This window comes from Delphinapterus leucas, chromosome 16, assembly GCF_059928025.1.
Source record: "Delphinapterus leucas isolate spDelLeu-1000000601 "Yukka" chromosome 16, BTC_Dleu_Yukka2, whole genome shotgun sequence".
NCBI lineage: Eukaryota > Metazoa > Chordata > Mammalia > Artiodactyla > Monodontidae > Delphinapterus > Delphinapterus leucas.
In genome coordinates, this window is record NC_143144.1 from 6,131,742 (window position 1) to 6,253,363 (window position 121,622).

At 39.3% G+C, this 121,622-nt stretch overlaps 1 protein-coding gene and 1 pseudogene across 2 annotated transcripts; one reads left to right on the forward strand and one right to left on the reverse strand.

The window, feature by feature from the left end:
- Positions 1 to 22,754: 22,754 nt before the first annotated feature.
- Positions 22,755 to 75,421, reverse strand: LOC149747207 (uncharacterized; annotated as a pseudogene).
- TSNAX (translin associated factor X) lies at positions 74,958 to 107,784 on the forward strand. 2 transcript variants are annotated; one of them, XM_022553099.3, is made up of 6 exons: positions 74,958 to 75,119; positions 75,559 to 75,663; positions 78,511 to 78,625; positions 82,981 to 83,111; positions 101,701 to 101,828; positions 105,850 to 107,784. In XM_022553099.3, the coding sequence occupies exons 1-6, from the start codon at positions 75,104 to 75,106 to the stop codon at positions 106,225 to 106,227; spliced, it is 873 nt and encodes a 290-aa protein (XP_022408807.1). In that variant the 5' UTR covers positions 74,958 to 75,103; the 3' UTR covers positions 106,228 to 107,784. The 2 variants fall into 2 exon arrangements, with proteins under 2 accessions (XP_022408807.1, XP_022408808.1); XM_022553100.3 differs by lacking the exon at positions 74,958 to 75,119 and adding an exon at positions 75,231 to 75,348.
- Positions 107,785 to 121,622: the final 13,838 nt, after the last annotated feature.

The window sequence follows — 121,622 nt, forward strand, 5'->3', positions numbered from 1 at the left end:
CCCGCGGAGCAGCGCAGGGCGTGCGGGCGCCACTCGCTCTGCGCGCTCTGCACGTACACCACGGCCCCGCGGCGACCCGGGCGGGCGGCGCGCGAGGGCTGGGGGCGGGGCAGGGCGAGGGGTGGGCCGAGGGGGCGGTGGCCGCGCGCTCGCGCTCGGGCGCGGGCGGTGCCCGGGCCGCCTCCGCTCTCCCGCACTCGGCCGGCTGGGCCTCGGAGCCCGGTCTGGCGTCCTCGGCGCCCACGCCAACTGCGTCCGAGGCGGGCCCGGGACGCTGCCGCGGCCCGCCCGGGAACGCCGAGGGGCAGGCCCGAGAGCGGCGGAAGGGAGGGGCCGCGCCGTCGCCGCCGGGCCCGCGCCCCGGGCGGTACCGACACCTGCTGGGCAGAGCGCGGCCGCGAGGTCGCCGCGGAGCTGGGCGGCCTTAATATGGCTGCTGTTTGTGCGCGGCCGACTGGGTGTGTTCCAGGCGCGCTCTAGACTACGTTGCAAGGTGGCTGCTGCCACCGTCGTGTTGCATCGGAGGAAACGGAAATTCAGAGGAGTAAAGTAACTTGCCCAAGGTCACGCAGAACTGGGACGGAACCCAGAAACCAGACTCTAGGATTCCAAGGCTCCTTTTTCCATTACGCCAATTCAGCCTGTATTTCAGGAAGGCCCGAAATTGTTAAAAACAAAACTAAGTATTCCTGCGGTCAGTCCAAGCCCCTGTGCCCCGTTTGAGCCAAATTTAAAGGTACTGAAATTCGATGCTTTTTTTTTTTTTTACCATTTTTAAATCCTGTGAAATCTTGCGGAGTTTAAACCCTCGTGAAAAAATGTTTGGCTACCTAGTCGACTAAGTTAATCAAGGCTCATTTCAGGGTCCACATTCAGGCACTTGAGCTCAAACTGCTGGAACTGCTCCTGAGAAGTGGATCTGGCCGGGGCGCGGGGCGGAGGGAGGGCAAATGGGCATTACTGCATTAACGACTTTTAAGTTTAAACAGAAGCATCTCTTATTATTAGAATTTGTGCTATTCTGATGAGTACAATTCTTTCTTTTATAGTACATAAAAACCTTACCAGAAATAAGCCAAGGGTGTTTCTTTCCGCCCTGCCATTTATTTTTGGAATAAAAAGGGCTGTGACTGCGATGTTCACCATCTTTATTGAGCACCTGCTAATGTGGGAAATGCTGTGCTGGGCTTGTGTACCATCTGAATAGACTACAGGTAACTTCAGCAGTCCTTGAGATGTTAGCCTTCCAGATTAACAGCACAAGAGCTGAAATGTGTAAGGTTAAAAGCAGAATAATATAGGTACGTATAAACCACTTTGTAAAATATTTTTTAAAAAACTAGCCTGAATCCAAAAACTCTTCATCAACTACACAGAACTTAAAACTGTCCTTAAATTCTGCCATATAAATAAACAGTACCCTGGGGATCCAATCTGGTGAAAGAGGACAGTAATTCCAATTAGCTTGGCCTTTGGAAGACGGATAAGTTCCGTGCAGGGGGCGGACGTGTAAACAAATAATGACGACCTAGAGCTCAGAGTAAATGCCCTAAGAGAGGGTGAATAGGATGGGATGGGAAAAAAGAAAAAGGAATTGCTAGCCCTGCGCATTGCACTAATCAAGATTTCAAATCGATTAATTTAGAAAGTCTTAAAAATGACTTAAAAAGTTAGCTTTTAAAACGTTTTGACATATGTAAATTATAAAAGTAAAATATAATTTCAATACAAGTGAAATCTGACTTCCTTGGCCTCCTTTTGCTGTAGTAATGATAACTGATTCTTAAGTATTCTCAAGTTTGCTAGGGAACACTAATTCTACAAACACTTGATTCTTCTAAATTTAGTTATTTGTAGATATTAAAAGTAGTCCAGCAATATCTTTAAAAATTACTATTTAGGTCTGCGGCATGCAAAGAAGTGTATTTACATCTCTCTTTGCTTTTTTCATGTATTTTCATTGATATCTACCTAAAAGATTAGATGTCCGTATCAAAACCTTTATTAGCTTTCATTTTGTTCCAATTAAGTATACAAAATCACAAACTTAACATGTGTATCTTGAAAATACTTAATTAGTCAAATGTGACACTTTCAAATTTTTCATGAATAGAACAAATATAAATGTTGTTTCAAATACTTCCAAAGATCTATGATTTCAGAATTTTCACTTATTCAGGTTTAATAACCTGTGAACTCATTCCAAATTAGTGAGGTTTCACCAAACCATCTGCTGATCATGCAATAGCCAGTGAATGACAAGTTCACCAAGGAGATTCTAGAACTCCACCGGCATGTAACTGTTGTCATTTATTCAAATGTTACAGAGAAGATCCACACTGTCATGCAGGAATTTATCTTATAAACACTTACAGGGTACTTACTATTACGTGCCAATCTCTGTTCTAAGCATTTTACAAATATTATCTCATTTAATCTTTACAATCACCATGAGGTGGGTACCATTATTATGTCCATTTATAGAAAATGAAACAAGAGTAAGGCAATGAGATGAGTAGCAGTAGGAGTGTTACCTAATACTTTGGGGAGAACAAAGGCTTGTGTCTCCCAAAGCCAGTAATTAGTACAACTTTTTCCCTGCCCTGAACCTAATGAAGATCAACTGTTCTAAAACCTGAAGGATGAATTCAAGGAAAGGTGCTGTCATCTCCATATCACACCAACTTGGAGGAAAGCTAATTGACCACCTCTTTCACTTTCCTTTGTTCTTCTGGCAATGTTTACTTAAACTATAAAGCAGTAACCACTATGAACTGATGAGAGACTTACAAAAAAATAGAGGCAAAATTGAGATTAAATGCAAAGGACAGAATTAAATGAGGAAATGAATTTAGAAATGAATGTGTCGAGTCTTGAGGAAAGCCCAGTGAACAGGCTTTGCCTTCAAGAGACTAGCCCTATTTCTCCTTTAAAAATGTTTAAAATGCACAAGAGAGCGTCTTTTCTGCTCAGGAAATCACACATCTGATTGTTAACTAATGACCTCTTGTTTCCCCATCTGTGACAATCTTGTTTTAATACATTACAGAGAACAGAAAAATCACAAGTACAACATAGGCATCCCACCAAGATAAACAGGAAGACGATCTTCAAGTTCTGGGAAAAGCAACTAAAAATTTGAGCCATTTTCTAACTATAGTATCGGGACACGCACAAGTAGGTGTCTTGGAAAACAGCACCTGCTCTCTTCTGTACTGGGTGTTCTGCCAGATGCACACATGCGCTGTGCTTCCCCACGTACATCGAACCAGGTTTACTGTCTACCAAGGTGGTTTCCTTGTGAAAATAAAATATTTAAATAGACTTTGTATATATTCAGGAAAATTTATCACCCACTTTATCAGCTTATGATTTAAAACTTACCCACTAATCCAGTTAAAAATTGATCATCTCAAGAAATATAACATGAAACTTGAGAATCATTCCTCATTATAATGATTATTTATTTACATAATGTATATAAATATAATGGGTTAATATAATTACACTATGAGTTGTTTTTTGTTGTCATTGTTGTTGTTAACAAACATTACCTTAATGTCGAACCCACTTTTAATGTAGTCCCAATCAGTAACTTATACCAACCCAGGTTAAAGACAGCTCAATTTTTTCTGTAACTCTTTTTTGTGGGAAAAGGTAAACATACACAAAGATAGAGATAGTAGTATAATCAACCTCAGCCCTGATTAGGTCAATAAGTATCAACTTCAACAATTATCAACATTTTTATATTCTTGTGTCCCCCCATTTTGCCTTTTTTTCTTTTTTCTTTTTTTTTTTGGCTGCAGGATCTTGGTTTCCCAACCAGGGGATTGAACCCGGGCACACGGCAGTGAAAGTGCGGAGTCCTAGCCACTGGACCGCCAGGGAATTCCCTCCATTTTGCCTTTTTTTTTTTTTTTTTTGCCTTTTTTTAAATTTATTTTTTATTGAGTTATAATTGACATATAACATTGTATTCATTTTAGGTGTACAACATAATGACTTGATATATGTATATTTTATGATTACCGTAGGAAGTTTAGTTAACATTCATCACCTCACACAGTCTTTTTTCCTTGTGATGAGAACTTTTAAGATCTTCTCTCTTAGCAACTTTTTAAAAATTAATTTATTTATTTTTGGCTGCATTGGGTCTTCGTTGCTGCGCGTGGGCTTTCTCTAGTTGTGGCGAGCGGGGGCTGCTCTTCGTTGCAGCAGGCAGGCTTTTCATTGCGGTGGCTTCTCTTGTTGTGGAGCACGGGCTCTAGGCGCGCAGGCTTCAGTAGTTGTGGCACGTGTGCTCAGTAGTTGTGGCTCGTGGGCTCTAGAGCGCAGGTTCGGTAGTTGTGGCGCATGGGCTTAGTTGCTCCGCGGCATGTGGGATCTTCCCGGACCAGAGGTTGAACCCGCATCCCCTGCATTGACGGGCGGATTCTTAACCACTGCTCCACCAGGGAAGCCCGTCTCTTAGCAACTTTTAAACCTGCAATACAGTATTGTTAACTATAGTCACTATTCTGTACATTAGGTCTCCCAGACTTACGTATAACTGAAAGTTCGCACCTTTGGACCATTTCACCACCCCGTCTACCCACTGCCTCTGGCAACCACTAATCTATTCTTGGTATCTATGAGTCAGTTCTTATTTTCGTCCTTTAGAAACCACATGTAGGTGTGATCATACAGAATTTGCCTTTCTCTGTCTGACTTATTTCACTCAGCATAATGCCCTTGAGGTTCATCCATGTTGTCGCAAAAGGCAAGATGTACTTCATTTTTGTGAATGAATAATATTCACATATATATATACATATATATGTATACACCACATTTTCTTTATCCATTTATCTATCCATGGTCATTTAGGCTGCTTCCATAACTTGGTAATTTTAAGTAATGTTGCAATGAACGTGGTGGTGCAGATATCTTTTCCACTTAGTGTTTTCATTTTCTTCAGGTAAATGCCCAGAAGTGGAATTGCTGGATCATATGGTAGTTCTATTTTTAATTTTTTGAGGAACCTCCATACTGTTTTTCACAGTGGCTGCACCAATTTATACTCCCATCAACATTGCACAAAGGGTTCTCTTTTGACCATATCCTCACCAACACTTATTTCTTGTCTTTTTGATAATAGCCATTCTAACAGGTGTGAGGTGATATGGTGGTTTTGATTTACATTTCCCTGATGGTTAGTGATGTTGAGTGCCTATTCATGTACCTGTTGACCCTCTGTATGTTTTCTTTGGGAAAATGTCTATTCAGATCCTCTGCCCACTTTTTCATTGAATTGTAATTGTAATACATATAGTATACCAGATATATGATTTGCAAATATTTTCTCCCATTCTCTAGAATGCTTTTTATTTTGCTGATGGCTTCTTTTGCTGTACAGATCGTTTTAGTTTGATGTAGTCCCACGTGTTATTTTGCTTTTGTTGCCTTTGCTTTTGGTGTCAAATCCAAAAAATCATTGCCAAGACAGATGTCAAAGAGCTTCCCCCCTATGTTTTCTTCCAAGAGTCTTACGGTTTCAGGTCTTACGTTCAAGTTTTCAATCCATTTTGAGCTGAGTTTTGGTGTGGTGTAACATAGTGGTCCAGTTTCATTCTTTTGTATGTGACTGTCTAGTTTTCCCAACACCATGTATTGAAGAGACTATCCTCTTCCCATTTTATATTCTTGGCTCCTTTGTCATAAATTAATTGACCATATATGTGTGGATTTATTTCTAGGCTCTCTATTCTGTTCCCTTGATCTGTGTGTCTTTTTTACTTTTCCCCAGTTCAGTAGCATTCTCATTACTTTTGCTTTGAACTCTTTATCAGATAAATTATTTATCTCTGCTTCATTAAGGCTTTTTCAGGGGTTTTTTATTTCTTGTTCTTTTCTTTGAAACATATTTCTCTGTCTTCTCATTCTGTTTAACTTTGTATGAAATTAGGTGAAACAGTTACCTATCTGGTCTTGAAGGTGTGCCCTTGTGTGTGAGTGTCCCTGTGCGGTTTGCACGTGTCCAGTGGCTTTGGTGAAAGAGCTGGATTTGAAGTGAGCAGGGCTGCATATTTCGCAGTGGTGTGCTGGCAGTGTTTGCCACGTAGGAGGTAAGGCTGGGGTTGGAGGGGCTAAAGCCAGAACTACGTGCAAGCCGTGCCTTCTGCTGTGCTCAGTGGTCATCACAGCCCTCTCAGATGTGAGGCCAGGAGCAGGTGCCCTGAGGGAGTTAGGTTTTTCCTGGGGGTGAATGGTAGTCTCCACCTTGATTTGGGATGCGGCTGAGGCCTGAGGGCTTAGGGCTGCACTTCTGTGCTGGTTTCCTTTTTCCCTGGTGTGCAAGCCTTGGTTGGAGGCTGGGTTGGGGCCTGAGGAGTTGCTGCCTCACCACTGGGCTGGCCCCATCCTCTCCCAAGTGTGCACAGGGAAGGGAGCTTTGGAGAACGTGGTCTCTGCCTGGGAGCTAGTTTCACTCCCTCCCAAGTGTGTGCACCAAAACGCATGCTAGCAATGGCTGCCTCAGCCCTGGCCAGAGGCATGGGCGGAGTCTGAGTTGCCTCTGCTCCCTCCAAGAACACACATTCTCATTGGAAGCAGCGACCTCCGCCTTCGTGGGGAGCAATGCCAGAGCGAGAGGGGCTGGGGCAGGAGCCTGGTGTGAGCTGTGCGGCGTGCACTGGGGGGTCCTGGCAGGCAGGCCAGAGCCCCAGGCAGTTTCCAATCTGCTGCCTCCGTGATGTGCGTGTGTTCAGGAGGCTTGGTTTCTTACAGCACTCCGGTAAGCCCCACTGTCTTCCGCTTAGCGGGCTTGCCTTCCTGGTGTCAGACCTCAGGGCTGGGGTGTGGCTCAAACGCCTTGCTCCCCAGGGCAGGGATCCCTGAGCCTGTGATAGCCTCCTCTTCTAGGGGTGTGGGTCCCACACTCCGTGTGGCTCTTTCTTTACAGCGTTGGTTGTAGAAGGGCTGTTCCGGTAGGCCCCGGGTCAATTTCAGTGAGGGTCAGTCTATGTGTAATTGTAGTTTTGATGTTTTCATGAGGGGAGGGGAGCCCAGCGTCCTTCTACTCTGCCGTCTTGATCTCTGCATCTCACTCTTTTTTTTCAACATGTTCAAACATTTTGTTTCAAGCTTCCTTTTTTTTTTTTTTTAAATTAATTAATTTATTTATGGCTGCATTGGGTCTTCGTTGCTGTGCGCGGGTTCTCATTGCGGTGGCTTCTGTTGTTGCGGAGCACGGGCTCTAGGCGCGTGGGCTTCAGTAAGCTGCGGCTCGAAGGCTCTAGGACACAGGCTCAGTAGTTGTGGCGTACGGGCTTAGTTGCTTCGTGGCATGTGGGATCTTCCCGGACCAGGGCTCGAACCCGTGTCTCCTGCATTGGCAGGCGGATTCTTAACCACTGCGCCACCAGGGAAGCCCTCAAGCTTCCTTTTTTTATTTCAAAAATAACATAGATGTTTATTCTATAATTTAGTTTTTAAGAAGCCATTTTATTGACTATTATTAATTCATAAAAAGCTGTACGTGTTTAATGTTTACAAAAGATATCTTTGAATATAAGTATACATAAATGAATATATCACCACAGTCTATGCCATAAAAAATCCATCTCCAGAAGTTTCCTCCTGCCCTAATTATTTATTACTGTTATATTTTGTGATAATAGCACTGAAGATCTACCCTCTTAGCAAATTTTTAATTATACAATACAGCATTGTTGACTACAGTCACTATGCTATACAGTAGATCTCTAGGTCTTATTCATTTTGTATAACTGAAACTTTGTACCCTTTGACTAATACCTCCCTGTTTCCCCCTCCCCTTAACCCCTGGCAACCACCATTCTACTCTGTGCTTCTATGAGTTTAACTATTTTAGATACTTCATATAAGGGATATCATGTAGTATTTGTCCTTCTGTGTCTGGCTTATTTCAGCTGGCATAATGTCCTCCAGGTTCATCCATGTTGTTGCAAAAGGCAGGATTTCCTTCTTTCCTTAAGGCTGAATAATATTCATTGTATGCTTATATCACATTTTCTTTATCCATTCATCCATCCATGCATATTTATTTTCATATCTCAGCTATCGTGACTAAAGCTGCAGTGGACATGGGAGTCCCGATATCTCTTCAAGATTCTGATTTCAATTCTTTTGGATATATACCCAGAAGTGGGATTGCTGGATCTATTTTAATTTTTTTGAGGAACCACCATAATGTTTTCCATAGTGGTAGCACCATTTTTCATTCCCACCAACACTGTACAAGCGTTATAATTTCTCCACATCCTTGACAACACTTGTTATTTTTTGTTTTTGCTTTGTTTTGTTTTTTTATAATATCCATCCTAACAGGTGTGAGGTGATATCTCGTTGTGGTTTTGATTTGCATATCCCTGATGATTAGTGATGTGAGCGCCTTTTCATGTACCTTTTGGTCATTTGTATGTCTTCATTGGAGAAATGTCCTTTCACGTCCTTTGTCCATTTTTTGGGTTGTTTGTTTATTTTGCTGTTGAATTGTAGTTGCAGTAGGTCCTTTATGTAAGGATATTAGCACCTTAGATATATAGTTTGCAAATATTTTCTTCCATTCCATAGGCTGCCTTTTCACTGTTTATGTTTCCTCTGCTGTGCAGAAGCTTTTTAGTGAGATGTAGTGCCACCTGTCTATTTTTGCTTTTGATGCTTATCCTTTATGTGTCATATCCAAGAAATCATTGCCTAAACTAATATTATGACTTTCCCACTATGTTTCCTTCTAGGAACTTTACAGTTTCAGGTCTTACGTTTAAATTTTTAATACATTTTGAGTTGATTTTTGTGTATGGCATAGATAAGGGTCCATCCAATTTCATTCTTTTGAATGTAAATATACAGTTTTTCTAACACCATTTGCCCCATAAAGATAGCATATTCGTGTCGCTCAACCTAATATGTCCCCCACAAAAGTATATTACTAACCATTTATGAATTGGAGTACCTTGTTCACCCTGTCTCCTTTCCTCACAGGAGTTACCTGGATGCTGTGTTTTTAGTTCCCATTCACTTTTTGAGCCCACTGTGATCTGATTTCTATCTCCATCACTACCAAATTGGCAATGATGTTCTAGTTGTTAAATTTAAAAGCCATTTTTATTCCATTCTCAACGTTTTTTTTTCTTTTATGACATTGACATTTTTGAAGAATATGTGTCAGTTGTTTTACAGAATGTTCTTCAGTTTGGATTTGTCTTCCTCGTGATTAGAGCTAGATTCAGATTATACACTCTCTGGCTGAAATACTAAGGAAGTAATGTCGTGTCCTTTTCTGGGTATCACATTTGGAGGTACATGGTGTCCATCTGTCCTTAACTGGTTATATTAATTTTGATCATCTGGTCAAGGTATTGTCTTGTGTCTCTGCTATATAGTTACTGTTCTTCTCTGTGGAATTAATAAGTAATCTGTGGGGAGACACTTTTTAAGACCTCATCAAACTAGATATAACATTCCTTAGCAATTCTTGCCTGGACCAACATAGTGTTTATCCAACTCCACTACTCCCTTCACACTAGTGAGCATTTTACTGAAAGGAAGAGCCTTCCTTTCTTTATTTAATCATCAATATAGACTCATGGATCCTATTTAATTCAGTGGATTATAATCCGTTGCATCCTTATTTATTTTTGTGCTCGAAGTGTCCCAGACATGGATAGTAGGAGTTCCTTCAAGACTTCTGTGTCTTTTTTCCATGCTACATATATTTTGTTTGTTTGTTTGAGCACTTCTGGTTCAACAAGATGTTCCAGGCTCAAATTATACCTTCCCTGCCTCAACCCTGGGATCAGTCATTTATTCAGTGACCCCTGCATCCTTTTAGTGAGTAATGGTATCTGGAAACCAAGATCTAGATTATAAGTGTGCTTATTGCAACTAGGATATCATTGCTTCTAGACCCTTTCAGCCTACAGAGCTAAGTGATCGTGAGTTCATACTGATACCTCCAATTCCAATCCAATACCACAGGGTTCTTCCTTGCCTTCCCCTGTTCTTTATTTGTATCTCCCTTCGTCTGTAGTGTGAACTATGGCTACAGACATTAACACAATTTGCTACAAGTAAAGTAGTTTCATAATTACCACACACATACTGCTACCACTGCTACAAAACAAAAACAAATATTGAGTTCAAGATTGGTCTGAAGTTCTTTTTTTCTCCTAGATTGAGAATATGTAGTCAAAGTACTCTGTTCAAAAGTAATTGATTTAGTTTTCATTTTTATTCCCTTCAGTGCTGTAGTGTTATGAATTTGCAGTCCAGCTAGCGTTGTTTAGTTGTGTTTGCGTTCAGTGTTAGGGCATTCACCCTTCCTCATTGATTTAATTTTTTAGATATGTAAAACATTAACATGATTTCAAAGGGAAACTATTAAAAAAGTTACATTCAGAGAAGTATCTATCCCTATTCCTTCCGTCCATCCACTTCACCTCCTTGCCTCTGTGAGTAACCAGTCTTCTTCTTATTTTCTGGTTTATCCATCCTGTATTTTTCTTTATTGAAATATAATTGACATATAACATCATGTAAGTTTGAGGCATGCAGCTTGTTAATTTGATACATGTATATATTACAATATGATTAGTGTTCCTGATACCTTTATCATGTCACAGAACTTTCTTGTTTATGTTGAGGACAACTAAGATGCAGTCTTAACTTTGAAGTTTATAATACAGTATTGTTGACTATAATCAATCTGTTGTGCATTAGAGCTACAGAACTTATTTATTTGCTAGTTGAAAGTTTGTACCCATAAACATTTCTCCAATTTCCCCAGCCCCAGCCCCTGGAAACCACCATTCTACTCACTGTTTTTACGAGTTCAGCTTTTTTAGATTCCCCATATAAGTGAGATCATACAGTATTTGTCTTTCTCTGTCTGACTTATCTCACTTAGCATAATGCCCTTAAGGTCCATCCATGTTGTTGCAAATGACAGGATTTTTTCCTTTCTCATGTCTGAATTTTCTATATATATATATAACCCACAACTTCTTTATCTATTCATCGGTTGACAAACAGGTTGTTCTCATATCTTGGCTGCTGGGAATAATGCTGCAATGAACATGGGTATGCAGATATCTTTGAGATACTGATTTCAATTCCTTCAAATATATACTCAGAAGTGGGATTGTTGGATCCTATGGTAGTTCAACTTAAATTTTTTGAGAAACTGCCATACTGTTTTCCATAATGGCTGTACCAATTTACATTTCCACCAATAGTGTATAAGGGTTCTCTTTTCTGCACATCCTCGCCAACATTTGTTATCTCATGTCTTTTTGATAAAAGCCATCCTAACAGGTGTGAGGTAATATCTCACTGTGGTTTTGATTTTCATTTCCCTGATGATTAATGATATTGAGCAACTTTTCATATACCTATTGGTCATTTGTATGTCTACTTTGAAAAACCTATTCAGGTCCTTTGCTCAATATATAATTGGGTTGTTCACTTTTTTTGCTATTGAGTTATGTGAATTCTTTACATATTTTGGCTATTAGTTTTATATCATGTATGTGGTTTTTGAATATTTTCTCCCATTCTGTAGATTGCCTTTTCAATTTACTGACTGTTTGCTGTGCAGAAGCTCTTTAGTTTAGTGTAGTCCCACTTGTTTATTTTAGTTTGTGTTGCTTGTGCTTTTGGTGACTTATCCAAGAAATCATTGCCTAGACCCATGCCAAGGATCTTTTCCCCTATGTTTTCTTCTAAAAGTTTTACGGTTTCAGGGCTTACATTTGATTTCAGGTTAATTTTTGTGAGTGGTGAAATATAGGTGTCCAGTTTCATTCTTCTGCATGACAATATCCAGTTTTCCCACCATCATTTATTAAAGAGACTGCCCTTGTCCCATCGTGTGTTCTTGACACCCTTCTCAAAAATTAGTTGACCATATATTTACAGGTTTATTTCTAAACTATATTCTGTTCCACTGTTCTGTGTGTCTGTTTTTATGCCAGGACCATATGGTTTTGATTACTTTAGCTTTGTAATATAGCTTGAAATCAGGTATTGTGATGGCTCCAGTGTTGTTTGTCTTTCTCTAGGTTGCTTCAGCTATTCGGAGTCTTTTGTGGTTCCATGCAAATATTAGAATTGTTTTTTCTATTTTTGTGAAAATATGCCATTGGAGTTTTGATTGGGATTACACTGAATCTGTGGGCCACTTTTGGTAATATGGACATTTTCACCACATTAATTCTTCCAGGAACATGGAATATCTTTCTATTTGTTCGTATCTCCTTCAACCTCTTTCTTCAATGTCTTACAGTTTTTATTGTAAAGGTCTTACACCTCCTTGGTTATATTTATTCCTAAGTATTTTATTGTTTTCAATGCTATTGTAAATGGGATTGCTTTCTTAACTTCTCTTTCAGATAGTCTGTTGTTAGTGCATAGAAATGCAACTGATTTATGTGTGTTGATTTTGCATCCTGCAACTTTACTGAATTAATTTATTAGTTCCAACTATTTTTTGTTGGATCTTTAGGATTTTCTATGTATTAGATCATGTCATCTGTGAACACAGATAATTTAATTTTTCCTTTCTGCTATGGATGCCCTTTATTGTTTTTTTTCCTTGCCTAATTGCTCTGGCTAGGACTTCCAGTACTATGTCAAATAGAAAAGGTGAGAGTGGGCATTCCTGTCTTGTTCCTGACCTTAGAAGAAAGGATTTAAAATTCTCACCATTGCGTATGATGTTAGCTGTGGTCTTGCCATATTGGCCTTTATTATGCTGAGTGTTTTTATTATGAAAGGATGTTGTATTTTGTCAAATGCTTTCTCATCTATTGGGATGGTTATATGACTTTAATATTTCATTTCATTCATACTATTAATGTGGTGTATCACATTTATTGGTTTTCATATGTTGAACCATCCTTGCATCTCAGGGATAAATCCCACTTGCTCATGGTGAATGATCCTTTTAATGTGCTATTAAATTTGATTTGCTAGTATTTTGTTGGGCATTTTTACATCTATCTTCATCAAGGATATAGGTTTGTAATTTTCTTTTCTTGTAGTGTTTTTGTCTGGCTTTGGTGTCAGGGTATTGCTGGCCACATAAGATAAATTTGGAAGTGTTCCCTCCTCTTCAATTTTTTTGGAAGAGTTTGAGAAAGACTGGTGTTAATTCTTCTTTAAATGTTTGGTGGAATTCACCTGTGAAACAATCTGATCCTGAGCTTTTCTTTCTTGGGAGGTTTTTGATTATTGATTCAATCTCCATGCCCCTTAGTTGTCTGTTCAGATTTTCTATTTCTTTATGATTTGGTCTTGGTAGGTTTTCTGTTTCTAGAAATTCATCCATTTCTTCTAGGTTATCGAGTTTGTTGGCATATGTTTATTCATAGTAGTCTCTCATAATTATTTGTATTTCTGTAGTATCAGTTGTAATGTCTCCTATATTTCTTTTTATAAGCAGATTTGTGTATGTTTTCTTATTTCCTCTTCTCTTATACACAAGATAGCATATTGCATGTACTGTTCTGCATTTTACTTATTTTACTTAATATATCCTGGAAACCACCACATATCTTGTCCTAGAGTTCTTCCTCATTTTTATTACAACTTCATGGGTCTCCATCATGTGAATATATCATAGTTTATTTAACCAGACTCCTGTGTTTGAACATTTAGCTTATTTCCTAATATTGATCATTTGTATTTTCTCTCTTTTTCCCCTCTAATCCATCTAGCTAAAAATTTGTCAGTTTTGTGGTTGTTTTTTTTTGAGGTATAATTGATATACAATAGTATATAAGTTTCAGGACTTGTCAGTTTTGTTTCTCTTAGGAAAGCAATTTTGTTTTCATTGATTTTCTTTATTGTTGTCTGTTCTATTGATTTTGGCTATTATGTGAATAATTTCCTTTTTCAATTCACTCTGGATTTAATTTGCTGTCTTTTTCTGTTTGTTAAGGTAGAAACTTGAGTCAATGATTTTAGACCTTTCTTCTTTTCTAAGCACTTTGGACATCTGACTTTTAAAAAACAGGAACAGGATTTACAAATTATTCAAAATGAGCTGCATATGTAATACTGACATGGAGTTATTGAGAAAATACTGGTGTTAGTTGTTTCCAGGTAAAGCAGTCTCTAGTAACATGTCAACCAAGAAAATATATGCAATTGCTAGATAGCCTTAGATATACTACACTTTATACACTTAAAGGTATAAATTCCTCTCTAAACATTACATTAGCTGCAATCCATATGTGTTAATATGTTGTGTTTTTATTTTCATTCAGTAAAATATGTTTTGCAGTAATATCTCTTGTTATTTCTTCTTTGACCTATGGCTTATTTAGAAATGTGTTATTTAATTTTCAGATATATGGAATTTCCAGATGTCTTTCTTCCGTTGAATTCTAATTTAGTCCATTTTGATCGGAGAACATATTCTCTATGACTTCAATCCTCTGTCAATTTTGGAGGCTTATTTTATGACCCAGCCTATGGCTTATTCTGGTGAATGGTCTTTGTATGCTTAAAAAGAATGTATTTTCTGCTGTTGCAGATGTCAGTTAGGTCAAGTTGGTTGATAATGTTCAAATCTTCTGTATTCTTACTTATTTTCTGTGTACTATCAGTTGTTGAGAAAGGATGTTGAAATCTACTATAGTTATGGGTTTTTCTTGTTCTCTCTGTTCTGTGAGGTTTTGCTTTTTTATATTTTAATGCTCTGTTAGATACTCAATTGAAATTGTATGCCTTCTTACTGAATTGATCTTTTTATCATTAGGAAATGTCCCCCTTTATTCCTGCTAATTATACCTTTCCCAAAGCTTGCTTTGATATTAATGAGCACTTTATCTTACAATTAGTGTTTGTATGGTATATTATTTTCATTCTTTTACTTATGTCTCTGTTTTAAGCACATTTCTTGGAGATAGTATATAGTTGGCTCTTGCTTTTATATTCAATCTGATAATCTCTACCATTTAACTGAAATATATAGACTACGGGTCAGCCAACATTTTCCATAAACAACCAGATAGTAAACTGGTCTCTGTCACAGCTACTCACATCTGCTATTGTAATGTGAAAGCAGGTATAGAAAATACATAAACATATGCACATGGCCCTCTTATTTACAGGAGGCTTCTTCTGCTTCTGCTTGTTCTGTTTCTCTTCTTGATTTCCTGCTCTTGCTTCCGCTTCCCCTCCTCCTCTCCCTTCTTTCTCCTTCTCTTCCTTACCCTCTTCTGCCCCTTCACTTTCTCTCTCCTGTTCTTCTTTGGTAGAGTGGTGTTTTTCTGCCATAATTTTCCTTAAGCACAATGAACTTCCATATACTTCTTTAGTACAAGTCTGGCTGGCCAAAAAATAATAATAATAATTCTCCCACCATTTGTTTGCCTGAAAACTCTTTATTTTGCCTTTATTTTGAGAAATATTTTTGGACTTTCCTGGTGGTCCAGTGGTTAAGACTCCATGCTCCCAATGCAGGGGACCCGGGTTCGATCCCTGGTCAGGGAACTAGATCCCACATACCGCAACTAAGACCTGATGCAGCCAAAAATATATATATATATATTAAAAAAAGAAATATATGTTTGCTGGATATAGAACTGTAAATTGAGGGGTTTTCTTCTAGCCAAACATAGTTGTCCTTCCATTGTGCTGTGGCTCTATTGTTTCTGAAAATTGTCTTTGGTATTTATTACCTTTGGTCCACTGCTAACATGTTTTATTTTCTGAATGCTTTTAAACGTTTCTCTTTGTCACTAGTTTTCAGTGATTTGACAGTAACATGACTTGGTGTTGTTTTCTTTGTTGTAATTCTGATTAACTTCATTGAGCTTCCTGGATATGTATGTTTATGGTTTTCATCAAGTCAGAAAACATTCTAACTTTTGTTTCTTCAAATAGTTTTCTGCTTCCACTTTCCTGAGATTCAAATAATACATATATTAGACAACTTAATATTGTCCCATAGATCACTGAAGTGAAGTTCTTTTGTTTTTTCCCCTCAGTCTTTTTGTCCCCTCTGTGCTTTCATTTGAAAGCATTTCTTTTGCTGTATCTTCAGACACACGATCTTTTTTTTTTTTTCAATGTCTAGTCTTCTGATAATCCCATCCAGTGATTTTTTTCATTTTGGTTACATCATCTTTTTCAGGTCTGGAATTTCCATTTGGCCTTTTCTTTCTATATCTTCTATTTCTCCCCTCAGTACATCTGTATTTTTCTTTACATCCTCGAGTGTTTTCATAAAAGGTGTTTTAAAGGATTTGTCTGCTCATAGAAAACAAACTTATGGTTACCAAAGGGGAAAGGGGAGGGGGGATAAATAAGGAGTTTGGGATTACATATACACACTACTATATATAAAATAGTTAACCAACAAGGACCTACTGTATAAATAAATGTTGACCTACTCAATATTTTGTAATAACCTATAAGGGAAAAGACTCTGAAAAGAATATATATATTCTGCTGTACGTCTGGAACTAACACAACATTGTAAATCAACTATACTTCAATAAAATAAATAAATAAATAAAGGATTTCTCTGCTTATTCCACACAGTTTCTGGGTCTGTTGCAATTGGATTAATTTTTCTTTGTTTATGGATTACATTTCTCTGCTTCTTTGCAGGTTTAGTAATTTAAAAAAAAATTCATTGAAGTATAGTTTGTTTACAGTGTTGTGTTAGTTTCTAGTGTACAGTAACTTTTAATTGCATTTTAAACATTGGGAATATTTCATTGTTGATTTTTCTAAGTTATACCTCAGAGTTCATCATAACAGGTCATTTTTCCCATGTATGTGGTGAGCCCTTTCAATATTTATATTAATGTTTTCTCACTTTGGGAAAGTTTTTTTTTTTTTTAAACACTAGTTTTATTCCCTTGTTTCATGTCTTTTCTTCAGAGATTCCAGTTATATGTATGTTGATTTTGTGTGTGTCTGTTTTCCATTCCCATCATATTCTCTCTAATCCCTTTTAAAATATCTTTATCTCAGTTTCATCCCCTTGTTGTTTTACTCACTTTCTTCATTGTTTATTATTAGGTCTTTATTTGAATTCCTTCTTCCTTGGGCACTTTGTAGTCCTTCATTTTTTAGACCTTATGCTTTTTTCTTCAATTACTTTACTGACTTTGATCAATTATTGTTGCATTTCTTACTGTTTTTTGTTTTGTTTTATTTGTGTTTTTGTGGCGGGAGGTCCATATTTCTTCTTAGTGTTTGAATTTATGATTCTAAGTGGTGTTTTACAAAATTATCTTTACATGCTTATTTGAGAATATATAATTCATAGAATTTGTGTCACAGTATACTACTTGGTGGCTGGTTTGGGGGAGAGAGTTTTCATCAGCTAAAAGTATGATTCTTTGTTTTGTTTTTGTGTTCTTATAGTTGCTTTGTATGGAGTTGGTTTAATTTTTTGCTATTCCTGGGCATTTAACACATAATATGAATGCCCAATTCAGCCAGGATATGGACATACAGTTTCTTTTAAATAAATGAGTTTATGGTAGTGTTGGAGAGTGAAAGTGTTGGTGTGTCCTGTTGTTTAGGATCCTTGATTTAACTTTCTCTTTTCCCCTTGCTGCGGTGTCTCTGGGGTGCCCCACCCCCTCTCTGTTGACGGACACCCCGCAGGACAAGTCCTGATTGGAGGCAGCTGCTTCCAGCCCCATCACCTTCAAGCGTCTTCCATGTATCCAGGACTATGAATGATCACCTCCCAGACCTGAGTGCTAACACGCAATGTGGAACGTTTTCTTCCTGGGGTGATTTTGGTCAATGCTTTAAGTCCTTTGCTCCCCTCTTTTCTTTTAAATGGAGTTGCTTAAGCCACTGTCCCCCTACTCTTAGCCTCCATAGGCTTGTAGGAGCAGGAATTCTACTGGAATTTGGTATTTATTTCTCTTCTTACAGGTAATTTGATGTTTGAGTTGTTCCCTGTCTCCTACTAATGCTGCAGGCTGGGTAATGTTTGGTTTTATTTGCCTTTTGTTGATGTTATGGATTTGGGGGAAGCTGTGTAGACAGATTCTGATTCGGGCATCTGACATGTTCTAGACCTGGATGCTCTATTTGGAATCGCGTCTCTAGTACCAAAATATGGTGATTTGTGAGCATATGGGCCAGAGAAGCTTTGAGCAGGAATCAACATTGTAGTATGTATCAGGGGTCAGCAAACCTTTTCTGTAAAGGCCCACATATTAAATATTTTAGGCTTTGGGGGGCCATACTCTTTCTGTGGGCCACCAACTCTGCTGTTGTAGCACAAAACAGCAAAAGACAAGTAACTAAATGAATGTGGCTTTGTTCCTATAAACTGTATCACAAAAACCGACAGTGGGTCAAGTTTGACCCTCAGGCCATAATTTGCCAACCTCCAGCATACAGCAACCCAAGCGAAATGGCTTCAAAGCAGGTAAAACAAATTACAAATGTTATGACACTTGGTTCTGTAGAGAACTTAGAGACTCTATTACTAAAATAATAATTTAATTTCTCTGGAGTTTCTCATTAAATACAAAAATATTAGCTTGTATCCTCCATTAAATAAGCAAAAGGATAGAGATCGATCTTAAAATTTTACAGTGCAACAACTGTGACCATGGAAGACATTTAATGATGGGAAAATGTCTACAACACACTGTTATATAATAACACATTTCAACATTCAATTAATACTTGTTGAGTAATTTTTTTTTAAATAAATTTATTTATTTATTTTTGGCTTCATTGGGTTTGGTTGCTGCGTGCGGGCTTTCTCTAGTTGCGGCGAGCAGAGGCTACTCTTCGTTGCGGTGCGTGGGCTTCTCATTGCGGTGGCTTCTCTCGTTGCGGAGCATGAGCTCTAGGCACGCGCGGGCTTCAGTAGTTGTGGCTCGCGGGCTGTAGAGTGCAGTCTCAGTAGCTGTGGTGCGTGGGCTCAGTAGTTGTGGCACATGGGCTTAGTTGCTCCGTGGCATGTGAGATCTTCCCAGACCAGGGCTCAAACCCGTGTCCCCTGCATTGGCAGGCGACTCTTAACCACTGTGCCACCAGGGAAGTCCTGAATGAGTAATGCTTTTTGTTTTTAAATTAATTAATTTATTTTTGCCTGCGTTGGGTCTTCGTTGCCGCACTCAGGCTTTCTCTAGTTGCGGCGAGCGGGGGTTACTTTTCCTTGCGGTGTGTGGGCTTCTCATTGTGGTGGCTTCTCTTGCTGCGGAGCATGGGCTCTAGGCGCGTGGGCTTCAGTAGTTGTAGCACGTGGGTTCAGTAGTTGTGGCTTGCGGGCTCTAGAGCACAGACTCAGTAATTGTGGCACACGGGCTTAGTTGCTCCGTGGCGTGTGGGATCTTCCCAGACCAGGACTCGAACCCGTGTCACCTGCATTGGCAAGCGGATGCTTAACCACTGTACCACCAGGGAAGTCCCCCGAATGAGTAATTCGTAAAAGCTGACTATAAAACAGTACTGCAATGGGATGTTTACCAAAATGTTAACAGTGACTACCTTTAAATGGTATGACATGGAGAGTTTTTTTCCTTCTTTAATCTTTTCTTATTCTGCAGTGATTCTACAATAACAGTGTAAAACATTTGTTAAATACATTTGTTTTGATCTAAAAGAACCAATCAATAATATAATCATTTGTTTGTAATAGAATAACAGTGTTCAAATAATAAAAGGATTAAAGGACTTAAAAACAAAAGATGTTAGTAGGTGGTCACAGAAGAAAATTGAGAAAGTTACTGGAAGCAATCTGGTGCACTGGCAGAAGGATGGATTTTGGAGGAAGAACCTAATTCAAATTCAAACTCCCTTAATATGTATGTGAGATTTGAAAGTGAGACACCTTTCTGAGTGTCAGTTTGCCCATCTGTAAAGAGCAAATAATACTACCTGCCTCAATCTTGTTGTAAAAGTTAAAAGAGACAATTTACACAGCTAATTCAAAGAGCTCTGTAGAGCACGTTTACACTCCACTACCTTTCCAAACTAATTCCTTAGAATTAGTTTGTTTCAAAATTTTGTTCTGAGTTGAGTTTTTGACCCATTTTGTCTTTTCTTCTATAATCATGTGAAGTCTTTCTCTACATCGTCTTATTCCATGAGTAATTATATATAATCTCAGGGCCATACATTTAAAGAATACCAAGTTAAATCCAGCACCCTTCTGGAAACTGCTACCCACATACTTTCTACAGTCACCCTTCTGTGTACGTATAGAAGGGTATAGTTTTGTGTATTGGAATTTTTTTCCCAGAAATGACATTATACTCTTATGTATCCGTCTGCAAATTGCTTTTTCACTAGACCCTTTCGTTTCTTTTGCTGTCAGAACCATTGGGACCTTGCAGAACGTCCATCACAGTTTCTTTTCTGTTGATCAAATTCTGCTTATGCATGGCAATTCCAAAAAAAATGTAAGAAGGCATCTTTCGCAAACAATTGCCTCTAAAAATATTTCTCAGCATTTGACTCCCGGTTGAGTTAATGTTACTATGTAAAGGGAGCTTCCGTTATAGTAATGCCTATGTCAGAGGAAATATTATTAGTATTGTATCCTAGGAATCACTGGCAGGGATGTGGAAAGGATTGAGAAAATGATTAATAACTTTGGTTACTTTCTTACTCACGTTTCCAACAAAGGTCCTTCCTTTGTAGTAGCTGCTGCTCTGGATCATTCCTTTGATATTTTTTGCAGATGTACATAGTCTGAAAAGGCCTCAATGAAAATTAAATTGTTTTCTGTACGGAACGAATTCCAATCGGACTTCAAAGTGAAGATGCAAAAAGAAACAAGAGACAAATTAATACCAATCACCTGAATATAATAAACAAGTGAAGATGGTGAGAAATTCATTGCTGCAGAGAAGACTGACTTCTTGAACAAAGTGTTTAAAATGAAATTTCTAAAGAATTTCCTTTGCTACTTATGTTGCATACATTTTAGAAAATCACTCCTTTATTAATTGGATTTTAAATTTATTTTCAAAATGATCAAAATACTTCAGAACTCTTCAGGAATGTTTATGCCATCAAGATCTGTATGACATCTCCCATGCTCTCTGATGAGTTAAGTTTTATGAACACTTTAACTATTTCAGAGGGAAGTAGAAATAATAGACTTCCTCAAGGGGATCTTAACTAATCCATGAGTAACACTGTAACAATGAAATGACTGTATTTTAGAAATATTTTGTAAAGGTAATCCATATAAAATTTAAATGATCTATAAAGATAATGTCATCTTATATTAAGTGAACCTAATACTAAAAGAGGAAGACCAGCTTCATCAAACAAAATTGCCTTCTGGCCCACTAAGCATTCTAATTATGTTTAACTTACATGAAGAAGCAAATTAAACATCATTTTATAGTTTAGGAGATAATATTAACATCCTAATGCTATAATTTTGAGAAATCTCTAAGTAGGACATAAAGCAATTAACTATTCCAGTGTAATTAGATCTGGAATCAGTAGAGTGGATAGTCATTTTGAGAAACATATTTACAAATATAATACTTTTTTATAATTCCACTCATGTAGGCCTACTGCTAATGGACATAAGGTTTGAATATACGTGAAATGTTTTTTTAAAAGTTATTTACTTTTTCTTTCATTTATTCAACAGGTATTTTTTGTGTGCCTAGCATATGTGAGATGCTGTTCTAGTCACTAGGGGTACAACAGTGAATAAAACAGAAAAATAATCCTCACTTGTATGTAGCACACCGTGAGGAAGAATGAAAAAGGTAAATATAATTATGGCACGTTAGAATCTGATAATGCCAAGCAAGAAAACCAAGGAGATACCGGGAAAAGTTGGAGTATAAATTAAGGGTTGAAGTGCTGGAAAGACCATAACAGAAAAACAGGGTGCAACACACTCTTTTTAAGTATTTTAGACAGGAAGCTTCTGGCTAGGCTTTTACATAGTGTCTGACATGACCTGTGGGCATTTGGCTGCAGGTGCAGAATTCCAAATGGAGAAGACACTACCAGTGCTTCCAGCTGTCTGCCGGAGAGCTACCTTCATGTCCTGCCGGCACTTTGAACTCCAAAAGTTTAAATCAGCTTTCACCCCAGCCTACTCTTGCATTTCAAGGCTCTGCTAATCATGCAGTTGTCTGAGATGGACACATCAGAGTCTCCCCGGCTTCTCTTTCTTATTTCTCTCCACATCTGTTTAGTTGTCAGGTAGGCCCTCCCAGTCATGAATAGTCATGAAAGGTCCTCAGGGCAGCTTCCTGAGTGTACCCATCACCACCTGTACTGGGTGCAGTGTCGGGACTGCACAGGCAGCAACTGGGAAGGCATTCATAGTCCGCCCCACTTAATCCACAAGGGGAACATGAATGTAATACTGATTTAAGAAACAGTGCAGGGTAGTCACGAAATCAAAATGCACTCTGGCTCAGGCAGGAAGGCCAGAAAGATCGAATCCAGTCAGGATCGTGTCTTGAAGAACTAGTCGTCAGGCTACCAAGAGTTCCATCCGCATCCAGTTCTTTCCCGTGCCAGCCGTCCTCACTGGCACGCCAGGTTGGGTCACTCCTGCGGATCACTGGAGCTTTCCCTTCAGTGTTTCAAGGATGCCGTGAGCTGAGACACAACTCACCTTCCCCAGCTCTCCCTAGATTATTGTAGCCATCTCCTGACTGGTCTCCCTGCTGCCAGTACCTATCCCAGCTATCAATCCACCTTCCAAAACCACTAGTTCAGAATTATCTTTCTCAACATGGAAACCGCGTGCTGCTCCTGTGGGGGGTTTCGTTTATTTGTTTGTTTGTTTTAAGATGGATTGATTGATTTTTATTTACTTTTGGCTGCATCGGGTCTCAGTTGCAGCACGCAGGATCTTCGTTGAGGCATGCAGGATCTTTCGATGCGGTACGTGGGATCTTCGTTGTGGTGCACAGGCTTCTCTCTAGTTGTGGCGTGCGGATTTTCTCTTCTCTAGGTGTGGCGCGTGGGCTCCAGGGCACGTGGGCTCTGTAGTTTGCGACACGCAGGCTCCCTGGTTGTGGCGCGTGGGCTTAGTTGCCAATGGCATGTGGGACCTTAGTTCCCTGACAAGGGATAAAACCCACGTCCCCTGCATCAGAAGGCGGATTCTTTACCACTGGACCACCAGGGAAGCCCCTGCTCCTGTGTTGAAACAAACAAACTTAGATGCTTCCCCATTCAGCATGATAAGTCAGACTCCTGGGGGACCATATTGGACCCTCCACACACTGGCTCCGCCCCGCTTTTCCAGCCCCAGCTCCTGCCACCTCTCCCATTTTACCCATATGAGTTCTTCCACAGAGAAGTGCAGTTCCCTCATGCCTGTGTCTTTGGTTACATTCTTTCTTCTGCCTGGGATTCCCTTCACTTTTTCTTCTGTCTGGGAGAGAAAGACAGAGACAGAGAGATATTCATTACTTAAATAAGAGTTTCTATGCAGTAAAAAATGGAAAACAAAAATATTCAGCCTTACTGATGAGCCTAACATAGAACTCTACTATGCATGTCATGAGGACGTGAAGAAATTCATAGAGAAAATGAGTCAACTCAGGATAATCAGTAACCTGATTATCCTGCCTCTACAGGGGTAAAGAAAAAGTAGTCCCATGAAACCATTGCTTATAATAAAGACATCTCATGTTGACAAATTGGCTGTAGTCAGGTCAAGAAATATACTGATTCTCAACATTCCTTCTGATCAAGTCATGCTACACACCGTAGGACCAAGGTTACATTTTGTCCAGGGAGAAATTCTAGCCAACAATGTGGGAAATAACCTGGACAAGAACTTCAGTTCTTTAAAGACAAACGTACTGGATGTAGTGAAAAAAATTTGAAACTCCAGAATATTTGAAAGGCAAGATCTGGGGGTTTGATTAAAATTCTGGAGACAAATTTTAAAAAGATGAACTGTTAAGAGTAAACAAATATTTGGAGAAACCAATAGACAAAAATACAAATATCTCTAACGGAGGGATTGGCATTAAAGGTATAATCCTTGGGCTTGAAGAGGACAGAGAAAACAAAAGAATATTATGTAAGGAAGTGGGATAAAATATTGAAAAGATAGAAATCTGTACAGACGTTATAGGTATTTATAAAATTTATTTATCCAGAGAAACTATTCCTTAGCCCAGATATTACTAGTTCATAGTTTCATAGTCCAGGAACACAGGTAAGTGACAAACTTCCACGGAACCCAACCCAAACTCTAAAAGGAACTCTAAAATTTTTTTCAAAAATATAAAAAATAGGGCTTCCCTGGTGGGACAGTGGTTAAGAATCTGCCTGCCAATGCAAGGGACACAGGTTCGAGCCCTGACCCGGGAAGATCCCACATGCTGTGGAGCAACTAAGCCCGTGCGCCACAACTACTGAGCCTGAGCTCTAGAGCCCGTGAGCCACAACTACTGAGCCCACGTGCCACAACTACTGAAGCCTGCACACCTAGAGCCCATGCTCCCCAACAAGAGAAGCCACGACAATGAGAAGCCCGCGCACCGAAAGGAAGAGTAGCCCCTGCTCACTGCAACTAGAGAAAGCCCGCATGCGGCAACAAAGACCCAACACAGGCAAAAATAAAATAATTAAAAAATATATATATATATGTATATATAAATATCCCCAATGAAGTAGAGGCAATGAAGAGAAGGTAAAGTTTAAAGTCCTGCTTTCTACTGAAGAAGAAATACAAGCCTGGAGAGGAGCATGGAGGAGGAAGCAGCAGCCTGGAGTTCAGAACTTACCAGAAGGACAAACCTAAGTAATTCAGAAGTCTCAGAAAGACACAGAAGGACTCTGTGTACAAGGAAAATGAAAGTAAACATTTTAATCATTGCATCATGCAACTGAAATAGCCAGATCTTCATTCTGAATCAGGTGGCAAATACAATATGACAAAAGAGAAAATGTAAGGTGTAAATTAGTGAATGGGCAACAGGTAGATCTTTGGAATGAGGTGCTAAGAGATCAGAAAAGAGATGATTTATGTCCTGTGTGCAAAAACTGTTACTGAACGCGAGTTCATGTACCCAGTGCACAGTGAGGCCAAATAATACCAAGACATCGGAGTTTGGAGCAGAGAAAGGTTTATTGCAGAACCATGCTAGGAGATGTGGGCTCGTGCCTCCTCGAAGGGTTTCAGCAAAGCACTTTTATAGGCAAGGTGAGGGAAGGGCATGGTTAGTTGTTGCAAACTTCTTGGTTTCTGCGCACTGAGGATTTACTATATGGGGTCTGAAACGGTGGTCTCCGTAGTGCATGCATCCCTTCCACGTTTATCTGCTGGCGCTCTTCTTGGGAAGAGCCCTCTTTTCTCCCCTCTTCCCTCTCCTTATTTACATTTGGAAGACTTATTTTTAGAGTCAGTGGTTTCATGGATTCTTTTTTTTTTTTTTTTGCGGTACGCGGTCTCTCACTGCTGTGGCCTCTCCCGTTGCGGAGCACGGGCTCCGGACGCGCAGGCTCAGCGGCCATGGCTCACGGGCCCAGCCGCTCCGCGGCATGTGGGATCTTCCCGGACTGGGGCACGAACCCGTGTCCCCTACATCAGCAGGCGGACTCTCAACCACTGCACCACCAGGGAAGCCCCTCTTTCTCTTTTTTTTTTTTTTTTTTTAATTCAAAGTGTTATCCCTTATGGTCATTACTTACTCCTTGTCCCAAATTTGGCTGGCTCTTTGACAGAGTCCTGTCATTTTTGTTGTTTTAGCATTCTCTATCTGCCATTAACTAGACTCAGGCTCACCTTGTACTTTCCCTGCCCCAGCCCTGGAATCGGCCATTTCCCCCTGGTTCCTTTTCGTGGGGAAGGGTGTTTAGGAACCACGGACTGAGTGCCTGGTGTGCTTGGAGCTACTGGAGTGTCTCTCTCCTACCACTAAACCCTGTAGTTAATCTGTTTATTGAAGGATCACCCAGTGTGTTTAGATAGAAGAAAAAAGAAGGAGAAAAGTTATCACGTGATACTCTCCTTGCTAAGGGGGGACCACAGGGGCCCTGGGTCAGTGCTGCATCCACCAGGCTGGTGGCTCCATGGTGCTTGTTTTATTATTGCTTCTAAGGTGCATGTAAATGTTTTCTTGCATTATTTTGTGAGTATGCTTTATTTCACGGTAAAAAATTTAAGTTGAACATGCATTAAGAAAAAAAAGAGAAGACTTCTTGGTGTCTGAATCCTTTGTGCTTACAGCCGTCCACATAGGTCAGGTCACAATGTTCCTGTAAACCTCCAATAAGACAAATGTTACTCTCTGTTCTGCACCTTTTTATCTCTATATAAATGGACTCTTAAAGGTTGGAGGCCTGAGATGAGGCTATCCTGTATATTTCAGGCTAGAGGCAACATTCTTTTACAAAAGGTGCAGAGCCAGCAGCAGAGCACCAAAGGTTAAAGTATAAAGGAACAAATCTAATATGGAGTCAGATTTGTTCTTGCCTAATATATTTCCCCCCTTTTCTTTGATACTCCTCAATCTCAGGGAGAACAGGTGTTGGACAAGAAGGGGAATAATGTTTTGTATAGAGAGGTTAATCATAAACTTGACAGAGGAATTCAGTTTTGGGGGAACTCAATTTCAATCTCCAATCCTGTCTCATCCTTCCCCAAATCTTTCAGGGAATTGGGCAACAACTGCTCTGGCTACTTCTTGCTGAAATGGGGCATAGCCCTACCTTGATTTGCAGAATGGACACTGAGTTGGAAGTATTCCCAAGTTCCAAGTCCTGGATTCAAGTCTTGTAAGATTAAGACCTCATTCCCTGAGGTATTCAGGAGAATAAACCTGAAAAACAGTCTGGACCTGGCATTTTGGGGAGACTTGTAGCCAGTTGTCTACAAAGGTAGGTTTTAACTTCTGATGTGGTATTAACATATACGTAACAGGAGCTGTTGGCCACTACATGTCTCCTTTTTTTTTCTTCTGCTAACATCTGATCTAAAGCAATTTTATTGTCTAAAGATTTAATACTTACAAGAGGAGACTGTGAAGTCATAACGTTATAGCTACCAGCTGCCAGCAGACACTGCTTGGAGAGTGGCTGGTGGTATCCTGAGTATGAGGCAGCTCAGAAAACTAAAGTTCTCAGCAGTACAGAAACTTGTCTGAAATCAGGTCCGCAATGGCCACCTAGTTTTACCTTGGATGTCTGAACCACAGCTACTCCATTTTGATTTTCAAACGTGTTCCCCTCCTCAGTGGCCAAAGCAGATGTCCATGTGCTTTTAGCAACAGACTTAAAGCAAGTGGTGTTACACACCATGAGTAGTTAGGCTCTGTGGCAACCGCATCAGAGAATTTTCTCCCTATCCTAAACATTAGGGGCAACAGTGTGGTTAGAAGTAAAACAATAACTTTCAACACCGATAGACAAACATTTGGTAAACAGTTAAATCAGAATGCATAGATGAAAAGCCAACAATATTTCAGATGGAACCAAAAAATTATAACCACGCTCATCAGTTTAGTCAATCCTATGTAATTAATCCTTTTTTATCAACAATTTCACGAATCAGAGTTTCCGTTAGACTTTTTAAACATCTTACCCAGTTCAGCATTACGATTTAAATGAAAATTGTACCTATCAAAAAAAAAAGTCCTTTTTACGAGTCTTCTTGAAGATGCAGCAATTCTGCAAAGCATCAGTTTAGCTGTCTATACGAGACTTAAAAAGGCAAGGTTAAGGATCCGATTACAGTGTTTTGACAAAGAAGCTCAGTCAAGTTGCTGTGACATATAGTATTTTAAGATAACAGCTAGAATTATGACATGATACTAAGACATATCCAAATTTTGGAAACTTTCTAGACTGTCTATAATAATAACATTTATCCATGTAGTGTATTCTGAGGAGGCTTATCACTCATTTGACAATGCTTCCCATGTCATTCAACATACCAAAAAGTTCTAGTTAGTTTAATGTTTCTCTGAGATGCCTCAGGGGCCCTCTGAAGCAACCCAAATTTAGCTGAAGTCAAAAGAACTTTAATTAGAATTTGATAGAAAGTTTGTCAAAAATATCAAAAAGCTTTAAAGACATCTGGTCAGATAGAATCATAGGTCACTGTGAATATTTAAAAACAAATACAGATCACTTAAAGGCAAGGAAGTTCACACAATCTGTTATCAAAAGCAGCATTTTAAGTAAACTTGTTCTCTTAGCAGAGAAGAACCAAATCTAGTCCTGCAGCAGCCTACTTTTAATAACAAAATCCATTTACCTAATTAAGTTTAATCTAATCTCAGACTGACCATACACAAAACTTCTTTTTTTACTCAAAACATATATCCTACTCTCCTACTGTATCCTGAAATGTTTCCTTTATTATTTTAGTAGCTTTAATTACATATTTAAATTAGAATCCTCACCTCTCAAAGACCTTAATTTCTAGTGAAAACCAAGAGGCAAGTAATTGTGAACTGTTTGTCATACCAGCATTTCCTGACTGTAAACTTATGCTTTAGTTTTACTCTCCTAAGAAGGCAAAGGTAGGTAAACTTACATCTCCCCAGCAACTAATGTTCCAATATTTTATCCTATTTGAAATGACCCAGATGGTCAATGAATTCTCACCATTCAACCTAGTTCAGTTTCAAGTTACCAAAATCTGGAGAGACTATTTTAGATAGATGTTTTCGAAACATAATTATTCCTATAGAATTTACCTAAAAGCTCTTATCTCATTTGCATTTACTTAAAGTTTCATCATATTAAGTTATTTTCCTTGCTGACAAATGTCTGTATTAATCAAACCAACAAGCTTAACTAGCTTCAGGAGCAGGTGATTCAGTATTGAATATTTCCCACATCATGTGAACGTGAAATCTGCTCTGTCCAACTTCCCCGATACCTAGGAGTACAAGTCAATTCCCACGTAAAGACAGACAGAACCAGAGTTCCTACAGTTTCTCCACCTGAGTTTTTTTTAAAGAAACTTCCTTATTTTTTTCAGTTCCCAAATACCCACTTCAGTCTAAAGAAATAACAGCAATAGACAATTATATATGTGTGTGTGTGTGTGTGTGTGTATACACACACACAGATATATATATATATATATATATGTATAATTCGTTCACATTCACATGCCTTATTTTCAGCAAAACCAGGAAGAGAGAATAGGATTTGGACTCAGGTACTGAGACACACACACACCCCTCCAAGATAAAATCAAAAGCAAGTGCAAAAGGCCCACTTTGATATAATAACAGAGCATTGGGGGCTGTTGTTTTCCAGATCTCAGGGAGTACTGAGGTCACACAGTGTTACAGTAAAAATATCATTTTCTTTCATTTACGGAAGCAGAGATGAAGGTCTCCCAGTTTTGCAAAATACACCCTAGGGGGACTATAGGATGGAACAGAACTCCGATTATCCACACTTAATTATTCATGACCAGTGTTATCAAATATCAAGCCAACAACAACTTACATCAGTCTCTCAGAGTCACAGTTCCCTAGCTCCAAAAGGGAGATTCCAAACCAATGTCCTGTCAGTCCAAAAGGGGGAGAACCCCAACCAATGCCCCATCAGAGATGAAGCTGAATAAACGACCAAGGCTAGTCCAAAAGGGAAAATCCCAACCAATGCTCCATCACAGGCAAAGCCCAATGCAACAGGGAAGGATACCCTGGTGTGGTCACACGCGAGCCCCGTTATTTGCCAAAGACATCTCAACTGGCCAATGCAAGTACTGATACAAACACACATACAAACAACAAATAAGCTATGATTGCACAGACAGAAAATCCGAGGAGGTGTGGTCTAAAAACTCCACTTCCACTCCCAGACGGAGGCCTCCAAATAGAGTGGCCCAGCTCTCGAAGGAGAACAGACCCAGAGTGGCTCACTTCCCAGAAGGGGATGAGCCCAAATGGAGTGGAGAGAATTCCCCATCTGCTGAAGCTAGAGCTCCTTACCCCTAAGCGACTCCGAATGTAGACTGCAGCTCTGAACGTTTCGTGGCTCCACGAAGCCTCATGCTGTGGGGCTGCCGGTGCCTCTGGGGCCAGCGCCTCCGAGATCCCCAGAGCAAAACGAGCTCTGGCAGCTGCTGGGGGACTCAGCCAAGGGGTTGACCTGTTGACCTGCCATGGGCACAGATTCCTAGACTAGCTTTGCCAAAATTGTTACCGAATGCAAGGTTGCGTGCCTGACACACAGTGAGGCCAAACAATACTGAAATGTCGGAGTTTGGAGCAGACAAAGGTTTATTGCAGGGCCAAGCAAGGAGATGGGTGGTTCATGCCCCCCAAACCCCAAACTCCTTGAAGGGTTTCAGCAAAGCACTTTTAAAGGCAAGGTGAGGGTGGAGCGTGGTTAGTTGTCACAAACTTCTTGGTGTCCGAATCCTTTGTTCTTGCAGCTGTCCATGTAGGTCAGGTCATGATGTTCCTGTAAACCTCCAACAAATGTTATTCTCTGTTCTGCAACTTTTTTTCTCTATATGAAGGGACTCTTAAAGGTCAGAGCCCTGAGAAAAGCTATCCTGTATATTTCAGGCTACAGGCAACATTCTTTTACAAAAGGTGCAGAGCCAGCATGACTAAGGGCAGGCAACAGAGCACCAAAGGTTAAAGTAAAAAGGAACAGATCTAATATGGAGTCAGATTTGTTCTTCCCTATTACAAAACTACATCAATATTAGTTGAAAATGGTAGAGACCATCTACAATCAAAAATGAGTGATGCATATATACAATGGAATATTACTTGGCCATAAAAAGAAACGAAATTGAGTTATTTGTAGTGAGGTGGATGGACCTAGAGTCTGTCATACAGAGTGAAGTAAGTCAGAAAGAGAAAAACAAATACTGTATGCTAACACATATATATGGAATCTAAGAAAAAAAAAAAAAGGTCATGAAGAACCTAGGGGTAAGATGGCAATAAAGACACAAACCTACTAGAGCATGGACTTGAGGATATGGGGAGGGGGAAGGGTAAGCTGTGAAAAAGTGAGAGAGTGGCATGGATATATATACACTACCAAGCGTAAAATAGATAGCTAGTGGGAAGCAGCCGCATAGCACAGGGAGATCAGCTTGGTGCTTTGTGATCAACTAGAGGGGTGGGATAGGGAGGGTGGGAGGGAGAGAGACGCAAGAGGGAAGAGATATGGGAACATATGTATAACTGATTCACTTTGTTATAAAGCAGAAACTAACACGCCATTGTAAAGCAATTATACCCCAATAAAGATGTTAAAAATATATATATATGTATACATATATATATATATGTATGTACCTTAATCTTATAACAAATATATTCTGGGTTGCTGAGAACTTTTCTTTCTAAATAATGTTTTATGTCTTTTGTATTATAATTGGGTGTCTTGATGTTTAGGTTATATCATTATAACTGGGTTAATAAATTCCACCCTAATAAATGCAGTGAAGAATATCAAGTGTGAAGATTTAACTGAGATAAGTTATACAGAATATCTAGTTCAGTATCTCAATAATGGTAAACATGAAATAAATGGCAGCTATGGTTATTATTGTTAAAAAATAAAATGAGTGATGGGGTGTGAGCTGGGCATGAAGAGGGAGAAAAACAACAAAAAGTTATAACAACTTTTTATCACTGCACTTAACAAAAGCACAACTGGAAAATAAATACAAAGCCCTAAAAAATAGAGGCTCTTAGAGAACTCCCTGAGCAGATGGACATTCTTTAAAACAAATTGATTTAAGAAGAATGTAAGGACTGGACAGAAATTGTCAATGTAGAGGGAACAAATATTTACAGGCAGAGAATTCAAGACATGGAGGACGCTTTCATAAAACAGTTTCCATGAATACCTATTTCCATGAACTTGCTATTATTGAGGGAGAGCCCATGACAACTGACTCCCTGTTTATGCTACGGAAAGAGCCTTTACTGGAGACAAAAAAAGTAATGAGCATAAGATAGAAGGAAAACCCCAGAAATATGTATGCTTGAAAAGCAGTGATCCGGAAGACCTGATCATCCAATCCCCCCAGCACAGAGAAGTCTTCTGAGGTGATTCTTTGATTCCTTCCTGTGTCAGACTACCCCAACCCCAATAAAGGCTGTTCCATTGACTCTGCCGTCTACTCTTAGTAAATAGATGGGACAAGAAGTGATCTGGAGTCTGTGGATAAGATTCCACCTAGTCTGAGATCTTCTTAAGAAATATCTGTATAGACATCTACCTCTGATCTGTGGTGCGCTTAGCTTCATCAATACACTTGGTGGCCAAGATATCCACCATCCTCCCGCCTCTTAAAAGTAGAGCATCCTACCAGCCCCTCCCCCAGTGCATCTTAATCAAACAGATGAGACTGAAGGAGACTGGGAAAATCTCCTTTCAGATCCTGAGATCCTGAGGCAGGAAAGTACATCCACCTGTTCCTATGATGAGGTATGAGTCAGAAATCTTTTGCTGTCAAGGCCATATAGAAAATATGGTAGGTCTCTGTTGCAACAACTCAAGTCTGCCATTGTAATGTGAAAACAGCCAGGGATATTATGTAAACAAATAGGGGTGGCTGTGTTCCAATAGAATTTTATTTACAGAAACATGTTGCAGGCTGGATTTGGCCCTCAAGTGATAATCTGCCAAGCCCTAATCTCTCTGACAAAACTGCTTCATATCTAGGCCTTGGTGCTACTTCATTTAGGAAGAGTGATCAAAATATCCCCTTTAGCCCACTCCCTACGAATGTTAGAGGATCCTGTCCACCAATGATCATGGAGATAACTGACCATCTGGCCTACCTGTAATTGAAGAGAGGTGCCTAGTAATGGCTTGGAACCTAAAAAATAACCAAGTCACTACCTCATCAAATGGAGCCTGTGACAGATTTTTGTCTTTCCAAAAATGACTGCAACAGTATTTGCAGTCTTACAAGCTCTTCCAGAAACTTGCCTCTCCCCCAGTTAAGAAGTGGAAGGCCTTTTACCCTTGAATGTGGTGATTCTTTGTAATGACCTCAGAAATAAGACCTCCAGAGTTAAGTCATAAAAGGATATGCAGGTCCCCTCTGGCTCTCTCTTTCTGTTTGGGATGTGCACCCTTGAATTTCAGTGCCATGAGTGAGGAACCCCAAGCCACACAGGGAGGCCACGCGTAAGTGTTCCAGCTACTGGTCCGAGAGAGGTTGCTGATGGCAGCCAACATCAACCACTGGGGATGTGCATAATCTCTGCCTGTGAATGAAGTGTATATTCCATTTACATTGAATGTAATTATTGATATGGTTGGCTTTAAGTATCCTGTCTTGTTAGTTGGCTTTTATTTTCCCATTCGTTCTTTGGTTCTCCATTCCTCCTGTCCTTCCTTTGTGTGTGTGTGATCATGTGTTATTTTTAGTATTTTATTTTGCTTCATCTATTCACTTTTTAGTGTTATATCCAACTTTGTGTTATTTTTAGAAGGTGCTCTAGAGATTTTAATAAGTATTTTTCAGTTACCCTAGTCTATCTTCAAATAATATTCAACTGTATAGATAGTATAAGAACCTTATAACTGTACATTTTAATTTACCCATATCCACTCTTTGCTCTCTTATTATCTTATATTTTCCTTCTACATATACCATAAACCCTACAATGCATTATTACTTTACATTTTGTTTTAAAACATCAATAATTTTTCAAAGAAACATTTACATAAATATATTTAAAAGGTGAAGATTTTTTTAAGTTTTTTTTTAAATGCATATTTACCCACCATCCCTTCCTGTATATATTGAGCTTCATCTGGCATCATTTTCCTTCAGCCTGAAAAACTTATAGTGCAGGGCTCTGAGGATAAGTTCTCTCTGCTGTTGTCAGTCTGAAAATGTCTTTATTTTGCTTTGGTTTTGTAGGATGTTTTCACTGGTTCATTTCTTTAGCGTTTTCACTTTTATTTTCATCTATTTGCTATTGTCTCCTGTATTTAATGTGCCTTTTTTTCTCTAACTGATTTTATATTTGCTATTTATCTTTGCTTTAACCTTGTGATTATGATATGCCTAGATTTTTTTTCCTTTGAGGTTTCTTTAACTTCTTGGATTTATGAATTGATGTCTTTCATCAAATTGCAGGACATTCTTAGTCATTATCTCTTCATATATTTCTTCTCCATTCTGTCTCTCCTTTCTTTCTGAGACTTCAATTACCTATATATTAAACCATTGGGTATTGTTCCACAGATATTGGACACTCAGGTCTTTTTTTTTTTTTTTTTCCCTCTCACTATCTTTTCTCAGCTTGGATGCTTTCTGTTGTCTCATATTCAAGTTCATTGATTCTCCTTTTCCTGCTATATCTGGTTTGCTGTTAATCCTATCTAGTGAATTATTCTTTTCTGATACTGAACTTTTTATTTCTAACTTTTCCATGAGGTTCTTTTTTGTAATAGATTTTATGTCTCTGCTAAATTTCTCTATCTTTGCGTGCATATTGTTCACCTTTTCTGCTAGACCCTATAGCATTTTAACACAGCTAATTTAAAGTTCTTATCTGATCATTCCAACTTCAGGCCATCTCTGGGTCTGTTTCTATTGACTGTTTCTTTTCTTTCCTTTCCATGGATCTCATTTTATTGCTTCTTCATGTGTTTTGTAATTTTTGATTGCACACTGAATGATATGTACTGATATAAAAATAGTAAAGGATAAAGTAAATATTTTCCTCTAGAAAAGTGCATACCCTTTTTGTGTCAGGCCACTAGAGTTGGGGGCTGAGTCAGTTTGTTCAATAGTTGACCTTGGTTTGGACTTTGTTGTATTTTTAGCTGGATTTAGTTCAACACCGTTTCTAAATGTTTTGATGGTGGAATTAGGACTTTCTGCTCTGCAGGGAGAAAGATCTGAGCAATGGCAAGTTTTCAGAGATCTCTTTGTACTTTACAGCTGAGCTCTCAGTTCTTTAAACTATTGGTGATGCCTTTCTGCTTTATAGCTTGGTTGACAACTTTTGGGGTTATTGAGGAGTTCTCTTTGTTCTCCAGTACTGGCTCCAGATTTCTGTAACTCAGGAGATCTCTGTCTATCCTGCTGTACTTTTACCAGTCTGTGGGGGACAGTTGCCTTCTATTCTGTGGAAACTCAGATTGTTCGAGCAGAGTTTCTCTCAGTTCTTTTTCTCCTTCCCCAGTCCAGCATTTGGAACTGAAAGCCATAGGCATTTAGGTTAGACTTCCGTCAGCTCTCCTGATCTGCCTTCTTATTCTAAGGGCGTCTGTCTTGCACTTAAGAGAGGCCCTGCACACCTGAAAATGGATATGTCTCAGGCCTCTTATCCTGCCCCAGCCATTGGCATATTGCTCTCCAGTATTCTGTGAAGACTTATTGAAAGAGTTGGTGAGTGGGTACAAACTTGCTATGTGACTGGAGCTCTTCTGAATTCTGATCTGTCATGCCCAACCACCTATGCTGTTAAACTTGTTAAAGATTTGGTTGGCTTTTCCTTGCCCACCAGATGAGGCAGAGCCCTCTTCTCAGCATTTCACAGGGAGAAGAGCAGCCAGGAACATTTTCTCTTCTGTGAAGGACTCCTTGCTTTCTGAATTTTAGTTTATTTAGGTTTCTTCAGTTCCTGAAATCCTGAAGAAATCCTCAGTTTTCTGATGAGTTTTTTTTTTTTTTGTCTGCGTTGGTTCTTTGTTGCTGCTCACAGGCTTTCTCTAGTTGCAGTGAGTGGGGGGTGGGGGTTACTCTTCATTGTGGTGAGTGGGCTTCTCATTGTGGTGGCTTCTCTTGTTGCGGAACACGGGCTCTAGGCGTGTGGGCTTCAATAGCTGTGGCACTCGGACGCAGTAGTTGTGGTTCGTGGGCTCCAGTGCACAGGCTCAGTAGTTGTGACGCGTGGGCCCAGTTGCTCCACAGCATGTGGGATTTTCCCAGACCAGGGATGGAACCCATGTCCCCTGCATTGACAGGTGGATTAACCACTGTGCCACCAGGGAAGTCCCCTGATGAGTTTTATTTATTTATTTTTGTTGTTGTGTTGGGTCTTCGTTGCTGCACGTGGGCTTATAGAATACAGGACTCACAAGACACAAGGCAATATTTAATAGTGGGACAAGTTACAGTAATCTCAAGCTCGAAGGACTTCAAACTGGCTACTGTCAGGACAAGGACAGACGTTTCTTACCTGGAAGAATGCATTGTTCACTTTGACAAAAGAACAGATATCACTTATTTCTGTAGAGATTACAAATAACCTTCCTTTAACTGTCAAAACAAGACAGATATATATTAGAATATTCTTTAATTTGAGAAGTTTCAATCACTCCATCAAGTTCTTAATAGGCTTACAGATATTCACTGGGTAAGGACAAGATTAAATAGGACCAGAATTTCTACTTCACAGCAAGTCAATAATTATTTAAGAATTTATTACATGTAAGGCATTTTTTCCAGGTGCTGTACATCCCTAGCACTGCTCTTCACACCCAGTAAAGACGCAGCTAATTTGTCTTGTTGAATGAATGAATAAGCCTCACCTCGAAGGTGGAGAAAAGACTCTGGGTAAAGTTTAACTTGAATAGGATTTTGGAAGGCAGAAGGGATTCGGATATGAAAAATGAACAGGGAGGGCATTTGTAGGGAAAGAGGTATGTTTTAAAGGGGGAGAAGAAACACAGGGCACGTTCAATGAACAATGATGAAATTGGTTTGTCTGGATCAGGGATGTTGTGTAGCAGAGTTGTGGGAAACATTGGAGAGCTTCAGAGAGGAGTTGGCCTGGGGTAGCCCAGCTTCTGAGGAGGTTGGACTGGACGTTACCGGCATGGGAGTGTCATAGAGATGATTGGGTGGGTGACATGATCGAAGTGGTCTTTCAGGACAGTGAAACTACTAGCACATCCACTATGGGTTGGAGTAGGAAGGAGACCAAGGAAGTGGAGAGCAGTCACAGGGCTACTGCTGTAGCATGTTCATTTCCTTTTACTGACTTTAAGCCTTTGAGGAGAAGAATTCTACCTTTGTCTCTTCATCTCTAGCACAGTGCCTGGACATCATAGGTACTAAGTATTTATGCCTGATCTTTGTTAGCGGTGCTGGGAATGGAAAGAAAGGGATCCATGAATTTGTTTATTAAACAAACAATAAAGTAGGGACCAGCTACATGATCAAAAGCACTTAAGAATACTGAGGGTGAAGAGGACACTTCTGTTCTTGCACATGTGGACATCAAATGTGGTATACATGGTGGAAAGATTGTCATTTATCCTCTCTTTGAACTGTTATAACCCTTAGTTTCCTAAACCACCCACCCTGGGTAACAAATAAGGGAGTAGGTTACAACTTCATTGGTAACAGAAACAACACTTGGTTCAGACTCCACATCCGTCAGGGTCGCTGGGACCTACAACCAGTCTAGACACTGTGTTTTGACCCAACGAACCTGCAAGTTCTGGTTGTCTCCATTTGAGTTTTCTTGGTGTTTTACCCGCAGAAGGGCTGAGTTTGTTGCTGTGTCTTCCATCTAAGAGAGCGGTCCCTGGCATTTTCGGCACCAGGGATTGGTTTCGTGGAAGACAATTTTTCCACGGATTGCGGGGGAGGCGGGGGGGATGGTTCAGGCGGTAATGCAAGCTATGGCGGGTGATGGAGAGCGGCAGGTGCTTGCCCACCACTCACCTCCAGCTATGCAGCCCAGGTCCTGACAGGCCAAGGACCAGTAGCAGTCCACAGCCCAGGGGTTGGGGACCCCTGCTCTAAGAAACTTACCTTAGTCTGCTCACTGACGACCTGCCACTCCTCTCCGTCAGGTCCTCTCTGCGCCTGAATTGTAATGAAGCTATCAGACTCCGAGGAGCCAAGGCGACATTCTTAAGTTCCCTCGTCATGTCTCTGGGGCTTGGTGGGAAGGTGGGTGGCTGGCATGACAAAACCACACCCCCAAATATCCCTCGCCTCAGGAATCCACCTGTGGCCTGGGTATGTGAATCCTGTTCTCCTCAGAGGAAGGCTTCTCTTCTCCATACACTGCGCTTGTCGGCTTCTTGTTCTTTGAGGATGCTTGCACTTCCCGCAAATCGGATCTGAGGTGCCAGGCAAGTACCCGCATTAGTTCTCCCTTGACACCCATGCTTACCGAGTTATCGTAATACAGTTTTTCCTGGAGATAGATGACATTTTTGTTGCTTTTATTTTTTACACCTGAGGAAACAAATATAAGTAGTAGAGTAAGAACAAATGATTGGGGGGCTTCCCTGGGGGTCCAGTGGTAAAGAGTCTGCCTTGCGATACAGGGGACATGGGCTCGACCCCTGGTTGGGGAGCTAGGATCCCACATGCCGCGGGGCAAAGAAGCCCACGTGCCGCAACTACTGAGCCCACGCGCCCTGGAGCCCACGTGCCACAACTAGAGAGAGAGAACCCGCACGCCACAACTAGAGAGAAGCCCGCGCACCACAATGCAGCCAAAAACAAATAAATAATCAATAAGTACTTGAAAGAAGAATAAATGGTTGGCTTAATATGACTAAATGACTAAGGTTTATCGATTATAAGCTGGACTAAATAACATTGCCACCACCACCCATAACTCTGAGCCCAGTCCCTGGCAACAGTAGGTGCTGATAAATGCTTAACCGCCGGCTTTCAGTGGGAACATGGGGCACAGTTCGTAGCATCTGCTGGTTTCTGAGGTGTACACTCTTCCACTATGGCTGATTTCAAGCTGCCAATGTTACGTCACCAAACGTGGAACTGGGAAGAGAGGTGCATAATTGGCTCTTACAAGCTTGTAGAAGCCAGAGAGTTTAGGATTTCGTTTTTCTTCCTCGAGCCGTTGCCATGACAAGTAACCAGTCGCAAAGCTGTTTGTCGTAGCATATCTGCCTTTGGGGAGTCTTGCTTTTGGTGCCAGTCTTGAGGAGGCGTGTACACATTGCTAGTTGCTAGTTAATTCTCTTCCAGAGATAAAAGTTATTAATTTAGGTACAGGCAGTACGACTTTGCCCAGTGTTTCAAAATATCAAGTATGTGAGCGCATATAAGATTGTCTTCAACAAGTTTTAGATTCAAGCAGGAGAGGGGGTGGATATCACTAGCAGGGTCACAGGGAGGGCCCATATGATAGCAAACTCTCTGGATTAGGAGTCCAGAGGCTTGGGTTCTAGTCTCAAGTCTGCCACGAATTAATTGTGAGACTTTATCTACTAAAGCCTACTGGGTATTAGCTTCTTCATCTGAAAAATGAGAGAGTTGGGCCAGGTCATCTGTAAAGTCCCTTACAACTTTGTCATTCAAATTATACAGAATAATATGGAACATAATAATGGGATGAAAAAATTATAAACTTAAAAATTATAATACAGTATATACGCAACATAATTGACAACAGGGACACGAAGAGATATTTATGTATCCGTGTTCACAGCAGCACTGTTCACAATGGCCAAAAGGTGGAAGCAACCAAGTGTCCGTTAAAAAATAAAAGGATAAACAAAAGGTAGTCTATCCATCCCATGGAAGGAAATTCTAACCCATGCTATTACATGGATGAAACTTGAGGACATCATGCTGAGTGAAGTGAGCCAGTCACAAAAGGACAAATACTGTATGATTCCACTTATACGGGGTCTCTACTGTTGTCAGCTTCATAGAGACAGAAAGTAGAATGGTGGTTGTCAAGGGCTGGGGGGAGAGGAGAGCAGGGAGTGTTTTTTTTTTTTAATTAATTAATTATTTTGCCTGTGTTGGGTCTTCGTTGCTGCGCGCGCGCTTTCTCTAGTTGCGGCGAGCAGGGGCTACTCTTTGTTGCGGTGCGCGGGCTTCTCACTACGGTGGCTTCTCTTGCTGCAGAGCACGGGCTCTAGGTGTGCATGCTTCAGCAGTTGTGGCACACAGGCTCAGTAGTTGTGGCACATGGGCTTAGTTGCTCCATGGCATCTTCCAGGACCAGGGCTTGAACCCGTGTCCCCTGCATTGGCAGGTGGATTCTTAACCACTGTACCACCAGGGAAGTCCTTGATTTATTTATTAAAACAAAAAGATTTTCAATTTGGCTCACAAAACTAAACTTAACTGCATGCTATGTACAAGAGACACACCTAAAACAAAGTGCTTCAGAAAGGCTAAACATGAAGGGATGAATGAAAGTATACCAGGCAAATGGAAACAAAAAGAAAGCAGAGGTAGCAGTCTTCAGATCAGAGTAGTCACAGAAATATAAAAACAAAATCTTTTATTAAACAACCCTTGGCTAAAAGGAGAAATACAAGCTGAAATTATATGATTTTAAATAAGTAATAGACAATGAAAACACTATATATCAGAATCTACAGGATGTATTTAAAGCAGTGATTAGAGAAAAGCTAATACCACTAAATAATTTTTCAATAAAAATGAAAGAACAAAAAGTAATGAGCGAAATTTGTAGTTCATTATTTATAAAACAGAAATAGAGTCACAGATGTAAAAAATAAACTTATGGTTACCGGGGGGGAAAGGCAGGAGATGGATAAACTGGGAGATTGGGATTGACATATACACACTACTATATATAAAATAGATAACTAATAAGGACCTTCTGTATAGCACAGGGAACTCTACTCAGTACTCTGTAATGACCTATATGGGGAAAGAATCTAAAAGACAGTGGACATATGTATAACTGATTCACTTTGCTGTACAGCAGAAACTAACACAGCATTGTAAGTCAACTATACTCCAATAATTTTTTTTTTTAAATTGCAGCTCAAAAAGCTAGGAAGAAAAGAACAGTATAAAACAAAAGAAAGCACAAGGGTGAATATATTGAATGTAAAACCAGGAATTAGTTAAGTAGAGAATAGACATACAGAAGCAAAGCACTCAATACATTTTTTGCAAAAATATATAAAACACTTTATTTTTTTCCTATGTTTCTAATTTTTAAACTACAGTATACTAAGTGAATATGAGTTTCACTCTTTTCTTATTTTGCTATGCATTTATAACTGACGTTAGAGTTTTTGTTTCGACAAACATTTTTAACGATCATGGAACAATTCTAACTTTTTCCGTAGTTTATTAAGAATGCTTTACACAGTCATTTTATGGTCTCACGCTAACTGTGCAAAGCAAGGACTGCCTGGAATTTATTGAAGGCCAGCTACATGCCTGACACAGAATAGTGCCCAGGCTTAGACTAAGGTCCTGGGCTACAGTGGTAAATAAAACAGACAAAGCCTCTGTCCTCGTTACCCTTAGTCCAGTGGATGTGACAGATAATAAACAAAAAAACGTTGCACGTTTAAATAAATTTACATAGTTATATAAGTATATAAGAATTAAAAGAACATAATAAATGGGGAGGAAAGGAAATCATTTGGACTTGTATTTGCACTGGATTGAGACTTTAAACCAGGGTACAGACTTAGGGTGCTCCCACTGATGCATTCAGAGCAATTATGTACTCAAACTTGATGAAATATAAAATATGAATGATGAAAGCATGAAATATGACAAGAAGGGGGTCATCAATGAATGCCAACTAAAGCCCCCTTGGTGAAATCATTCTGTTCTGTGGTGTGTGGCTGGTCCTCAGAAATGCAGGCACAGACACCTGTTTTGTCAACATATCAAGAATGGTTTAGTTCTCTGAAGACCTGGAGAGATAACTGTATAAACTCAGATGCTAATATATTAACTTGTGAGAGGTATAACTTGCAAAGTGATCAGTCTTTTATGCCCTATGGACAGTGAATTTTAAAATTTTGATTCCTGGTCAGAGGTTGCTTGATTAGCATATGTAGTATAATCTGCTAGCTGTCTATCAGGCATGCATTCCCCATCTGGCCCCCATCATATTCTATCTAACAGAGCTCCAATTTTGTTCATATGCAGCTTGTGTGATAAAGGGGAATCTGACTCCATCCTCTAAGTGGGAGATTTGAGGTCTCTATCTGGTCTAGGCCAATAACATTAATTCCATCCTCTTGTCAAGTAATTGACTCAGGGATGACATTTAAGCCAATCAGCACGTGACATGTCTATGGCAATAATGTGTGATGCAATAGTGGCCACTGACAGCTGCTAGCTTAATGAGGCTGATGGGAAAGCCCTCTCTCCCCTCCTCTCCTCCCTCTCCTCCCCTCCCTTTCCCTCCTCTTGTAATAATAGCGGAAACAGGCTAAGGACAAAGCTACACACACAGGGCAGAGCAATAACAATTAAACAGAGCCAGAGCCTTCATTGTGCTGCATCTGGAGCCTGTCCTACATTTAGACTTCCTGCTCTGTGAAATAATACCTTTCCTTCACATTTAGGACAGGTTGAGATTTCTGTTACTTGCAGCCCAGAGCATCTTCCAGATACAGCGAACAATCAGTACAAAAGATGTGAGTTGTGTGGCTCATCAATTTAGACACAGCTGGATGTGCCCTCCTGACCTCTCAGTTTCTGGTGCTCACCATTCCCTTCTGATTCCTACCTTCTCCATTTAGATGTATACTAATACCAATGGTTCCAGAGCAGTTTGGAGCTTATTAATTCAGCAATAATTAACTTTCTCTTTCCGCTTGAAAGCTAGAAGTTATTCCACGGTTAAGATGACTTCATATAATTAGCCCAATGCATATGTTTATAGTTTAGCTCTCATTCTTCCATATAACAGGACAGGTGCACGTATCCACTGACATGATCACATTCCAGGGGTAAACATCACTTCATGTTCGACTACTTGGTTCCAACTAAGGTCTTTATCGAATCCACTCAAATCTCCACTCTTCATACCTGGCTCAAGTGTGTCAGATTCTCTGATTTCAAAGCAAGATACAACTATATTTTGATTAAAAATATATAATGTATATATTATAAATATGAAATATATATTTTTCAATATTCTATATATGTATTCAATATTCAGTTTCACATATACATATATTTCATTGTAGCTGATTTTCACCTGGAGTTTTTTCAATTCTGAAAGAGCAGTAAGTAGCTTTTCCTCAGAGGCTCCCTCCCAAACACAAATGCAATGTCACCACGGGACTGCTATGAATAGATGCCACCAGAGTTCCAACTACAGATTCCAACCAGCAAATTGTGACATTCTTTGAGTTAGCTGTCCCTTCCGCCAACTTGGCTTCTACAGAGAAGTTGAACCATCATGAAATGCAGGATATTTTTGCACATGGCTGTCCTGACCGGAAGTCATCTTAAGACAAGAGAAGGGCCTAGAACACTACGTGAGTGTTGACCAAAGATGTGAGGTGAGAACTTTATGGCAAGAATTAAAACAAAAACAACAATTGGCACGTGGGTGTCTACAAAAAGAAAGGCAATTACAGATGAACTGCTGAATCCAAAACGCTTCCTTTTCTCCAGAACCCTATTAAATTAAGCACAAGACAGCATTTTAAAATGGGCCAATAGCCAAGATTGTGAGCTGATTATAAAATAATAATAACAGTATTTATTAAGTATACTATGTGTCAGGTAACATGATAAAAGCTTTGTATAAGTTATCTCATTCCGTTCACATCACAGTTCTGGGAAGCAGCTATTGTTCTACCTATCTTCCAGGTCTTAATGAAAGTGTCTTACCCAAGTCCCACGGCAAGTAAAAACTGGAAATGACAGACACCCACAGGGCCGCCCGGCTCCAAGCTCCAAGCGGCATTTACGGGCAGAACCATGTATACAAGCACTTATATGGAGTTGTGAACAGACCTTAAAGAAAACCCTGACGTATATAAATATAGGGTTACTAGGAGCCTAGCTTCTTTCCTTCTCGACATCAAATCCTAAGGCCCAGCCTTCATCTAGATCGGTTTGATTACAAAAGCACATGGTTGATAAATTTGTGTTCAAATACTCCATTTTAGAGGACTTTACAAATCACTGACATAATTTCTATAAAGCCAAGAAGAAAATTTTAAATCTGATGTGCCATTTATGCTTCCACCAATAATAGTGTATAAATGTGCTTATTTTCCCTTACTCTTAGCAATACTGGGTGTTATCAAACTTTAAAATTTTTGCCAATCTGATAAGTGTAAATAGTATTTTGTTTTAATTTGCATTTTAACTCAAGAGTGAAGTTGAGTACTCTGTCACTGATTTATTGTCCATATGTCTCTCTGCAGAGATCTGTCTGCTTATGTCTGTCTTTGGCCCATTTTTCTTAACTATTGATCATTTCCTTATTAATTTATAAGAATTCTTTTTATAGTAAGGTAATTAACCCTTTGTCATGCTTTTCCCCACTCATGTTTTTAAAATAACTCTTATAATTTGTCATTTGTTTTGTGATTTGTGTACATTTTTATTTTGTCAAAGAGAATTGTTTTCGTATTGTCAAATGTGTTAATTGCAATGAATAGCCCATCTTTTCCTCAACAATTTGAAATGCCATATTTCACTGATTATTAGAGGCACATCTTTTTGACATTTTAAACCTCTGAAATCAGAATATGTCTTAAAATTGATAACATTTTATTACCGCTTTTGGTCAGATTAAGGACTTGTCATTGCTTATATACGCACAAATTGTTCATAGTTGTTAATATTTTCATTACTTCAACTGATTTATTCTATAATTAAGGGAAGGAATTTGATTCAGCCTGGACAAATTGACACGTTACAAAGCCACCACAGATCATATGCTTTTTATATATTAATACAGGGAACTGCATTTATGGAATTCCCAATTTTGCACCATTCTTATGTTCCTATAATGAACTCTACCTGATATTTATGAATTATTTTATGAATGTATTACTGTGCTCCATTGAAAATAACTTTATTTACTATTTTTGCAGTCACTGCAAAAATTGATGGGCTATAAGGGTTTTATTATTTTTTTTTGGTGCTATCTTTATCAAGTTTTGATATAACACCATTAATTTTATTAAAATATTGAAAGTATTCTTTCTTATGCAAAATTTTTAAAAACAGGTCTAAAATAATTTATTTCATATATCTCTTAACTTTGTAATAAAAAGTGCTGAAGCTGAGGGCATGAATAAAAGTGATGAAGTACGATGTCACAACAACAACATTTCATTGCATTCCTGAAAAAGTGAATGTGATAAATCAGAAATATGTAGCTATATAATACTTCAGTTTATATACAATTGATATTATGGTCATTCCAAGGATCTGGAGCAATTCAAACTCTAAAAAAAGAAGTGGAATTTCCCATTGACTCTTCAATTTCTAATTCTGAGAGTTATATGGGAGGTATGTGACATATTTATTCATATGCATGAATCCAGTAGGCATATATGTAACATAAATTTTCTATGTATTGAGATATACATGATTGAAAGACAGAAAACATTTGTGTTTTATCCCTTCCTGGAAATCAGCACACAATATGAATAAATAAATGCATATTAAGTAAATGTTACAAGTTTAATGGCTCACTGACACTATCATTTAAACATCGCTTATGTATCAGACACTTGCCATACATCATCTCACTTAATTACCATCATAGGCAGATGAGGAAACTTAGGCCCAGAAAGATGACGTTACATGCCTGGAGCTTCAACTTGGTGGCAGAGCCAGGGCTCAATCTGACGTCTATTTAATTCCCAAGACTATGTTATTTTGCTCCCCAGTGCTGCCTCTAAAATAAGCGTCACTGCAGTCCAAGAATATACTTTAGCTGCCAGTGGTCATCTCAAATATACATAACTGAGTATAAAATATCTGAGGCTGTGTGTGAACCGTCAAGAGCCACAAATCTGGGACTTCCTTGGTGGCGCAGTGGATAAGACTCCACGCTCCCAGTGCAGGGGGTGAGGGTTCGACCCCTGGTCAGGGAACTAGATCTCACATGCATGCCGCAACTAAGAGTTCACATGCCACAACTAAGGAGCCCTCCTGCCACAACTAAGACCCGGTGCAACCAAATTAATTAATTAATTAATTTTAAAAAAGAGACACAAATTTTCTTGTCATACAGGTACCAACTCATCACTGAGAACCAAGATAATTCACTATGAAATACCAAGTCTGAGAAACTATACTTTCAGTGGACTTGAAAGCAACACGCATATGACAGAAACTTCTATTTCCATGGGCTTACGTAGGCACTTTCAAAAGAATGCTGTTAGGGCTTCCCTGGTGGCGCAGAGGTTGAGCGTCTGCCTGCCGATGCAGGGGACACGGGTTCGTGCCCCGGTCTGGGAGGATCCCACATGCTGCGGAGCGGCTGGGCCCGTGAGCCATGGCCGCTGAGCCTGTGCGTCCGGAGCCTGTGCTCCGCAACGGGAGAGGCCACAACAGTGACAGGCCCACGTACCGCAAAAAAAAAAAAAAAAAAGAATGCTGTTAAAAACTAAAGCATAATTAATCATATGTCTTTCACATGCCAGATACGAGAGCATTTCTGTTTTCTTTCTTAGAATTCTCAACATTCGCACCAAAAGCAGAGGCAGATTTGAGATTAAGATCGGATGCTCTCCAGGTAAATTAATCTGTCCATCACTGAGTTCTGAGTCAAAGCAACAGTGTGACACAGGCTGTGTAAACTGCAACGTGCAGCAAGGCAGGTGCAGCTCTGCTCCCTGCGGTGGTGGGGAAAGCTTTAGACACTGATCATGTGTCATATTCACTGGAAAGTTTCAGGGGAAGTTTCTGCTTGGCTCCTGTCATAATAGATTCATTTGTTTTGCCCAAACAGGTTGATTTATTTAGGGATGTATTCATTTATGTGCCAAACACGTTGATCAAACTTGATCTGAGCCAAGTAAAAGTAGTCCATGCAGTTTACCAGTAACAGAGACAAAAATAAAACTTGTTTCAAGTTGGGTAGCTTGACTAATCACGTAAGGAATTTGTTATACACTTGCACACACCCTTCATCAGAATTTTCAGTTACTCAGACTTAAAATTAAGAAAAGAAAGGCAGACTCTTTCTTATTTATTTATTTATTTATGGCTGCATTGGGTCTTCGTTGCTGCGTGCAGGCTTTCTCTAGTTGCGGTGAGTGAGGGCTGCTTTTCCTTGTGGTGCGTGGGCTTCTCATGGTGGTGGTTTCTCTTTTTGTGGAGCATAGGCGCCAGACACTTGGGCTTCAGTAGTTGTGGCACATGGGCTCAGAAGTTGTGGCACGCAGGCTCAGTAGTTTTGGCACATGGGCTCAGTAGTTGTGGTGCATGGGCTTCAGTAGTTGTGGCACGTGGGCTCAGTAGCTGTGGCTCACCGGCTCTAGAGCACAGGTTCAGTAGTTGTGGCGCACGGGCTTAGTTGCTCTGCGGCATGTGAGATCTCCCCGGACCAGGGCTCGAACCTATGTCCCCTGCATTGGCAGGTGGATTCTTAACTGCTAAGCCACCGGGGAAGCCCCCGTCTCTTTCTATTACAGGTGGCCTCATCAGTTCCTTTGAAAAGATTGCCTGACAAGAGTTAGATATAGATCCAAGTCACGTCATCATGTATTTATCAAGAGGCCATTACGTGCAAGGTTCTGTGAAGAAAAGAAGGAGAAACAGGAGGGGAGGAGGAGGAGAAGAAGAAAAAGAAGAAGAAGAAGGAGAAGAAGAAGAAGGAGAAGAAGGAGAAGGAGAAGAAGAAGGAGAAGAAGAAGAAGGAGGAGGAGGAAGAGAAGAAGGAGGAGGAGGAGGAGGAGAAGAAGAAGAAGGAGAAGAAGAAGGAGAAGAAGAAGAAAAAGAAGAAGGAGGAGGAGGAGGAGAAGAAGGAGGAGAAGAAGAAGAAGGAGGAGGAGGAAGAGAAGAAGGAGGAGGAGGAGGAGGAGAAGAAGAAGAAGAAGAAGAAAAAAAGAAGAAGAAGGAGGAGGAGGAGGAGAAGAAGGAGGAGAAGAAGGAGGAGAAGAAGAAGGAGAAGAAGAAGGAGAAAAGGAGAAGAAGAAGGAGGAGGAGGAGAAGAAGGAGAAGAAGGAGAAGAAGAAAAAGAAGAAGAAGGAGGAGGAGGAGGAGGAAGAGGAGAAGAACAGGAAGGGGAAGGAGAAGGAAAAGAAAAGAAAAGCAACAACAAAAAAAAAAAAAGAGAGAGAGAGAAAAAGAAAAAATAGTCCCTCCTCTGGGGTGGGAGGTAGGGAGTGTGTGGTCTTCTTTCCATGAATCCTTATCTCAAAGAGCCCAGGTCAGTGGTGACCTTAAGAGTGAGTAGTGTCATCCAAGAAACTCATAGTGTTTGACCATCAAGTTTATCTTTGAAACCAAAGAGAAAAAGGCCTAGAAGTTTTCTGTGAAGAGGAGATTCCTGGCTCCTGATAAGAAGGCAGCCATCTTAGGCTGCTGGTTCTGTCTCCCCAAATCCGAAGTGAGAGCCAAATGAGGATCTGAAGGCCCAACAGAAAAACTGTGGGAAGCCCAGTATAGACAGGAGGACTCACAAACTGGTGTGAGTGAGGGGATGGCCAGAGGGGGCCTCAGCCTAGGGAGGAGAACGCCCAGGGACCAGAGCTTTAAATTCTAACCTGGCTTCTCCCACACATGGCCTACAGAGTATCATCACGGAAGCAGTAGCCAGGCCAGCTGGTGTCTCAGGATAATTTCAGGGCGACCTAGAAGCCCTGCTGGGGTGGAGTGAGGTGAGACACTGATGGAAGCAGGTGCTAAGCTCTCACACCTGCACACACTCCCACCCCGACCTGCAGGACCCGTGCATCACACGCTCAGATTCTTTCTTTCCAGCGCAGCAGCATCTCGCTAAGACTTTTAAGAGCAAATCCCTGATCAGGAGTTTGCCAGTGTGGTGGCAGGAAACAGGGCTACGGATCGCTGCTGTGTGGTACCCGAGGCTCTCTGCACGGAGGCACATCTTCTCTATTACCTTAAAGTCACCAAGAAGAGAAACCAGACCTGGGCATGGCTCTTCCCGAAAACATACAGCTAACTAGAAAAACAACAAAACCGAATAGTGTACACCACATGAATTCTGAAAGCAGAATTATTGGTACAGATGAACCATGAATTTAAAATAAGCAATATATATCCTCACAGAAGACATAAATAATAGGAAGCTGACACAAGAGGTCAAAAAGGGATAAGTAGAAATGACAGGTATGAAAATATAAGAACAATTAATAATAATAGTAACAGTTTGAATGTATGTATTATTTACTTTGTACCCGGCAATGCTCTACGTGTGTTTCATATATTAACTCATTTAGTTCCCACAATTACTCTGTGAGACAGGAGCTAGCATTATTCCTACGTTACAGATGAAGGTATTGAGGCACAAAGAGGTTAAGTAAATTGCCTGAGGCGGAGCCAGGATTTAAACACAGATATTCTGGCTCCATGAAAATAATAGTGATGGATACACCCAAAGCAGGAATTTGTGAATAAGATCAAATAGAAGGGGGAAGAGGACAAAGGTAAGTGAAATGAAGTGTGGAAGTGCCAATATCTGGATAAAAGAGCCTATGAAGTAAACAAAAAAAAAAAACCGAGGGGAGGAAATATTTCAAGTGAACGGTGATAAATTCCTCAAAATTAAGGATGAAAGACGCAACATGTAAAGGGCTCAGAGAATGCCAAAGAGGACAGATAAGGAAAGACCTATACCTAGACATATTATAATAAAATTTAAGAAGAGCAAAGACAATGATAACGTTAAAAAGCTCACACGAAGAGCCAGTCTTCTTCAAAGAAACAAGAATTAGATTGACATCATACAGACCAAGGGACTTTGGATACAGGAAGACAGTGGGGTGATATTTTGAAGCACTGAAGTAGTTCTTTGTACCTAGAATTTTGTATTCAGTCAAACTGTCATTTAAATATGTACACTCACAATATTAAAGACATAACCAGGCATATAATTCTTCAGGTTTGTCAGACAAAAATCCATTAAAAAAATACTACTGGAGAAGCACTCAAATGAGAACAACTCCTGAGGATGCTGCAAGAGATATAGAAAATAAATATGATGAAACAAATTAGTAAAAAAAGAAAGACAGGACTTCCTTGGTGGTACAGTGGTTAAGAATCCGTCTGCCAATGCAGGGGACACAGGTTTGAGCCCTGGTCCAGGAAGATCCCACATGCCGCGGAACAACTAGGTCTGTGCACCACAACTACTGAGCCTGCGCTCTAGAGCCTGCGAGCCACAACTACTGAGCCCGTGAGCCACAACTACTGAAGCCCGCATGCCTAGAGCCCACGCTCTGCCACAAGAGAAGCCCCCGCTCACCGCAACTAGAGAAAGCCCGCGCACAGCAACGAAGATCCAACACAGCCAAAAAAAAAAAAGTGTACAGAAAAAAAAAAAAGACAAACATTTTTTTAAACAAAAATATTTTAAAATTCCTCAGAACTGAAATTGTATCTCTAATCAATGTGGGGTTGGCCGAGGTGTGATTAAAGCGACGTGAGTGTGCTACGGTACGTGTCTTAATGGGGGAAGATAGAGATGTGGAGAAGTCTAAGAAATCAATTCAGTTTGGTTTTTGAGATAAGGGCAACTGTCATAAGATAAAAAAATGCAGAATGGAAAACTTGTAAAGTAACAGGAGAAAACTTGGTGTAGCCAATGGAATGTAGGAAACGGAAAAAAAGGAAACAAAGTACTGTTAATGGAAAGTCTGGAATAGGTTGGGAAATAAGCAGTCATACAATATTGCAGCAAGTAAAACTGGGATAAACACCCATCAGACAGAGCCTCTCAGGTCATATTTTATTTATGTGTGTGTGAGAGAAATTTGTATCTTTAGCTGTTTTTTGAGTTTTCTGTTGTTTACAATTGAAATTGATTCTAACTTTTATACTTCCTTAATAATCAAAAGATTTCAAGATTTTCTAAAGAGTCTTGAATAATGAAACAGGGGACACTATAGAAAACAACAAAAGAGAAACTTGTGGTAGAAGAATTCTCCCAACATTGTGAAGACTTTCAGAAATGTGTGGATACAGAAAAGAAAAAAAAAAGCTAGGACTGAGCAACCTGAAGACAAGTTGGTCCTTCAGATTCCATGACAAGGAGATCTGTGGATGGAGAGAATAGCGTCAGCATAAGCCAACTGCCTTGCTGTACGAAAACTGAAGGAATACTTCAGACGCCAGCGTATCCTTCAGACAGAATCCACATCACACAGCACAGGATCAAAGCGGAAGCTGGTACAGTAGGAGACCTGATCTAGTGCTGATCAAAGTCTTTCATTTTTGGAAGTTACACTTTCTGGGTGTGGTAGAGACAAAGTTTCACCCTTAGGTGGCCAAAATTCAAGGGTGGAGAATGAAAGCGATTCACAAATAATGCCATTTGCAGCAACGTGGATGGACCTAGGGATTATCATACTAAGTGAAGTAAGTCAGGCAGAGAAAGACAAATATCTTATGATATCACTTATATGTGATATAAAATATGACACAAATGAACTTATTTATAAATCATAGACTCACGGACATAGAAAAGAAACTTACGGTTACCAAAAGGGAAACAGGGGAAGGGACAAATTAGGAATCTGGGATTAACAGATACACATTACTATATATAAAATAGATAAAAAAACAAGGACCTACTGTATAGCACAGGGAACTATATTCAATATCTTGTAATAATGTATAATGGAAAACACTCTGAAAAAGAATATATATATACATATATATGTATAACTGAATCACTTTGCTGTACACCTGAAGCTAACACATCCTTGTAAATTAACTAGACTTCGTTAAAAATAAATAAATTTAAAAAATAAGTGTTAAAGAAAAAGAGGCCGCTGTGCTATGTGATGCTCAGAATCTGCTCTGTTTTCCTCTGCACACAATCTTCAGTGGAGGAAAGCACACCACCGGCCACGGCTGAAATATTAAATGAAAGTTCTGTGAAACATGTGAAGCAATAATAAATAAAACTGAAGTTAAACATAAGTGAATAAATAAAGATTACTTCTCAGCTGAAGTTTTGAGGAAAAAAAGGAAGCTTCTGGAGAAGGAAGAAGTAATTTAGAATGAAAACACTTGAAGAAGGTGTAGACACGTTGAAAGATGTAGGTTCTTGGGATCTGTGTGAGAACAGAAACATCAGTGTGTCTGAAGATGGCCTGCCCATCACAGAAGTATCCGAAGAAGTGAATATTGTCAAAAATTTTGCCTCAGGGGTAACTCCAACAGAAGACACCTCTAGACAGGGAAGACCAGCTGAAAAGTATAGTGGAGTTACCAAATCTCACAGCTGTGAAGAGGGATGTTCTCAGAATTAAAAAACTTAGTGAAAAAATATACGAAGATGCTATATTCAAGTATATGCGGACCTTAAGTGCAGGTTAGATTTTCATGAATTGCTCGGATTTGTGCCATCTTATTTAGAATTGGTTCATTTTCCGTTTTCTTTGGGGAGTGTTCCTTTCTATAAAGAATAGAACACATCAAGTGACTGAAAAATGGTTTACACAGAGTTTAAAAATAATTTGAAAGAAATAGAAGAAATTTTAAAAAGATGCCAGATTTGAACTACATGATCAAAGAAGCAAATCAGTATTTTATGAAGCCAAGACACAGAATAAGAATCTCTCTGAGGGAATACCTGGGCCTGAAAATACATTCAGAGGGCTTGAAGAAACCAGTAAAATGCTAGTGGAAAATTGAGAACTAAGAAAGAATAGAATGTTCAGAAATAGGACAAGACAAAGTTGGGACAATCTGAGAACAAAAGAAAACTGCAACAAATTGAAACACATCAAGTATATTTAAATCCACAAGTTCCTAATTACACACCCCTCCCCCCCAAAAAATAGCCTTTATAGGTTACCATCAGAGGATGCTGGTAAACTAATCCATCATTCAGAAAACTGGTAAATAAAGGGGAAATAATCGGACATTTATTCTGCCTTTCCTATACACACTCTGCTACTGAGTAACTAAACAGTAGATGACAGGAAGTTATTTTTTAGAGAATTATTTCAGATAATAAGCAAAGAGGAAATAATTGAATTGGATATAATTCATTTGCAATAAGTTAATGGATCTTACCGTTGATTATCAGTGGCTGCTAACATTACACACAAAAAAACAATCAAACGTTATGTGCCTCTTGATGGAAGAACACAAAACATAAAGATTTACAAATAAATAAAACTTCTTATAGCTCTTAAAATACAACCAATAGAGATGTTTCTGCTTGACTAGTTTTATTTACTGTATGTAATCTGAAGGCAATTTTAAATAACAAGAAATAAGCAATACATATGAAAAATAGCTCTTCACAGTTTGAGAGCATGTTTAAACCGCCTCCTTTTCCTAAAAGCCTGTTATCAGCATAAATCAGTGGCTCACAGAGGGACTGGTAAAGAAACATGCTTGTTATTCTATTTCTCTATTATCTGTTCCAAAAGACCAAAACAAAATAAAAGGACTCTAAAAATATTTGTTGATAAAGATAACAAACAGCCACAATTAGACTGACTGACAACCAGACTGAAGGAGTGCAAGTCAGAACACAATGGAATGATATTTTTAAACAGCCGAAAGAAAATAACTACCAACTTAGAAAATATCCTTTAACTAATAAAGAGCAAATATTTTTAGACCAAGAAAAATTGAGACAATTGACCATGAATAGACCTGCACTGCAGGACATACTAAATAGTATTACTCAGGTAGATGAAACTATACTCCCAGGTGGAAGACCAGAGATGCAAGAAGCGATAAAGAACAATGAAAATGGTAAACATTGGAGTTAATCCTATCAGTATTCATTACCTAAACTAATAATAATAATACCTTGTAGAATTTAAAATAATAGGAAAATTTACAACACGACAACAATGCACATACATCAAAAGGAGGAAAATGGTACTTCTGATGCTCAGGAGGTGGGTAAAAGTACCGAATAGCATTAGGTTCTGATAAGTCTAGGATGCACGTTGCAAACTTTAGGAAACCACTAATAAAGTAGCTAAAAGAGGATATAATACAAGGCTGAGAAATGGAAGAAGGGCTGGGGGAAAAGAACTGTAAAAAACTAAGTCAATCCAAAAGAATGCAAGCAAGGAGGGAAGGAGGGACACAGGGGAAATGAAACAAATAAAAAGCAAATAAAGAGGTGGTGGATTTAAATGGAATGTACCAGTAATTACATTAAATGTAATTAGACTAGCTGGTTTAATTGAAATACAAGGATATGGAAAAAGACACTATGCTAACTCGAACCCAAAGAAAGCTGGTTACTTCTATATTAATATACGTACAAAAAGTTGATTTTTAAAGCAAAAACTCTTAAGATAAAGAGGTTCACGTCTTAAAGAAAAATAGCAAATGTTAAACCAAGATTTCAATTTAACAGGAATACACACACACGCACACACACACACACAATTTGCATGTAAAACATAATTTGTGAAGAACTAATAATTAGGTGGAATATAATTGTATAGAACTATATATACGTTGTTTTACTGCTCACTGGGTGGTCAGGCTGTGCCACAGGGTGGAATGTTATGCTATTAGAAGTGTGGTCAAGGTTAAAAGGAGGATAAGTGCCACCCAAGGAAGAAACCAGTGCATGATTCAAGGTCCCTGAGAACAGAAAACACAAACACCAGGCTCGAGTAGTCCAGTGTTTACTTGTAGCAAGAAGAAAGAGTGATAAAATGTGCACAAGATCCAGCCTCTTGCAATGCGTTGGTCCCCCATGACCAGCGGATCTGTTCTGCAGCCAACCAGGGGACCACATCATCTCACTTCAAGCTGCAGTGGGAGGATCCCAACCCCTCCCACTCAGGGTCTAAATACAGAAAGCTGGGGGCGTGCCTGATGGCCACTGACACACAAGCTTAAGCAGAACAAAGGAGTACATATACATCAAGCTCAGAACAGGAAAAGGTTCTCACAAGGCCAAGAGCCCAGCACAGACTGTGTTGGCTTTTTATGTCCTAGTAAGGAAGTGTTCTAGGACCATGGCCCATTCTTATGCAGCTGAGCAGGGGCTGGCAGACTGTATGTACATGACTGCCTTTCCCAACACACACACACACACACACACACACACATATATAAATTGACAGAATTATAAGGAGAAATAGGCATATCCACAATATTAGATTTTCATACACTTTTATCAGTAACTGATAGAATAAGAAGATTTTTAAAAAATCAGTAAGGATATGGTCGATTTTGAACAACACAATGAACAAACTTGACCTAATTTATATGTATATACCATTGCACTTAGCAATTATAGAACACGGTTTCTTTTCAAAAACGCAAGATGAAGTAAAAATTTGAATAATCCTGCAAGTATTAAAGAAATTTGATCCAAAATTTAAAACCTTCACACACACACATACAAACACACAACTCATGGACTATTTCAGTGTAAATCCCAATATTTCAGGAATAAATGATGCCAATATTACATGAATTCTTTCAGAGAAATAGAACAGGAAAAGAAGAACCACTCCCTAATTTTGTTTTATGAACCCAGCATCACCTTGATAACAAAACCCAACAAGGAAATCATAAGAAAAAAAGTTAAAGGACAATCTTTCTCATAAAGATAGATGCAAAAAGTCCTAAACAAAACAATAGCAAAGCAAATTCAGCTTTGTCTAAAAAGATGATGGATTCCAATAAATCTGTATTTATTTTTGTAGTGAAAGCTTGGTTTAACATTTGCTATACTGAATGTTAAGTCTTCATAGATAGTTATGATAATTTAGACAGTGCAGTATGTGGATACATGATTTATGACAAAGGTGACACTACAGAGCAGTAGGGAAAATGAATTTTTAACAAATTATACTTAATTGGGTATCTAAATTGGAAGAAAATGAAAGTTGGCTCTTACACTATACTCAGTAATCAATTCTAAGTGGATTGTAGCTTTAAGTGTGAAAGGCAAAATAATAAAGCTTCTAGTAGTTGATATAGGAAAATACCTTCATTACTTTGGGATAGGGAAACACTTCTTAAAGGTGAAGCAAAAATCCTAGCCTTAAAAAAATTGATTTTAAAAGTAAAGACTTCTATTCCTCAAAAGACACAATCGAGAGAGTGAAAATTCAGTCCAAAGAGTTGAAGAAAGTACTTCAATACATATAACTGGCAAAGAACTCGTGTGCAGAATATACCAAAAAAAAAAAAAAATTCTACAGAGTAATAAAAAAAATAGAAAATCCAATTTTAAAATGGGCAACAGGCCCTTCATGTGAGAAGATACCCAAATGACCACTGAACATATGAAGACTTATTTCATCATTAGTGACTAGAAAATGCAGATTTAAATCACAATGGAATATCATCACACACTTTGCAGAATGATAAAAATGTAGATAACAATACCAAGGGGTCTGTAAGGATGTGAAGCAGCTGGAACTCTCATACACTGCTGGTAGGCACATGAATTGACCCAAGAATCTGTTAAACATTTTGGCATTTTCTTTGGAGGTTGAACCTATGCATACTTTATTACCCAGCACTTTTACACTTGGTACATTCATGCACTAAGAGGTTGAGATAAGAATGTTCATAGCAGCATTACTTGCAGTAGCCAAAGATTGAAAAGGACTCAAATTTCCATGAACAGTAGAATGGATAAGCAAGTTTTCAGCAATGAAAACGAACAAAGTACAGCTACATTCATCAACGTGGCTGAATTTCACAACTCTAATGTTGAACAAAAGAAGTCATACATAAAAGAATAAATATTCTTTTATAGAAAGTTTGAAACACAAAAACTAAACTAAAAATACTAGTGGGAGTCAGGAAAGCCAGTGATTGGGTGGAGGCAGCAGGGAGGGCTTCTGAGGTGTTGATGCTCTACTGCTTGACTGGATGGGTGTCACATTGGATAGATGTTACACAGGGGGTTACAATGGATCCTGTTGTGCATTCATGGGGAATGTATTGTATTTTGTGTATTTTCCTCTGTATGTGAGTTATATTTTGCAATTTAAAAGGTCTTTCGTTTTTTTTGAAGCAAGAAATTATCTCAGAAGGGAAATCTAAGATTCAAGAAGATATGAAGAGAAAGGAAAGTGGTAAAAATGAACAAATGGATGGTATATAAGAAGATAATAAATTCTAAGTTATAGGAGTTAGAAAAATACTAGACAGTGTATGTAACACAATGTAATGTAATACAACAAAATACAATGCAATGCATGGAAGTCTGGAGGGAGGTGATTGAGGTTAATACAGCGTATTTCTTACAGATGAAGGATAAACTTTTTGATAGGGATAGCAGTACACATCTACTATCCTGGCTCAAGATATGAACTCTTGTTCTTTGCCACATGTGACTGACTGACTGCCTTATTATTCTTCAGGGCTGCACATGATGTATAAATATTACAATTTCAAGGAAAGCTACCAGGTGTAGACATATACATCTTCCAATCCAGTGGAAAAGAAAGGTACAATGAGAAAACCCGTAATCAATTTTTTAATAATGGAAGTAAAGAGAGAAGAAGATTAGAAAAATTTAGAAAAACAGAAAACATAAAATAATTTGGTAGAAATAAATCATATCAGTAATCATAATCAATGTCAATGTACTTAACTGTCCAGTTAAAATGCATATGTTGTTAGATTGGATTAAAAAAATAAAAACTCCTTGCTGTTTATAAGAGATACTCCTAGTACCAGAAAAAGGATGGAAAGTAAATGATGAAAAGAAAATTGCAAGAAAATCAAAAGAACGCTAATATAGCTCTATTAATTTTTGAAAATAGAGTTTAAGGCAAAAAGGATAACTAGGTATAAAGAGCACCTATATAATGATTTAATATATATTAGATAATTACAAAAGGCAATCTACCAAGAGGACACAATAGTTCCAATTTTTTATGCACTCAATAACGTATCTTCAAAAATCAATAGAATAAATTTTGGCAAAAGTGCAAAAATGAAAAAGTGATATATCTATCATCATAGGAGAAGATTTTCATACACTTCTCCCAGTAATTGAAAAGTCAAATAATCAAACAAGCAGTAAGTAAAGGTATAGAAGAGTTGAACAAGACAATTAACAAGCTAATTATCATGAACCCTGTAGAACCCTCACCCAACAGTTGTAAAGGACACAAAGCATTTATGAAAACAGAAGATGTATTAATTATAAAATAAATCTCAACAAATTTTAGAATTGGTCCGAGAAAGACCACCTTTTCTGACCAGAATGCAATTAAATTTAGAAAACAATAACAAAAGATAGCTAAAACAAACAAAAAATAGCATACATTTGGAAATTTTTTAAAAAAATAAATTTATTTATTTACTTTTGGCTGCATTGGGTCTTCATTGCTGTGCTTGGGCTTTTCTCTAGTTGCGGTGAGCGGGGGCTACTCTTCCTTGCGGTGCGTGGGCTTCTCATTGCGGTGGCTTCTCTGATTGTGGAGCACGGACTCTAGGCACGCGGTTTTCAGTAGTTGTGGCGCACGGGCTCAGTAGTTGTGGTGCACAGGCTTAGATGCTCCGCGGCATGTGGGATCTTCCCGGACCAGGACTCGAACCTGTGTCCCCTGCATTGGCAGGCAGATTCTTAACCACTGTGCCACCAGGGAAGTCCCATATTTGGAAATTTAAAAGTACATTTAAAATAAATAACAGGCCTAAGAAGAAATCACACTAGAAATTTAAACTGCATCAACAGAAAGAAGTGAAAAATTACACATGAAATTTTGGGGGATGCAACTAAAGTGATGCTTCGTAGGAGACTTGTGTCATTGAATTCAAACGTAAAAGAAGTAAGACTGAATTTTTCTGAGCTAAGCAGGTGGTTTCTTTGAAGAAAAAGGGTCACTTGCTAAAAGAGGTTTGATCTTCAGGCCCTGTACTGTGACTTTTCCTGCCGTGAGTCACAACAGCTTCTTAGAGCATCTGAGTTAACTCAGTTCTTTGAGGAGCATTAGACCTGCTGAGGCAAAAGGCCCAAGTACCAGAACTGTGTGTATTGTAGTCTGGACTAGCTAGAGAACCTCTTTGCTCTGAGCATAAATCAAACCTGGCAGCTTTGGCAAATGTACTGGAGCAGGAAAAGGGAAATTGTAAATGCCGCCTCCAGAATAAAAAGAGGCCCAGCAAATATTGTACCACCTTCCCTGTAGTTGTTAGTGAAAGATAGAATATCTTTCTGTGACACGAGTGAAAATACCTTGACACATTCTAACCTACTAAAGGCATAACTTTTGTAATGTGGCGGGATCTTGTATTTTCATGGATTTTTTATTTTCGAATGCTGTAAATTTGAGTCACGCAGGACATCTCGGGTGCCTGCTATTTTCAGCTCTCTGGATCCTATTGGCATGCCATCATCAATGTAGTGAATTCATGTGCAGCCCTGAAGAATAATAAGGCAGTCAGTCAGTCACATGTGGCAAAGAACAAGAGCTAATATCCTGAGCCAGCATAGTAGATGTGTACTGCTATCCTTATCAAATGCAAGCAAATGCTTCTACTGTTTCTTTTTTTGTTTGTTTTAAGTTATTTACAACCATTAAAAACAATCAGGGACCTCCCTGGTGGTCCAGTGGCTAAGACTCCACGCTCCCAATGCAGAGGGCATGGGTTCAATCCCTGGTCGGGGACCTAGATCCCGCATGCTGCAACTAAGAGTTGGCATGCCACAACTAGAAGTCCTGCATGCTGCAACTAAAATATCCCACACGTGGCAACGAAGATCCCACATGCTGCAACTAAGACCTGGCGCAGCCAAATAAATAAATAATTTTTTAAAACCCCAAACAAACATACCATCCTTCATGATTCCCACTTGTATATTCCCTTTAAATTGGCTCATTGCAGTACCTACCTGGTCCCCTAGAACTTCACTCTCAGAGGGCACACAGTCCCAGATGGCCACAGTAATAACATTTTGCCATTTTGTACTATGAGCTGCTACCTTCCCATCATGGGATGTAAAATATGATTCTCTTTTGCTTCATCTTATCCTTATAACCAATACTGTGCTCCCCACAGTTCCCTGCAATCCAGGCTGTGGTTATGATTTTTGAACCAGTTAAAGTTCTTATGTGGCAAGCAATACAAACTGACTCTAATTAAAAAAATATGAAAGAATTTTTCTGAGATTCTGGAGAACAGCCAGCATCAAAATAAAAGATGAACAATGGATCCTTGGGGAGGATAGGAACCAGGGCAGTTTCAGGGATTGTATTCTTGGGAAGCTGTGGACCTGCAAATGACTCAGCTAAAATCACCTTTCCTCCCAGGGTGTGTCTGTTTGAAAGTCAAGTTCTGGGAGAGAGAATAGATTTATTTAGGATTATATGGCATAGAGAAGAACAAATGCCTAAAGGAGGTGATATTGGGCTGGGCAAAAACAACATATTATATGATACAATAATATCATAACATAATAATACATTCAAATCCAAGCCCATTTTTGGAAATATGAAAAACGTAGAAAATGGCAGCATGGGAACCTACCATGTTTCAGTAACCAAAGATATTCACTGTTATCATTTTTCTAACGATTATTTTCCTTAATAGAGTAGGAAAAACACTACGGATAATTTGAAATAATTCAAGGTATACAACACATTAAAATTGCCACTAATCCTGCAGATACAAACAATCTTACATTTTGGTGGTATTCATGCTTTCATTAAAAATTTTAAAGTTAAAAGCTTTTTTTGATTACAAACCTAATACATGATGGTTACATTGCAGAAGTTATGCAAAAGGTGAAGCAAATGTTTCTTATAATTCTGACTCTCTTGGCTTCCCTGGTGGTGCAGTGGTTGAGAGTCCGCCTGCCGATGCAGGGGACACGGGTTCGTGCCCCCGTCCGGGAAGATCCCACATGCCGCGGAGCGGCTGGGCCCGTGAGCCATGGCCGCTGAGCCTGCGCGTCCGGAGCCTGTGCTCCGCAACGGGAGAGGCCACGGCAGTGAGAGGACCGCGTACTGCGAAAAATAAAAAAATAAAAAATTCTGACTCCCTGAGATAATCACTGTTAAATGCTTGAGATTTATCCCCCTCATTTCTACATGTGCGTATGTTATTACTTTAGTGAAAATTGAATTCTTTTGTTCTTTCACTAAATCTTATTAAATATTTCATTAAATGTCACTTAACTTGGTATTTTGACAAGTATTTCCATGTTAGTACATTTACTCTGACCTGATTCTTTTCAACAGCTCTATATTATTCTATTGAATGGATATGCCATAATTTATTGAACTAATCCTATTGATAGACATTTAAGTCATTTCAGAGTTTTTACTATTACCAACAGTGCTTCACTAAAAAATCCTTGACCTATGCTGGCTTAGGTCTCTGAGTCAGTCTTTCTATAGAAATACACATATTTAATAGATTGACCTCATAGTTTATGTAAATTTATATCTTGCTTTATTAGTTAGCATATCACAGACTTTTAAAATAGTATCAAAATGTGAGTTAAATGTAATCTTTATATAATATTCCATTTTATACACTTGTCATAATTTACTTCATGTAATGCTTCCTACATTTGAGGGTTTTAAGTTGATCCCAAGTTTGGTTAATAAAAATAATTCCGCATTGAACATTTTTGTTTCTAAAGCTTTAGCTGCATTTCTGAATAATTTTAGGGGATATTCCTTGAAGCGAAATCCTTGGCACAAATAATATGAACATTATTTAAGGCTCTTGATGCATATTGACAAATTATTTTTCAAAAATGTTGTGGAATTTACATTTACATCAGCAGTATGAGTGCTTTTATTGCTGGACCCTTACCATTGATTATATTGTTAATAACTTTTTCTGTGCATAGTTACATTGTATCATTTATTCACTTAATATAAAAAACTTGCGGAGGCATTTCAAGCTCTTCATAAGTTTCTTTTCATGATATAAGTGAAACATGATTTGGTTCATGCCCTTGTTGTTGGATATCTAGACAATTTCTTGACTTACTCTTTGTTTTTGAAATTGGAGTATGATTGCTTTACAATGTCATGTTAGTTTCTGCTGTACAATGAAGTGAATCGGCTATTTGTATACATATATCCCCTCCCTCTTGGACCTCCCTCCCACTCCCCCATCCCACCCATCACAGAGCACCAAGCTGAGCTCCCTGTGCTTTATACAAGGTTCCCACTAACTAAATGATGGAGCTCTGAACATCTGAAAACATTTAAAAACGTTATTTAGGTCCTGTTGGCATGATGATTATCTCAATGGGTAGACCAGAGCTATGTCCTACGTGAGACAGTGAGAGGAGTATATTTCACAGATCACAAGGTCAATGTGAAAATTCTGCCAGTGTTGAGTACTTGTGTTCCAGCTATTCATTTGTTTATTCAAGAAGCAGCTATGGAATGGGCTAGGAGTCCCCTTGAACCCAGCATGAGGCTGACTCAGATAAAAGCTCTTTAATCGCCTAGTCCCAATAAAGCCCCACACTTACCAGTAGACCATAGTCTTCTGGATCCCAGGTAGTCTTTGCCATAATTATCCTGGTAAGTGAACACAAGTCCCTTAAGGGAAGACTTAGGGGGATAATTTACCTAATGTGCTGGTGATGTTATTGCTGGAGTCTTCTTCAAGAGTATCTTACCTCCCCTTTCCTTCAAGAAACTCTAAGTCAATAAACTTACTCAGGATGGGAATTAGGTGAGGGGCAGTGCTATTCGATCATGGATACTTAAGTGAAGCCCCTATTTGCTAGGAAATTAGTGGGCCGTTTGGTCCTAGGGTCTATGTGATCTACAACCAGTCTGATTATTGTTCCTACCGTGCTGTCCATTTTAGTAATCATGCCCACTTTGATTTTTAAGTGTTTCTTCTGGGCACTGCCTAGGATTCCATTAACCCTGTTGAAATTAAAAAGCCCATTTCAATGGCAGAATTACCTACCTGCCTCCCCAGATTATAGAAAACTGTTACTAGATCGCTTTGAAAAGTCTGATGTATCCCTCACCATTGTACTTCTGAAGCTGTAATCAAGAGAGTGTATTCAGACCCCTCTTACAACTGAGTAAGCAAACTATTAGAATCACCCCCATCTGCTTGAGCACCTGTCAATAAATTCATTTCAGTCTGAAAGTACTCCTCTTTCCCTAGTCTGAGACTCATTGAATGCATTGCCATTGACGTTCTTCAGGTTTTTGCTGTATAAATGAACCAAAGTCTTTTGTCGTGTGAGGCTTCTCCATTAGGGTTTGACTTTGTAACTGGCTTCTGGGTGGCTGCTGGGATCTGACCCTGTTTGTAGACACAGAGGCAAATGAGAAGTGATAGAAAGGAAGGATGAGGCAATTTGGCCACCACTTAACAAGGTGACCGTCTGAGGCAAGTTCGTTATGAGATCTCCAAGCAAAGCAGGAACATCTCCATCAGATGTGTGGGGTGGGACACTCCACTTCTGCTTGGAAGGAATGCTCAGTGGAGGGCGGAGTAGCCTAAGCCATCCCATTACTCTCCTATTTTCCCCTTTCAGTTATGGGGTCTTCCATTCTGTCTCAGTTAATGCCCTAATATTGCATGAGGTCTGCTGATGCTGTAAATGCAACTGAACTTTGCAATCCACAGGATCAAGTTTTATTTTTTTAATGTATTTTTTATGTTTCTGGTGTACAGCAAAGTGATTCAGTTATATATATATATACACATGTATGTGTATATATCTATATCTATCTAACATCTATCTATATACTGCGCTATACAGTAGGACCCTGTTGCTTATCACAGGATCAAATTTTGATTCTGATTTTATGCAACCTGGGTTCTGAGGCTAATAACCTAAAAGTCCTCATAGCACAAAGACAGTTCCTGGTTCTCTACTCTTAGCCAAGAATTTGATCTTAAGCCTGTCATTATCTTTTACGTTCTTCAGCATTTAAAGAAGGGGCTTGTTGCCCAAAGCCTTCCTTTAACGGACACTTCATAGGTAATCACTTAAGTAACTCTTTGGCCTCTGCATGCCTTAGTCTACCTGGGAAATACTCACTGAATCCTCAGTGCCTTCAGATCCAGCTAAGCCCAATAGCTTTTTCCTTGAGGATCTGTGACCCTCAACTATTCATCAGAACAATGTCTGTAATCAGAGTTCTTCTTTGCAACTGTACAATTCCTTCCAACTAGTTTATCAGAAAAGGAAATTGTTAAGGGATCTTGGACTGGTCTCCAAAATTGAAGGAGTAGTTTGTGTAAGAGGAAGATACTTTTTACTCAGGCACAACCCTTGAAAAATGCGTGATTTCATGCTTAGAGATTACCCTGAAAATGCAGCTGTTAGCTCCTTCCCCTTCCCCCAAACATTGCAAAACACATTTATTGAGTAAAGTCTATTCTTCATTAACGGTCTTCTGAAAGTGTAAAATACTCCTACCTGATTTGGGCTTTATTAACATTGACTTTTTTTTTCTGTGAAAGTTATCAATGAGATTCTTAACTCTCTTTGCCTATCTACCTGCAGATACTATTTTTTTGTCTTCTGTTCTTTTTTTTGTTTGTTTTCTTTTCTGCAGCGAAAGCGCGGAGTCCTAACCACTGGACTGCCAGGGAATTCCCTGTCTTCTGTTCTATCCAAAGTTTGTGATTTCTATTCTTAGGCACCTAGAGAGATGCAATTTCTCAGGAAATTCTTATTTTGAATTTAATTTTTGTGCCACTTGATAGGACCAGGAATAAAAAATATCTCATGTGACACTGTGGGCCACTGTTCTCTGAGTCCAGGATCCTCTTAGGTCATTTCTACCGTAGCTCATGGTCAATACCTTCTCCATACTTGTGGAAAAACAATAAATGTAACAACCACCATTACACCGTAGATGCGATAGCATGGGTAAAGGAAAGGAAAGAAAAATTTTTGTATAAGATACAGCAAGCCAGGAGGTAGAGGTAGAGCCCACAGTGCTCGCTTCGGCTGGTCTTGCCATCTTCCCCCCCTGCCACTGATTCCATGTTTTGCCTTTCTTTGACTAACACTGTAGTTGGCTAAAGTTCTCTGCCAAATGGGGCAACCTACACCTTTATTCCTGTGGGGCTTAAATCCTTAAATCCTTATTGGTCCTGCCTGTAAATTTAGTCTGCTGATAATTTTGACCCTTGCACACAGTATACAACAAAGGACCTCTGGGGATCTCCTGTGTTCCTGCTGTACTTTCCCAGCATCTATTGTGAAACAGCAACCCTATTTCCTTTTGATAGTCAAGGTCAGTTAGTAGAGCTGTGCCCCTCCCCCATCCCCCTGCACCTGTTTGTTTAGTGCTGGATTTCTCAACCTCTGTACCGTTGACATCTTGGACTGGATAATTCCTTGCTGTGAGGAGCTGTTCTGTGCATTGTAACATGTTTAGCAGTATCCCTGGCTTCTACCCACTAGATGCCAGTAGCAACTATACTCCCACCCCTCAACCGTGACAACCAAAAAGGTCTCCAGACATCGCCAAGTACTCCCTGGGAGGAAAATCATCTTTCTGTTGAGAACCATTAGTTCAGTGGTTTGAAGAGCCCCCAAGGGACAGGTGAGAGTCTCAGCCTTAGCGATGCCAAAGGTCTCCCTTCGTGAGTGCTCTTCTCTCGTTACTATCACTGCTTGACCAGCAAAACCTATGCTTGGAATGTGGAAGATCCTCCAAATAGCAGCCACACCGCAAGTGTTGGAGGGCAATTTACCACTGGAGTGTGAAGGGGTAATGCACGCAAGGGACGCTGGGCAGAACAAAGGAATACAAGTTCATTGCATCCATTTTACATTAAGCAATGTACTTGTTATAGTAAATTTGAAATATACAGAGAGAAGGGAAAAAACCTCCACACACCAACATTTGAAGACAAATACTATTAATACTTTTAAAAATAACATATTCTCCCTTATTATAAATATATGTATATTTGCCATAAACAGTTTGGAAGATGAAAATGAAACTTCCCGGAATCATATCATTCAGAAAAAAACCCCCACGTTTAACACTGAGATATATTTGCTTCAGTCTGTTTTCTTTTTTAATTTTTAAAATTTATTTATTTTTGGTTGCATTGGGTTTTCGTTGCTGTGCGCAGGCTTTCTCTAGTTGCAGCGAGCGGGGGCTACTCTTGGTTGCGGTGTGTGGGCTTCTCATTGCGGTGGCTTCTCTTGTTGCAGAGCACAGGTTCTAGGCGCATGGGCTTCAGTACTTGTGGCTCGTGGGCTCAGTAGTTGTGGCTCGTGGGCTGTAGAGTGCAGGCTCAGTATTTGTGGCACACGGGCTTAATTGCTCCGCAGCATGTGGGATCTTCCCGGACCAGGGATCAAACCCGTGACCCCTGCATTGGCAGGCAGATTCCTAACCCCTGCGCCACCAGGAAGCCCCTCTATTTTCTTTTCTGTTACAAAGTCATACTTGGTTAATGTAACGAACATCCAAGCATTAGAGAAATTTATACTTTAGAAAGTGAAAATTCTCCATATTTCTGACTCCAGATATAACCCCTGTTAACATCTGGTGTATTCTTTCTCATATTTTTTCCTATATATAACCCAAATTACATTTTTTTAAATTATGAAATAAGATCTCACTCTAAGTACTGTTTTGCAAACTTGCCTTTTTCTCCTGATGATATATCTTGAATATCTGTTAATGTAAATACGTAAGTCTATCTCATTCTTTTTAAAAGTTGACATACTATTCCATTGTATGAGTGCATCCAAATTTAGTTAACTAACATACTGGTGGACAATAAAATAATTTCCAATTAAAAAATTTTTTTTATTGAAGTATAGTTGATTATTGATATAATAATTATATAAGTTACAGATTTACAACACAGTGATTCACAATTTTTAAAGGTTATACTCCATTTATAGTTATTATAAAATATTGGTTATATTCACTGTGTTGTACAATATATCCTTGTAAGCTTATTTTATACAAAATACATGTAGTTTGTACCGCTTTATCTCCTGCCCCTATATTGCCCCTCTCCCCTTCTCTTCCAATTTTTTTTTTTTTTTTTTTTTGTGGTACGCGGGCCTCTCACTGTCGTGGCCTCTCCTGTTGCGGAGCATAGGCTCTGGACGTGAAGGCTCAGCAGCCATGGCTCACGGGCCCTGCTGCTCTGCAGCATGTGAGATCTTCCCGGACCGGGGCACGAACCCGTGTTCTCTGCATCGGCAGGCGGACTCTCAACCACTGCGCCACCAGGGAAGCCCCTTCTCTTCCAATTTTTAAATATAAACAGTGATGCCAGGAGCAGCTTGCATGCATGTATATGTATGTATACATGCATGCACACAAACATATATATTTGCACAGATCCTGGTGCTTCTTAACTAGTCTTTATAAACATACAAACATGTTACACCAGTTGTCTATTTTCCAGGGTTGTGTTTCAGTGAGTAAACTTGAGAGATGACACAACATCTCTAAGAAAAATGCAAGCTTGCTTACTGCTTGCTATAAAAGCAGTGGAGTCTCCAGTTCAGTGTTCCTAAGCTGTGATAAAAATCTGCTATGTGCACAGAATCCATCTGGGCTCCTCTGTGTTTCTCCTATGTAACTTGGGGAGCAAGGGAAACCAATGTAACACGATACGTTGCTTGTTGTAATTCAGTTCTTTATCTCTGACCCACGAGGCTTACCTTCGCTGCCAGCATCCATGAAATAGTAAAAGGCTAACATAAGCTTGTAAGTAAGGTAAAATTTCAGGTCCTGACAAAAGTAGTATATTGTAACTGTGTGAGAAAAACACTAAAGTATTTTTGTCAACTGTGTTTATAATGGTTACATAATTACCCTCCAGATGGATGCATCATAATTTGTACAACTTAACCTCGCCTATTCTTATACAGAAAATTGTTTCCAAATTTTGGTAATCTCTAGTATGTTGAATTCATATCTAAGTCTTTGTCTACATTTCTGAATAGTTGCCTAGGATAAATTTCAAAAAGTAGAATTGCTAGGTCAACTGGTATAAACATTTTTGTCTTTTTTTAAAAAATTGAGGTATAGTTTATGTACAATATTATATTAGTTTCAGGTGTACAACATAGTGATTCAATATTTTTATGAATTATGCTCCATTTAAAGTTGTTACAAAATACTGGCAGGCTTCCCTTGTGGCGCAGTGGTTAAGAATCCACCTGCCAATGCAGGGGACATGGGTTCGAGCCCTGGTCTAGGAAGATCCCACATGCCATGGAGCAACTAAACCCGTGCACCATAACTACTGAAGCCCACGTGCCTAGAGCCCACGCTCCGCAACAAGAGAAGCCACCGCAATGAGAAGCCCGCGCACCGCAACGAAGAGCAGCCCCCACTTACAAGCCCACGTGCAGCAATGACGACCCATCACAGCCAAAAATAAATAAATAAAACAAAATTTTAAAAATGTTAAAAAAAAACAAATGGGCCCTAATCAAACTTAAAACAAACAAAAAACAAAATAATGGCTATATTTCCCTGTGCTGTACAATATGTCCTCGTAGCTTATTTTATACATAGTAGTTAGTAGTTTATACCTCTTAATCCCCTTCCCCTATCTTGCCCCTCCCTTCGACTCTCTCCCCACTGGTAACCACTAGGTTTTTTTTGTTTTTTTTTAATTGAGGTATAGTTAATTTACAATGTTGTGTTAGCTTCAAATGTACAGCAAAGTGATTCAGTTAAATATTTTGTTCTTTATATCTGTGAGTCTGTTTCTGTTTTGTTATATTCATTTCTTTTTTAGATTCCACCTATGTGACAACATACAGTATTTGTCTTTCTCTGTCTTATTTCACTGAGCATCATGCCCTCCAAGTCCATCCATGTTGTTGCAAATGGCAAAATTCATTCTTTTTATGGCTGAGTAATATTCCATTATATCACATCTTCTTTATCCATTCATCTGTGTTCTGTGTTGATGGACATTTGGGTTGCTTCCATATCTTGGCTATTGTAGATAATGCTGCTATGAACAGTGGGGTGCATGTATCTTTTTGAATTAGTATTTTCATTTTCTTTGGACATATAGCCAGGAATTAGATTGCTGAGTATATATGGTCATTAAATTTTCAGTTTTTTGAGGGCTCTCCATACTGTTTTCCATATTGGCTGCACCAATTTACATTTCCACCAACAGTGTATAAGGGCTTCTTTTCTCCACATCATTTTTAAAAGTCTTAGCACAAATTGCCAACGTGCTTTCTAGAAGACTTGCTCCAAAATTTATTCCCATTAACTTTATTGTCTCCAACTCAATACATACATGTGAGCAACACACATTAACGTTTTTCTGTGTATTTTTAAATACTTAGTTGTGATCAAACTAAATTCAACTTTTTCCCACTTAACTAATCATACACTTCTCTGTGTTACAATATCTTAATGCCATTTCCAAATACCCACTTTAGTCATTCATTTATTGTTAGACACTCATTTTTTCCCTCTGTTGTAATGTAGCTATAAATATCTTAAAAGTGTATCTTTGTGCATAATACCACCCTTGATACTGCACAAGATAACTACACAGACTTAGTATTCAGGCTTTGCTGGCTCAAAATAGTATCTATCTACTAGTTAGATAACCAATTTAATACATAAAAAATAGAGATCCCACTCATAGTACTTCCAAAAACTGTTAAGTTCACAGCATAAAGCTAATAAAAACTATAACGAACCTAGGAATAAATCTAATGAAAGTTAAGCGAAAGTCTATTTATGAAGAACTTAAAAAAAGGAATAAATCAGGAGAGATTCCCACAGTTTACAGAGCTAATAGAAAACTCATTGCCATAAATTCTTCCCCCAATTACTCTATACATTCAGTGCATTTTAATTAATAGATTGACAAGGTTTTTCATAGACCTTGGAAAGCCAATTCCAAAATAGGTAGGAACCAAACGACCTAGCAGTTCTGCTCCTAGGTATATACTGAAGAGAACTGAAAGTTTATGTTCACACACAGACTTGTAGGCAGATGTTCATAGCAGTATTACTCAGAATAGCCAAAAAGTGGAAACCACCCAAATGCCTATTAACTGGTGAATGGATAAACAAAACATATATCTTTACAAGGGAATGTTATTCAGCCATGAAAAGGAATGGAGTACTGATATATGCCATGAGGTAGATGAATTTTTAAACATTATGCAGTGTGCAAGAAGCTAGACATAAAAGGCCACATATTGTATGATTCCATTTGTATGAAATGTCCAGAATAAGCAAATCTGCAGAGACAGAAAATAGATTTAGTGGTTGACAGGGGCTGAGGAGGGAGGCTGGGATATGACTGTAAATGGGGTTGGGTTTCTTTTTGGGGTAGAGAAAATGTTTTGGAATTAAATAGATGATGTACAACCTTGTGAACATACTAAAAATCACTGAATTTTACACTTTAAAAGGGTGAATTTTATAGTATGTGAATTACATCTCAATTTTAAAAACTGTTAAAACTGTTATGAAAGAAAAGACCACTTGCAAAAACTGTGAAGAATATTGTAGGGAGAGGAGGCTAGGGGAACTTGGCCTTCCTGAGATCCAGCCATAATACAAAGCTATAGTGATTAAGAGAATGTGCTATCGGTACATAAACAAATAGACCAGTGGAACAGAACAAGAAACCTAGAGACAGACCCAGGCATATATGGAATCTTGATATATGACCACTGTGGTGTTCTAAATCAGTGGAGAAATGATAAAAGAGTCAATACGTGGTTGTGAGATAATCATTTATTAATATACACATTGATTCCAGGTAGATTAAAAACCTAAATGGAAAATGCAAGTTTTATACTTTTACAAGAAAGTATATGGCGATATTTTCATAACCTAATGTAGGAAAGGCTTTATTAAACAAGGCATCAAATACACAAATCTGAAGGAAAAAGTTGATAAATTTGACTATACTAAAAATTTAGGGGACTCTCCTGGTGCTCCAGCAGGTAAGAATCTGCGCTCCCAATGCAGGGGGCCTCAGTTCGATCCCTGCTCAGGGAACTAGATCCCGCATGCATGCTGCAACTAAGAAGTCCGCATGCTACAACTAGGAGTCCTCGTGCCGCAACTAAGAGCTTGCGTGCTGCAACTAAAACCGAGAGCAGCCTAAATAAATTAAAAATAAAATTAAAAAGATGAAAAAGAAGCTACATGGGCTTAAGAATCTTTAAAAAAATATTTAAAACTTCCTTTCAACCAGGTACTATAACAAAAATAAAAGGTGATCTACAGATGGGGATAATGTATTTGCATATCGTTTGCTCAATCATTCAACAAATATTGAATATCCATGATGTGCCAGGTGCTATATGACACCAAGTTTCTATGGTGATGGGAATGATGCAGAAGAAAACAAACAAAAAATATATGTAGGAGAGAACAGGGATGATTACTGGCACACAGGGCAGGGCAAATACTCCAGATATTTGCATGGCCCACTTGTTCCTCCTTCAGCTCTGTGGCCACATGTCTGCTTCCCAGCAAGGCCTTTTCTGACCATCCTCTCTCAATTGCAACTCTTACTGCAGGAAACCTCACCCTTCATCTCTTTTTCTTTCCTTCACTTTATTTTTCTTTATAGCAATGATCATTTTCTAATGCCAAATACTTTACTTATTTATTTTGTTCTTCATCTGTCTCCTCTCACTAGGAAATAAACTTCATAAGATTAGGGATCACCAAGGCTTAGAATAGCACCTATGACATGGTAGGTACTCAATAAATATTTGTTGAATAAATAAGGAAATAATTGTGTCCTTAATGGCACAAATCAAATTGCCAGGCATAAAGTGTTCACAGAAGTATTTGTTGAAGATTATATAATCTGTAAAGGAAAAATACTTTATATTTTATTACAGATTATTAAAAATTAAGGTATTTTGCTTAATGCTTTTCCCTAATAACATTGAAGTATGTCTATATACCTACATATATGTATTTACTGGATTTGAAGATTGTTTCCCTTCACACTTTAAAATTTTTTAACAGCTTTATTGAGATATAATTCACCTATTTACAGTTCATCCAATTCAATAGTTTTTACCACGTTCACAGATATGTGCAACCATCATCCGTCAATTTTAGAACGTCTTCATCACCTCAAAAAGAAATGCAATACCCTTTAGCTATCACCCTTCTATCCCCTGTGCCCCATTGCTCTCAGCCCTAAGTAATGAAACTTTCTGTCTCTATGGATTTGTCTAGTCTAAACATTACAAATAAATGGAATCATATATGTGGTCTTTTGTGAGTGACATCTCTCAATTAGTATAATGTATCCATATTGTACCATGGATAGTATTTCTTTTCTTTTTGTTGCCAAATAATATTCCATTGCATGGACATATCATGTTTTGTTTATCCAATCATGTGCTGGTGGCATTTGGGTGGTTTCCACCTTTTGTTTATTGTGAATGGTGCTGCTATGAACATCTGTGTACAAGGTATACATCTAGAAGTAGAATTATTGGGTCATATGGCAATTCCACGTTTAACTTTTTGAGACTGCCAAACCATCCTCTACAGTGACTGCACCATTTTACATTCCTGCCAGCAACATACGAGCATTCCAATTTCTCCGTATCCCCACTAACACTTGTTATTTTCTGTTACTTTTGATTATGGCCATCCTAGTGGGATGTGAAGTGGTATCTCATTGTGGTTTTGCCCATCCCTTGTTACTTCCTCAAATACCAGCTTCCTTCTCCAGTAAAGATCTGGAACATCAATTTTCTCCTACTACGCCCTGGCATTGCTTAAACAATAAATCTGTGAAATGGTATGTGTACACTTCACAATACCTCTTCCGACCCTACAGGTATCTTTTAAATATTATGGTTATCATTTTAGAAATGGTCACTCAAGGGTCCGGCAATTTCTGATGATTCCCTGTGCCCGCCCAGCTCCCTGACACCCCGTCCCCAGTTTATGTAATAAGTACATAATAAAGTAAATGCTGAAGCAGAAAATCTCTTGAGGGCCTATATTTCTTCTCTTACTTGATTATATGCTTTTTAAAATAACCAAAACCAATTTCGGTATGTGATTTTTTTTCTGTAAAGGTGACAAATGTGAGGATTTATAGACTGAATAAAAACAGGTGCTGTTGGAAGGCGTAGAGCTTTAGTCAGAGTCAAATGTGGGCAATCAGAATGCAACGTGAGGAGGAAAAAACACCATCCCAGAAGTGGAATCTTACTGAAAACCTTTACCTTCCTCTCCCCACCTTAAAAACAAAAAAAATATGTTCCACCAAATTCCGAAACTTACACGTATGCATTTGAAGCAATACAACAAGGAGACAGGGTGGAGATGCATTCTGCAGGTTGCCACACAGGTTGAAAGGCATTTCCTGACAAAGGAGTAGCTACCATTGGGCCACCTGGGTAACTGCATATGCAAATGAGTGCTGGGAAAGTATTCGTGGGCCTCACCTCCATTAAGTATTGATACTTTGCGGAGTCATTACAGGTTGTGAAACTTAGTGTTCTAGACCTAATACTTAGGGGAAAGCAGTAAAAAGCATTTCAAGAAGCACAGCCGTAGATGGACAGTTGAACAGGAGTGGTGGTTACTGAAGGAAAATAATGACGGATCCAGGGTTTGGAAGGTTGAGGTCTTGAGAGCTGCTATACCAGTAGAGTGAGGGAAAATACCCTTTTCCCAGACTACAGTTAAAGTAAGCATTAACTCTCAGAATGTTCATAACTTACTGGCTTCCTTGAATGTAAAAGGAGTCACATTACAATGATTACAATTATATGATAGTTGCCTTTTTTTTTTTTTCCTCCCCATGGTCACATCACCTCTAATCAAAGAGTAGAAGACCACTGGTGGATAAGGGGTGAGCAGGGTCAGACCTCTCACAAACTCAGAATTTTATGCCCAACATCAGCAAAATAAGAATTCAGCGCAGGTCCTCAGGAGCCTGATTTATCCACAAGGAATCTGGCTAATCAGTACATGTATTCAAAGAGCTGCAGAGATATAACGGGTGGTGCTTCGCAAGCTTCTGGCTCCAAGTGGGAAGAGACCCTAAAGATTACCTAGAGCAAACTACCTTCCTATGACACAGGCCTGTCAGGGGCTTGAAATCACTGCCATATTCTAGCCAAGTTGTTTCATTTACTGTGCCTTTGTTCCTAAATTTACAAGGAGGAAAGACTGCGTGTACAAGTGCCTACAATATGGAGTCTATTTAGGGAAAACGTAATAAGATATAGTATTTGTGTTTTCCCAACCAGCCCTAGGCCACCCAACTAACGAAGCCTCCGCCTGAGTTTTTATCTAGAGGATGCTGGCGCGCCACTTAGCTGCCCATCTTGAGCATGTTCTTTCTGGAAAGCGACGGTGGGAGAAGGGTATCATAGCTAGTATTTAACTGAGCCTTTACTATACCAAAGACTGCGCCTTAGTGGTAACTCATTTGGTGGTCCAATAATCCTACGAGGCGGGTCCTACTTTACCTCTATTTTACAGATGAAGAAATTGAGCTGGGGTGAATTACTTTCTCAAGGTCACACAACCACTCAGCGGCGGAGACCACCGTGAAGATAGGCAGTCTGGCTACGGGGAGGCGGGAGAGGAGCCCAGCGGAGGATGGAGGAGGAGGGAGGTAAGGTGGGACAGGGCGGAGCGGGGGGGCGGGGATGGGACACAGCGGAGAAAGTACCAGCAACGCCTTCCACTGACTGATTTGTACATTTCCATCACCTAAGCTTCTGGCGTCACCACCAGGAATAGAAAATTAAAGACTCCTAACTCTGTAAGGTTCCGCCTCCATCCCAAGAAGACCATCCCACAGAACACGCGACGCTCACCCCTTCCTCACCTGCCAGCCCCGGGCACCGCAGGGCCGACTCCAGCGGCAAACTACAACCCCCCACTATGCACCGCGCGGGAGGCGGGGGCCACGCCGAGGGGACGCGAGGGTGCTCCAAAGGTGCCTTGAGAAAAAAAAAAAAAAAAAAAAAAAATCACATACATCTTTCGTCGCTTTCCCGCCTTCACACTGCTCTCACCCTCAGGGGGATGCATCGTCTTTTTTAATGGACGGCTCATGCAGAGAAGCGTGTAAAATCGTTTCTGTCTTCAGGCACAGCAGAGGGCAGGCGCGACAACGGCTCGAGGGCGCGAGGTCCCCCGGGCCACGCGCGGGGCGGAGCCAGCGGAGGCGGGACCGGGACGCGACCGGAAGTGCATGAGGGAAAAGGGAGAAGCTTGAGTGGCTGCGGGCGTGCGCTTCCGGCCGGGGCGTCGACGTCGGCTGGCTGCGCAGGTTAGCACTTCGGGCTCTTCGGCCGCAGCTGTACGCATCGTGCACGCCCCGAGGCGCCGAGTGTCGTCTCTTCTCGCCGTAGGCCGTGACGACATGAGCAGCAAAGAAGGTGGCGTCCTCAACGGCTTTGGGCGTTATTTATTTATCTCATCCAGCCTTTTGGTCGCGTTTTCCACTTACCACCCCTTAAAGGTGCCCTCTCCCCGCGCAGGCTCCGGGAGGGGCGGCGGTCCTGGTGATTTCCCGGCCACATTGGCCCTGTTTGCGCCTCTCTGTTTTTAATCCTCGAGCCGTTTTTATCTTAGTTCGGTAATTGCCCCACCTTGTGCCAGATCAAGGTACTCGTTGGGGGAGGCCTGGGTGAGCGTAAGGTTTGCGGGGGGAGAAGGCAGGGTTGCTTTTCTGTCGTCTGCTGAGGAAGCCTCTGTGGCGAGGGCCTTGGGGGTGCCTGGTTTTAAAGGAAGGGAGGGGTTTGCCTGTGTCATGTTTTGTCAGCTCTTTGGCGATGGAAGAGCCTTGTCCAATCTTTTTCTCCTTCTCTACGTAAGGATCAGGAGGGTTCAGGAAAAGGAAGCATGACAATTTCCCACATAACCAGAGAAGAGAAGGGAAGGATGTTAATTCCTCTTCACCTGTGATGTTGGCCTTCAAATGTAAGTTCTCTTGTCATGTAAGCTGGCGAAGGGAAGAGAACTAAAGAGTTTGTAAGAAGGATCGATTAGCCATGTTATGCACGTGGAAACAGCCTCTGAGAATTTCCCCGGGGGTTTTGCCGTAGTGCTGGGTCTGCCCTCAGAGTTGAGATTACAGACGTCTTGACTCTTTTTCCCATTACAGTTTCGCCGGTAAACGTTAGTTAATTAACATCAGACGTGCCACGTAACTAAAAATTACTGTGGACCTGATAACTATATATACTCACCCCCCCAGGTGTGTGTGTGTGTGTGTATCAGGTATATATGTGTGTTTTCATTAGGTGTCTGTCTAAAGTGTATATATATGTGTATATGTATCAGCTATGTGTGTGTGTGTGTATGTATATATATCAGCTGTATATATACGTACATTTAATTTTTCAATTTTTAACGTGTATTGGTTTTGTTTTCCCAGATAGACTTTTGAAGACAGGGCCTGTAGTTTTGTTTTGACACTGCAGCACTTTGCAGAGAGTGGGAATCCATGTACCTGTAAATCGTACATGTACATGTGTTCACAGCTCCCCTTTTCTCAGTATATTAACTTGGGCAAGCTGTTGCAAAACTCAACATAAAACAAAATTCACCTAACTCTTCTGCCCAGCATCCTGTTTTTTTTTTGGCTATGCCGCATGGCATGCAGGATCTTATTTCCCTGACCAGGGATCGAACCCATGCCCCCCTGCCGTGGAAGTGCGGAGTCCTAACCACTGGACCACCAGGGAATTACTCCAGCATCTTGTTCTTTATAGTTTCTGTAGTTCAGGAATCCGAGAGGGGGCTTAGTTAGCTGTTGGTTCTAACGTGCAGCCATCTGAAGGCTTGAATCGGGTTGAGGATCCACAGCTATCGGCAAGGTAGGCCTTCTGCCAACAGCCAGCTCTGGGTTCCTCTCCACGTGGACCCCTCCATCGTACTGCTTGAGTGTCCTCGTGTTGTGGCATCTGGCTTCCCCCGGACCGAGGAAGAGAAAGAGACCACAATTCTCTTATGTCCTAATCTTGGACATCATACACTGTCACTTATGCTACAGTTCTTTTGTTACAAATGAGGTAGTTTTAAAACTCTGCCTCATATTTAAGAGGAAGGGAATTAGGTTCCTCTTTTTGAAGGGAGGGGTATCAGGTGATTTGTGGACATATTTTAGAACTGCCACAGCACATACAGTGATCTTCAGGGGTGTAAGACAACTAGTTGTAATTGAGTAGAGAGCATATTGATAGAGCTATATACTCAGTGGAAAAACTATCAATACACTGGGGCAAGTATTGGGTTGGCCAGAAAGTTCGTTTGGTTTTAAGTAACTATAAAAGGCTTTTTTCATTTTCATCAAGAACTTTATTGAGCAACGTATTCATTAACCGAACGAACGTTTTGGCCAAGCCAATATTCCCCACCGGTATGTTCTCACACACCCCATACTGAGCTGCTTGTTTCCAAGCATATTTTGCTGTTTTATGTTTCTACCTGCCTTTGTGCACATAGTTCTTTAAGCTTGGAATTGCTTCCAACTTGGTGCCCCGTTGCCCACCTGGTGTACTGTAGTTTTTCTTCAAGACCCAGGTCAAGTAGCATCTTCCCTTTGAAGCCTTTCGGATTTTCCTCCCAAGCAAACTTGGTGACAAATGTTGCATTCATTGAACATCCATCCATTCAGTCAGGAGATATTTATTGAGCATCTATGTTCTGGCATGTGTTGATAGTGAACAAGAAAAATGTAGTTCCTGCTTTACTGAACCTTTTCTATATATTTATTATGGCATGATTACATTTAATTCTTTGTTTACATCTCTGTCTCATACTGGACTGAGCTCATTGAGGGTAGAAATTGCCTTAACTTTGTATTTATAGTATATAATTCACAGTGGTCATTAATGTAGTCAAAATAAATAGTGATACATTTCATTGTCTTGAAATATTGGGCAAAATCCTAGCCTAATTATTATCTCAGTAATAAAAGACCAGATGTATTTAGGTCTTTGTCAACTACTAATTTGGTTCATAGTTAAGTCAGGTTCTGAATAAACCTTTGTATTCAGAATTCCTCTGTGGATTGCTCCCTATAGGACAGGCAACTTGCTAGGTCTTTGGAGTGACAGTGCTTCTAAAATAAAGTGGTTATTAAGATAAGTAAGTGGTTTATGGGTATTTCAACAACTAGGGCTTGAGAATTCAGAAAGTTGATGTTATTAAGGGGTTATAAACTTAATTTTAGTTTTTTGTTTTTTTTTGCGGTACACGGGCCTCTCACTGTTGCGGCCTCTCCCGTTGCGGAGCACAGGCTCCGGATGCGCAGGCTCAGCGGCCATGGCTCACGGGCCCAGCCGCTCTGCGGCATGTGGGATCTTCCTGGATCAGGGCGCGAACCCGTGTCCCCTGCATCGGCAGGCGGACACTCAACCGCTGCGCCACCAGGGAAGCCCTATAAACTTAATTTTAAAATTCCAGTTTATTTTTTGTAGATATTTTTATTGTATATGGTAAGGTAATTAAAAATAACTTTACATAACCTAGCGAGGTAGTTGAAAGTAGTTTTTGTAGGTAGTTATATGTTACAATTTTGTGGTAAAAGTCTCATGTTTATTAGAACAGATACTTGTTACAAAATATATGTGTCACTGTGAGCCTCTGAGTGGTAAAATCCAGCGAAGGCATACCTCTAGTTAAAGAAAAAATATCTCGGTTAGTAGCAGAGTCTTTGATTTCCAAGTACTTTAAAAATAAATAAGGTGGTTTCTCCAATATTGTTCGATAGGCTTCAAGTGCAGAATAAGCATGCTTATGTTCATAATAATGTGTTCTTAGCATTTCAACAGGAACTTGATGCAAGACATGACAAATACGAGAGACTTGTGAAACTTAGTCGGGATATAACTGTTGAAAGTAAAAGGACAATATTTCTCCTCCACAGGATTACAAGGTGAGTAAATATCTTCAAAATTTGTCACAGTTGGATACAGTTTTATACGTGTTTTATATATATCGTATTTAATATATATCGTAAGTCAGTGGACAGTAACTAGCTGACTTTTTTTGAACACCGGGGTCAGAGGACGTTAGTAGCAGGTAGATTTTAAGAATAAACATTTTAATAAAAATAGGGACCAATTCTTATTTTCAGAACAGCTAGGGATTTATGTTCTGTTAAGGTCGTTCACCAAGATAGAGCTACTGTTTGTGAAATATTAAATTTTTAATGGTTTACTAGCACCTGTTACATTAAAGCTTTCCTTGGATGATGTGTGCAGAAATTTTAATATTAGATAAATGTTTTATTCTGCTTAACTTACTTTCCCATTCATTTTTCAGTTCATTGCGGTGTGGCTTTCTGCCTCACAGAATTGAAATTGCCCTGTTACTTTCATATTGCTGAGTCTGGTACACACTCTTCTGCTTTTTTTCTGACTCACATTTTTGCGGCATGTGATAGTGTTGACTGCTTAATTCTTTGAAAGTTCCTCTACCTTCAGCTCTGTGACATTTGTTCTCTAGGACTTTAATATTTTTCTAGGTAGGCTCTGTATATTTAATAGATTTCTTTGTTGCAAGTAAAAGAAGCCAGCTTAAACTAGCCTAAATTAAGAGGAAGGGAGTGAATTAGAAAGAAGATTCAGGAATATTTTATGAATGCAGTTGGGTATCTCCATCTCGTATCTTGGTTCGCTTCATATTTCATTTGACTAGCTTTCTTTGCTTCTCTGTTCTACATGGGGGTAGAAGTCACCCACCCTGCAACTCCCAAAGAGAGATTCTTGTTACATTACCAATTCCAAATGCCTTTAGAAGGATAGCAATGATTGGCTTCCCACCATGTGTCTTTTAAGTATTTAAGAAAGACCAAATATAATTTATGAGCTTTTTATTATTAAAATATTATTGAAGTAGTCTATTCACTTATAACTTTTAAGGTAATTCTGAAATGCTTTAATTTTTATTCCACTAAGTGGAAGCAAATTTGCCATATATAGGTTTATTGGAATGTGGCACTGTTAACATTTTCTTTTTCATCCTTGACTCTAAAATTAGTTTTTGCTTGTTTTTTGAAGCAGTTTTCACATAGCTTGTACACACTTGAGCTTGTATTATGGAAAGAAGCAACACTGATCTGGTTAGTTATGAACACTTTTTTCCACTAGAAATTGCAGTTTTAAAACAATTGCTCTCAATATTCAGCAGTTTAAAGAAATAGTAGAACTGTGACAGGAGAACTTAATATTTTAGAAAAAGCCATGTTATTGTGTACAGTCATCTTGTAAATATTTGTCCACCAAAAAATAATAAATATGCATTATGGTAAACTTAGAAAATAGTAATCTTTAGAAAAATACAAAATGACAGAAAAGTAAAGATACCGAGTGAAAGAAGTCAGTGACAATACACTAGGATAGCCCCTATCAATGAGCAGATTTCATATTTTATACTTTTTTATCATAATTGTGTCCATATTATACATATATTTTGATTAGTAAACTGAGAAAATGGTAAACTTCAGAAAAATGATAAACTACAGAAAGTAAAAATACTTTATGAGAGAAATCAGCTAGAGTACATAAAGATAACTACTGTTAATGAGCAGATTTCATATTTTAACTGTACTTTATTTTCTTTAATAGATGAAGGTAGGTATCTCTGCTAGTGAGCTTTGGTAGTTTGGTCTTTTAAGGAATTTTTCCATTTCCTCTCATAATGTTCTTTTATTATCCTTTAATTTCTGTAGAATCTGTTGTAATGTTCTCTCTCTCATTCCTGAAGTTGGTAATTTGTATCCTCTCTTTTTCCTGATCTGTCTGGCTAGAGGTTTATCAATTTTATTGATCTTAAAGGACTGCTGTTGATTTCATTGATATTCTGTATGTTTTGGTTTTCTGACACATTGATTTCTGTTATTTCCTTCTTTCTGCTTACTTGGGATTCATTTACTCCTTTTCTAAAGAGTTTCTTAAGACGGAAGCTGAGATCACAAAGAAGAAACTGAGATCATTTCTTCTTTTCTAATATAGGCATTTAGTGCTATCAATTTCCCTTTTATGGCTCTAAGTACACTTTAGCTGCATTCCACGAATTCTGGTATGTTGTTTTTTCATTTTCATTCAGTTCAAAATGCTTTCTAATTTTCATTTTGATTTCATCTTTGACCCATTGGTTGTTCGGATGTTATTTTGTTTCCAAATATTTAGGAATTTTCCAAGCATATTTTTTATGATTTGAATTCTTTTAAATTTACTGAAGCTTGGTTTTGGCTCAGAATATGGTCTGTCTGGACCTTGTACACTTGAAAAGTATATGTATTCTGCTATTGTTGGGTGTAGTGTCCTATAAATGTCAATTAAATTGGTTGATGATGTTGTTCAATCATCTGTGTTATTACTGATTTTCTGTATACTTGTTCTACAATTATTGAGAGAGGTTCAGATCTCTTGATAATTGTGGATTTGTCTATTTCTTTTTGCCCTTTTATTAGTTTTTGCTTGATGTATTTAAGCTCTTTTATTTGATGCATTAATATTTAGGATTGTTCTGTTCACTTGATGAATTGACCCTTTATTTTTATGATAGTATCCCTGAAAATATTCTTTGTTTTGAATTCTACTTTGTTAATACAGCTACTCTAGTTTTCTTTTGATTAGTGTTAACAGGGTATATCTTTATTTGTCCTTTTGCTTTTAATCTATTTGTGTCTATATTTAAAGAGGATTTCTTGTCTTTCTTGCTTTTTTATCCATTTATCCATTTTATCCAGTCTCTGCCTTTTATGGAGGTGTTTAGACCGTTTACATTTAATGTGATTATTGATATGGTAGGAGTTAAATTTATGATCCATTTTCCACTTTTTTGCCTTATTTTGGGTTGAATATATATTTTTCAAATTGGGGTATCATTGCTTTACAATGTTGTGAAGACTATTTTTTATAATTCCATTTTATCTTATTTGTTGGCTTATTAGCTGTACCTTTTTGTTTTATTTTTATAGTGGTTGTTTTATGGTTTATAATATATGACTTGTCACAGTCTGCTGTCCTTACTTTGTACAATACTGTGTTAATTGAAACTTGTGCATCTCAGAATCATGTCTGTCCTTTGCATGGTTCTGTGGTAACATTTACTTTGCAAATTGAGGTCATAATATTGATACGCACACTTTTCAGTTAATGTGATACTGTACAAGGTAAGGACAGCTTGCATATCACTTTGCCTATAGTATATGAACCCTATAATAGTATACTTCCTTTTCCATTTCACTTCTACAGGCTTGGCCTTTGTGCTACTTTGAAATATATGCTACTTCTATATTATTTATAATCCCCATAATACATTATTATTTTTACTTAAACAATATGATTTTTTAAAAACTAAAAAATTATATTTTTATATATATTTCCCATTTCTGGTGTCCTTTATTCCTTTATGTACAGATCCAGATTTTCATCTGGTATCATTTTCCTTTTGCCTAGAGAACTTCCTTTAATACTTTTTGTAGTGTCAGTCTGCCAGTGATGAATCAACTATTTCTGGTCTTGTGTGAGCTCTGTATATCGTTTTGCATGCTCACTTAGGGTGGTTCATTTTTCAGCCTTGGGTAGTTTCCTCACAAGTCTGCACTTCAGAGTTCAGCTGAAGACTTGAGTGGGTCCCCTGTGTAGATCTCTAAAAACTCTGTGTGTAGTTTTCTCCTTTGTTACTTTGCCTTGCAAGTTTTAGCCATCTTTACCAACCTGAACTCCCACTTCCTCCCCCTCTGCTCAGGGAGACTCCCAGGGTCCACCTAAGTTTCTCATCCCTGCACTGTCACTGCACTGCAGGCAGTTAGATGGGACAGTCATAATAAGGCACATGTCCTTTTCTTCACCCTTCTCTCAGGGATCAGTGTCCCGTGCTGCCTGTTGCCCAACGTCTGAAAACCATTTTTTTTGTATATATGTATTTCTCTTTAGTTGTTTAGTTTTATGGTGGGATGATAAATCCTGTCCATGTTACTCCATCCTGACTAAAAGTAGACATCTCCAGATGTCATATTTTTATGAACATAATTTTTCTTGTAGTTATGGTCATATTATAAGTACAACTTTTTATACTTCTCTTTTCACTTAATATTATAGCATTTTTCCACGTTTTTAACTTGTTTTAGTAAACTATAGTTGTAGTTTTGAGTTAGAAGTTTCCAGATACATAGGATATTTATTTAGCCCTATGTTAATTGATATGGAGATTATTTCAGCTTCTCACTATCAAAACATCTGACTGATGTTTTAAAAGTTCCCAATATCTTGATTACAGTGCTCCTTATATGGAAGAAATACTTACTGAAGCAGAAATTAAATTGGATGGTGTCAGACAAAAGATATTGCAGGTAGCCCAGGAGCTCTCAGGAGAAGACATGCATCAGTTCCACAGAGCCATTACTACAGGTGAGTCTAGGTTCATTGTAGTGGTAACATTAAAAAAAAAAATAGTTCGTTACATGATTTATGTGCATTGCCTGAATTTTAATTGATGCTTGGTGAAATATTACTGGTTTTAAAAAATTAGAACTTCTGAATAGTAATGTAAAGGTAATCTAAAAATGCTTAATGGGCTTTATTTTTCTGTGTAGTGACAGTCATTGATAGATTTTAATAAAGTAATTGAGGACACAGACTTAATAGATGAACTTTATTCTTGAGTGAGTAGGGTGTATTCATACAGGGCATAACTCATTTCCCACTATGGGTATATCTCACTTGTGGCTCTAAGTTTCAGTCATAGTAAGTTCATGAAAGAGAATGTATCACTTAGCCAGGTGGACCAGAACATCTCATAGTGTGACTCCATACTGAGAAGTTTAGGGTAGTACTGGGTTTGTTTTTTTTTTTTGCGGTATGCAGGCCTGTCACTGTTGTGGCCTCTCCCGTTGCGGAGCACAGTCTCTGGACGCGCAGGCTCAGCGGCCATGGCTCACGGGCCCAGCCGCTCCGCAGCACGTGGGATCTTCCCGTATCAGGGCATGAACCTGTGTACCCTGCATCGGCAGGCGGACTCTCAACCACTGCGCCACCAGGGAAGCCCAGTACTGGGTTTTATATATTCATTTAAAATGTTTCATGGAGTACTGGATCTTGGTGATTATCACCATTTGGGAATTAGTTGGCACAAATGTTTAAGGTACTTGATTTGATCCTCTTCATCCTTTCCTTATTGTGAGTTCACTGTGAGGAGAGATAATGTATAATTCAGACATACCCTGAAATTTGCAGAAAGACAAAATCAAAGGTTGATGCATATTTATAGAAGTAAATGGAAGTTCTGTATTCCTTTCTATCAAATAGCTGATTCCACTGAGCTCAGCAAAGTTCAGTAGTAGGAAATGAGTTCATTTGGCACCTGGTCAATATATGTTCAGTTTTAGTCTGGTTATCATTTCAGCACCTGTTTTTCAGAAATGTCGACCTGTGGTTGTTGAAACGTGTTGATATTAGTAAGAGAAGGTGCCTGCGTGTATTGGTTAAAACTGGAGGCGTGTTATTATAAACTAAAGTGATAACACATTTCCATGAGGAGTCATTATAGTATATTCTGAAAGGGGGTACATTCCCATCCTCATCATTTATTATTTACTATCAGGGATTTATTTGATTTTCAAAATAATAGCACATATAATAAAAAAGATTTCATGAATTCAGTTTATGTTGCCACATGCAAGCACAGCCTTGCATGTGACAGATTTGGCAGGGTTGGGAGAGAAGATCAGAGATAATGGGAGAAAGAAGGGTGAAGTGAAAGCTGAAACAAGCCTCTAGAAGAAAACATACGAGAGTATCTTCGTGACCTTTTGGTAGGAAAGATTTTTTTTTAATGACACAAAAAAGCATTAACTGCTAAAGGAAAATCGGATCAACAACTACTGAAGCCCGTGTGCCTAGAGCCCGTGCTCCGCAGCAAGAGAAGCCACCGCAGTGAGAAGCCCACGCACCGCAACAAAGAGTAGCCCCCACTTGCCACAACTAGAGAAAGCCCACGTGCAGCAATGAAGACCCAATGCAGCCAAAAATAAATAAATTTATTATAAAAAAAAAGGACCATAAAAGGTGAATAGGGGCCTTAAAAATGTGAATATTCAGATGACTGAATATTCACTAAACGGTGTTCAGCATCATTATTCCCTAGAGTAATGTAAAGTGAAACCACAGTGAGATACCATTCACTCACCAGCATGACTAAATCATAAATACTGCCTGTACCATTTAAAAAAACTTTGGCAGCAGTATCTAGCTGGGAACGTGTCTACTATATGATTACTTCTGGGTATATACCCAAGAGGAGTGAGGCTTATGTCACCAAAAGACATGTGCAAGAAACCTCATAACAGCTGTAATCATAATATCCTAAAAGTAAAAGATGACCCAAACGTCTATCAACAGGAAAATGGGTACATTGTGGTGTAGTTGTACAATGTAGTACTACGTAGCAAGTAACCGTATGCGACAGCAAATATGAATTTGACATTGTGTTGGGCAAAATAAGCAGACACAAAAGAGTATCTAACTGTATACTTCCATTTGTGTGATGTTCAAAAAGCACAGTTAATCTAGGGACACTGTCGATTTGCTTTATTTGGCCCAGTCATTTATCTTGTAGGTCCTTCATGGATCAATGAGTAAAGTATAAGGAAAAGCTTTAAATAAGAGCAAGGACCATATGGATGATGACACTAAAAGAAACCTAGGAAGTCATACTTGGCTTTTAGAACAAAACAGAAATGGAGAAAAAGAGGCAAAGGGGACATTTCATTGAGTCAGCAGAGTGTTTCTTAGGAAGGAAGCACTACATTCTTGGAAAAAGTTTAGATAGGACGTTAGTAAAATGGGAGCAGTCTTTCTTCAGATATTCCCAGTTCACTATCATTGAGGATTGTTGTAAGCACCATATTCTGTTTAAGGCCTTTGTTTATGATTTGTAAGTTTTCTTTGAGATTACCTACCCATGAATTAAAAATTGAAGGATTCTCTGTGTCTCACTTTTCTGTAGGAAGTCTTTAAAATTAAGTGAGTTTCTTTAAATTGAAACAATAAAGATTTTTTTTTCTTAAAGTTAAGGAATAAAGCAGTCAAAGAGGTGTCTGGGACTTAAAAATTTGCTGACAGATATTTTATTTGATAAAATACGGTTATTTATAATTAGAGTAGCATTAACAATGTGACGCTTATGAATAGCTTGCTGCTTGTAATTGTTAAATGCTTGTTTTGGTGTTACTCCAAATAGTTGTTCTTTTGACTTGAAGATAAAACAATTCTGGCATTGAACTAAAGGAGTTCTGTGCTTTTCCTCATTAAGAACAGTGCCAATGGCACGCAGAGCATGTCCCTAAGGGATACTTGTGTGAGCTCAAACATTGAGTGTCCTACTAATAATTGAACAACAACAAAAAGCTAGGTCTGTTTTCTACACATTTCTTATCAGATTGTCCCAAGGGATGGTTAAACAAATGACAGATAATTAGTTACTTGAAATAAGTCACTTAAAACTTTTTCTCGTGCCCTGTCATGTTTTTGGTTTGTTTTTTTTTTTCTCGTTGAAAAATTAACAGTTGGGGGAAATGTCCTCCATCTCAAAGAAAAAAATATTTCTTTTTTTGGTTTAGTTTATATCACTGTGATAATACTAAAAATTGTCATTTAATTGTGAGACATTCAGGTGCACAAAACTCAGTTCAGGCCCTAACTAATATTTTAATTCTCTCATCCGAGAATGTGAATGATGGGTTAAGTGAGTGTTTTAGACCAGTTACAGATATTTTTTTAAAGCCATTGTTCTTTATATATTAAATATTTATATTTATATAACCTTTGCAGTATCCCTAAATCATAAATATTATTTTTACCACTTCATAAGTGGGGAAATTGAGACTCACAGGAGTTAAGCAGCTTGTCCAAGGTCATAAGCTAGTAAGTGGTACCATTGCTTTCTTATTATATGGATTTAATTTATCTGTAGACTTCAGAACCTAACCCCGAGTAAAGGCTTTATCTTGCTTAAATTTCTCTTTGCTTAAATATGAAGGTTTTTCTTAAAAACCCAGCACACATAGCTCTTGTGTTGCTCTTTTTATTTTTCCATAGCACTTAACACGTTTTGACTTACTCTGTAATCGCTATATTTATTATGTTTCTTTCTTTATTATTTCTCTCTCCTCTACTAGAATGTGGACTCGACAAGTCTCTACAAAAGTTTTTTACTATTAACTGATGTATCCCAGACACTTAATAGCTGTTTGATAAATGTTGACAGAATGAAGAGCAGAAGTATTTTAAAAGGGCTTTTTTTGTGGTTCAATCAAATCTTTTATTTGATGATTTGCTTTTGTGAATTTTTGTTTGACTATTTTTTGTTCTTTCCAAAAGGAAGCATGTTAACAGGGACTGTTACTTAGACATAAGTGCAGAAATAGGATCAATGTTAATATTTAGGGGCGTTCTAAAGCTCATTATATCAGTACAGAGAAATTTGATATCATTTCAGCATAGTAGCAAAATTGAGAAGGCTCACTGAAAAAATGAACTAGGACATGAAGATCTGTAAGCCTTTGGAATTTAGTGAGGGGATAGATATAGCTAAACACTGAATTTTTCTGTTTGTAAGTGAGATTAAGTCGTCAGCAGAGATGTTAGTTCAGGTAGAGCTAAGTACTGGAACAAATGAATAAACCTGTGACATTTTGGTGGCTTAACAAAATAGAAATCGTTTCTTTCTCATTTAAAGTCCCGGCTTTGTGATGGTGTCTTGAGTGTGCTCTTCGCACTTAGTCATTCAGAGCCCCAGGATCTTGGGGCTCTGCTACTATCAGTACGTGGTTTCCAAGATCAGTCAGGACATCAGCATACGACTGGCAGGTTGTGGAAGAGAGGAGTGCAGGGTCATGCCTGAGGTTTTTATGGGCCAGCCCTCCAAGTGGCATCGACCACTTCTGTCCACATTTTACTGGCCAGTCCACACCTGATTTCAAGGGAGAATGGGGAATATGGTCTCTGTGCCAAAGACAATGAAATATGTTTGATGAATAGTTAATTTTTCTCTGCCCACTACAGTAGTTTGGTGTCCATTTGGTTTAGTGGGAAATCCAGGCATATGCATGTTGATGGATGTAAATTTTTTTCTGAATGTATTTTTTTTTTTTGTGGTACGCGGGCCTCTTACTGTTGTGGCCTCTCCCGCTGCGGAGCACAGGCTCTGGACGCGCAGGCTCAGTGGCCATGGCTCACGGGTCCAGCCACTGCACGGCATGTGGGATCTTCCTGGACCGGGGCACGAACCCGTGTCCCTTGCATCGGCAGGCGGACTCTCAACCACTGCGCCACCAGGGAAGCCCCTAAAAAAGTTTTAAATACTATCAAACAAAAATTAATGCCCATCATTCTTATTTTAATAATTCCCACCTCAGTTTAATTCAGTAGTTACAGAGGGCCCTTGTACCAGACACTGACATTATTTTATATCAGTCCTACAATGTAGGTAATGTTTGTACTTTACAAACGAGGAAATTGAAGTGCAGTAACTTAATAGACTTCCTGGTTTGGCCAGCTGGTTGAGTGCAGATGTTATTTGTTAAGGGAGGAAATGGAAGACAGAATGGGTTTTGGATGTGATTGGTGTGGCATCCAAGCAGCTTCCTAATAGCAATTGAGTATATTGGTTTCGAGAACTCAGGGTACGGTTGTAGCCTTGAAGGCTTCAGCTTATAAGCTAGAGTTGAAGTTATTATAGACATGGATAAAATGGTCCGGAGAGAGTGTAGAGTGAGAAGAAAGCCGAAGACCGGGTCCTCCGGACCTAAACCAAAAGGAATAGAATGGAATCTTTGATGGAATAGGATCCCTGAGGAATCAGGAGAGGGTGGGTTCTGTAGCATAGGTAAATTGAAAAAAGCCTTGTATGCGATGAAGGCCACCGCTTTGGAGACTGGCATTTCAGGAGGGGTGTAGAGGCCGGCAGGGGCGGACATTCTTGGTCAGAAACCTCTGTCTTCCAGTCACGTGCTGAGAACGGGCAGGAGGTGGAACAGTAGTTTGGAATTCATGGGGGCCTGGAGATAACAAGAATGACTCCAAGGGATTGGGGGTGGGAACTTAACCAGCAACATTTAATAGTTATTACTAATGATTTTGGAAAGTTTACCTGATCGATAAATGTGATTGGAATGAATGAGGTAGGAAGTTAGATTCATTCCTGGCTAGCATTTTGCTAGTTAGTTGTAGCACGATAACAGTGGGAGAAGTCGGGCAAGATATTCAGCTTGACACTCTTATTATGACCATTTTGGTTGTTAAAACATACTTTTGTGTCTGTTGATAAGTAGTATGTTATTAACTGTGATTAGTCAAATTAATTAATAATACAGATTTCAGCATATCTGATTTATCTCAAAAGCCAAACATACACTGTGATTCCAAGATGCTATATTAGTTTGCTGGAACTGCCACAGACTGGGTGGCTTAAGCAACAGAAGTTTATTTTATCCCAGTTCCGGAGGCTTGAGGTCCGAGATCAAGGTGTCGGCAGCGTTGGTTTTTCTGAGGCCTCTCTCTCTAGCCTAAAGATGGCCGCCCCCAGTGCCTTCACGTGGTCTTCCCTCTGGGCATCCCTGGTGTCTGGGGTGTCCTAATCTCTTCTTATCCAGACACCAGTCAGGTTGGATTAAGGCCCACCCTAATGTTCTTGTTTTAACTTAATCACCTTTAGAGGCCCTATCTCCAAATATAGTCACATTCTGAGGTACTAGGAATTAGGGCTTCAACATACGGCTTTTAGGAGGGCATAATTCAGCCCGTGACAGATACTTTTTGGTTTATGCACTGCAGCTAGGGGACAGGCTGCAGATAATGCATTATTTTGGGTGGGGAGACTGGGGAGTTGCTTTTTTTTTTTTTTAACGTCTTTATTGGAGTATAATTGCTTTGCAATGGTGTGTTAGTTGCTACTTTATAACAAAGTGAATCAGTTATACATATACGTATGTCCCCATATCTCTTCCCTCTTGCGTCTCCCTCCCTCCCACCCTCCCTATCCCACCCCTCCAGGTGGTCACAAAGCACTAAGCTGATCTCCCTGTGCTATGCGGCTGCTTCCCACTAGCTATCTATTTTACATTTGGCAGTGTATATATGTCCTTGCCACTCTCTCACTTTGTCCCAGCTTACCCTTCCCCCTCCCCGTGTCCTCAAGTCCATTCTGTAGTAGGTATGTGTCTTTATTCCTGTCTTGCCCCTAGGTTCTTCACGACCTTTTTTTTTTCTTAGATTCCATATACATGTGTTAGCATGCGGTATTTGTTTTTCTCTTTCTGACTTACTTCACTCTGTATGACAGACTCTAGGTCCATCCTGGGGAGTTGCTTTAAGTCAAGTCCAGGAGTGGAGTGGGGTGGGTTTGTGTGGTGCAGCTGAGCTGTGCCCGCAAATAAGTGCCCTGTGGGGAGAAGCAAACAGTATTTGGGAGGTGTCCTGGGACCAGGGACATAAACAAGTCTTTCACACGAGCACATTCCCTCAGGTTGCAGTTAACAGGCTTTGAGGTGGGTTCAGGGAGCTCTGCTTTGTTTGAGACACCCCCCTTGGAGGAGAGGGTAGCGACTGTCTCTGCACGTAGGAAAGAGGTCTGGGGAGGGCGCTCTGCCCTGGGTCTTACTGAACGACCAAAGGACAGCACAGGCGCCCAACAAGTGACATCACGAACCTCCTTTTCTCTTTTCTTTCTACCCTCTTCATCCCCCAGTGGTTAGAGGAGAGGGGATGATGAGAGCAGAGATTTGCTGAACGGTGGGGAGGGTTGGAAGCTGAAATGGAGGCAGGCCTGTGAATCCCCACGTGGCAGGATCAGTCACCTAGTGACTGTCATTTTAGTGGAAGAAGTCCCAGTATCAGATCATGGCTCAGTCAGGGGCATCGTTCAGCTGCGGAAAGACAAATCAAACGAAAGATACTTCCAACATCATCTAAAGATCAAGAAATGATTTGAGGATTATCAGAATGATTTGATGGATGATTTATGCTGTATCTTAAATCACTTGGGAAGCAGGTTTCGTAATAAATGTAATTTGATATCATAAGGGAATAGAATATATTTAAAATGCTAGATTTATGTAATAATTTATATTCCTGTTAAAGTATTTTGAATATCACTCCAAGGGACAGGGGAGCTGACGGTGCTGACCAGAATTGTTCCAGGGATGACTCTGTAGCGACTGAGATAGGAACAGTGTGGTCCTCTTCCCAGGATCCCAGAGTCAGCTTGGGGGGATTTAGAAGATCCCCAGGTGGCTATTAAGTTTTCTACTCATGCAGGTTTGCTTTTAACAGGTAAAATTTACTGAGTGAGGTGAAGCAGAAGAGACTTTGCTGCTGTACAGACCTGGGCTTCTGTGTTTGCTGTGATATATTCCTTAGATCTGTAACCTTGGAACATGCGGCCTCTTTCAGCTTTCTCAGCCTGTAACGCGGGAACAGTAACAGCTGCCTCGTGGACTGCTTTGAAAATTAAATGGAATATGTTCGTGGAAAGCATTTCTTAGTCTGGGACATAACTGTTCTCTTCCCTCTGGAATTTAGCAGAATTAATCTGTAAGAGTATGCTAAATTCTAAAATTTGTTTTCATGTTAGATAAAAACTCAGGAATACTGATTTGCCCGACTTACACTCTTTGGTGCTAAAGTAAAAGCCTTGCTCAGACAAAGTCCAAATTAGACAAAATCCAAAGTAGTGGAATTGCATTTGTTTTACTATTGGTAGTATAATTGCACACACTTATTTTCTATATACGAGTTATGTGTTTGAGGGTACAGTTTTTAGCAGAGTGGGCTGTGAATCAAACCTAGACATGATTATACTTTTACATTTCAGTGATCTGGTAAAGCTCACTTCTGCAGAAATTCAGGTGGTATTCTTACAAATAGTTATAAATGCAGTTTTAAAAATTGAGATATAATTTACATGTCATAAAGTTAACCCTTTTAAATTGTACAGTTCTGTGGTTTCTAATATAACCACAAGGTTGTACTGCTGTCATCACTGGATAATTCCAGAATATTTTCATCACCCCAACCAGAAACCCCTTACCCATTAGCAGTCACTCCCCAGCTCCCTTCCCCCACCCCAAGGCAGCTACTAAGCTGCTTTCTGTCTCCATGGATTTGCCTGTTCTAGACATCTCGTAGAAACAGGAGTGTGCAATGAGTGGCCTATTGTGACTGGATTCTTTCACTTAGCATAATGTTTCAAGGTTCATCTGTGTCATAGCATCTGTCAGCACTTTACTCCTTTTTATGGCTGAATAATATTTTATTGTACATATGTACCATTTTGTTTATGCATTCGTCAGTTGATGGACATTTGGGTTGTTTCTACTTGGCTAAAAATAACACTGCTGTGAACATTCGTACAAGTCTGTGTGTGAACATACGCTTTCAGTTCAGTTCTCTTGGGTATATACCTAGGAGTGGAATTGCTGGGTCAAATGTCAGATGGTATTCTAAAACACTAGAAGCCTGGAAAGAAAGTTGAGACTTGTAGATTGAATTTATGATGAAACCTCTGTATGGTTTTCTATGGAGTTTTGGATGGGATATATACCACTTAAATATTATAAGAATAAGTAAAAATAATCAGAAGCCTTTAATTGGGTTTCCTTGTATATGTTCTAATAGGAGAAGAAGGAGAAAAATAACAAATTACATAAAACCAACCTACAAACTTCTGTCTTACTGGCAGCTGATTTTGTAAATAATTCTAATTGGATTTCATCCAAGCAGAAGCAGAAGCAGAAGGGGAAGCCATTGTTTGATGGAATATGGCAGTAGATTGAAAATTTTCACCTTGGGGATTATTCACTGAAAATAGCGGATGTCCTTTTCATCAAGTTGAAACATAACTTGTTTAAACATCCTTTTACCTAGATGTGACCAAAAATGCTTTCGGTGTTTGGGGCCAGATGTCGTTGAACTTTCTCTATGGTATATACTGAAACCTAATTTCTATGGAGTAGAAATGGCACCGTCATGTCTGGGGTAACTTAATCAAACACATCCCAAGGACAACTTAACTAATGACTTTAGATATACTGGAAAACGTAATATTTGACAGCCACCCCCCTTAATAGAGATTGATACAAACAGATGAATTTTGAGGGCTCTTGTTCCGCATCTTCTTTTTTCCCCTATAAAAAATAAACCAGATAACCATAAGACCTCTGATTCTGAGCTTCATCAGTTTGAACTCTAATCTTGTAAAAATATGCCTTTCTTAGTGGACTTAAATCCAAAGTACTATAAATAAAGGGCAATTAGATAGTTCTGAACATTTGAATACCAAATTTTAGAATAGTTTTGGCAAAGCACCTAGAGTTTCGTAAAGCTAATGAGGAGGAACAGGGAGAGATGATTTTAAGCAATTTACTAAGCATTTGAATCTCTTCTGTATGTGAAGTGCTGTCTTTGGGAATGGAGGAAGGAGCAAAGTTGTAACAAAAGGATGATTCTTGCCTTCACAGTTCCAGGGTGCAACATTGGTGATCATACAGCTTTTATAATACAGAGGTTCTGAAACATTTAATTGTAGTATAAGCTTTATGTAGTGGGTTTGAAGAAATGAGTGCTGCCTTGATTGGAGTGTATCAAAACGTTTAAACTTTTTTTTACAGGTAGAAGAAGATTTGAGAGAGGGCAACATAGGCTAGGCACAGACTAGCACAGAAGCACGAAAGAATACAGTATCAGAGACTAGAGAATAAGGTGAACGAAGCATGGAGAAAAGCTGACCTAGGGATTTAGTGGGAAAAAAAGTGAGAAAAAGTGAATATGTTTTATATAGAGTTGAATGTAAAGAAGCAGGCAAGGTGGGAAGGGCTTGAGCTTTTGAATTATAGAAATGTTTTTTCACCACTCCTTATGTGACCTGGGTGAATTTCTGAATTTCTTAGAGCCCCAATTTGTTCATCCATAAAGGAAGGATAGTATAACCTTGGCTACGTAAGGTTATAATGAGCTTTAAAAAGATGGATGTAAAGTATCAGATACATTGTCTTACATATAATTGGTAGTACCTAAGTCAAGACTTAAGTGCTACCAATATTTTATTTATATATTTTAAGAAATCTTGTTGGAGGCTGCTGAGTATATACCCCAGAGAATTGAAGCAGGGACTCGAGCAGATATTTGCACACCCATGTTCACAGCAGCATTAGTCACCATACCCCAAAAGTAGAAGCAACCCAGGTGTCCATCAGCAGGTGAATGGATAAACCCAATGTGGTCTGTTCATGCGGTGGAGTATTATTCAGCCTTATAAAGGAAGGGAATTCTGACACATGCTGCAACATGGATAAATGCTCAGTGAAATAAGCCAGTCACAAAGGGACAAATACCATGTGGTTCCATTTATATGAGGTCCCCAGAGGAGTTCAGTCCATAGAGACAAAGTAGAATGCTGGCTGTTAGAGGCTGAGGGGCAGGGAATGAGAAGTTATTTAATGGGAATAGAGATTCAGTTTTGTTTTTGTTTGTTTGTGTCTTTTGGGGCCACACCGCGCGGCTCGTGGGATCTTAGTTCCCTGACCAGGGATCGAACCCCGCGCCCTCAGCAGTGAAAGCATGGAGTCCTAACCACTGGACCGCCAGGGAATTCCCGAGATTCAGTTTTGTAAGATAAAAAGAGTTCTGGAGATAGATGGTGGTTTTGGTTGCACAACAGTGTCAATGAACCTAATGCGACACATCTGTACACTTAAAAAATGGCTAAAATGGTAAATTTTATGTTCTTTACCCTATTTGGTGAATTTAATATTTTTCATGTGCATTCATTCATGAGACTGCAAACATTTTAGCAACATCATTCAGGAGTGCTTTGTTGCAGAAGCAAATGGCATTCCTGTTTGCCATATAATTTAGTTTCACTAAGGTGGATTTTTTTGCCATTTCAATAGGAAGAATAGTTCATACCAATCTAAATCTGAAAAGTACCACGGAGATCGTGGTGTCTAGTACTTTTGTTTTATAGTTGAGGCACAGTCCTGGAAGTTAGTTGTACTTAGTTGATTTTATTAACTACAAATCATTTTTTAAAATACATTCATTAAAATGATTTTCCATGTTTTGAATTGGCTCATGTAGATAAAACAATTCTACAACTAATGAATTCAGCCAGATATCTTTTTCCATTCACAAAGAAGTGATGTTTTACCAATATGCTCTCCTGTAGTTAGCATCTTTGTTAAATAAAGTTCATTCAGAATCAGGAATAGTATTAAAAATACTATCTTGCTTTTTCACTGCTTGTTTTCTTTTTAAAAATTCTTTCTCTTCCATTGCTGAACTTTGAAACTTGAAATTATTTCTTTTTAATTATGCAGGGCATTTCAACTCTGTTGTCCCTGCCCTAAGGTGAGCTCCATTTCTCCCCTTGCACATCAAACACTCCTTAAAGGACTCTGTTAAGCAAAGGTACATCTACTCTGGGATACTTTTCTTTTTTTTTTTTTTTTTTTTTTTTTTTACTGGTACGCGGGCCTCTCACTGTTGTGGCCTCTCCCATTGCGGAGCACAGGCTCCGGATGCGCAGGCTCAGCGGCCATGGCTCACGGGCCCAGCCGCTCCGCGGCATGTGGGATCTTCCCGGACCGTGGCACGAACCCGTGTCCCCTGTATCGGCAGGCGGACTCTCAACCACTGCGCCGCCAGGGAAGCCCTTTTTTTCTTTTTTTTTTAGTGTAGTTTTTAGCACTTGTTATAATTGGTGGACTTGTTTTTTGGTCTAGTTGCATTCTTCTTTCTTTCTTTTGATTACATTTAAAATTTTTTAAAAAATTATTTTTATTTTAATAACTTTATTTTATTTTATGTTATTTCATTTAATTTTAGTTTATCTTTTCCTTTTTTTCTCCCTTTTATTCTGAGCCATGTGGATAACAGGGATATTGGGATACTTTTCTTAAGCATTGTGGGATAGGTCCTGGAATTTAAGTCTTTCCTTGAATGCAGTCAAATTCTTAGACATAGTTTTTCCCCAGTGATCTCTGTAAGCAGAATAGCACAGTATAACAGTACTCCCACTAGAATGGTTTAAGCCAGCTTGCTTAGGGAGCTGAGGCGATAAGAATCCTTTTGATGTTGTTTTAAGTTGCAAGTTTTTCCTGTTTCCCACTGTCTTTATTTATAATCATAGTGTACATATTATGTTTTAATTTTTACTTATTTCTTTATTATATTTTGGGTTTTTTCCAAAACGGTCATTTTCCTATTTATTAAATGTCCCTGTGAAACATAATTTAAAATTACTAAATAGTTTTTCAGAAATGGATCTGCCTTATATAATTATGTTTTTGTGCCTGTTACATTAGGAACAAGGGATAAGCAGTGAACAAGGTAGTCATCATATTGCCCTCCTAGCAAGGGATAGAAATGGATGGTAGATAAGGAATTCTACATTAATTTTTTAATACTTTAAAATTTTTTATTTTATTTTATTTATTTATTTCGGCTGCACTGGGTCTTAGTTTTGGCACACGGGCTCTTAGTTTCGGCATGTGGGATCCAGTTCCCTGAACCCGGGCCCCCTGCATTGGGAGTGCAGTCTTAAACCACTGGACCACCAGGGAAGTCCTGGAATTTTACATTATTTAAATGCAACTCTGATCTAAATGTCCATCGACAGATGAATGGATAAAGAAGATGTGGCACATATATACAATGGAATATTACTCGGCCATAAAAAGAAATGAAATTGAGTTATTTGTAGTGAGGTGGATGGACAGACTCTGTCTGTCATACAGAGTGAAGTAAGTCAGAAAAACAAATACCATATGCCAACGCATATATATGGAGTCTAAAAAAAAAACTGGTACTGATAAACCTAGTGGCAGGGCAGGAGTAAAGATGTAGACATAGAGAATGGACTTGAGGACACGGGGAGAGGGAAGGGTAAGCTGGGACGAAGTGAGAGAGCGGCATGGACATATATACACTACCAAATGTGAAATAGATAGCTAGTGGGAAGCAGCTGCATAGCACATGCAGAGCAGCTCAGTGCTTTGTGACCACCTAGTGGGGTGGGATAAGGAGGGTGGGAGGGAGACGCAAGAGGGAGGGGATATGGGGATACATGTATGCATATGGCTGATTCACTTTGTTGTACAGCAGAAACTAACACAGTACTGTGAAGCAATTATACTCCAATAAAGATGTATTTGAAATAAATAAATACAACTTTGATTAGTGCCTCAAAGTAAAGGCACATGGTACTAGGAAAACATATAATAAGGGCTTGACTTAGAATGGGATGGTGTCAGACAGTTTCTTCAAAGGTTCTGTTTGATGGAACGTGAAAGGATTAGTAGTAATTAATCAGGTGAAACAGGGAGGAGGGCATGGAGGGAAGGCTGAGGGCCAGCAAACGAAACCCCTTGAAATCAGAGAAGGCACAGTGTGCGTGTGGAATGAAAAAGGGAAAGCACGGAGAGTCAAGGAGAGGAGACAGGTGTGTGCGTTGTGTGCGCACTTAGGTTATGTGAGCACTCTGCCTCACCAGACATGCCGTTCCACTGTTTGACGTCAGGGTTCTCCAGAGAAACCGAACCAACAGGAGTCATGGGGGTGGGGGAGGGAGTGGGATAGGTAGGAAGTAACTTATTTGAAGGAATTGGCTCACATGATTTGGGGGCTAGGAAGTATGAAATGTGTAGAGCAGGCCAGCAGGCTGGAATTTCATGGAAGAGTTGATGTTGCAGTCTTGAGTCTGAAGTCTGCAGGCTGGAGGCTCAGGCAGGGTGTCTTTGTGGCAGTTTTCCCAACCGGTTGCTTGGTTGGGAAGCCTCATTCTTTGTTCTTAAGGCCTTCAGTTGATGGGATGAGTGTCTCTGCCTGCCCCACCCCATTATGGAGGGTCATCTGCTTTACTCTGAGTCTGTTGATTTAAGTGTTAATCACATCTAGAAAATACTTTCACAGCCACATTTAGACAGGCGTTTGACAGAACAGCTGGGCACCATAGCTAGCCAAATGGACCGTCACACATAGTGTTACCATGAGAGAATAGATGAGAGACGGGTTCAGTTTAAGTGATACCCTCACTTCTGACTGATTCCTTCTGCCTTGAACTACACACTGGAATTTGCACTTTGTCAAATCAGCTTGAGATTATAGGTATATAGATACGGCCATCCTCCATCTGTGGGCACACTGCCTTATACCCATTAATCTTGATAATTAATGTTCACATGATGAAATCATCGAGCCTCACCATGAAGCCCTTGGGAAAGCTTGTGTGCACCACCTTCAACTGATAGAACCTTAGTTTTTATGCTCTCTCCCCCATCAATTACCACGTGTATGACAAGAACCTTGATACTTGTATTTGATTCCAGCATTTAAAACACTACTATTTTTGCTCGACGTCGCTATGAAGTGTAAGCCAACTGTAGGAACTTGGGGGCAGGATTATGGCTAGAAATATTGAAGAAGTAGTGTTTTATATTAACTGTAGGAAAATTCATATTATAGAGTACATACAAGCCTTGTACTGTTGTTAATTTAAAGGGTATTTGTATGGGTTTACATACCCACCTTTGAAATGTGTAACTACATGAGTTATAACTTGACCATAGCGTGAGTTGAGGCTGATGATGGTTGGTGGAGGGTGAAATTAAGCAGGTGTTCATAAACCACGTTAATGATTTTGCGCCGTATTCGGAGAGCCATGGAAAGCTATTGAGGCTTTAAGTGGGGGAGTGACGTGGTCATAGTTACTAAAAAGGCAAACAGTCTGTGGTGTGAGAGTGGATAAGAAGAGGGAAAAAAATGGGTGGAAGGAAGGGCGGGCAGGAGGCTCTTAGAACTGGCAAAACGAAGAGGGCTAGGCTGGGAAGGAAGATTGTGAACGCCTTGTGGGACATGTTGGTCTTGAGGTCCCTCTGATGGGATTGTCAAATACGCATTTGGATACGTGTGACTCGAAGCCAGAGATGTAAAGTTGAGGGATTGAAGCCAAGTATAGGTAAATTTGAGAGCCTGGGATTAATTGAGGCAGAGACTAAGAAGACATGGCCAGAGAGTTAGAAAAAAGGGAACTAGGAGATGATGCCATTCAAAGGAACCAAAGGGGAGCTTGTTTAAAGAAGGGAAAAAGGGGTCAAAATGCTGAACGCTGCTACAGTTAAGACTGAAAAAATGTCCATTAGACTCATCAACTATGATAACTTGAAGTGAAAGCTGTTTTGGTGTAGAGATGCACTCAAGCTAGAAGGAAGTAGGCTGAGAAGTGTGAGGTGAGCTTACTGAAATTTAACTGAAGGCGAGGAGAGAGTTGGGGCAGTAGTTGTGAGGAAGGTAGGGGCCAGTGGATGGAAGAGATCTGAGAGTGTCGATGCTGATAGCGTCCAGTAGGGGACATCAGGTGGAAAACCTCGTATGTGGAAGGGAGAATCCACGTTAAGGTTCCTGCTGGGATTGTATCTTGATTCTGAGGCTAGGCTTGCGGGCTGGCCTCAAAGGATGGAACACCTCGTCCATGGTAATAGGGGTGAAGGGGATACGGTATCATTATGTATCTTCCTAAGTCCCTGTTGTATTCATCAGTGTCCTGCATAGTAATTTGAACAGGGAAAGTTTAATATAACGGATTAACTGTGTAGGGGACTGCCTTATAAGAGGAAACATGAACTCTGAAGAGTACAGGAGTATCAGACAGGAGGCATCCACTACCCCAGGGCAGAGGCAGAAACACATCTCGAGGAGTTCCCCCTCCCTCCCCCCCTGAAGTCGTGGGCCATTGGATGGCTGAGATGTCGCGCTGATGACATCACTGGGAAGCTGTCCGTGGGGAGGTGCTGGGCCGGGAGACTCCTTGCCCAGGGAGGTGGCTCCCTGGGAGATGCTCTCTGGGTCACAAAGGGAATCTGCCCCCAAAGAGGGGCCTCGGGCTGCTGCCCACCTGGAGCTGTAGGTTCCCCACGCTTAGAAGGCTGCCGAAGACGGGCACACCAGAACCCGGAAGAGAGCTTTCCCTCCTTTGCTGTCCTTCCAGGGCCCTCTACCAGCAAAGCTCACTAATGTGCCAGCTGGCAAAAGAGAAGCGTGTTAGGGTCCACCTCCATTATCTGCACTGATGGAGCTGAGGGACAGTAAGTTGACGAGTGGCACTTCTGTTATTGACCTTTCAAGTTTTTTCAGTTTTTGTTGTTGTAGTGATTGTGATGATGAATATCCTTGTCCATAAATCTTTCTGCATATCTTCGTCTTTAGCTCTCATTCGAAAGAGCCAGTCACGTTAGAGCATATTTAGAGATGTGATGAGTGGTTCTTAAGTGTTGCTCTTTGCTTTTGTATGCCTGAAGTATTTCTGGAAGGAAATGAGAAATACAGATTGTCGTTAGGGAAGGGAACTGGGTTTTATGAACCTATTCATAAAACTAAAATGTTACAGAAATTTCATTGTAAATGTTAAGGGATGCTATCTGTTTTGTTAAACTCAACTTTATTGTTTCATTTCTCAGCATGTTAGGTTTATTAAGCAAAGTGTCCTATCATGTCTTACTCTGTCAGCAGGAGACACTTATTTTCTAACCTTACTTTAGCATCATTTGCTGCTCAGAATGAGTCAGGGTATTTTCATTTAGTTGTTTCCTCTTATTGCTATAAAAACCAGGTCATGCATTTCCTTTTGTGTCTTTGACCCTAGTGTGGCATTTGTGACAATACCACAGTGGCCAGCCTTCTCAACACTGTTGCTGCCAGGCCTGACTTTTAGTGTCAGGTTTTGGGAGGCTCTGTGAGTGCAGGACTCTGTCAGGAGAAGTGTTAGAGAGAGAACTTGAATACCGATGACCCTACCGAGTTCTGAGTTTTCTTTCTGAATTTGTTCCCCTCTTCCTGTTTTTACAATAACGCCTTTAAAAAGAAGACTGAGTTTCTTAACCTGACAGTAATGATAATCATTTTAAGAAATACTTTTCCCCTTTAAGTATTACCTTATAGATTAAGACATAATAAAGTAATGCTGAAAATTGTGACGATAAAATTTGGTTGTTTTAGAACACTTGAGAAAGTATTTATAGTACTATTTTCAACCTTTACCGAGCTTTTTTTTTTTTTTTTCCCCCGTATGCGGGCCTCTCACTGTTGTGGCCTCTCCCGTTGCGGGGCACAGGCTCCAGATGCGCGGGCTCAGCGGCCGTGGCTCATGGGCCCAGCCGCTCCGCGGTATGCGGGATCCTCCTGGACCGGGGCACGAACCCGTGTCCCCTGCATCAGCAGGCGGACTCTCAACCACTGCGCCACCAGGGAAGCCCACCGAGATGTATTTTTAATTCAGTGAGGACTCTGTAGAATTTACATCTGGTACATCTGGTATTACTCATTAGCTTTTTTTTTTTTTTTTTTAAACATAAACTGCTGAAGCAGAAAGGATTGATTTTGAAGTATGAGGAAAACAGTATTCTGAATTTTGACACTTTAGTCTGCATTATTTACTGTGTTTTTTTACCTATTAAAATTTTAGGAAAGAGCCAAATGATCTTTAATTTTATGTCTCATTTGATTGAATCATTGTCTATTTTGCTGCTGAAGGGAGCAAAAAATAATCTGTATAGCTTCTGTTAAAGCCTTTCAGAATTTTTTAATAGCCCTTTCTTAAATTCTTCAAAAAATATTTCTCTGAAAATCTTTGCCATTTCTCTGTCGGAAAGAGTAGATTTTTAAGACAAATGGGCTCATGAAGCAGGAAGAAGAAATTGAACACCTTTGTACTTGAGCTGTCTAAAGTTCAGCCACAGAAATGTTTGTGTGTTCAGTGTAGTCCCCACCATTTATTCCCAGGTGGTCCCTTGTGTTCTTTCTAAGACCTGAATCTAGGGCTCATATTCATAGGAGGCACCCATTAAGCTTTTGTTGAGCTAGGTGATGATTAGTTTGAAGTTCTTTATTATGACTTTCTTATTATTAATTCAGTGGTTGTTCCTTAGTAATTTTTTGGTTGGTTTTTCAGGACTGCAGGAATATGTGGAGGCTGTCTCTTTTCAACACTTCATCAAAACACGATCACTTATCAGTATGGATGAAATTAATAAACAATTGATTTTTTCAACAGAAGACAATGGGAAAGAAAATAAGACTGTAAGAATTTAAAATCATATTTCACATTTGTTACATAATTTATGTAACAGTATAATGATTGTAGGTGGTTTATTGGCTTATGATGCTAAGAATACTGAGATGGGAAGGTTCTTTCTACAGTGCGATTTCATAGATTCCCAACTAGGGAAATGGTCTTTTTAAATATTTTAGTTAGTGGCTCAAACAACCGTGGGTATGTTGGGGGAAAACATTACTCTTTACATAAAGCATTATTGAGTAATTACATAAGTCCACTTTTGGTTTTACTGTGTATTTTACTATGTGCCCTTTATAAGCACTGTCTCATTTAATCCTTTTTTTAACCTTATGCGGTAAGAATTATTACCCTCATTTTTCAAAAAAGGCCTTTAGGGAGTTTAAGTAACTTACCAAGCCTAGTTAGCTAGTAAGCATGACAGGTAACTTTGAAACCAGGTGTCTCGCATCCAGAGTCATGAGTGTCCTTGTCCACGCTGCCGGTGTTTCTCACCATGTGCCCCAGGGACCCCTGTGCCAGGTGTCTACCTCAAAGGAGTGTTTTAAAGGATTTGATTTAAAGGTTTTAAATTAGGTAGCATACAGCACATGCCACATGAGTGCTCAGTAGTTAGTTGTCATTATCAGTGTCAATATCAAGTTGTTATTACATAGTGAGAGATGTTAATTACTGAGTTCATAATGCTTTTATCTGAAATATTACATAGCGTCTCTAAATTAAGAAAAGAGAAACTTTGGCAGTTCAGCTTTTAAATAAATACTGTTTTTTTCCCCTGGGTTTCAAGATACAGTATTCAGGCCATGAGGTAAAATTTTGAATATTTGTTAACCTCCTGGGATACCAGTAAACATAAAGATACAATTAAACAGTTTTTTTCCTTCCTTTATTTTTCATCAGTTTTTCTTTCATTATTATTTTTTAAAAAATCACTCAAAGAGTTAGGATAGGCAGGCAGAAAGTGGAAGAAGCTATGGAAATCATCTTTTCTTGAATGTTAATAAAATGTTAATTTTGAAAAGTGAGATTTAATTTGGCATGACAGATATAACTTACTTCAAGGAAACCATGTATTGTCTCAATTTTAAAAATCATGTGAAGTTTATTAAGGAGGAAATTCATCTTGAGAAGTAAAATTCCTTCATACCTTTTATTTATTTAGTAAAGATTGAATTACGGAAAGAAGTAAGGTAAGCCTGTTTGACCCTGCTTCTTTTTTTTCTGCGGTACGCGGGCCTCTCACTGTCGTGGCCTCTCCCGTTGCGGAGCACAGGCTCCGGATGCGCAGGCCCAGCGGCCATGGCTCACGGGCCCAGCCGCTCCACGGCATGTGGGATCTTCCCGGACCGGGGCACGAACCCGTGTCCCCTGCATCGGCAGGCGGACCCTCAACCTCTGCTCCACCAGGGAATCTCGACCCTGCTTCTTAAATATAATTACCATGCCTCCCTTTCAGAGTCCTCTCTAGTTCAGAATGGAAATATAAAGGCAAAAGGTAAAGAGAAGCTGAGGGTTAAAACACTGCTCTGAGGATTTAGGTAGTAAATTATTGTAAGATTAAGGTGTCATAATATTCATATACATATAGTTCTCAAAATGTGAAGACCACATTCATAAATAATTTTTCCCTTTAGTGCTAAAGATGGTTCTTGGTGCTGAAAATTCTGGGAATTCAGTAGCGGAAGGTATTTTGCTCTGACATGCCTATTGAGAGTAGTGTCGAAACCATTTAATTTTTTTAAATTTTTTATTACGAAAAATTTCAAATACACAAAAAAGTGGAGAGAATAGTAGTACATGAACATCCATATACCCACTACCTGGATTCAGTAATGAACATTTTGCCATATTTGCTTCATCTAAATGTTTTTTGCTAAACTACTGTAAGTTATGGATGTCACGATGTTTTACCCCTAAATACTTCAGGTCCATCTTGAAAAACTGCTTTTTAAGTAATTTTCTTTTCCCTAGTTTCTAATATGTATTATCGGTAAAGCAGAATTTATTTCCCTGACAATTATTTGAAATTTGTTCGTTTTTTAACACACTTCTTTCTTCAAAATCCACTTCTTAGTTTATAATCAGGGAACTCCTTCTGTCCAATGAGAGAAACAAAGAACATTAATGTTTTCTTAAGCAAAAGTTACTTTTATAAATGACTTTATGAAAATGCCCGCCACCTCCCCACCTCCTCTACCCTCACCACCCACAGTCTGTCCTTTCCAAAAAGATGCCAGTTCTCTTAACAGTAAATAGAAACAACACATAGCAGGTCAGGATAATTGGGAATTATGTCAGGATAATTGGGAAGCTGACTTTGTATGCTTACCCAGTTCTACCATTAACTAGTTATATTACCTACAGTGTTTCTTGGACCTCATTCTTATACTCTACATTGAGAAGGTTGGAACAGATGGTCTCTGAAGAGTCCAGCAGTGCTAGGATTTATGTATTGGATACAGAGCAACCAGAGTCATCTTAATAAAACCTAAATTTGACTCTGTCATTTCCTTGCTTAATTCTCAACGACTTAATGTGACTTTGTCCCCTCGCTCTATCTTTCTAGACTCATCCTGTACCACTTCTTACTTTAAATTTTACTCCAAAGAAATACCTCACTAGTTCCTCAAATACACAGCTCGATTCTCACCTGCACGCCTTTGCGTGTTCCCTCTGCCTAAAATGTCCTCCAATACAATTGCACCCCACCTAGCTAAGTCTCATACAGACTTTTAATAACAATTTAGACATTGCCTCTTTTAGACAGACTCCAATAGAGAAATTGATGTGGAGAGAGGAGACTGACATAGTGATGGTAATGGTGATACCAGCTAACATTTATTGAGTATATACTTTGTGTTGGGCATTATGCCAAGAACTTGGTAAATGTTATCTCATCCTTAAAATAAACCTCTGAGGTAGGTACTGTTATCCCATTTTACAGATGAGGAAACTGAGGTTTAGAGAGATGAAATAACTTGCCCAAGGGCATACACCTTATGAAGCAAGGTCCTGGAAGAGGTGGGAGGAGATGGGTCAAGGTCATTTGGAAGAGTTAACCTCAAACAAGAGGAGGGACAACTCATCATCTGAGACTGGAGGATAGAAGGTAAAGATGGATGTGGACATAAATAAGTTTTCTTGTTTTTTTTTAGGGATAAGGTAATTGAGAGAGCTTGTGCCAGGCGGTCTGGCAGATAACCAGGCCAGTGAAAGTAGGCAAGATTGTTTACTGAGAGTGAAGAGCTTTGGGATTGAGTAAGGGCTGAGGAGGAGAGAGGTGAAGGTTTGGAGTAGTGTTTGAAGGGACTGGAGACAACCATCTAAGAAATAAGCAAAAGGACTGGTGAGTAATTTGTAGTGGTACAAACGCTATACAGTTGTGAGTGTTATCATTTTTTAGCCCAGCGGTACTCAGCCACTTGAATAAAGCACTATCAAGAGTAGATTTTTATTACTGATTTAGGGTTGTGTTTTTGCTGGGCAGGTGCAGTAGAAAAATAGGAGCCTAAAGGAACTGAGGCGGGTGTAGCGAGAGAGTAATAAATCCTGATGGCTAGTGCCGAGGGGGACAGGAGAGAGGCCAGAAAGGGACTAAGTGATTGAGGAAAACATGACCGGATCCTGAACCTGGAGGGCTTTATGATTTGTCGTTTAAGTAAGTCAGTCATTGTGTTGCAGTAAAGTCAGTAGGCCTTGTTTAAGAATGTTTTGATTTTATCTTGTATGTCAAGTGAAATTGGAAATGGTTGATTTATAATGATACAATATTAGATGTCAAAATTATCTTGAAGTCATAAGTTCAACTCCCTACTGAGGGCATGAATTTGTCTTGTAACGTCTCGAATGGTCATTTAACAAAACGGATCGTTTTATTTAGAGAAGATTAGTATGATTGACCTGCTGTTGATTTTGTTCCTTATATGAGATACATGCATAGTCACTCTTTTACACAGTGTATTTTCTTTGTGTGTGTGTGTTCTTTTTTTTTTGTGTTTTTGTTTTTTGTTTTTGTTTTTTTACCAGCCCTCTTCTGATGCACAGGATAAGCAGTGCGGTACCTGGAGACTGAAAATCACGCCTGTTGATTACCTTCTGGGAGTGGCTGATTTAACTGGAGAGTTGATGCGAATGTGTATTAACAGTGTCGGGAATGGGGACATTGACACCCCCTTTGAAGTGAGCCAGTTTTTACGTCAGGTTTATGATGGGTTTTCATTCATTGGCAATACTGGACCTTATGAGGTTTCTAAGAAGCTGTATACCTTGAAACAAAGTCTGGCCAAAGTGGAGAATGCTTGTTACGCCTTGAAAGTCAGAGGTTCAGAAATTCCAAAACACATGCTGGCAGATGTCTTTTCAGTTAAAACAGAAATGATTGATCAAGAAGAGGGCATTTCTTAGAGTAACATTACTCAGTTTTCTTTCTCTTAAGAACTCCTGAGAGAGACCAATTTGTAAGACTGTTATTTAGTATATCATTTTGACTTTATTGTGGCTTTAGAAATGTTTTCAGTTGTACTTGTTTTAAATTGTATACAGGCTGTACATAAAATTACCGAAACAAATCATTTCTTATATCTTACTCGTGAAAATTTGCATACAGATGTTTGCTTACATGCCTGTTTGACTTTTTGCTGGCTAAACCTCATCATTTATCTTTGTAAATGTGAACATGCTTCAGAGTGCACTTTCTGCCGTACCTGTTTTAATTTAGCGTGTGTGAATTTTGGAGCGGTAATATTTAGTGGAAGACAGTTATAGTTTAAGTTGATGATTTTTAAAAAATATATATTTAGTTATACATCTGGACTTGAGCTTCCTGTTTAAATTTCTTGATAATATTGTGCCAAGCCTCCAAAATAGGCTTATTAATTCATAGACCAAGAGTTTAAAATCACATTACCAGTATACTTCATGAGGTATTGTGGTGAGAATTCATGTTATATTCTGGCTAATTTTAGGTCATTTTGAATCCATATGAAACAGCCTTCCAGAAAAATTGACAGGTACCCAGATGTTAGTTTCTACATTTAATTTTTGTCCTTTATCACAGAAAGTCTGATAGAGAATTGGCACTAACATTGTAATATTTTCACTGATGTTTGAGTTGAATTATATACTTGCACATACAACTGAAAAGGTAGTGATTATTTACCAGTTTTTGTTGTTGTTATTATATTTAATTAGGCATGTTTGGAGGCTTTCCTATTCTAACATCTATCAGAAATTACATCTAAATAATTATAATGAAGTTTTGAAAATTCTGAAATACTAAGTTAATCCAAATCTTTATAGTTGTCCAGTTGTGTTAATGCATAGTATGAAAAGTTGCCAAAGAAGATTTATCACGTACAATTCAGCAATAAGACAGTTGTCAACACAGTTGGGAATAGCAAGTAGTATCACTAGTAGTAGAAGTAGTCTCACTATTAATATTTAGAATTGGAATTTGCCTACTGAAATTAGTTATTTTAGGAATATTAGGAATTAGTTATATGAGGAATTTGCCTACTGAAAATAGTTATACCATTCACTGTGGTGTGAAACTGACTTGAGCGTGGCACTGTTGGCTGACAACTAGACACTTCCATTTGGTTTTGTGAGTTTTGAGAATCTGGATACTGGATTTTATTTTTGGAAAGATTAGCAGCTCTGTTTGCAAGGGCTTATTCTTGGAAAGGGTAATTTTCCACAAATGATCACCTAAAGGAAAATAAAATATATACATGCCTAATAGATTAGGTTTGTTTGTTTGTTTGTTTGTTTTGGTGGTAGTAAGTTTTTTCCGTTTCCCTACTCGAAGATATACAGCTGAAATATAGTTTTATTACATATTTTTCTTTCCTCTGCCACTTGAAGTTAAATTTATAATGTTAAAAGTAAAGTAATAATGGATTGATGAATGTCTTACAGATGTTTAAAACTGAACTCTTTGAATAAAATATTAAAATACAAAAAGTTAAGCTTATTTTTTGGTCAGTTGAGAAATACTTAATCAAACTGTTATAGACTTTTTAGCCTAAACAGGAAACTTGATATAGACTCGCTTAATGTGGAGATTTATGATTTCTTAAAATGGGTCCAGAAGTAGGGAGAGTTCAGAAAAGACATCTTTTCACATCTCATTGACCTAGACTGGGTAACTTCCCAGTCCCTCAAAACCAGCTAGTGGAAAGGAGGATGAGATCACCTTGATAGATCAAGGTGCCCTTTATCTGAGAGAAGAGCAAACACAAGAAACCGAGTTAAGGTGTTGCCGTCTTAGGGGAAGGGGAAATGGCCTTTAGGTCCGCAGTCAGCAGTGTCTGCTACAGGTGGATTGGTGCCGGGCCTACTGATAACATTTCTACATTGCATGTTATACTAATACAGTGCGTGTTAGACCAGGATGGTAGAGGGTCTCTAAATGTATCCTGAATGTTTCAAAGTGGTTGCTCTCATATCATCACCTGTGGTGATGTTTTTCATCTTTAGTATAAAAAGAAATTGGTTCTAAGTAACATGGTAAGTTCCTGAGAAATTCTAAAATGAAATTGGGTTATTTCCTTCATAAGTAATTGCTGCATTTATGAAATCAGTGTTTTTTCCACCATACACATTGCAGAGCCCTAGGGCTTTTTTTGAAGGTGATCAAAGAAAGGTGTTATTTAAATGAGGGATTGGTGGAATGGATTTAAAAACTTAATACAGACTCTTTGCTGTCTGCAAAAGACTCACTTTAGATTCAGAGACACAAATGGATTAAAAGAATGAGAAAAGGCATTCCATGCAAACAGTAACCAAGAGAGCTAAACAAATAGACATCAAGACCTTCTTTTTCTTTTGGCTAGAGACAAAGAACAACATGTAACGGTAAAAGGCTCAATCCATTGAGAATGCATAGCAATTACAAACATATGTATATTGATATATAAAACAGCGGAGCCCCAAAATACATGAAGCAAGATCTGAGATAACTGAAGGGAGAAATGGACAATTCAGTAGTAATAGTTGGATAATTTAATACCCGACTTCCTATAATGGATGGAAGAACAAGACAGATCAGTAAGGAAATAGAGGACTTGAGCAACACTGTCAACCAATTAGACCTGACACCCGTATATAGAACACTCATCCCAACAAGAGAAGATATATTTTTCTCAAGTGTGTGTGGAACATTATCCACAAAATGTCAGGCCACAGAACAAGTCTCAATGCAATTAAAAAGATTGAAATTATACAAAGTATGTTCTCTGACCACAATGGAATGAAGTTAGAGATTAATACTAGAAGTAAATTGGGAAGATAAATGAAGCAACATACCCCTAAATAGTGGGTCAAAGATGAAATCACAGGGAAATTAGAAAATATTTTGAGAAGAATGAAAAAAACACAGTATACAACTTACGGTGTTCAGCAAAAGCAGTGCTCAGAGGGAACTTTATAGCTTTAAGTCCCTGCATTTAAAAAGAATGATATCAAATCAATAACCTAAACTTCTGTCTTAAGAAACTAGAAAAAGAATAGCAAAGCAAACCACAAAGCAAGCAGAAGAAAGGAAATAAAGATTAGAGCAGATATAAATGAAACAGAGAATAGGAAAACAATAGAGAATATCAGACAGTGGAGAATATCAGTTGGTTCTTTGAAAAGATGAACAAGATTAAAGAAACCTTTGGCTAGACTGACCAAGGAAAAGATGACTCAAATTACTGAGATCAGGAGTTAAAGAGGAGACATTACCACTGACCTTACAGAAGCAGAAAGTTTATAAGGGAACACAATGAACAATTCTAAAGTTACATAACCTAGATAAATGGACAGATTCCTAGGAACTCACAAAACTGACTCAGGAGGACACGGAATATCTAAATAGAACTATAGCAAAGAGGTAAGGTTACTAATAAAACTCCCAGTGAAGAAAAGCCCAGGACCAAATGACTTCACTGTTAAGTTCTACCAAACATATAAAGATTAACACCAGTCCTCAAGTTCTTTCCAAAAAAAGTAGGGAACAGTTTTATGAGGCCAGTATCATTGTCATACCAAAGCCAGACAGAACTATAGACCAGTGTCCTTCATGAATATAGATGCAAAAATCCTCAACAATATACTAGGAAACCAGATTCAGTCACAAGTAAAAAATGATTGTACACCATGACCAACACCATGGAATTGCATCTCAGGAATGCAAGGTTGGTTCAACGTGAAAATCAAATGTAATACGCCATATTAATAGCACGAAGAGGAAAAAACCATGGTTTATCTCAGTAGAAACAGAAAAGTCACTTGACAAAATCCAACACCCTTTCATGACATAAACACTCAAACTTAGAGTAGAAGCGATATTTCTCATCCTGGTAAAGGGTATTCGAAAAGCACACAACATTGTACTTAATGGTGAAAGAACGGAAAGCTTTCCCTCTAAGATCAGGAACAAGACGAGGATGTCCAACATTGTACTGGAGGTTCTAGCTAAGGCAGTTAAACAAGAAAAAGAAACAGAGGGCCTCCAGATTGGAAAGAAAGACGTAAAACTGTCTTTATGTGGAGATAACATGATCTTATATATAGAAAACCTCTATAAAGAACCCTCAAAACCCCCCAAACTATTAGTAATAATTAATGAATTAAGCAAGGTCACAGGATACAAGATCAATACATAAAAATCAGTTCTGTTTCTCTACACTAGCAATTAAAAATCAAAATCAAGGCAATAATTGCATTTACAATAGCATTACAAAGAGTGAAATATGCAGAAATAAACTTACCCTAAGAAGTGCAAATTGTACACTGAAAGCTATAAAATGTTGCAGAAGAAAAAGGCATCCTGTGTTCGTGGAATCTGTGGGTTTGGACATTCTGTGGGTTTGGACATTCTATGGGTTTGGACAGGTCAATTGATTTTTGACAAAGGTGCCAAGACCATTCAATGGGGAAAGAATAGTCTTGAACAAATGGTGCTGGGACAGCTGAGTGTCCACATGAAAAGAATGAAGTTAGATCCTTCAAATCATATACAAAAATTAATTTAAAATGGAGCGTATACAAATATGACCTAAAACTATAAAATCCTTAGAAACAGGTGTACATTTTCTTGACCATAGATTAGGCAGTGGTTTCTTAGGTATAACATCAAAAGCACAAGCATCCAAAGAAAAAAATAAATTGAAACTTCCATCAAAATGAAAAGCTTTTGTGCATCAAAGGACACTATCAAGAAAGTGAAAAGGCAACCCACTGAATGGGAGAAAATATTTGCAGATCATAATCTGATAATATAGTGATACAATGATAATAGATATATGTATCTAAAATATGAAAGGAACTCTTCTTAACAGTAAAGAGACAACCCAGTTTAACAGTAGGCAAAGGATTTGAGTAGATAGTTTTGTAAAAATGACACACAAATGACCAATAAGCACACGAAAAGATGTTAAACTTCATTAGCCATTAGGGAAATGCAAATCAAAATCACGAAGTACCACTCTACACCCACTATATATATAAATTTTCTATCTGTATCTTTTATATAATAAAAGAGAAAGAAGGAAAGAAAGGAAGGAAGAAGAGGGAAGAAGGGAGAGAAAAAGAAAAACAGAAGGAGAGGGAGACTTGTGCATGAATGTTTCCAACAGCATTATTTATGGTAGCCAAAAAGTGGAAACAACGCAAATGTCCATCAGCTGATGAATGGATAAACAAGGTGTGTTATACCCTGCAATGAAATATTACTCGGCCATAAAAAATTAAGTGCTGTTACTTGCCTCATGGATGAGCCTAGAAAACTATGCTAAGTGAAAGAAACTAGATACAGAAGGCCGCATATTGTATTATGTATTGATATGAAATATTGGTGGCACTGGGGTGCTTGAGGGGTTTGGAGTGACTAACAATGTGGGGTTTTTGATGAGGTGATGGAAATGTTCTGGAATTAGTGGGACTGTGCAACCTTGTGAATACATTAAAACCCACTGAATTGTGCACTTTAAGATGGTGAACTTCATGTTATGTGAATTGTATCTCTATAATAGTATTTTAATGTTTTCTAAAAAGTGGATTTATTGTTTCCTTGAAAATTTGCTTGAAATTGCCTGGTATTTTGCTTATGGGAAGACTTCTTTTTTAATTATTCAGTTTCTTTAATTGTATAGGGCTATATAAGTTTTTCATCATTTCTTAATGGCAAGTTTTGATAAATTACATTTTTCACAGGATTAATCCATTTTGTCTTCATTTTCAATTTTTTTTGATACAGTGTTGTTAATATTATGTTATATTTATATGCTGGCTCTATATGTATTCATAGTATATATTTGTGTTGTCTCTCTGTATAGATGTTTTTAGTCATTTTTGCCAAATGTGTCTCCATTATGTTTGTATTTTTAAAGAATTAATTCTTGCTTTATTTGGCTTTGGCTTTTTGCTAGTCTGTTTTTTATCTCATTGATTTATACTCTGATTTACTATTTCCTTGTATACTTTTTGGGGGTTTATGTTCTAATATTTTTATAATACATTATATTTTTTACATTTTTGCTTATTTTTAGACTTTTTCCACTGGGTCTTGAACGTTGGTTTTATAATTAATTTCAATAAATGTGGAGTACTTTTATTAGTAAGATATTGTGCTGATTAGTCTACTTTCTATATAATCCTGTACTGATCTACCTTGATCTCTTATTTTTAGGGGACTAAGGGATCCCGCCGCCTCCTCGCAAATCTGGGAATTAGTAGGTACTTGATTAGCTTCTGTTTGTTAATTCTGTGGTATCTATTGGTATCACCTTTCTATCTTTTGACAGTTTCAAAAAAAAATCTATTCAAAAAATACCACTGAAATCTTGTGGAGGTTCTGCAGTTTATTTTTTAAAAATTTTTTAAAGGTATTTTTATTTACTTATTATTATTTTTGGCTGCATTGGGTCTTCCTTGCTGTGCACGGGCTTTCTCTAGTTGCGGTGAGCGGGGGCTACTCTTCGTTGCAGTGCGCGGGCTTCTCATTGCGGTAGCTTCTCTTGTTGCACAGCACAGGCTTTAGGTACACGGGCTTCAGTAGCTGTGGTGCATGGGCTCAGTAGTTGTGGCTCGCGGGCTCTAGAGTGCAGGTTCAGTAGTTGTGGCACATGGCTTAGTTGCTTCGCGGCATGTGGGATCTTCCCGGGCTAGGGATTGAATCCGTGTCCCCTGTGTTGGCAGGTGGATTCTTAACCAGGGAAGTCCCCCTGCAGTTTATTTTTGAAGAAATACTTCGAGTCTGTCTTTCTTTGAGTGCACAGTTTGTTGCATCCAGAATTGTGAATGTGGTGACTTGCAGCCTAGAGCAGTAGCATCGCAGCCAAATCAATCATCTGTTTATCTTCTAGATGATCTTGCTAAAGGAGCCCCTGTTGGTTCCTGATTCAGAGTGGCTCTCCAAACAATAGATCAGGTCCTCCTGATTTCCATCAGGGTTGGTGAGGTCTTCAGTATCCCTGTTCAGCACACTCTCATTTGGGGCTCCGTCGATCCCCAGAGGGGTTATGGACAGGACCAGTGTCCTTGGACCCTCTATACTTAGAGCCATCCAGAAGTCTAGAAAGTACCTCATGGTCAACAATTTGTTCAGGTTGATGGGGTGTCACATTTGCAACTCATAATTTTTTTTTGAAGTTGAGACTTGAAAGTTTTTAGATGATTTATACATTAAATTACAACCCACAGGTTAACTATAGGACTTTCTTACATTTTGTCTAAAAGTGCATTTATGTAAATTCAGCTGATTCTTAAAGCTCTGAGGTAGGCAGGGAATGGTAATATCCCCTCCCACTGCCCCCTTTATATGTAAATAATGTAACTGAGACCTAGAGAGGTTAAGTAACACGCTCAAGGTTACCTACCACACTAGACAAAGATTTGGGATTAGAAACTACGTCTAATGAAACTTAGATGACAGCCTTTCTGCAATGACACACCACTTTTTGTGGTTCTTAATATTATATGTGACCTTGAACAGGTTTACCTTAAGCCTTATTCTTTCTGCACCTTAGTTTTATCATCTGTTAAATAATATGGGCCTCACTTTTCTTAGGTGTTTTTATGATTGAGCCATATAATCTGTGTGAAAAAGCATTTCAGGGCATGAAGAACCCAGGAATATAACTTACTGAATAGACTCTACCTGCAAAATTTTGCATGTAGTTTAAGGAGATGGCATGGACCTTCAGAAATCCATCTATGGATGCTCTAAAACTAAGTCCCTGAGACCCAGATTAAGAGACCTTGTTGGGGCTTCCCTGGTGGCGCAGTGGTTGAGAGTCCGCCTGCCGATACAGGGGACACGGGTTCGTGCCCCGGTCCAGGAAGATCCCACATGCCTCGGAGCGGCTGGGCCCGTGAGCCATGGCCGCTGAGCCTGCGCGTCCGGAGCCTGTGCTTCGCAACGGGAGAGGCCACAACAGTGAGAGGCCCGCATACCGCAAAAAAAAAAAAAGAGACCTTGTTATTGGAGGAGTCCAAATATGTCTTTCACATTGTACACTTGTATAAGCATGCAGTTTCCATGGTGATACTCTGACAGGGGCAGATACTCAATTTTGTTATAGTTGTGTGAGTGAAATGCTGATATTATGTTAGAGAATTTCTCTAGTTAGAAATGCCCACGACTTTCATGTCATTCTGAAATGCGTCTTTGACCTTAAAAAGCCAAGAATCACCGGTCTAGATGATTTCTTAAGGTCCCATGCACCATCAAAGACTTTATAAGGGACTTCCCAGGTAGTGAGGTTAAGACTCTGCACTCCCAATGCAGGGGGCCTGGGTTCGATCCCTGGTCAGGGAATTAGATCCCACATGCATGCCTCAGCTAAGACCTGGCACAGCCAAATAAATAAATAAATATTTTAAAGATAATAATAAAAAGAAGTCTTTATAAATCCAAGGATCCTAACTAGATGAAGCCATTTCTAGGATTTATGACGTAGTGGGCTTTTCTTCGGTTCGTTTGGTTTTTAAACAATAAGTGAAGTTCTGTTGAGTGCATGTTCCGCCGTTGTTCCTTCCCTTGTCCCCTAATGAAAGTTCTCATTTGGTAGAAGCACACTGATATTTTAATTCAGAGCCTACCTATTGCGCTTGTTCCTTATGCATCTATAATTGGTGTGTTTCAAGAGAGAAGGTTTTTGCCTTGTGGAATAAACTATACATAGTTAATTTTCAGTCATACCGTCTTCAAATTTTAGGGTAAAAGTGGTTATTTCTCTTTTTTTAACCTTTATTCAATATTTTTCTGGCTTAATTGTGATATACTTGACACATGACATTGTGTAAGTTTAAGATGTAGAATGTGTTGATTTGAAACATTTATAAATTACAAAATTACTACCAGCCGTCACACTATTAGCTACTGCCTCTGTTGATCCCCATCCCATCACATAGTTACCATTTCTTTTCTTTCTTTCCTTTTTTTTGTTACTTCCGTCACTGTACATAGAGACAAGCCATTTCTTTTTGGTGGTGAGAACATTTAAGATCCACTCTTTCAGCAACATTCAAGCATATGATACAGTATTATTAGTTATAATCACCATGCTATGGATTAGATCCCCACACTTGATAATTTTATCCCGGGGAGGGTGTACTCTTTGAAAAGTATCTCCCCGTTTCCCCTACTTCGCAACCCCTGGCAACCACTACTCTATTCTCTGTTCCTCTGAGTTTGTCCTTTTTAGATTCCACCTATAAGTGACATCATATGGTGTTTGTCTTTGCCCGCCTTATTTCACTTAGTACAATGCCGTCAAATTCCTTCCAGATTGTTGCAAATGACAGGATTTCCTTCTTTCTCACGGCTGAATAATATTCCATTGTATACAGTCAGTCCTTTGTATCCTCAGATTCTGCATCTGTGGATTCCACCAAGTGCAGATCAAAAATATCAGGGAAAAAAATTGCAGAAAGTTCCAAAAACCAAACTTGAATTTGCTGTATACTGGCAACTATTTACATTATATCTACAACTATTTACGTAGCATTTACATTGTATTAGATATTATAAGTAATTGAGAGGTGATTTAAAGTATGTGGGAGGATATGTATGGGTTACGTGCAAATACTACATTTTTTATATAAGGGACTTGAGTATCCATGGATTTTGGTACCTGCAGGGTAGGTCCTGGAACCAGTTGTCCTTGGATACTGAGGATGACTATATATACCACTCTTTATCCGCTTATCCATTGATGGACACTTAGGTTGTTTCCATACCTTGGCTATTGTGAATAATGCTGCCATAAACATGGGAGTACAGACATCTTTTTTTTTTTTTTTTCGGTACGCGGGCATCTCACTGTTGTGGCCTCTCCCGTTGCGGAGCACAGGCTCCGGACACACAGGCTCAGCGGCCATGGCTCACGGGCCCAGCTGCTCCGCAGCATGTGGGATCCTCCCGGACCGGGGCATGAACCCGTGTCCCCTGCATCGGCAGGCAGAGTCTCAACCACTGCGCCACCAGGGAAGCCCCAGACATCTTTTTGATATCCTGTTCTCATTTCCTTTGGATGTATACTCAGAAGTGGGATTGCTGGATCATACGATAGTTCTGTGTTTAATTTTTTGAGGAAACTCCATACCGTTTTCTATAGTGGCTGCACCATGTTACATTCCCACCAACAATGCACTAGGGTTCCCTTTCCTCCACACCCTTGCCAACACTTGTTATCTCCTGTCTTTTTGATAATAGCATTTCTAACAGGAGTGAGGTAGTATCTCATCGTAGTTTTGATTTGCATTTCCCCGATGATTAGCGATATTGAGCATCCTTTCACGTACCTGTTGCCGTTTATTTGTCTCCTTCGGAAAACTGTCCAATTCCTCAGCTCATTTTTAATCAGGTTGTTAGTTTTCTTGCTGCTCCTTATCTATTTTGAATATTAACCCCTTTTCAATTATATGACTTGCAGATATTTTCTCCCATTCAGTAGATTGCCTTTTCATTTTGTTGATTTCTTTTGCTAAGCAGAAGCTTCTTAGTTTGATGTAGTCCCACTTACTTGTTTTTGCTTTTGTTGCTGTGCTTTTGCCATCAGAATGTTTATTTTTTACTGGTCTACCTTTTGGGGGGAAAATCCTGTTTGTAACCCATCTCAATGATCTTTTGAATAGTATAAGCAATTACATATGCCAAATCCCAAGTCTTGCTTTAAGAAACATGACAGAAGAGCATCTAGGAAATACAAGAACACGGGACTCAAAGTCCAGAACTTTTTTCCATATCATAATGTAAATAAAAGCCTCCAAAACTCTTTGTCTACCTAACAGAACCCACACGTACACATGCGAGCCTGCGTGCACACACACACCCACAGTAGTTTTTCTGGATACCTCTTAGTACTTCCCTGCGTGGAGGGAGAATGGATAGAAGGCTTTGGCAACGTTGAAGAGGCAGAATCCTAATGGCACTGATCCTTTAGCAGTCACGATTTGAGCCACGCACCAGGTGAAGCATCTCAGTTAACTGAGGTTTTGACTCAAGGCACAGGGAACATAGAATAAATAGTAAAAGAAGAAAATTATAAATACCAACTCTCACCTTGGGAGCAGTTGCAGAAACAAGGACTTTAGTGACAATGCATATTTTCTCACTGCTTTGTAATGTATCTTTTATATATCAGTTGTGCCTTTTTTTTTCCTCCCCTTTTCCTGTTATTTCATATAGGGCATGTTTTGGTTGAGTAAACTTTTAATCTAGTCTTCAAGTTACACGATGGCAAAGGGAAGTTGTATTGAACCAAAAGAGGAGCGAAGATCAGAGGTGGGTAGACTGATAGGACTTCCTCTCTCCCCTCTTAGGAAGAAAATGAACACCCTTGGTTGTGGGGAGGATCGATGCATCCTATTCGGTGGAAGCATGAAGTCGCCTGGAGGTTTAAACCTAGCTGGAAAGGTGTGAGTGCCGCCTAGCCAGAGGAGTAGACCGTGCCGGGCACTGCCTGCTGATACTTGGTACTAGGTCTGCCTCCTAAACTCTCATTCTGCATTGTAGGAACTGGAAGCCTAGAAACCACACTTCCTTGATTCCCTCGCTAAGAGGGTTTATTTGCAGTCTCCCAGTGAGAGGCACATGTAATATTTGAAGAACAGAAGAGAAACAAAAGCCTTGATTGCTCCTTCAGCATCAGAGGCAGGGTCAGGCTTGCTCAGATGGCATACGTGAGGTCTTGCAGGAGCTTCCACACTCGACTGATACCTGCTTCAGGGCTGCCGGCAGCTGAGATCATCAGCCATGGTTTCCTGCAATTCCTGTGACTTCTGGGTTTCCTGAACTCACTGGCAGCTTTCCCTGACCTTCCTTTCACCCAGCCCTTCCAAGGTTTTGGAAGCACCTGTGTTAAATCCTTTCCTGTATGCTTTCTGTTACCTCGAGTGCTTTCTGTTTTCCTGACTGAATGCTGACTTCAGGGAACAAGTGGTTCTTAAGCCTGAGAAGAGGTGCCCGATCTCTCTCGTTGAAGAAATGCAAGTTAAAACTACAAGTTGGCCCTTTTCACTTATCAGATGGGTTAAGAGTTGAAGGCTGGGGCTTCCCAGGTGGTGCAGTGGTTGAAAGTCCGCCTGCCGATGCAGGGGGCGCGGGTTCGTGCCCCGGTCCGGGAAGATCCCACATGCCGCGGAGCGGCTGGGCCCGTGAGCCACGGCCGCTGAGCCTGCGCGTCCGGAGCCTGTGCTCCACAACGGGAGAGGCCACAACAGTGAGAGGCCCGCGTAACACACACACACACACACAAAGAGTTGAAGACTGGTAACACTATGTTGATATGAGGGAAATGGGGACTCACGCTGCTGTGAAAAGTAGAAATTGACATTGATCTCTACGAGGGGTGTTTTGGTAGCATCTGTCAAGTTTATTCATACATTTGTGAAATTACATGTTCAAAATATACTCATTATAGCAATGTTTTGAATATTAAAAAGTCAAATGTGAGTGTCCTTCCATGAAGGACAAATTAAATCAACTATGGTGCAACCATAAAATTAGATGCTATAAAGCCATTAAAAAGAATGAGATAGGGCTTCCCTGGTGGCACAGTGGTTGCGAATCTGCCTGCTAATGCAGGGGACACGGGTTCGAGCCCTGGTCTGGGAGGATCCCACATGCCGCTAGAGCAACTAGGCCCGTGAGCCACAACTACTGAGGCTGCGCGTCTGGAGCCTGTGCTCCGTAACAGGAGAGGCCGCGACAGTGAGAGGCCCGCGCACCGCGATGAAGAGTGGCCCCCGCTTGCCACAACTAGAGAAAGCCCTCGCACAGAAACGAAGACCCAACACAGCAAAAATAAATTAATTAATAAACTCCTACCCCAACATCTTAAAAAAAAAAAAAAAAGAATCAGCTCTGCATGTCCTGTTATGGAAAATTATCCATGGTATTTTAACTGAAAATAGCAAAATGTAGATATGCCACTGCTGTGGAAAAGGTTAAAATAATTTGTCCATATGCTTTTGTTAATGCGCAGACTATTTCTAGAAAAATACACACAAAATGACAAGAGTGCTTGCTGGTGCCCTCCTTCCACTCGTGAATCAGTGAGCAAGGGTACAAAATAGGTGGCACATTTGTAGGCTTTCTGTGATGTAAAGCAAGGGTCCCCAACCCCCGGGCCATGGACCGGTACCAGTCCACGGCCTGTTAGGAACCGGGCCGCACGGCAGGAGGGGAGCAGCAGGTGAGCCAGCCAGCGAAGCTTCATACGCTGCTCCCTGCCGCTCCCCATTCCTGGACCCCCAACCCCGTCCAGGGAAGAATCGTCTTCCACGAAACCGGTCCCTGGTGCCGAAAGGGTTGGGGATCGCTGATAAAGAGCTCGAAACCAAGGATAATATTGGTATTATTATTGGGTTTTTTACAAGGTCTGTTTCTTCTACCTTTTGGCTCTTTTTTCCTCCAGATATCTGTACTCTATTTCCCTCATCACTTTTAAGTTTGTGCTAATAGGCTACCTTCCAAATGAGGCCTGCCTTGATTTAATTTAAATCTCCATTTGCCACTTATTCCCAACACACTTTCAGAGAGTGGCATCTATAGAGAATATACTATGAATGGTCTCCCTGACGCTATGGAAAGTACCACTCTCTGCTTACATAAGCAACATGGAACCAACTCAAGTATTATGCTTGCCAGTTGTCTCCCATAACTAATACATAAGCTTTCCAGGCGGAGGAATGTCTGTATTCCCTGGTCTATCCCGACACATTGAACAACCCATGGCACATAACGGGTGCGGAGTGAATACTTGTGGAACGAGTAGACAGGTGGATGGTCTTCAGTTCTTTGATGTTACAAATAACATGGGAGTGAGTGCCTGTGATGATTAACTTCACATGCCAAGCTGACCGGCCGTTGGAATGCCCCCGCATTTGATCAGACATTATTCTGGGTATGCCTGGTGAGGATGTTTTTCGATGAAATTCACATTTGAATTGGTAGACTGGGTAGAGCAAATGGCCCTCCCTAATGTGGGTGGACCTCATCCAATCAACTGAGGATGTGAATAGAACAAAAAGACTGAGTTGGGAATTTCTCCTGCCTGACTGCTTAAGACATTGGTCTTGTCTGGCCTTTGGACTCAGACCGAAACATCAGCTTTGATTCGTTCTTGAGCCTGCTGGATTTTGAATTGGAGCTTTACACCATTGTAAGTTGCTGTAATTGGCTCTCCTGGGCCTTCAGCTTGCCAACTGCAGTTCTGGGACCTGTCAGTCTCCATAACTGCCTGAGCCAATTTCTTCTCTGTCTCTGTCTCTCTCTCTGTCTCTCTCTCTCTCTCTCTATATATATGATTTTGTCCCTTACTGCTACTAGTTTTACCTATATAAAGTTGCGTTTTTTTTGTGAGCCAAAAACTATTGAAATTTTAATGTGGCCTAATCTAACAGTGACTATCTCTACAATTAAAACTCTTTGCCATTCATATTTCTTCTTTCATAAATTACTTATTCATATAATTTTGACATTTTTCTGTTAGATCATTTCCCCCAAACCCCTCGTGGCTGCTCCCCTAATTTTGTAGTTCTTCTTTATATAAATACCTTCTCCTGATCTGTGGTTGGGAGTGCATTTTCTTTTCTCATGCAGAAATGTGTTATTTTAATGACATCAAATTTACCAGTTTTGTATGCATTGTGTTTTTTTTTTTTTGCGGTATGTGGGCCTCTCACTGCCGTGGCCTCTCCCGCCGCGGAGCACAGGCTCCGGACGCACAGGCTCAGCGGCCATGGCTCACGGGCCCAGCCCCTCCGCGGCATGTGGGATCCTCCCAGACCGGGGCACGAACCCGCGTCCCCTGCATCGGCAGGCGGACTCTCAACCACTGCGCCACCAGGGAAGCCCTGCATTGTGTTTTTTATTGTCTTATTTAAGAATGTCAACCATACCCTGAGGTCATAAATAGCCTATATTTTTGTCAGTAAGTTTTTAGAAATTTGAAAGTTTTGCTTTTTTCCATTAGGTTTGGAATCAATCTGGAAATTCCTTGGTATTCCAGAATATGGTGTGTAGTATGAAGAAGATGTCTTCTGTTTCAACGTGGATTGAAAACTTTTTCGATCATCAATTTCTCATAAGAAATATGGGTTTCTTTCTAGGGTCTCTGTTTTCTATCCCACTGGTCTATTTGCCTATCCTTGTACCGATAACATGCTTGTTAATTACTATGAGTTTACAATGAGTTTTGATAAATGAGAGGACAACTACTCCCACCTCATTTTTCTTCAAAAATTTCTTAATGTTCTTGTATTACTTTTTCTTTCAATATTTGATAGAATTCTGCATTCTGTTTTCT

Bases quoted from the DNA above. Each gene is read 5' to 3' on its own strand.
- TSNAX (XM_022553099.3), top strand. The intron at 78,626-82,980 runs GTGAGTAAATAT...TCTTGATTACAG, and splicing joins CTCCTCCACAGGATTACAAG to TGCTCCTTATATGGAAGAAA. The intron at 83,112-101,700 runs GTGAGTCTAGGT...TTGGTTTTTCAG, and splicing joins CCACAGAGCCATTACTACAG to GACTGCAGGAATATGTGGAG.